The sequence below is a fragment of the Strix uralensis genome, chromosome 3 (genome assembly GCF_047716275.1).
Source record: "Strix uralensis isolate ZFMK-TIS-50842 chromosome 3, bStrUra1, whole genome shotgun sequence".
Classification (NCBI taxonomy): Eukaryota; Metazoa; Chordata; class Aves; order Strigiformes; family Strigidae; genus Strix; species Strix uralensis.
The window spans coordinates 3,988,611-4,129,540 of record NC_133974.1 but is presented as its reverse complement, the minus strand read 5'-3'; the positions used below and the strand labels follow the sequence as shown (position 1 = coordinate 4,129,540).

At 49.2% G+C, this 140,930-nt stretch overlaps 4 protein-coding genes and 2 long non-coding RNA genes across 8 annotated transcripts; 3 read left to right on the top strand and 3 right to left on the bottom strand.

Annotated features, from left to right (window-relative positions):
- Window positions 1-245: 245 nt before the first annotated feature.
- On the top strand, window positions 246-1,082 carry LOC141940454 (uncharacterized). The gene is made up of 2 exons (XR_012627994.1): window positions 246-669; window positions 799-1,082. It is a non-coding gene; the product is annotated as an uncharacterized LOC141940454 (long non-coding RNA).
- Window positions 1,083-20,334: 19,252 nt separating this feature from the next.
- CTSB (cathepsin B) lies at window positions 20,335-32,681 on the top strand. Of its 3 annotated transcripts, none has more exons than XM_074861340.1 (10): window positions 20,335-20,469; window positions 26,361-26,512; window positions 27,234-27,319; window positions 27,713-27,827; window positions 28,058-28,176; window positions 28,827-28,912; window positions 29,657-29,803; window positions 30,587-30,703; window positions 31,073-31,201; window positions 31,296-32,681. In XM_074861340.1, the coding sequence occupies exons 1-10, from the start codon at window positions 20,382-20,384 to the stop codon at window positions 31,391-31,393; spliced, it is 1,137 nt and encodes a 378-aa protein (XP_074717441.1). In that variant the 5' UTR covers window positions 20,335-20,381; the 3' UTR covers window positions 31,394-32,681. The 3 variants fall into 3 exon arrangements, with proteins under 3 accessions (XP_074717441.1, XP_074717443.1, XP_074717442.1); XM_074861342.1 differs by having other exon boundaries at window positions 20,440-20,575; XM_074861341.1 differs by lacking the exon at window positions 20,335-20,469 and adding an exon at window positions 23,436-23,614.
- Window positions 32,682-33,195: 514 nt separating this feature from the next.
- FDFT1 (farnesyl-diphosphate farnesyltransferase 1) lies at window positions 33,196-46,661 on the bottom strand. The gene is made up of 8 exons (XM_074861339.1): window positions 46,506-46,661; window positions 45,627-45,724; window positions 41,017-41,200; window positions 38,387-38,515; window positions 37,711-37,902; window positions 36,533-36,709; window positions 36,131-36,283; window positions 33,196-34,911 (listed from the first exon to the last, which is right to left on the bottom strand). Exons 1-8 carry the CDS (start codon window positions 46,620-46,622, stop codon window positions 34,690-34,692), a joined length of 1,272 nt encoding a protein of 423 aa, XP_074717440.1. The 5' UTR covers window positions 46,623-46,661; the 3' UTR covers window positions 33,196-34,689.
- A 2,768-nt stretch (window positions 46,662-49,429) lies between these two features.
- Window positions 49,430-53,379, bottom strand: NEIL2 (nei like DNA glycosylase 2). Its single transcript, XM_074864670.1, has 4 exons — window positions 53,242-53,379; window positions 51,836-52,164; window positions 50,223-50,419; window positions 49,430-49,746 (listed from the first exon to the last, which is right to left on the bottom strand). The coding sequence occupies exons 1-4, from the start codon at window positions 53,377-53,379 to the stop codon at window positions 49,430-49,432; spliced, it is 981 nt and encodes a 326-aa protein (XP_074720771.1).
- A 7,997-nt stretch (window positions 53,380-61,376) lies between these two features.
- Window positions 61,377-91,278, bottom strand: GATA4 (GATA binding protein 4). Its single transcript, XM_074861338.1, has 6 exons — window positions 90,637-91,278; window positions 71,341-71,510; window positions 68,521-68,646; window positions 67,291-67,378; window positions 66,876-67,018; window positions 61,377-65,740 (listed from the first exon to the last, which is right to left on the bottom strand). The coding sequence occupies exons 1-6, from the start codon at window positions 91,160-91,162 to the stop codon at window positions 65,573-65,575; spliced, it is 1,221 nt and encodes a 406-aa protein (XP_074717439.1). The 5' UTR covers window positions 91,163-91,278; the 3' UTR covers window positions 61,377-65,572.
- A 368-nt stretch (window positions 91,279-91,646) lies between these two features.
- LOC141940451 (uncharacterized) lies at window positions 91,647-95,679 on the top strand. The gene is made up of 3 exons (XR_012627993.1): window positions 91,647-91,785; window positions 92,632-92,788; window positions 94,952-95,679. It is a non-coding gene; the product is annotated as an uncharacterized LOC141940451 (long non-coding RNA).
- The last annotated feature ends 45,251 nt before the right edge of the window (window positions 95,680-140,930 follow it).

The following is a 140,930-nucleotide window of genomic DNA, read 5'->3' as shown; positions in this document are numbered from 1 at the left end:
TGAGATGGAGTGGTTTTGGCATTTTTTTTTCCAATTTGGAATAGAAAACTTTCATTCTCCATAAAACAGCAATAAGCCCTAACATCACCCCCTATTTTCTTCTCTCTCCCAGAAATGTGGTTTGATCAGAAAAGTATGAAATATTTTTGGCTAGCCCGAGAACAAACTGTGCTTCCTATCTCCTACAACACAGCCCTCAGGAGGGAAAAGCCTTGTGGGACACAGGAGCTGCAGCTCAAGGAGAGAGACAGTTCCCTACAGTTGTGGTCTTTTAATATATTTTATTTTATATTATTTATTAATGTTGCAAATAATATTTTTTCCCCCACTCCAATGAATTATCTTGCTCACACCCCACTTTGGAGACCAGTGCTCTAGAGGAAAATGGAGACTTTGGGGAGAGGAACTACAGCCCATAAGGCATGGGGCAGAAATGTAAACAAGTGGTTCTCTTTCTAGCTGGCAAATTTATAAAATTGATATTTTTTTTGCTTGAAAAAAATAATATTTTCTGTAAAAGTCATTCTCTCTTGTAATTACAGTGAGAAAATAGATACTGAAAACTAGGAGTGCTATAAAATCAGGGTCACCTTCAGGGACTCTTTCCCACCTAAGTCCTGTTTCAGAAGAGCCCCTCTCATCTCAGGCAGAGCCAAGCCCTTGCATCGGGTCAGTGATATGAACATCTATGAAGCAAAGGTCTCCATCTCCTTGGCCGCCAGGCTCCCTTGAGAGACAGAGGAACAGGCTCTGTGCAACAAGAAATTATGTCTTACAAGGGTTTTCTTATCTCTGTAGATGGTGAAGGGAGCCCAGGGTGACCCATCACCGTGGAGACACTTCTGTCGGTCAAATGAACGTCTGCCAGCAAAACCTTGGCACTTTTTTTGCATGAATAAATTGATGTCCTGTTTGTACGTCCCTACAAGGGGACTAAGATACAACCACTGGGACTGCCCTGTGCTGACCTCGGCTGTCCACGTCAGAGCGAAAGCCTGGCAGGCGGTCAGCCCTAACGTCTCAGAGGCTGTGTCATAAAGAATATTTTTTTCTAGGAGTAAATAAATGACTTCACCCTTCTGGCAAGGTGTTCTGGGCTCTTTCAGCAGCCCCACGTGGAAGAACAGCAATGCTGGAGCAATGCAGCTCCCCTGTCCCCAGGGAGGGAGGGCTGGTTGGTGGGGATGCTCCAAAACAAACACCACAGGGACCAGCTGCCAGGCTGCTCCCCAGCACGCCGGCAAAGTCACCTGCAGCCAAAACCTTGTAGTTTTTGGTTTGGAGATGCCCCAGGGATGAGAGGCAATGCTGAATTTGGGGAAGAGTGCAGGGGAAAGGCTTTGCATCCCAGATAAGGGAGGGTAAAGGACCCCTTTCCCCCCTCCATCCTCCTCCCCAGGACCACTGCTTGCAGGACCCTTCACCAAGCTCTGTGGATGCTCAGCCCTTCCTCCAGGACCAGGTCCCCATGCCTGGGACAGACATGAAGGCTGTCAGGAGGCTTTATTGTCCAGATTTTCACACCACTATCAGCGACTCCCACACACTGGAAGTGAGATATGTATGACAACATTTTTTCCATCAGTGAGTTTATCATTGCCAAGGGGAAGGGGCTGGGGAGGGTAAGGGGAAGGACAGGGGAAGAAAGGAGGTTCATGGGCAGAAACGCTCACCTACCCCATCCTTCACCCAGCCCATGCTCCCCCAGATCTATGAAAGAAGGAGAAGAAAACTGGGTCTTTGGAGGAATGTGTTGGCAAAGCAGTTGTGTCAGACCTACAGCCTCCTGGCCCAGTAGAGACAGTCCTAAATTCCTTGGGTAAGATCCGAAAACACTCTTCCTGAAAACATATCTCTTAATTCATATGGGTGTACGTACAAATGGAGAAACCTTCTGCAAGGATGTTGGCTGGGCCAGCAAGACCCCAAGAGGTATGACCCCTCCTTGGTGTCAGACTGATCCTTCCCAGGACTAGGGGAAGCTCCAGCCAGTAGGAAAGATATTAATACAGCAAAAAGCTCAGCTGTATCAGACACGGACAGAGCAACTGGGACCCCATCACTGAGGCTGCAGTTGTGAATTATGCATTGCATCTCGGTGGATTTTTGCAGTGGTCACTTTTATCACCTGGGAAGGCAGGGTCTTGGCCCACGACCCTCTTTCATAGAGCAGAACCTGAAACCTGGCTTTCTTGGTCTTAATCTGGAGAAGACAGGTGGAGCAGAGGTAAGGCATGGTTCTTCAAGCCTGGCAATCCATCCCCAGCTTGGAGGACATGATGTCATGGTTCTGGGACACTGAGAAACAACAAGGTTTGTGCAGATACAGGAGCTGTGGGGACAAAACCAAACCTGCAGCTGGATGATGGGAAGGCTTTAGGGAACTACCAGAGTTGGTGAGTCTTCTGATAGAGGTCTGGAGTTGGTAGCATTTGCAATGGCGACACATCTCAGTGAGGTCTGCAGGACAAGGAGCTGAGGATACAGGTGTGATTTCAAGGGGTCTGTATGGTTGCTCTGGAAACCACTAGATTTATTCCAGGTGGGAAAGTTCAAGCATACCCCAAGTTTGCCATTAGCCCCTTTCCTCCCAAGCCCTGGGTTTCTGCTTGGCCCATAGCAGATCTTTGAAGCAGCCACTCAAATAAAACATGTTTCCTGGGATGAAAATATAATAGATTAAATAACCAATCCCACAAAGCTGCTGCTTGCAATGAAAGCCCAAGGCAACGCTGCCCTGATTTTGATTCAAGGCAAGAAGTTTGGCAATGCTATGTCAGGACTGTGGGGAGGTAATTGTCCAAAGGAGCCATCTCTGAAGGTAGAGGTGAAGCTGAGGTCCCTCTTTCTGGCACGTGAATAGGTTTATCTCCCCAAGGAGGACAGTTAAAAATTTGCCCGTTAAGTGTATTATGGACTCTCCAGGCTGGTGTTTCCAAGGATGGGGATGGATGACAATACAATCTTTTAATGTATGGTCCACAGTCAAGGAGAAGCCCTACCTGAGCACCAGACATCTCCTGACACTGAGCACATGGGAGAGAAAACACATGGGAGCACATGGCAGGGATAAAATATGCATGTTTTTTCTGCTCAGCGATGTGATTACTTTTGGTAGCTGGTCTGGCGAGATGGCGGCGGTGCTTCTGTGATTAATGGGAGGTTTCACCATCGGCATCGTCACTTCAGGCTGCCTGTTCCTTGGGGAGCTGCTATCTGCTGAGAGATGATGGTCTTCAAGCACAGTTCATTAGCAGAGTCCTCTGGGGGGGGTGACTGACTGTGGTGGGTTAAGAACAGGCTGGAAAAGGGTCCCTTGCATTTTCTGAGCTGACACAGTGGGGGATGAACCAAGGTCCTGCTGAGTGTAGGCAGAAGCAATTTTGGCTCAAGCTTATCCAGTTATCAGCCCCCACAACAGCCCTGTCACTCACAAGAGTCACGTGGTGAAAGTCTTCAAAATGCCTTCAGAGACAGGCAGAATCATCCACCGCCATTACCAGCCCCCAAGTCACCAGCTGGACCATCCTGAGATAAAACTGAATTTCAAAATATGTGTGGAGGCCTTCTGTGACTTGAGCATGAGGCAGAGATGAATGAGTTTCTCGTGGATAAGCATTTTACTCTGCAGCAGTAATGCTCTCATGAAGGCAGTGGTCATCCTTAGACCAATTAATGAGGTTTGTGAAGGAAGGTGATGTTATAAGGCCAACAAATATCCTCCAGTAGAGTGGGGAAGGAGAAGGTGCCTTTGTTTTTTTTTTTAAATTCTCTCTTCTCTGTACATAAGCTCAATGCATCCTGTCAATGTTGTGTTGCTCTTGAGAACAGAAGACTTATGCCAGATTGCCCTTTCACCACCCACGCAACTGAAGGGATGAAGAGTTTTCCCTAAACCCCCAGAAAGTCTTCCAAACCTGACCATCCAGCAGATAAGCAGTCCACCTGGACTGCAGGGGTGGCAGCCTGGAAGAGGTCAGAGACACCTCCAGTTGTTTTTTGCCCAGGTGCTCCTTGCCCATCTCTTTGCTGATCTCTGTCTTCACAGTTTGTAGGTCACCAAAGTGGGGAGAACCCGCCCTGGAGGAGTGGTATTTGCACCAGGGAAGCAAGGTGAGCTAATGGTACTGGAAGTAAGGGCCCCACTGCTGGGGTCATGGGCTAGATAACACAGGTGAGGCATGGACCAGCATGCATGGACCAAGACACAGCAGCACAAGAACTAGGAACCAGACAGGAATATATTGGCCAAGCACCAGAGGACAAGTCACCACACACCATCAGAAAGAAGCCAGCTCACGTGTATAGTAAAAGAGAAATCCTGTTTCCTTGAAAAGATTATATTTTTCAACCTGCCATGCTCACGTATCTATGTGAGCTGTCCCCAGGGGTCACATTACCTGAGCTGGCAGCTCTGCTCCCTGTGCCTGGGAGTGTCCTTTGAGCTCAAGAGGTGTCAGTGGACATCTGGAGGGCACCAAAAGTGATGGAGCGGGGACTTAGCCAACCTTTCCTTTCTCCTTTCCTCTCCTTTCCATTTCCTCACAGGGCAGCGAGTACACAGATGTGGTTGTTCTGAGGGATGTGGGGAAGGTCCTCCATTAGCTGGGAAAACCTCATGTAACAGATGGCAAAGCCAAGACACCCACGCACCACAAAGTGGGAACCTGTCCTCGGGGGCCCATCCTGGGATCGGGCAACCACCCAGCAGGAGGTTATGAGGCTGCAATGTGCAAAACAACCATGAGCAAAACCAGGGTTCCCTCTTCTCTCCATAAGCAGTGGTGATACAGAGAGTTGGGAGTGTCTGTGTCATTGATTTGCCAAAATCATATAGGGCATCACTGGCCGACTCCAGTGATATGTTTCTGGAAGGAGACAGCTCCCAAATTAACAGTCAACCATGCACTGATTAGCTAGTGAAATCATTTGCATGAGCCATGGCAGGAACAGAGAAGAGGCTTCCTCTGATGGATTGTGCTCCTTGAGAAATCCTGGGACTAAACCAGATCTTTATAACTCATTTAGCCCCACTCACAATAGACACACAGAACAAAACAGCTACCAATAACGTCTACTTTCAAGGAGGTGTTGCCTGTCTGGATGAGTGCATGCACTGGTCTGGAATTGTCCCTTGTGCCGGATGCTCCTCCCAGACAGTGACAGAAATGCTGAATCAAAAAATCTGTTTGTTTTTTTTTTTTTTTTTTCTGGGCTGAGCCTGCCTGAGCCAGCATCTCAACAAACAGGAGGTCAGTAAAGGCTTGCTGTGGGAAACAACAGTATTTAAGGTTTGGCACTTGTTCAGCTTAAGGATAAAATTTTTCCTACAGCATGTGACCAGGCATGTGAAGAGCTGCTCTTCATTCCTGCATCTGAACGGCTTTACAAGCTGTCCTGCCTCAGTTTACCCATCTGTAAGATGGGGGCAAAGATAACTCTCTCTCCCAAAGGTGAATGCTGGAGAACACCTCATGGAAACATGGAGTAACTGAGGCTGGGTGGGACCTCAGGTGATCTCTAATCCACTCCCTGCTCCAGCCAGGGCAACTTAGACCAGCTGCTTTTGGTGAAAGCTGAAGGAGGTGTCCCAGGGTGTCAAAAACCATTTAGCAGATTTTCAAGAAATATCTTAGAATATTATCCTTAAAATATCTTACAATAGTAAAGGCTAACTTGGGCCATGGACTCTAACAAGACATCTATACTGAAGAAAGTGTTTTTTGACAGCATTAAACCTCCCACAGAAACATCCTGTGACCTTGTGCGGTTTTTTTTTTTAACTTGTGCAAATTGAGAAGCAAAAGCATTTAGCAAGAAAATTCCTCCATATACCATCCAAAAAAAAAAAAAAAAAGAAGTCTAAAAAAGGGATTTTCACTTCTTGCCATGAAACTTTCCTTCTTGGGGGTGGTGGAGGGGGTGAACCTGTTTCCTTCCCTGCCCGCCATTCCTGGAGAAGGTGGATCAGTGGGGTGTCACGCAGCCCCAAGGAGTGGGGCAGCCCAGACCCATCCACAGGGACAAGCCCCCCAGGCTGCCTGCCAGTCCGCAGGGTGCCCAGCGGTGCCTGAAGAGACCGTGGGAGTTTGGCTACCGCTTCCCGGCTCTTATCAGCACTCATGTGCAGCCTGTCACCGATCCCACTCAGCCCAGCCACCACATGCCCACCCTGGGGCCAGCCCCGTCATCAGGGGACCCCCGCTATCGCCGGCACCAGCTGAGACCTTTGGCGGGCACTCCTGGTTTTCTGATGGCAAAGGAACCGCCCCGGCTCCCCACCCTCTCCTGTTGCCCCACTCCCCTCCAGCCCCTGACACCACTATGTCTGGCATGGGCTCAGCTGTTTCTCGCCAACTGAAATAGCAGCAGAGATAACCGACCCAGGCAGGGACCCAGAGACAAATTTCCATTCAGAAAAACGTCCTTCCCACTCCCTCAAGGAGGACAGTCCAGCCACGACCACCTGGTGTGGACCCCTCTTCTTCTCTCTCTTCATCTCCAGCCTTGCAGGCAGGGGAGAGGGGATGCGGTGATGTGACCAAGGTTGCACAGCCTGCCAGTGGCAGAGCTGGAGGCTGATGTGTTACCGAGCGCTCTCCCAAACCCAATGCCATTCATAACAACGTTGTTGCTGGAATTTGGCTGTGTATGGAGGAAACAAAGATGCTGCAAGGAGCAGACCATGCCTCAGGGGCTGCCTTCTGCTCTCACTTGTTTCCTTTTCCCTTCCAGTGATGCTGCCCTTTGGGTGGCTCAGCAAAGAGACAAACTGAGTCCTGGGCCCAGCAATTCCCAGTGAGCGGTCCTGGAGCTTTGGGCATTGGCACTTTCCTGTGCGGAGTTACCCAGACTTTCTTATTGTTGGTATCTTACCACCTAACAAGCCACAAGAGAGCTTGACATTCGCTCCAAAGGCTTTCTGATCAGGACTGGAGAAGCTGGTCTGGTCTCCTTGGCCAAGAGACCACAATGCTAGTGTGACAGGATGCTGTATGTCACTCACTTTCTTCTTTTTATGTTGGAAAGGAAAAGAGGGGCTGCTCCTTTATGCAGCCCATGAACAAATGACTCACTGAGCCCACCTTCTTTCACTAACTAGATGCAGTTTAGTATCATGGTTATCCCTTGTCATGGCCCATCCCAGGCACCACCTTCTCATACCGCACACTCCACGTCATGGATTTGATCACATGTCTGCTCCAGCCCCATCCGACAAGGACAAATAGTGTCTATCTTTAGAGCATGCTTGGAGACACCTAGGTCAGCAGTAGGAGGCCAAGGGACAGATCACGCAGACCCTGGGGTTCCCTCACTACTTTCTCCACATGACCTGGCTGGGCTTCACCATCAAGTGTCTGTGGTCAAACCCTGTCCTGCTGATGCTAGCTGGAGACCTGTCAGTGGTACCATGAGCACAAGCTCAGCTTCAGCATATCACTGATGTTAAAGGTGGGATGAGATGGACTGTGTCTAGAGAAGGTTTGTGGCCAAGACCTTCCTTTGTCCCCTCTTCTCAAGGCTTCCCAAGCCATGCCTGGAAATGCCAGGGAAGTTTGGCTGTCATTACCCAGCTCTTATCACCACATGATGTCCCACCCTTCACCAGAGAGATGAGAAGACCAGCTGAAACATGAAGAGAGAAAGGGAAGATGACCTTGTGGCATGGAGGGATTCAGCCCACAGATACTTCACTTCCTTTCCTTTTGTCCCATGTCTCGCTTCCAACGTGTCAGAGGAACTGGTTCTGCCTTTGGTGGACACCAGCCATGTCCTGGCCAAGTCAGCCAGTTTCCTGTGCACTTGTGGTTGTCACTCTCAGGCTGGAATTTTGGTTTTCATCCCCAGCACCTTCAGAGATGGCTCTTGTGTCAGGCTACTGAGATGATTCTGCTTGGGCTCATCTGCCCACACCCCTTGTCTGGCAGTGCAGGCAGGCGTGGTTATCATCTACCAGATGTGGTTATCATCTACCAGAACGTCACTGTTGGCAGGGTAACTTGGCAGGACACAGATAATCCCTCCTATAAAGAAGGGAATTAAATTTGTCTACACTTTTAAATTACTAGATTATTGTTTTTAACACTGACCAGCAAGCACTGAGCTAAACAAGCCCTGGGCACAGTTTGGCCATCATTATGTTCCCAACAAGCTCTCCTGCAGTGAAGAGGTCTCAGACCTGGCATGTTCCCAGGAGCCTGCGGGTAGAGAAATGATTCTGAAGGGCCACCGGGTTAGATGTCCCTCCACTGCACCCATCTGTGTTCTGGGGAGGGTTACACCAAAGGTTACAGCCATAATCAGGATGGAAGATGGTAAGCACCTGGATTGGGGTTTTATCCATGCAGGTGTAGAAGAAAGGCTGTGTCTTGGAGAAACTGCAAAAGGACAAGATCTCCATGTGCCACAAGTAAGACCTACTTAAAGGTGATGCCTGGTATTTAGGCCTGAGTGATCAGCCTCAGGGAAAGTAGTGGTGTCTGCAGAAATTAGTTGAGAAACACAGTTATGTTCTACCACAGCAGGCTTAAACACCAGGACACCTGCAAAGGGAACCCTGAGGCAGGACAGACCTGGGACGTGGATACAAGCCCCTGTCTCTGATACGTTTCATCCCAGAGGTTAGCAAGGTTTTGAGTTCACATCAAGTCCTGTCCCCAAGACACCCCCTCTTTGTCTATCCCAAGAGCATGGCAGCGACTTGGTCACACCACGATGGGAAACATGCCACTAATGGATTAATTAGCAGCACTTCACAATAAGCTAATCAACAGTTTCCCACAGGGCTGTGCTTGGAGTCTCCCAGCCAGGTATGACCCCACAGGTATGTGTCAATGCCCCGCAGATGGACCTGCTGGAGCAGCCCCAGCTCCCATCTTGTTGTGAGTCAGAGACCTTTTCGTAACACAATGAGAAGGATTTTGCTGGGCTGCCTTTGTCTCGGCAGCTTCCTTTCACGGCACAATGTCTGCTGTAGAAGCCGTGATCTTCATTTCCCTCTTACCCTCCATTATTCCTCTATATTTCTCTTCCAGGGTCTTTTCCTTATCTGCCATCACTTTCCTGTTTTTCTTCCTCACTCAGCACCCTCCAGCCTCCCTGGCTCCTGGACCATCGGCTCCTGTTGAAGTGCTTCCTCCTCCTCTGGCCGATGCCCTCCCAGCGATAGCCCTAAGTATCCCGGGGGACCATAGGCATCCCACAGGGCCCTGTCAGGAGAGGGTGGTGGTGCTGACCCCGCGCCAAAGGAAACGGTGCTGGGAGGAAGCAACAGCACTGGGCTCCCAGAATATCTCCAAAAAGCGTTACCCCAGGGATGCAGAGATAAGCAGAAAAAAACTCATTTGGGGGGGAAGGAGGAGGAGGTCAGAGCTGTTTGTCTGAGATGTTTGTGCGTCTTCTGGCATAAACAGCGGTCTGGGCTTTCCCAGCGGGCGCCAGCATCCTTTTTGGAGCCAGGGCAATTGTTTATTCAGCCTCTGCTCACCTTGGGACGTGCAGCTCAGCACCACAGCAGCGAGGAAGGTGCTCAAGGTCATGGGGAGACAATGTTAGGAGGGTCAAGTCCTGACACAGCAGTTCCCAGGAGAGGGTCCCCTCTCTTTTGGTGTTTGTTGCCTTGGGTGGGTGCCAATTCAGGGTTAGGATCTCACTGTGCCTGATGCTGGAAAGACTCTGGGTATCCCTTGTCCCTCAGATGGGACCTACAGGCACTTGGTGCACACACGGGGCCACGGTGACACAGCCCATCCCGTGGGACAGCTGCCTGCCTTGTGAGGACTACCATAGATGATGTCCACTGTACACCCGAGTGGGCCAGTCTCAGGAGCCTGTGGCTCTTGCAGACACCAGCACATAGTATTTGTTGGCTACAAGTCCTCGGAGAGGCTACAGAAGCTCCCTGCATGAGAAGCATGCAGTGAGGCCCCTCTGGGAGGACCTCACAGTGTTTTGTCAACCCTCAGACACTGAGGTCCATCCCCCGGTGGGTGACTGGGTGCCTTAGCACAGTGGAGGCTGCAGCCAGAAGTCACCACCACCTCTTTCTCCATCCCAGAGGCTGCTCTCCCCACGAACATCCTGCAGCAAAGTGATGTCCTGGGATGGGGAACAGGAATGAGGACCTGGGGGCAGCCCCTCAGCCCCCACTGCACAGGCACAGCTGGAGATACCAACAGAACTGTGCACAAGGGCTGTGCGTTGGGACATCTGCCTCTCTTTCCCCAGGCGAAGAAGACCACCTGATAGCTAAAGAAGACCCGTTTCAATCTAGTCGACTTGCTACCTCATCAGCTAGGAAACAACCCAGCTGCCAACTTCCCCTCCAAAACTCAAAACGTCTTCAAAGTCCCAGATCTAATTTTATTCTTAGGTCTCAGTTTAAATACACGCACGTGACTCCATTGCAATGAGTACGAAGCACACTCGCTGTCTTGGAGCCAGCTCCATCCGCTCTTCCCAAGCTGAACCTGCTGCCTTCCTCCTGCTATATTTATCAGAACAATTTAGCTGGTTGGAAAGTGCTTGGGGAGGCAGCGGGGGTGGAGAGACCTTGGAAATCAGCCATGGGAGAAAACCTGCAGTCGCCTCCATCCTGATGTAGCTGTTGCAAGATGCTCTCATGTCTCCCTCGGGGTAATTCCAGTGTAAAGCTGGGAGGCTACACATCATTTGTTGAATTGCTCATGCTTTACAGATAATTTTTAAGTCTTTAGCAACCTTGTGCATAGCCTTGTGCTGGAGACCTGCTCACCTCCTAAACCTTCACAATCCTCATCTCCACTTGGAGATTTCCAGGATGAGCTGGTGCCACTTTTCTTCTGCCCAGGATATGGTCCAAAGCAATTTATCCTCCTCCTGTCCTTCAGTGCTGTCCCTCTGAACTCGCAGGGATAGTCAGCCTAAAATGGGAATTCTTACTGATGCAAGTGAGATTGATGCATTTAAGTACCTAAAAAAGTTTTGACACCTCCACGCTATCCTGTGGCAGTGAGACCAGAGGAGGCTAACACGTGGAACCTCTCCAAAAACCCTCACCGTGAAAAAGGACAGCATGCAGCTGCCTTTTACTCCTCATTTTTGGCATCTCTTGGTAAGATCTGTTCCCAGTTGGAAGCCCTAACCATGCCAGCCAGGAGGTACTCACTCAAAGCTCTGCAGCTGCAGATGTTGAGTAAACTTTGCAAGTCATTTCTGCTCTACACCATAGCACATGGACTCCTGTTGGGCAACCGGGCTTGTAGCAACAGAGGTTCAATCCCCTCTGCTGTGAGATTTTATGGTGCTCAGCTTCCTGTTCATTCCTGATGCACACACCCCTTGCATTTCAGTCTCTGATGTGGTTTTTTAATTTCTGTGCTGTGAGGAAGCAGGGCTCTGCAGTTGTTTTATTTAGCTGCCAGCAGGCACTTTAAATGCTCCCACCAACGTTTGTGAGGGTCAATACTTGCTAAATGCTGAGCAGCTGACAAGGGCGTCATTGGGCTGGGACTTGATTTAATCTCTCCTGTAGACACAGATAAGGATGCTGCAGCTCCAGTATCTTATCACTTCCTGATTTTCCTCACCTCTGAAGTGGATCTGCTGTTGTTTCATTTAGGGAGGCTCAGAAGGAGGAGGGGACCACCAGAGCCTGCTCTGTAGGGACAGAAGGCAATAACCACATCTGGAGAGGGTTGGGGCTGCAAGTGAGGTGAACATTCCCTGCTCACCTCTCCCCACTCCCTCGGAGGGATGCTGGGGTGAGGGACTTTCCCCCATGGGAGCTTAAAATGAGATAGCCCAGCTCCCTAGAGGTATTCAGGATGGCAATTCCCAAACAGACATGGGATGAGGTGGTGGAAATCATCCTCCAGGAATGAGACCTGTTCAGAGTGATGGGGCCAGGGCCGGCTTTCATGATGACCCAGAAAGCAGCAGCAGGAGCTGCTTGACTCTTGCAGTTTTCTGCCTAGCCAAGGAAATATGCTCACACATCCCTTTGTAAAGCCTTCCCAGACCACGAGATGGCATCAAAAACCAGTGCAGCCTGAACCAGACTGGTTTCCTCTCTGGTCTGGCCTCATCCAGCAAAACCTGAGATCCTGAGTGGGATCCTGATGGGATGGATGGTGCAGGTGTCCCTCCTCGCAGCAACGGCCCTTCTGCCCGTGGGAACCTTCCCATCAGCTTCCTCGCCCTGCACAATTTTTCTAAATAAATTAAAATGCAATAAAATCTGCTTCCAGTTTCCCCCATATCCAAAACAGGCCCAGGCTGGCTTTCAGGTACCTGTCTCACCCAATCCATCATCCCTTGCCACTGACCCTCAGAAAACCTTCCCAGCACTTTGCCCTTCCTCCCCCAGCTCCTTATGAATGACCCTGATTTCCAGTCCCACCAGTCCTCCTCCTATTTCCATTTCCCCCCTGAGGGTCATGTATAAACAAAGCAAAGAACAGGGAAAAACAGGGTTACCAGGAGAAAATGGGTCCCGGGTGGCCGGTGGCATGCAGCGGACCCTCACACGTCACTGAGAGCCTGGCACGGTGCCTGATGAGATAACCTTTCACCAGAACACCAAAAACACCCATTTCCGAGGAATCTTGGGAAGTTTCCCTTCCTGCTAGGAGCCAGCAACCCTTCTAGCTTTGCAGGCAGGAGAAGGGTGAAGGCAGTGTGGGCAAGTGGTTGCAGCAGGGCTCCCCATGGGCCAGAATTGCTGCTTTCTCCATCTGGGCTCACCATGGGATGAACCCTTTATGCCTCAGTTTCCCTTCTGCAAAGTGGACACTGATAATGCAGAGAAACTGATATATCTCTGATCCTGAATTCTGCACGTACAAGACACAGCCTCCATCCCTATATCATCTATCAAAACCAAATACAATACAGAACAAATATTTTGGCCTAAGGAACCCCCCACAATGTGTGTTTCATGCTGTGAGCAGGAGAGATCAAGAGATGGAGATAAATTCAGTGACACAGATAAGAGTCTGGGGGTCTCTTTGACTAGACAAAGGCAAGTACAGCCCTGTTCCTTGGCCAGCTGCTTTGGGAAAGCATCTTCTCAACCCTGTATCAGGGAGGAAGACTCACGTGAGTGTAGGAGCAAGCTCTATCAGCCAAAAGCCTAGGTGCCCATCTTGCTCAGACTCTTGTCTTGGCCACAGCCAACCTTTGAGCCTGCAGAGGAAGGCAAAATCATTAAACGCTCCCCCAAAAAGCTGTGCCCAGGGCTCTCTCTGTAAAGTCAGGATGTCAAAGTTGCTTTCAATGGAAGGCACTGATGCACTGGTCCTGCGGAAAAGCCAAGTACACAAAAGAGGGTTTTTTTCTTTATCCATCCCTCTGTCTGGCACCCACAGAAAAATGCTCTGGATGCAAATTTTCATGGCAGTGCCCCAGCTTCTCTCTCACTTCTCCTTTCCTGTGGATTTCTTCCTCTGAGGCAAGCTGGAGGTTTCTTTTTGAAGCACAAGAGCTGTCCCCATCCTTGGCTTTTCTTACGCAAAGCTGTCATCTGAGCGGGGGGTGACCGCAGAGTGGCAGGGAGAGGAAGTCAGCTCCTGCTTTCCCTCACAAGCCAGGACAAACAGGCAGAGATTGAGGCCAGGCAGCTCAACAGCATGAGCTCAGCAAGTGAGGGAGGGATGAGAACAGGATCATGTGCTCAGGAAGGGTAGCTGAGATCTGAGCACTTGCCACCACTCTTGAATTTCCTGGAGGTTGGGGTATGGTAGGAACAAGACCAAAGTCAGGCATGTAGACAAAAGGAAATGAGGTCACAGCCTCTGCCTTGAAGTGTTTGAACCTGCCTGACAAAGCACATGGGAAAGGTGCCCTGGAGGGAAGATGTTTCCCAATAGGGGAACATCTTGGTCTATATGGGACCCTATCAGCTACCAAAGCCCCAACCAGTCCCACATAGAAGCAGGGACAGCACTGGGGACCTGACCCAGCACAAAGACCTGAGGAAGAAGACCCCTTGCCAGGGGACTGAGTAGATGGAAAAAGTTCTCATAGATTCAAAAATCTTCTGGAGTCATGGAGGAAAAACCAGTTCTGGACTGCTAAACACAAAGATCCATCTCTGGATCCAAAAGTACCACAGCCAAAACTTGCTGGGAGAGCTGGCAAGAGAGGTCTGGCCACACTGAACAGCTGAGCAGTAACGTTCACACCTGGATGCTGCAAAGGTCCATCTCAAACCAGACATAGGACGAGTTTTGTTCTCAGCGTCTCCTACGTGCCAGACACGAAGACAGACATTTCCACCTTTGGATGAGAGCAGTGTGGCACCTCCTTGGGCACAGTGTAGACTTAGCACAGCTGATTATGTTTGTTTGAAGTCGAAAGAGGGGAGACACCTCAGGAAGATGAGATGGATGAAGCAAGGGGACCAAGGAGAACTCTTCAATAGAAAATACAGAAAATGCTACTAATGTTTAATTTAGACAAGATTTTGCCTTGCATTGGAGCCAAGGATCAACTGTCTCACAGAATCACAGAATCATCTCAGTTGGAAAAGACCTTGAAGACCCTCCAGTCCAACCATTAACTTCACACTGACCGTTCTCAACTCCACCAGATCCCTCAGCGCTGGGTCAACCTGACTCTTCAACCCCTCCAGGGATGGGGACTCCCCCCCTGCCCTGGGCAGCCCATTCCAACGCCCAACAACCCCTTCTGGAAAGAAATACTGATGCAGCCCACTTTGTTCAAACCACAGTCCTGGCAGAAGCAGCTGGAATAAATGGGGAAGGGAGGTCCTGAGTGGTTTCTTCCTTCATCTTCTCCTCTGCCCATAGCCAGTGCTGTGCAAAGCGGCATAAACTTTGCAGGAGTAAATGATAGCCCTGCCATTGCCTTCCCACACCCCGCCAGGGCCAGCAGGCTCTGCCCTCACCATCTCTCTGCTCACCCAGATCCAGATTTGCTTTGCCCCAGCAAGGGTGGGAAGAAGTTTTTTGCTTAGGTCACCCATTCCTGAGTCACGTTCCAGCAAAGTCACCCGCTTCCTCGTGAGCGAGCTCAGCTGAGTCACCAGGTGCTGCGGGGTTGCATAACTGGAGTTCCCTGTTTGCAAGGATTTGCAGGGAACTGGAGATCCCTGTTTGTAAGGATTTGCAGGGAGCGGGGGGAGGATGCTGCAGGATCCTCCAGATCTAGAAGGGACCTTCAGCCTCTTAAGGAGCATTGGCAGCGTAAGACAAAAGGGGTGCACAGGGGTTGGAGGACACCAAGACCCCCGCAGTTTCCACCTGCCCTGTTGCATGGGTGAAAATCCAGGCTCAGTGTTGGATTTAGCTCTGCTGGTGCCTTTATGGCATGGCCAAGCACTGCTGCCTTCTGCCTGGCCATTTTTGGGTTAGATATGGACCAAACCTGCAAAGAGTGAAGGAGCAGAGCTGCAAAGCCAGGCTCTGCCCTCAGAGAAACCCTTCCCACGTCTACGCCATGGCCAGGGAGCCATTCCCGTGGCATTGCACTTTGCTTATCTCCCATCCACAACATGAGTACACAGCCCCCTCGCCCAGCATTTCTGTCTGGGCAGAAAAATCTGGTCAACAAATTCCCAGCTGTCACTGGACAAAACCTAAATCCAGTAGAATTAACCAAGAGCTGGTCCAAGGCATGTTTTGGTGAGTTTTTTAAAGCCACGTGCTCTAGCAGTAGCTCTGGCAGCTGTTGAAAGGTTGGAGAGTGAGAATTAGAACTCAGGATGTCCCAGCTCCCATGGAGAGCTGAGAATTACATCGGTGTCTAACCCTTCGAGCAAGGATTTATCAGGCAGGGTTCTTTATAAAATCCTGCTTACCAGTTGCCCTGGGGGAGTTAGTTACTTTGGCAGCTGATCCAGCTGTAATAACCATTATTATCCTCATCAAAACTCAACCTATGAGTCGCAGGTGATGTTCTGCTGCTGGGAGGGTATGCAAGTCAGCTGCAAAATCTACAGAAGTGATAAATTGCTGTTAGGAACGCAGATATAATCACAGAATCACATAATTGTCTAGGTTGGAAAAGACCTTGAAGATCATCCAGTCCAACCATCAACCCAACATTAACAGATCCCAACTACACCAGATCCCTCAGTGCTATGTCAACCCGCCTCTTGAACACCTCCAGGGATGGGGACTCCACCACCTCCCTGGGCAGCCCATTCCAACACCTAACAACCTGTTCTGTAAAGAAATGCTTCCTAATATCCAGTCTAAACCTTCCCTGGCAAAACTTGAGGCCATTACCTCTTGTTCTCACATTCAAATGTGTGTATGTCCTCACATTCAAAAGTGTGAACTCACATTCAAATCAATTATTTGGCAAATTTGTGTACAAGATGGACATCTGATGCACCTTTTCAAATCGCTGAGACACTGGTTTTCTGTTTTACAGATGAAACCCCCAGATGTTTTCTAAAATGACAAGGGAGACCAATCTAAGCTGGCTAATACTCAATTTAAAGCAGCAAATGATGATATGTACCCTTGGAAGAATGTATTTTGGGCCCAAAATGCATTTTTATTTAATTAATTCAATGTATTTCATTTATTCTCTAAATGCCTCATGTTGGGTCACCTGCAACATTTCGTAGATTAGGTGGTTCAATGCCCCATGGCAAGACAGACAGGAAAAGGAAAACTGGCGTAGAGAAGAGCAGTGTTGACTTCTGAGGATGAATCGTGATGCACAAAGAGGGACACGAAGTCAAGAATAAAAGACCTTCAAGAGCCATTTCGGTAGTAAAATCTTAGTGTTTAAAAGTGGCTAATAAGGGTGAATTAGAAAAAATCTGGGTAGATACACCCCGAAGGAAGTCTGGCAGTCTGACTAGACAGCATAGGCTTTGGGTTCAGGGAGTTCTAGTTCTAGTTTGCAGCACTATACCAGCTACTAGGAAGAAAATTAACTCTATCCCAGCTGAAACGAGGACAGAGGAGCACGCTTCACTCCTATCCTAAGCCAAACCAAGCTATTTGCTTATTAAATAAATCTGCATTTCATACCCTTGTCGTAAGCAATAATGATTTTAAACCCTGGAGATGAAAAAAAACACAACCATACCTGCATTATTTAGGGCTGCTTTTTTTTGGTGGGAAATGAATATGCATAGAAACTTTTTTTTCTTAAACGTAGAGGTGCTGGTCCTGCAGCAGCTTCCTTCGGAGCTATTTACTGCTTAATGTTGAAGCAGGGACACCATGAGTCAACCAGCAGTGATTTAACAAGGGATAAGACAAGGTTGCCCAAGGCCTCCTGGCTCTTTTCCTTATCTCATTCCTATAGTGGTGGCCTTTGCTCCAAAGGCTGAAACTTGCCATGGCCTGAGCAAATGCCATTTATTTCTCTGATACACTAAAAAATCCCACAAAACCAAAAAAAGGGGTTGTTTCTTGCATGGTTTGGGCACACAAGGGATTTACAGGCTCCCTGGAGAGCATCTCTAGCAGGAAAACTTTCCTAGCTGCATTCAGCTTCATGTATAAAACCAGTTTATCTCAAAAATTGGCATGCTTTTGGCCCAAACCAACTGAAAAAGGGATGGCAACTGCAACACTTCCCCAAAGAGAACAGAAAGGCCAGCAGTACGTGCAAAGTTTTAGTTCATACTTTCAGTTCTTGAAAAAGTTGCAAAGTATTTGCAGGAAAAGCAAGAGGCTGCTCCCCCCCGGACAAACAGCAGAAGACATCAGCATAGCCGGAGGGATGGGCTCTGTGATGTCTCATAACAAACTAAAAGGTGTTTTATAGGACTGCATAGGGTTAAAATTGCTAATATGGGACTTCCAGGCAAAAACCTATTTGGAAATAAGGATGTATGGGCAATAAAGAGGTAACTGCAGCAAGTTACTGGGAAAAATGAGCATTAATGATGCTCTGACTGCAGCTCCCCAGCATCACGTGCCATGCCCACATGGCTGGCAGCACCGAGAACTTCCCAGACAGGTTGTGCAAAGGGCAAGACAAAAATCAGTTTCCTTTACTTGTGATTTCTGTCATCAAAACTTCACAGGCAACAGAGGAAACTGCAAAACCAAACAGCAATGGGCAGAGCAAAGAAATCCTGTGTTGGTCAGAGGAAGGTTAGGCAGGTTACTAGTGATTTTTTTACTTTGTTATTATTTTAATTGCCAAAGCATGAATAGAAACATAGTGAAGGACTTTACTCTTTGCTGGTTAAAAATTATATGTAAAGGCAGGCAACGGGCCAAGGGCCTTTGCACACAGTGTATCAAAGCATAAATACACTTAAACACAGCAACAACATCTCCAAGTTTATTGCATAAATACTGGGGTGTACAGTCAAGTGTATTAAATATTATTTTTCTGATTTTTTTCATCACTTCACCAGGAAGCCTTCTAAACCAAAATCAATCTTTAAAGTGTGAATGTGACAAAAAAAAACCCCAAAACATATAAATGACAGCAGGGAGAAAAAAAGTATACTCGCTTTCTAGAGAAAATATATAACAAACCTTCCAAAAAGTAGAATGCAAATACTAAAACTTATGTAAAATATGTTAATGAGGCACAATGTTTGTAAAAACCCAACGGAGAGAGAGGGATCTCGCCAACTGGCAAGGGATGCATTTGTTGCCTTGCAGAAATACTCTCAGGGGCCTGGACAGTTTGGAGCAGCCTTGCCCAGGCACCGCAGATGAAGCTGGGAAGACATGAGGATTAATCATCTGCTTTTATGCCGTCCTGTTCAGCATCTGCTTGGGTCCTGCAATAAAGCCTGAGCTCCTAGAAGGCATCTGAAGCTTCCTGAAGGCATCTGAAGCCAGCCAGGGGCATTGCATCCCTCTGGCCTTTGCAGACCAGCCCTTCTGCTCCATCTGTGCAGCACCACGGACCCTCCCGGCCACCCCCTTCTTGCTAAGGAGGCCTCAGGGTTCCCCTTTTCAAGGTCTGAAAAAAGTCCCAGGTGATTCCCTTTGCCAAGCTCTGATTTTCCACACTGACTGCTCGATGTCAGTAGACTTTTGATCACTGATTAGAGTTATTATTTTCTATTCCAGGCCAAATGGTCAGTTCATTTCTGAGGGTGGTGGGGAATATATTTTATCCCCACCTTCTCCCAGAACAGAGTGAGAAAGGAAAAAAATGGATGGTCTTTCTCATTAAAGAGAAGCTTTAGCATCATTGTGATGCTAAAAAACTTTTAAAACAGGGCTTGAAACGGCCTCTGAAGATGACCTTTCTGTGCTGTTCATCCTTCTTCTGAGAATCAGCCAAAATGAGGTGAAAAAAGTCAGTTAACACAGTAACACAGTAAAAATGTGCTGGACTGGCAGATGAAAACTTCAAAGGATGCTGGCAGGATGGAGGTGGGATGGGCAAGGGATGGAGGTAGGATGCAGGAGAGAAGCAGGCAGGGTGGAGGCTGGCTGGAGGTGGGAAGCGGGCAGGATGGAGATGGGATGGAGACAGGAGAGAGGTGGGATGCAGGCAGGCTGGAGGAGGAAAGCAGGCAGCATGTGGGTGGGATTGAGGAGGGATGGAGGTGGAATGTGGGTGGAATTGAGGAAGGAGGGAAGCAGGCAGGCTGGAAGAGGCCAGTTTCAGGCACCTCAATACGAGAGAGATCTCGAGGTGCTGGAGCGAGTGCAGAGGAGGGCAACGAAGCTGGGGAAGGGCCTGGAGAATAAATCCTGTGAGGAGAGATTGAAGGAGCTGGGACTGTTTAGCGTGAGGAGGAGAAGGCTGAGGGGAGACCTCATCACTCTCTACAGCTCCCTGAAAGGACATTGTAGAGAGGTTGGTGCTGGTCTCTTCTCCCAGGGAATTAGTGACAGAACAAGAGGGAACGGCTTTAAACTGCAACAGGGGAGGTTCAGACTGGACATGAGGAGAAAAACTTTCCCAGAAAGAGTGGTCGGAGAGTGGAATAGGCTGCCCAGGGAGGGGGTGGAGTCCCCATCCCTGGGTGTGTTTAAGGGTCGTTTGGATGAGCTGTTGGGGGATGTGGTGTAGGGGAGAACTTTGTAGAGTCGGGCTGAGGGTTGGACTCGATGATCCCAAGGGTCTTTTCCAGCCTGAATGATTCTGTGATTCTGTGATGGTGGGGGAAGCAGGTGGGATTGAGGAGGGATGCGGGCAGGTTGGAGGTGGAAAACTAGATGGGATGGAGGCAGGCGGGAGGAGGGATGCAAGTGGGATGGAGAAGGGGTGGCAGAGGGAAGCAGGTGGGATTGAGGAGGGATGCAGGCAGGCTGGAGAAGAGAAGCAGGCAGGCTGGAAGCAGGCCGGAGGAGGGATGCAGGTAGGATGGAGAGGCAGGATGGCAGAGGGAAGCAGGCGGGATTGAGGAAGGAGGGGGGCAGGTCGGAGGCGGAAAACTAGCCGGGAGGAAGGCAGGCAGGCTGCAGGCAGGCTGGAGGCGGGGAGCAGGCAGGATGCAGTCACGCCGGGGGCGGGCCGGGTCCGGGATGACTCAGCCGCCGGGATCTGCCCCTTCCGCGGCCGCCGAGGGAGCGCGGGGCGGTGAGTGAGTCCGGGGGGGGCGGTGAGTCCCGGGGGGGGGCGGGCACCGGACCCCGGGCATAAGGAGCGCAGCGGGGCGCGGGTGTGGGAGCTGCAGCGGGGGCAGGTAAGGGGGGGAATGCTGCGGCACCTCCCGGCTTGGGGCAGAGGGACACGCGTGGGGGGAGCGATGGGGCACCCCCTTCCACTGCCGCGGGGTGGGGGGGAGCAGCGGGGCCGGGCGGGGGGGACACCCCAACCCTGTGCCTGTTGGGCGGGGGGGACACCCCAACCCTGTGCCTGTTGCGGGGGGACGGACACTCCAACCCTGCGCCTGTTGGGGGGGGAGACACGACACCCCAACCCTGCGCCTGTTGAGGGGGAGACATGACACCCCAGCCCTGCACCCGGGGGCTGCTGCGGAACACCCCCTTGGGGCAGCAGCGGCAGCATCTCCTACGTTTTCCAGCTGCGTTTTGGGGTATTTTTGGCTGTGGAGGGTCCGGGGCGGGGGGGGGCGGGGATGCTCTGCGGCGCGGAGGTGAGGTTTGTCGCAGGGAAAATGCCATTAACCCTCGGTGCGTCTTAAAACCAGCAAACCTCCCTGTAAGCGGCGGGGGAGGAAAGAAGAAACCTTGTTTTCATAATGAAGATAGAAAAAAAGACCAAAACAAAACCAAACAACAAACCAGCCCTGCTGGTCAGCTGATGCTAAGGAGGTCGGTTTGGCACCGGCTGAAGTGCTTCTGGGAATATCCCGTGATGCACGGCCAAGCTTGGGTCTGGCAGCTGGACCATGGCTTGGAGATGGCGTGAGATAAAAGCTGTCCGGCGTCTGTCTGACATATATCTGTCGTCCCTATATCGCGCTCCCGGGGTTGCACTGCAGGCGTGATACAGCAAAGATCGCTTCCTTCTTGTATTTCCCTCCAGGTTGCAAAGTTGATGGTGAGGATGAGGGCAAGGGGTTTCAGGAGCGCAGGGAGTCTGCTACAGCAGCTGAGGTCTTGTGCAAGACTCTGGTTTATGGATTGGTCTGTAAGAAGAGGAAGGGAAAAAAAAAAAAAATCAGTGCAGCTCCATTTGGGAGGAATCTTCCGCTTTCTGTGAATGTAGAGGCGAGCACTGCAACTTGTCTCAAGGTGTATTTATTTTGCCAGATATCTACCCCGTGCTAATGGTTTGGCTTTCCTGGAAAGGCATGGGTGTGGGGAAGAGTGCCTCATGCTTTTTTTTTTTTTAAACAAAAAAATTCAGGCTTTGATAATGCAGTCATAGCTGTAATGAAGTCACCAGGCCTTGAGTTTGGTGCACCCAAGCTAACCTGGCGGCGCAGCAAGCTAAGCTGGACTGTGTTGTTTACAGGCTTGCTTTATTGTGGCTTGGAGTCACGCACAAATACTGGCAGCTAGAACAAAGGACAAAGCTCGGCTTGGGTAAAGGGCTGCCTGCTGGAGGAGGACACATGACTTGGGCTTTGCTGAGTACCTCTCACCCTGGAGGGGTGGGGGTGTTAGATAGAGCTGGGAGGGTGGGGCAGCTCTTATCTTCCTCAAACCCTTGGAGAAGGGGGTGTGGGTGCCTCTGTTTGTGCCTGGAGGGGTTTGGCCCAGACAGTGGAGGAGCTGAGAGGTGCTTCAAGGCTGTGACTTATCTCATGGCCTGAGCTGCCTAAACTGAGTCATGTGAGCTGGGCTTTGAATAGCCTGTTTTGGGGTTGGGTTGTTGGTTCGGTTTTTTGTTTGGAGGTTTTTTTTTTTACTTCAGAGAAATGCCCAGTTAAATGGGACTTGTGGTCTTTGACTTCTGGGTGATGTGGAGAAGACCTTCAGCAGTGAACTGCAGAGGGATTTGCTGTTTTAGGCACTGTGCATCTCCCTGGGCTGCTGGGAGGGGGCTGTGGGACCTCTGCCATCGCATGGTCCAAATAGTTGTAGCTCTGTCCCTGAGAAAACAGCCAGGGAACTGCCTCTGGCTCCAGTATGTCCTGGTCGGCAGGGATGGAGAAGACACCTGGGTGATGTCACCTACATCCCTCCTCCCTGGCTCTCTGCCTGCGCCGTTGCAGGCAGCAGCCGGCAGCGCAGAGGGACTGCGGGCGGGTGGTGCAGCGCCAGCCGCAGCCATCTCGCTTTGGGTGCTCTCCTCTCCCACGCTCAGCTGCTCTGAGCAGCTCATGGTGGAGGGCCTTCAGCCTCAGTGCTTCCTCCTCGCTGGCTGGGAGGAGGGTGGCTCGAGGGCTGCACTCAAGCGGCCCAAATTTCCTCTTTTCAAGTAACCAGCTGGCTGAGTTGTGAGAGTCCTGCCCAGGGACATGTGTGCTGGTGGGTAGCAGCTTTCTGGAGTTATTTCTTGCTTATCCTTCAAGAAATTGCATTATCAGATACTTTGGATCCCAAAGCAAGAGGCAGGGGACTTGTTCTCAGCCCAAGAGGAGGTGGAGCAGCTCGAGGGGCTCTTTGCAAGCCCCAAATGTCCTCTTACCATCTGGAGAGTTTGCTAGGGTGAAGCTGCTGTGTCTTAAGAAGTCCAACAGCCAAGCTTTGCTTCTGTTTTCAACCTAATAAGCTGTGGTGGGATGTGGTCTGTGAAGACAGCCTTTGCCAGGGCTATCCTGAAGCTGCAAGGCACCTCCAGAGACCTGGGGGGTGCAAAGGGAAAGTGTCTCCTGGGGTTGCTGGAGAAACTCCTCTGGCCTGTTTACTGTGCGGAAAGAAAAACAGACGTCTGTCAGGTGCAGCAGCTGTTATGCAAGTTTGGTTTTGGTGCTGCTCATTTGGTGGTATTTGAAACGGAGGTGGAGATTTAGGGGGAGGGAGGCGTGTGTGGAGGAGATAGCGGTGGTGGGAGAAGCATGAGTGCGATAACGCTGCCACAGGAAGTGTCTTACTGCTTGTATCTGCGGGGAAAGGGGCGTGATGGTGGAAAGCAGAAGCCTTTTCTTACTTGCTGCATTGCTGCTGAGGTCAGCGTGCCTCCGGCTGCACGTGACTTGCTGTCGGTGGAAATTCGTCCTGCCAGGCCTGTGCCTGTGCTCTCTATATATAGATTTGCTGTACACAGGGTGCTTGCTGAAGCAGGGGTAGGGAGGAAAAAAATTGCATGAGATCGAGGATTTCCTCTTCCTTCTTCACCCAGGTCTTGGGATACTCCGTGCCATCCAGCTGTGAGTATCAGCTCCCCTTCCCCCCGACCCCTGCCCAGAAAACTTCATGCCCGTAGGAGACTTCACAGAATCACACAATGGTTTGGGTTGGTTTGGGTTGAAAGGGACCTTTAAAGGCCATCTAGTCCAACCCCCCTGCCATGAGCAGGGACATCTTCACCTAAATCAGGTTGCTCAGGGTCCATCCTGACCTTGAATGTTTCCAGGGATGGGGCATCCACCACCTCTCTGGGCAACCTGTGCCAGTGTTTCACCACCCTCATCATAAAAAATTTCTTCCTTATATCTAGTCTGAATCTACCCTCTTTCAGTTTAAAACCATTACCCCTCGTCCTATCCCTACACTCCCTGGTAAAGAGTCCCTCCCCAGCTTTCCTGTAGCCCCCTTTATCTATTGGGAGGCCACATTAAGGTCTCCCCAGAGCCTTCTCCAGGCTGAACCTCCCCAACTCTCTCATGGCCTTAGGGAGGCTTCATGCCCGTAGGAGACTTGACAAGAGCCTGGTTTGCTGAAACAACCAACTTGTCTCCCAGCTATTCTGGTTGTGCTGGGCAATATCTCGCTGCTTCTGCTGGGTTTGCAGCTGTCAGCCATGTCGTGGGGCGGATGCAATGCAGCAGAGCTTAGAAGGTGAGCGCCTGTTGGAGTGGAAGCTGCCTGGTGTCTTTTTTCAGTTTGGTCTTGGGTTACGTGGAGCTCGCAGTCTGCAGCCGGTGTGGTCTGGTAACTTGAGGATATGAGATCTCCCACGTCCATCCATCAAGAGCTCGGCGCAAGCGGTCGTGTTGATGCAGGAGGCTTTGCAGGGCGGGTTGCAGCGTGTCGGCAAAGTTGCAAGCATTCTGCTGAAAACAAAAGTGTATTAGGTAGCTTCTGGCCTCAAAACCACCTCCCTTCGGTGCTACTGAAAATATAAGGTTGACTGCAGGAAGTACAGAAGTTCTTGGGTTGGTTTGTGGGAGATTTTTTTTCAAGATTTTTCATTAGAAAAGGTGCTTCAGCTGAGGCCAGTCACCTGTAGGCTTTCTATGGCCGTGTTGAAGGAGCACAAAGCAAAAACCACAGTAGCCTTAGAAATGTGTATTTATTTCTTTGGGCATAACCTCCTTCCTGCTGCGTAAGCAGGGGAGCATGGCGGGGCCACCAGCAGTGCCAGCGAGTCTCTTGTCTGCGAGAAAGAAACCTCAAAGCAAGCAAATATGCATGAAACACCTTCAAAGAGGTGAGATCTGGGGGTAGGAGGACCATGTGCTGCTGAAACTCAACCAGCTTTTGGGCTGAGCATCCTGCTGAAAGCTTGGAGAGTGGCAAGAAAAGTAAATAAATGGTGAAAGGAGGAGGGGGAAGGAAAAAAAACAAACCCTTTATACACTTAGCTGCAGCCGCCTGGGCTTGTTGCTGGCAGAAAGTAGGACACTCCTGCTGGGTTTTCTTCTCTGGAAAGGCTAAACTTGGCTGTGAGTGGGAGGCAGCCTGCATGGAAATGTGTGTGTGTCTCCCCATCCCCTGCCCCTGCTCAGCAAGCTCTGCTGCCGCGGGGCCGGAGAGCTGCTGGCAAGAGCTGTGTGTCCGGCTGCTCGGGCGTATTTGCCCAGAAGGGTTTAAGCTCAGGCTTGCAAAGGTGATTATACGTTCAGCTTGCTGAGATGAGTAGGAATTAAAGCCTAAATATCTCTGCTGCTCAAGCTGCTGCGGAGTATGCGAGGTCTTGGGTTGCTTGGCAGGCTTGGAGCTCGTCGGGGTGGATGTGGGGTTGGTGGAAGGGGAGCTGAGAGGTTTTGAAGGAGGGGGAGGAGGGTGCCCTGGTGTGTTTGCAGAGATCGAGCAGCTCGTGGCCCAGCTGCGTGTCTGAGTCACACGTGGGGATGTGGAGCAAGTGGTGGCTGCCGTTGTTGGGGATTAAATTGGAGTTGGGCAGTTTAATGTGAATTAGGTTAAAGGAGGCAGGAGAGCAGAGAAGCAGCCGAGCCCTTGGAGCATCTTCGGGCTGGGTGATGTTCGTGCTCCTGACGGGAGGCTGTGCTCCACTCTCGCTGTTTTCCCTGCGTCTCTGTTCCCTAAATTGGGACTTTCCTGGTGCCCTGTGCCAAGGGATGTGGCTTCACATCGTCCTTCGTGAAAAGCCCCAGCACAAGGGGAACACAGGCATCAGCCACAGGCATCTCCAGTGCACATGGACCCCCACTCTGCATGGGACAGGGCGTCACCACCCAGGTCTGTGACCCTGATCAGAGTCCCCGGGGCAATGGGCTGGCCAAAATGAGGCCATAAAGTCCAAAAATGTGATTTGGAGTGATGTGTTCAAAGGGAAGAGCACTGCACTAGGGCAGGGGCTAGCAGGTCTCCAGGGCTGCAGCCCTGCCTGCAGTTTGCCGTGGAGGTGGGCTGTCACTTATTCCTTTTCCTAGTCCTTATTCTCCATTTTTGTGGAAGTAAACACAGCTTTTAATACCTTCCAAATCTCTTGGAGGGTATTCAAAAGATACTTTCCCGCTGCTACTAATCCTGCGGTGGTCAACAAACAGGGTTGCCTTGTCTGATTTCTTCAGAGCTGCAGGAGGGGGGTTATTATTGTGCTCCTGCGTCTCTCCCGACCTTTGGGGTAAGTTGGGATCAGGAGGGGCTTTGTGCAGCCACATGTTTTACACTCCCACATGTTGCTGTGACGGTCCTTCTGCCAAGCCCTTGCTCACAGTCTGAGCCTGCTTGGGAAAGGTTTCCAATGATGCCCAAATCTGGCGGCAGGTGGAGTGTCCTGTTCTGTAGTCAAGATGTGGCCGTCCGTGTCCATCCTGTGTGTCCTGGTGGCCTTCGCCAATGCTCGCAGCATTCCTTACTACCCTCCTCTCTCCAGTGACTTGGTCAACCACATAAACAAGCTCAACACCACCTGGAAGGTGAGTACCAGATTGGTTTGGGGTTTTTTTTCAGAGAATCATCTAGGTTGGAAGGGACCTTGAAGATCATCTAGTCCAACCATTAACCTAGCACTGACAGTTCCCAACTACACCAGATCCCTCAGCGCTATGTCAACCCGCCTCTTGAACACCTCCAGGGATGGGGACTCCACCACCTCCCTGGGCAGCCAGGATAAACATTTGGATACATTGCTCAACAGTCTCTTGATGGGACTCAATAGTTGAGCTTTGGGAGTCTCACCATGGTGGTTGCATCAAAGCAGCCTTGATCCCAGTTGACTTCTCCAGTGAGTTGATGCTGTCAGGTTTCTGTGGTGACACTAACTGTGGAGCTTCTCCTCTTTGAAGCAGAGCACTGATGAATTTGTAGAGTAGGAGCAACGCTAAGAGGAGGAAACTCTCTGGGAGGCCAGAAACAAACAGCAAGTGTCCAGTTCTATTGGTGACCTGGCCAAACGCTCCTTGGCCAGGCTGCTGTGACCGAAGCCTAGAGTCGGACCTTAGCTTACTGATTGTGATGGGCTGATCCTGGAAGGGGCTGTGTTCTGTGTCTATAGGTAGCTTGGCTCTTGGCCTGTGGGGTTTATTGCAAGTGTCAGACACTGGTTGGGTTTGAGGGAGATCTGGAGCACCAGGGTGGACCCAGCACTGCACTTGGTGGCTGTGAAGTCATGCCCCATTTTTCTGTCTCTTTTCCCAGGCAGGGCACAACTTCCACAACACTGACATGACCTATGTGAAGAAGCTCTGCGGCACCTTCCTGGGTGGGCCCAAGCTTCCCGAGAGGTGAGTGCCGGGAGGTTCCTGTAAAAGCTTGTGTGAATGCTCCTGGTGTGTCTGGAGTGGGTGAGGGTCTCCCCTGGCAGACTGTGAGCGGGGTTCCGCTGGGTGCAGCTTGGTGGACATCTTGCATGGAATTAAGCACAAAAGCACACATGGGGGGAACATCTATCCTCTGTCCTGCCAGATACTTGACCAGTCATATAATTTGTACTTCTTGAAACTCAAAACACTGCTGACCTGGTCTGAGGACTTCAGAAGTATTTATTCTCCTTCAGTGAGCAAACAACAAGAGCCCTTGTCCTCCAGGTCACCTTCAGACGAGGCTGGAGAGTCCTGTGCACCCAGTCCTGTTACACTGATGTTCCTGTAACAGGACTTCTCTCTTCTCACTTGCAGGGTAGATTTTGCTGCGGACATGGAGCTGCCTGATAACTTTGACTCACGGACGCAGTGGCCTAACTGTCCTACCATCAATGAGATAAGAGATCAGGGCTCTTGTGGCTCTTGCTGGGTAAGAGCATGGGTGGTTTAAGGTCACATTGAAACAGAGCTTGCTGGACAAAAAACGTGCTGTTGGGTTTGCCATGAACTGCATAAATGTGGGGAAACGGGAGATCCTGCAGTGGCTGAGCTTGGTGGGCTTCTCCCAGCCGTGCTCATGCTTGCTGCATTCATTGCCTGGTTTCTCTCCCATGGCCAGCTCTGATGGTTTTCCCTTGGGTTTTTTGGGGCTGCCCACAGGCTTTTGGTGCCGTAGAAGCGATTTCAGACAGAATCTGTGTTCACACAAACGCCAAGGTGAGCGTGGAGGTCTCAGCAGAGGACTTGCTGTCGTGCTGCGGCTTCGAGTGTGGCATGGGGTGAGCTGCTCTTGGTTCTTCTGTACTTAAAAGGTGGGTGGGAGGAGCAGGGACATAACCCAAAGATGCTGATTGTTTCAGCCTTGTCTTCCTAATGAGCAGCAAGCCCCACCAGTGGTTTGTGTGGTAGATGCTGGAGTTAGGTGGGAACATAAAGGTGACTGCATGGACTGAAAGTCCCTCTGGGCCATGTCGTGCCCCAGCAGTAGTGGATGATGATGGCTGGTGGAGGGAGGGCAAATGCATAACAATGCTTTCCCATACAGAGTTGGCAGCTGCCTAAGCCCAAGGAAGGACTTTTTAATAGCCCCAAAGTCTTGGTTTTCAGGCACAAGCCTTTTTCTTGTGGCTTTTACAGTTGTTGAGAGCAGGGTGGGGAGTTGGGTCTCCCAAGTTGTGTGGCTTCTGCTGCTCCTGGCACCACTGCTTTGGGATGTGGAGGCACGGGTGCTCTTAGCTCCTTCTTGCCCTGAGGCTTTGGTGTCTTGAGGCCTAGAAATCCTGGGGAAGGCAGGGACAGACTTAAAAAGGTTTGATGTGCTGAAAGCTTCCCTTCAGCCATCCCAAGCTGGCTCCATTTCCCCTGCCTCCCCCAAAAGGGGGGATGACTCTGAGCAGGCTGGAGCTGGAACTGCTGCCTTTTTCTCCAGGTGCAACGGTGGTTACCCTTCCGGTGCGTGGAGATATTGGACAGAGAGGGGCCTTGTGTCTGGGGGTCTCTACGATTCCCATGTGGGTAAGTCCTGGCGGATACCCTGGTGGAAGCAAAGAGGAGCATCTCTGCTCGGTTACAGGTTCATGTCCTTCAGGGTGCTTCTCTTCTGGTCTGCATCCTTTGTGGGAGATTTTTTTTTCAAGATTTTTCATTAGAAAAAGGTGCTTCAGCTGAAGGACCTTCAGGTCTGGGCTAAAACACCTCTCCCAGTTGGCTGCTCCTGTCCCCGTGGCTCCTTCTGGTCACCCCTTTGGGACAAGGGTCCCAGAGCAGCACCCAGTGGCAGGAGATCCATCCAGGAAGGGAGCACAGTAGCCAGACTTAACCCCATAAGGCTCCTGCTTCCATAGCAGGAATGAATCAGGCTGTGAATTTTTTGTTGGTTTTGGACCAGTTCAGTACACTTTGGATGAGGGCAGGAGTCTTTCTGACATGTTTCCCACTCAAAAAGCAACTTCCAGACTGGAAACTTCTGCCTCCTCCTAGCATGGCCATGACTTGGGTTCATGTTTCCATCTTTTCCATCACCTTGTCAAGAGGGAGGTGGTGGGGAGCAGATCCAGAAGGGAAACCCATTGCTGATGCAGGGATTTCTCATCTGGCAGTGGCAGACCTACTCTTGCTCTCACCCCACTGACCTGTGGGGTTGCTGGGTCAGAAAAGCTGTACTTTTTCTTGGGGCATCCGGTGCCTTCTCCAGCATGGCTGCTGGGGACAGGCGTGCTTGGGGACAGCCAGTTCATGCCATCTCTGTCTCCTTGACAGGCTGCCGTCCCTACTCCATCCCACCCTGTGAGCACCATGTCAACGGCTCCCGGCCACCGTGCACCGGGGAGGGGGGGGAAACCCCCAGGTGCAGCCGGCACTGTGAACCCGGCTACTCACCTTCCTACAAGGAGGACAAGCACTATGGTAAGGGAGGTGGCCTCCGACACTGCTCAATGCACAGCAGCTCCACAGCTGCTCCTAGTGGTAACTTGGTGGGGTTGGCAGGGTTGGACCTCTTCCTAAGCTGTTTTACAGGGGTTATTTTCTGTGCCCTCAGAATGGGTGGTCCTGGAGCAAACATAAGCCTGGCAGATGCACAGTTTGTGTTTGCTGAGACTCAGCTAAGACAGGGGAACCGATTGAGTCCTTGTGGTGCACATGCCTGGGTTGAAGAGCATGGTGCTGAGGCCTGTGGGAGTCTGGTGTCAAAGCCACCTCCTTCTTACTCCTTGATGGTAGCTGGCCCTGTACATTTCAAGGCCAGGTTGGACGGGGCTTTGAGCAACCTGGGCTAGTGGAAGGTGTCCCTGCCTGTGGCAGGGGGGTTGAAACTAGATGATCTTTAAGGTCCTTTCCAACCCAAACCATTCTGTGATTCTATGTAGGATAGTCTGGCTGCTTCTTGGAGATTTATTTTAGCCTCGAGTAATTTGGGTTGACTTCCCTTCCCACTGAAGGCTGTCTGGAATAGGTCTTTGGATACAGAATAGGACTCAGGTTAAATCATTCCCTCTGGAAGAGGGATGGTTGGAGCCCACTTTTCCTGCTTGGCTGTGTCAGTGCCTCTGGAGCAGATGCGTTTGAATTTAACCTCTTAAGTGGAGAAGGCCTCTTGCAGAGGCACGCTGAGCAGTCTCTGTCCAGCCATCCAAAGACCTGTGTGATCTGACAGTGCCGTACTAACGGTGGGCCTTTTTTCCTCTCTAGGCATCACATCCTATGGTGTCCCTCACAGTGAGAAGGAAATCATGGCTGAGATCTACAAGAACGGTCCAGTGGAAGGAGCCTTTATTGTCTATGAAGACTTCCTGATGTATAAGTCTGGTGAGTATCAGCACTGAGGCTGTAGGGAGCCCTGTTTCCTACTTCATCTGTAGGGTCTCTCTTTTGTGGCCCTTGTCCCTCTACTCAAGTCTGGAAGGAGAGCTCAAGTTCACACTTGAGTATCTGGTGTTGCAAGAACATGGGCAGATACCATCTCCTGTATCCATTGGTTTATAGCAAGGGGAGTAGGTGCTTGGGACTGAGGGGATGCTTAGCATCAGTCCTTCCTCCAGACTCTACACTAAGCTTCACGTTTGCATTTAACCAAAAACACCTTCTCAGCTGCTCTCTGGGTTTTGATATCAAATGTCTCACAAGCTGTCAGTGCTCTGAAGTGTGGAGACACAGTCAGTGCCTGTTGCCTTGCAGGGGTCTACCAGCACGTGTCTGGCGAGCAGGTTGGAGGCCACGCGATCCGGATCCTGGGCTGGGGTGTGGACAATGGCACTCCGTACTGGCTGGCCGCTAACTCCTGGAACACCGACTGGGGGGACAACGGTGAGGCACCCCCAGATGCTGCCAGAGGAGAACCCCCTCCCCATTATCCTTGGCACGATGGGGAGGTTGACTTTTGCTCTTGGTATGCTTCTAGGCTTCTTCAAAATCCTCCGAGGAGAGGACCACTGCGGTATCGAGTCTGAGATCGTGGCCGGCATCCCCAGCACGGAGCAGTACTGGAAGAGGGTGTAACCCTCTTGATCAAACCACAAATAATCCTGAGTCCCCGATGCTTTTAACTGATAGCGGGTTGGGTGCAGAGCCCCCCCCCCTTCTACCCTTCTAAGAGACTATAGTTGAGGTTACTTTATTAAAGCTTTTTATCTTTTTTTTTTTTTTTTTTTTTTAAATTGTATGGTGGAGCTGGAGGTGGAACTGCTCTCTGGAAGCCCTCTGCACCTGGTGGGTTGCAGCTGTGGGGCATTCCCTGCTCAAAGGACTGCTGGAGGGCTCGCTGGCCTCCTGCGCCATGGTATTTGGTTAGTCCGGACCCCTTCCAGCCCAGTCTGTTACTGGGAGGGTAGGAAGCAGTAGCTTTGTACTGGGACTAGGGATTTGGTGGGGCAGTGGAGATGGACCCTGCTGGGAAGCCATGGCCAGGGGTGATTTGTGCTCCCCCTGGCTGGGTTGGTCTGACTGTCAGTGCCCAAAACAAGCAGGGTATGTTAGTGTGTGCCTTGAACTGGCTAAACTTAGATCTATTAATGATGAAATACTGATGAACTTGATGTGGGGCTGGCTTTGGCCAGAGCTGCATTAAGGCCCCTCTATGCCTGCAACAAGCCCTTTGTGCATTGCTTGCCCTGCTCTATCCATTCAGCTGCTTTTTAAAACCACGTGTTCCTCAGCTGTTTGTTTGCTTTTTTATTCTGATGTAGTCTGGGGTTATTGATCCTAAGGAAGGGCCTGGCTGGAGCTCCATGAGCCTTTGATCAAATGTCCTGCAGGCATCTCAGGAGCACGCTGGGAAGAGAAAACCACTATTCATCCATGGCTGGGCAGCTTGGTGTGTGCAGTGGGTCACGCCTTGGCAAGGGTGCTGCATCCAGAATTGGTGTGGTGCTTTGGGACTGCAGGTGCTGAGCAGAGATGAGGGATGTGCCCCAGCTCTGCTGCAGGGAGCTCATGCAGATGCTTGGAGGTATCCTGCTAACTTGCACACAATCGAAGGGGTTTTTTTTTTAGCCACAGGTGTTAAGGAGGAAGAAAAAAACCTTATTTTTGTTACTGTGGGGAGGTGTAATAACTGTAGGAGGAATCATGTGATTTGCCAACACTAATATAGCAAAAGACTGTTGGTTTTTTTAATTTTAAAGCACAAAGTATATTGCTGAGCTGAGGCTACAGGCCTGAAATGCGTGAAGCAGGCTCTCCCTTGCACTGTAAAATAGCCCCTTTATCTCTGCTTACTCAGACACCAGTGAGACAGAGCTGTGGTGTATGTGATTGGAACAACTGTGCCAATAAATGATTTCTCCAATGTCTTGTCTCCTGGCCCTTGGTTGCTTCTGCTTGACTTCGAACCACCTCAAACTGTTCTGTGCATTGTGGCTGCCAGGCAAGACCTTTCTGGCTTCATGCCAGCGGGGGTCAGTGCCAGCCCTGTCCTCTGGCCATCCTGGTGACGGGTGCCTTGCGCTGACTCCTCAGCAGCCCCTGGGCATTGCCTGCTCCTGGTGATGGGGAAGATGCTTCAGCATGGACTAGAGTGCAGCCGAGACTGCCCCGACCTCTCTGCACGCTGGCACAGAGGATGCACTGGAGGGCTGTGCCACCACTCCTGCTGCCCGCAGCACAAGGTCCATTAAAATTTAATTTACTGACCTTTAGCTGTGTCTCACCCTGGTTAAAATTCTTTGGGGTCTGGCACACAAGGCTTTACCACGATGCCTGTGAGTGGCAGCAAGGAAGCATCTGCATTTCGTCTCAGCTGAGGGTTTGTAACTTGTGGCATGGTGGGGAATTACCAGTGTAAAAGAAATGAGAGCTAAAAATTATTTTTTTTCCCAAAGAAAACTTTAATTTCAACAAGACAGGAAGCTGCACAAAGAGAGCTACCGCAAGTTTTTTTTTAAACAATAGCTTAAAACTATCTACATTGGTAGTTGTGGAGTAGGGGTCCTCCCTCTCAGTAACAGTCTGGCCACAGGGGCTTGGCCTTGCAAAGGCCACCAAAGTGTACCTGGTAGACTCAGCTCTGTCCTGCACCAGGCCACAGGCTGTCCTCCCCTTCACAAAGGCAAAGCAGCATTTGGGGGTAACAGAGACCATGAAAACAAAAATCCACCAGAAGCGTTGCTTCATCTTCTCACCCAAGCTGTTCCCAGGAGGAACATGGCGCACGTGTAAGTCCAGCCTGATGTGTTTCAAAACAACAGTGGAAGCCTCTTCCAGTTTGCATGTTAGTTTAACCCTAAAGCATCATCCTAAATTAGAGCCAAGTGGGCCAGGGAAACCTGCCCTGGCCCTCTGCTCAGTGGCTCAAGCCTTCCCAGCCCAGGGATGGGCTCACTGCTGCCTTTTAGGGCAGCCAATGCACCAAGGCTCCCCAAAAAGCATCCCATAAGGGACAGCATGGTACAAACCTTCGCTCTACTGCCCTGCAGAGGCAGTCAGTGCTGCTCTGCCACAGCCCCCCCCATCCCCTTGGGCTGAAGCAGTGAAGTCAGGCACAGGGTTATTAGCTCAGGGCCATGCAAGCAGCTCCCTTCTCCTCTGAACCAGCTTCCCAGCTGCTAAAACACAAAGCTTTGCAAGTGCAGGGTGCCATCTGCTAGAGGGCAGGGAACCACAATAGCTGGCTTTCGGCTGGGGGCACATTAAAGTGGACAGAGCATCCCACCTCCTACGTTATTTAACATTGACAGGGCTTGTTTCAAGCCTAGCAGCCTCCTTCAGCACAACAATAGAAATGTGAAGGTTGCCTCTGCCTGTTTCCAGGATGTCAACGAGCCTGGGCTGAGGGCCACAAAGCGGCCAGAGCTTTTTCCCTGGATAAGGAAGCATGTTGCTCTCCTGGCTGACGCAGCATCCTTCCAGTGTGGAGCAGGCACCAGAGGCGACAGGGAAGAGGCTGCTTAAGAAAGGGAAGCAAAACCCAGAAGGTTTTGCTCAGCTCTGAGCTGGAAAGGTCTCAAGCAAGAAAACAGGCAACTGGAGTTTCTATTTAAAACCATCCTAACTGAAAAAAAAATTCAGGTAAACCATCCAACAGGAAAGAAAGGGGAAAAAAAAATTCAACCCCAAACAGTAAGACTCCGATTAGCGTTTGTAACCATCCAAGCAGATGGCAAAGGCGGTGAGGAGCGGAGTCCGGCAACGCTGCACCGTCACCCCGCGGCTGCAGCTCACCAGTGTCCCGTCCTCGTCACCATCCCGGGCCCCATGGCACCCAGGGGCCTGGCCATCCCCACTGGCAGGGGACGAGGAGCCTCCTGCCTCCACTGCCCGTCCGCTGAACACCTCTCCCCCCGCCCGCCCGCTGCCCATCAGTTTTCGCCCGCCTGGACGTACTCCTCGGTGGCTTTGGAGATGGTGCTGAGGTACTGCCAGCTCAGGGCGGCCAGGAGCATGGCGCACGACAGGTAAATGGGGGAGTAGTGGTGGCGTGATGCCATGGGGCTGCCGGGTAAGCTCATGGCACGGATGGAGGCGATGACCTGCTGCGTCTTGTTGGATGATGGGTCCGTACTGGGGATCTTCTGGTAGATCTGGGGAGGGAGGAAGGAAGAGCTGTGGTTCCCACCCAAGGCTGAGGAGATAAACGGAATTACTACATGGAATAGGAAGACTTAATGGCTGCTGTGTCCTCGAGAGCAACCTCAGTGGTGGACTGCCATGGAACAAGGCCCAGCTGCAAGGGATGCCTGGGTGGGGCCAGGGGCCATTTCCCTCGAGAGCTGCATTAAGCCAAGCAGCCTCTTGAGGGCACCCAATGACGGGAGATGGACCACAGGGCCTCAGAATATCCCTCAACCACACGTGGTGTTGCTGGGACCAGTAGTTCTTGCCCAGCAATCCTCACTGCCACTGCGCTGCAGCCCACCCCAAACCAGTGAGGACATCCCAGTGTCCCCAGCAGCTGGTGTGACCGCCAGGAAATGCCCTCCTCTGTCAGATAACCCCATGGTTTTTGGGGTTTTCTTTTCATGATCTGCAAACCCAATGGACTTTGAGATACTTTTCTGCATGACTCTTAGGGAGACATGCACAAGCAAAGACCCTGGGCTAAGGTGTCACTGTCCCTTGCCGTGAGGTTAGCCAGCCTGCAAAGGGAGCTCTAATAACCCACGGTTTGGGGTCTCCCTGATGCAGAAGTAACATCTTTTTACTGAACAGCCCATACTGGATTTGTGTTTTTTTCAGGTTTTTTGTGGGTTTTTTTCCCCAAGAATCCATCCACCAGTTGTTCCCCACGTGAACTTTTAGCCTCCACAGTACACAACCAGGGGTGCTTTAAGAACACGCAGAGTTGCCCTCATTTACTGTTGGCCACGGAGCACAAGGAAATAACCACCGCATCATGCTGCCAGCTGCATCTACAGACACAGAGAAAACAAGACTGCTTGCTGGAGCAGCTCATGGGGAGACGGTGCACCCTGTTTGTGTGGGAAAGGTCCTCTACGCCTGCTCAGCCCAAGGGAAGCCCTGAGCTGGGACAGCCGACTCCTCTGGTTCTCCACCAGAAGGATGGCAGCACCTTGGTCTCTGCCTCTCAACACAGGCACAGACCAAGGGTACGTTCAAGGGAACACCTCAAGCACCCAATTTGGTCCAAGTCAAAACCACGTCTGGGTCACCGTGCCCTGGCACCACTGAACTAAGGGACCTAGGGAAAGGATTAAGAGATTCATGTGTCTTCCTGATTTCACACCAGGAACGAGGACGGGACCATACAGAAACTACTCAAAGCAAGCTGCTCAAACCTACCTCTTCCACATACTGGTACATGATGGCTTTGACAGCTTGGATGTTTGTGGCATCCATCATTAGAGTGACAGCTTGTCCTTTCCGGATCTTCACGACACCCCTGAACACCTGCTTGTTGTTATAGCAGGCAGCCAACGTGGCAATAGCCATCACCTAAGGAGAAACACCAAGAGGCCTTACTGCATTGCAAGGAGCTTGCCAAGGGAGTAACCTTGGCCCTAGTGAAATCGATGGCAAACTACTCCAGAATGAAGCCACAATCTCACCAACAGCAGAAACAGCAGGTACCAAGAAAGAAGGAATATAAGGCTAATACTGACATGATATATAATCCCCCCACACCTCCAACTCCTCATCAGCTGGGCTGCTGCTGCTGAATAACCACCCGAAAGCTTAACTCACCTGGGGGATAGCACAGAAGTTGAAGACAGTTTGGTTTTTCAGGCGGGATAAGTATGTGAGGACATCAGGGACATGGTGGAGGGCGTTGGTGATGAGCTCATTCAGACACTGGACAGCCATATCGATGTTCTCTGGTTTGGCAAGATCTGAGAGCTTCTTTGCATATCTGCTCCAAACCTAAACATCAAGATAAGGACTCACAAGTTGGAGGGTACATTCATGCCGTAAGAGAAATATCAATAACAGTCTGAGGTCTGGGAGAGCACCAAGAACCACCCATGAAAGCCTTGAAGGATTGGTGCTTACTAGGCTAAAGAAAAGAAGGGTGGGCAAGCTGCGGAGACATGACAGTGGCCTTCGTATATACAAAGGGATTGCAAAGAAGAAGGATGCAACTCATCTCCACACCTTCTCGAGGCAGGGCAAGGAAAAGACGCCTCACACATCAGGCTGACATCAAGAAATGCTCTGAGACAGGTGAGCCACATGGAAAAGAGAGAAAAATTCTTGGAGGGCCTCAAGAAGAGCAGACAAGCATGTGTCAGGCACAGGCAGAACCGACCCTGCCTTTGGGAACACACTAGGTAACCCCTCGAGATCTCATCCTGTCTTATCCTCCCTCATTCCTAGAACCAACATAACAGAGAGGGAAAAAAGCTGCCCAACAAGTTCTTGGCAGTGTGGGGAGACATTACCTTGTCCCCACATCTGTACCCAGACAGCTGTCATCAGAAAAACTGTTATTATCAAGCAGATGTACAACCACCAGTAGAAATCTTATGCAGCACAGCTTTACTGTAGGGTCTTAACAAAATTAAAGCAGACTGCCAAGTCTCTCCTGTGAATTTTGATTTAAAGGAACGTGAGAGACACTGCAATTTTAGCTGTGCACCTTCTGCTATGCACCTTGTAATACATTCCCAAGACAGGAAAACACGGACGGTTGGCTCCACCCATTACAGGTCTTGGACAGAAGTATGAAAGACTGACAAAGGACACCAACAAATGGTGGGAAAACTCTGGCTTTGGGGATTTTAAAGGAAATTCCAGCAGGATCTCCTCTAAGGAGAGCATGCAACTCATTGTATCAGAGCAGCAACAACAGTACTTCCAGTCTTGGTGCATTTCCCAAAGAGGCACAGCAGAAATGCTCCCCCCAAGGCAGTGTTTTCCCTCACCTCTCTGGGCCAAAACTCCCTCCCGTCCAGCTGGTCTTCCAGATAGTCACGGATGATGTTGGTTTTCTGCAGGAAGAGGCCCATGGAGTTGGCCAGCTCTGTGTCCTCCCCGACGATAGGTTCTTCTAGCTCTGATGCAGAGAAGAGACGGGAAAGGCCAATCCCCACCAGCCCAGCAACGTAGTGACAATACTGCAAAGCACCGAGAGGGAAGGGGGCAGAAAACAAACAGGATAAAAGGAGTAGTTACAAAAGAGCTGCCTATTTGCCACAGTGAGTTTTACAAAAGAAGATGATCAGAAGTAACTGACAATACATTTTCTGCAAGTTTTCACAGCCCTCCCTGGGATGTCTCAGCATTCCCGTGGCCAGCAAACACCTCACCCAGGATGTCCCACCATGGTGCCACTCTGCCTCCAGCAGCCAAATGAACTGCCCACAGGGAAACAGCTGATGTCATGGGTCACCCAAAACATGTGCTGGTGGGCAAGACCAACAGTCCATGCCATCCTCCTGTTACCCACAGGACCAGCAGTCTCTCAAAGCCTTCCTGAGCCCACACAGCCTCCCTCATTCAGCTGAACCCTCTTCCCACAGGGATGCTGTTTCCTCTTTCCCCAGAGACAAGGTGGACCCTACTCACGTTCAGTCCACTCCTCCATCTGGGCTGACTTACCCTATCCCATTCATGCTGAGAGTCCACCTTCTTCTCCAAGAACTCTGCCATCCCGACACCCATCTTGTGGCAAACATCTGAAATCACGTCCTGGTAGACCTTTGACAGGTTCCTGAACTCCATGGAGATCTGCAGTGCAAACCATCACGAGGAAAAAAAAAATGACAGTGTCAGGAAAAAATAGCAGAGCTCAACATTTATTAAGAAATCAGAAAAAGACTGTTTACCAGGCTCTTATCCTGCCCTGGCTGGAGATCTAGGACAACTCCCACAACCAGAGTTGTTTCAAGGCCCTTAAAGCACAGGCTCGGTCTGTTCTCAGTCTAAACGGTATGGTCTCTGGCAGCAGATCAGACACAGCAGTATCTTTGAGAAGGCTCTGTGGCCTTGGACTGTATCACCTGGGAGTTGCAGGACAAAACTAGCTATGCTTCGTGCACAGAGTTGGGATTTTTTTTTGTGATTCGTGAGAGCACTCCATCACACCAACCACAGGAAAAGACAGGAGGTTTCTGGTACTCTGTTCTCCTGAGCCCTCTCCAGCTCTGGCTCCACAGGGCACATTTTGCACAACTGCAAAGGCCTCAAGCAATGGGGAGGATGTGAAATCCTTCTCCTGCATGTCCAATAACATGATTCAGTGACTCAATCGCTCTCACACTGAAAAAAAAAAAAAAAAAGAAAAAGTACCTCTTCCCCTTCCTAAAACTGTAGAGCACCACATTTTATTGTGCTGAGCTTTATTCTCTAACTACAGCCAGCCCAGGGTGTGTGTTCAATAAGGGCAGCGGTCTGAATGATTACAGCTCAGACACCATCGCAGACCCAGGCTCTCCTCCTGACTCTATCCACGGCTGCTGGCATGTCCTTGCCCTGTGTCTCTGTCTGTAAAATAAACGTATCGACTCTGCTTCTGTCTCAGTGGCTTCAATCCACTACACAGAGAAACTCGATCTGCGAGTACACCTTCACCAAATATTACTAAAATCATACCTGAACATAAACTCAGATTTCTCAAGTGAATAACACATACACACCAAAACAAAGTGCCACAAACACCTTCTCAAAAGCTTTTCTAAAGTACCAAGCCACTGGCATACCTACTATATCTCTATCACTATGCATCAAGAGTCCCCTGACACAGTCACCTCCTATAGCGAACACCCCTCCCAGGCAGGGCACAGCCTTTATTACCCCAAAGCTAAGCATCAAAATTTACAATACACCTCAGTTTTCCAAACAATTATCCTATTCCCATTGCTAGGGAAAGCCTGATGAGGGTAGAATAAATTTAAAATGGTAAAAAGCTGAACAAAACAGAACTTCCTCAGAAAATTAAATGCTCCTCACTCTAACTATTGTACTATTTCTTAAACAGAGCTTAAAGAAACCCTGAAAAATAAACCCAGCTATTCTTGATCAACATGAGCAACAGCAGAACTGCAGCATCCACCAAGGGCTGGTCCTTGTGTCCTCACCAAAACCAGACATGTGTGCCCCCACTCAGCAGAGCCCAGCCTTGTCTTCCAGCCACAGCATCTCCTTCTGCTGTCAGCTTGAAGGATCCCCTCTAGAACGACTGCCCAGATGGGTTCCCCTTTCCACTCTGCAGGTAATACGGCACTGGGAGATGCTGCATCTCGGTGCAGCAAAGCTCCATCATCCCATCGCTTCTGCTGAGGCAGAAACCTGGCAGGAGCCCGGGATGAGCACTGTGGTTTCAGCTCTGCTGCCTGCCATCCTGAGCACTGACAGCACAGAGTCAAGGCCCTACAGCTACATCTGCACCAGTAACTTAAATATCAAGCACGGACTCAATTACCTGCAGCTACTCGATCAGCATGGCCCCTGATGTGCTTCTGACCCCAAGCAATCCCCAGGCAGCGCCTGGGAAGTAGCACGGGCCAGAAAGCACTTCTCAAGGATAGTCTGGGATGCAACCACACTGTTCTGCATGCTGAGAGAGCTTTAATGGCTTGGACATGGCCAGACCTTCTCAACTGGCCTCCAGGTCAGAGAACAGGTTCCAATACTGCTTTAGCTTGCTAGCTGAGATGCAGACTCTGTGGTTTCCTTTTAGAAGGATCCTTAGAGCGGTAAGACTTTGGGCAATATTGTTACTAACAGTGAGGGCGCTTTTTATCTTACATGTATGTCAAAGACCTGCAGACAGACTCCTGTCGCTCTAGAGCAGATCCTGCAGGACTGCTGTAAACACTAGTCCATCCCTAAGCCAGATGCCAGTCAATCTTTCCTCTTCTCCCTATCTGTTACGGGTCACAGGACACTCAACCCAGGCAATGCACAATGTTGGCCAACAAATCCAAACCATTCTTCACAAGGTGATGGCCGTTTACTCTTCCAACAGGGGAGGCAAAAAGCCACTTTTTAGAGCTGGCACTTTTCCACAGCCAGATCACCTCTGGCTCACACTGAGTCACACAACGTTTGAGTTTCTCATGCCAGCTCTACATCCAGCCCCACGTGCAGGGGATGTAGCTCTTCCGAAGAGCTACGGGCTCGCCAGGGACTGAACGAGCTCAGTAAGCACAAGCAGGCATAACGTGGAGAGATAACTATGTACACAAAGCTGACACAAGGCAGCTGAAGCAAGGAGGTGGACGTCTTACCGTTGGGAAGTCCTCGAGCACCTGTCGGTCCTTCTCTTTGCTCTCCATGTATTTCCACTCTGGTTGATAGAGATAGGAGTGAAACTCATGCAGCATCGGGACCTTTACATCTAAGCTGATGGTCATGTCATCCTCTATAGTGTCCAGGGCACGGAGAACTAGGTAGAATATACAGACGGCATGTCTGGGGTGGGGGGGGAGAAAAAACAATCATCCCTTACTTGGGATTGCCTTCTAGGCAGGACAAAGAGTTTATTAACCACACAGACTTTGGCAGAGGTGCTGCCAGCTCAACACGACATGCACTGGCACCACCAGGTCACCGATGCTGTGGAGGATACAGGCACTTCCAGCACAATTCTCTTTCACGTTTCAAGTAATATTATACTCCAGTCACTGAGCAGAATGAAAAGTGGTGATGTGAAAACCTTCCCAGCCCCCACCATTGTATCCCAACATCTCCTACAGTTTGGAAACCAGCTTTGGACAAGGGATATCCCTCTTCCATTAAATCATAGAACGGTTTGAGTTGGAAAGGACTTTTAAAAGTCATCTAGTCCAACCCCTCTGCAACGAGCAGGGACATCTTCAACTACATCCAGGGCGCCAGCTTCCCCAGGCCTCATCTGGGGACAGTGGCTGTCCCCTGCAGTGAAGGAACGTAAGATAAATGCATTAGAAACATGCTGCTCAAATCCCAGGGTCAAGGGAACAGGATAGAGATGGAAAGCACCAACAGCAGCACTTCCCACCTGCCTTGCTCCTCATCTCCTTGAACGTCCACCCGGAGGTGCCTCCACACAGACTCTCCACAGGCTGACTGCTGCGAAAGCTGCAGCACACAGGAGGCTGGGTTAGGAAACCCAGGTTTTTCCCTTCACGCAGAGAACTACAGCACAGCTTTTGGCTTTCTGAGATGCACATCAGGGAAAGGCCAGGCCTGTAACATCTCCCTGGGCAGGGCACTGCCAGATCCAACCCTGCAAGCAAGATCCAACCCTGCAAGCAAGGCCAGCACTCTCTAGGACCCAGAGGACAGAGCCCCAGGTCAGCTCAGTGGAAAAAGCAAATGCAAAGTAAGGAAGGGAAAAAAGCAGGTGTACTTTTCCTATCACTTCCCCTTCTCTGCACCCAGCACCCTTTTATCCTGGTTGCGGGGGGACAATGGGGTCCCTTACTGCACAACATGAATGTCAGGACTGGCAGATACTGCCAAAACACCCTGTTATTTTTAAATCTGCATGCACAAGTTGCTGTATCAAGCACCCCAGCGGAAAGCAGCTGGAGAGCCACTTCCCCTCCCGGTCCCCATCACCCCCTCCTTCCCCACCCAGGCTCCATGTTTCTGCAGCTGAAGCAAAAAAGAAAAAAGTCCTGATGGCAAGAAACAGTGGCTCCAACTCCAGGATTTATATAAAATTATCCCCTAGCTCTAAATGAGCAGAGTGATACGTCAAGGAGATGATGCGTTTATGAATTGTTTGACAAATGAAAACTAGCTTGGACTGCTTAAATGCTAATTACTAGGCAAAAGCGTTGCTCTCCTGGGATGGACACGTGCAAGCAGTGATTAAGCAGCCCAGGAAAACTGACTGGCTCTTAGAGCCAATACTGTTAAATTTGGCATTTTTCCATTAATTGAAGGGTATTTAATATCTCTGTCAAACCACACATCCGAATGCTCACGAGCAGCAATCATGCCCTCCTGTTCCTTTGCATGACCGAGTTTTTCCATATCAACCAGGCTACAAAGGTTCACACAATGCACATGCCCGCGACTCCCACCCCCTTTCAGCAGCAAACTCCACTGGCAGCAACGAAGAAAGACAGAGCAGAAGCTGAAACACCATCTCAGAAGCACCTCTCGCATCTACACCATGCCAAGAGAAGAACCAGCAGTAACTCCAGAGCCCAGCATAGTTAAAACACTTATTTAGCACCTCTTCTGCATCCAAACCTTAACTGCATCCCCAGCTTCCATCATCTACTGAATTTAGCTAACTCCATGGCAATTTGGACAAATCAAAAGGCAGAAATGTTTTATGATGAGGGTGGTGAAACACTGGCACAGGTTGCCCAGAGAGGTGGTGGATGCCCCATCCCTGGAAACATTCAAGGCCAGGTTGGACGGGGCTCTGAGCAACCTGATCTCCCTGCTCATTGCAGGGGGCTGGAACTAAATGATCTTCAAGGTTCCTTCCAACACAAACCAGTCTGTGATTCTATGAAATATAAGATCATAAATACAACCACGCAGTGAGCATGGTCTGCCTGCAGCTCCCCATTTCTCTGCAGGGTTCCCAGGCACCACTGTCCCAGCTGGGCTCCATGAGATCCATGAGGATGACAAGGGCCAAAGCCACACAGCCTTCACCAGAAACCATGCGTGACAGCGCATGGACACTCTGGCATTACCTCCCCTTCGCACAACTGGAAGTGCCCACTTCCAGAGAGCAAGCCTAGTTTCACCTCAGGGCTCAAGCTCCAGCCCTGTCCTAGGCGCAGCTCCCCCCTTCCCAGGCGAGGGGAGGCGGTCTCTTTTCTCATTTCTCCTTGCCACCACATTCACCTGCTGCCGGGACAAGGCTGGTCCTCTCCACAAAGCAGCTGAACCTCCAGGAACTGATCCCAAAGGGTCCTAGTGACAGGCAGGACCATGGGGCCAGCAGCAGGGGAAGGCAGGAACATCCCTCTCCTCCTCTCTGCCACCAGGACTGGAGTTATGATGTTGACTCATAACTCCTCTCCACTACCAGGATGTTGGTTCAGCTGCTGATGAAGCTGTAGTTTTGAGCCTCCCACCTTCCAAGAAAACGCCCTAACTGTGGAGCAGTGGGCTGGACAAGGCCCTGGCCAGCAAAACACACCGTTTATGGGGCCAAAAAAAATAAGCAAGAAAGAAACAAACTTTAGTTTAACTACCAATGCCCTGGCCTGGGAAGCACTGCTCCAAGCACTCATTCAGAAGCTCTCCATTTTCCAACAATCCTTGGTGGATGCATGGAAACTCCCCTGGGAGCAAGGATGTGAACCAGGGAGCAGGAGCTTCATGCTTCCCCAGCCTTCAAACAAGGAGATTTCACTCCAAAAAAGTTGCAAAGTTGTGGCAGGGGAGGGGACTGGGCTGCAGCATAGGACACTGTGCTCAGGAGCAGACCCCAATCCAGCAAAATTAATTCCTTCTGTAAGCTTGCTGCTCTGCCTATTTCTATATTCTGCCTATTTTGCATTCCCCTCTTTTGTCCCTAAACTCTTCAGTGGAGCTACTGTGCTCTGAAAATTAGTTTCTTCTGATCCACTAGAGTCAGCTGTAATTGGGCAGCAATCCCTGGGCAGCCGTAGGTTGCAAAGATCCGGCAATAGCATTTTTAGGATGCCAAGCAGAAGTTTCTGTGCCCTGAGGGGAGGAAGCCTTCCTGATCCGAGCAAGCTGCAATGCAAGGATTAAAGAACAGAAAAGACAGACAAGAAAGAGAACTGCAAGCACAACACATATGGACACTGCCAACAGGTTTCAAGGTGTTTTGATGATTGGTTGGTTGTTTGGGGTTTTTTTTCCTTAATTTCTACATTAGAATTTCTACATTAGCTAATATACCAAGAGTGGAAAAAAAGGTTTAATTCTTGGCCCCACTCACACCTTTCCATGCAACCCTGGCCAAGCCACTGAATTTCTTTGCCTTTCCCATAAAACAGGCTGCAGCCACCATTTCATAAATGCTGGATGCCAGCTACGGGGCAGCATCTAAAACACCAAACCAGGGCTCAGAAACCCAACAGATAACCAGTGTTCAGGCTGGCGCCTGCAACTGCTCCGCAGAGCTGCAACCGCATTAGATGTGTGTAGTGCAACTTGTAGGATTTTGACAATTAACCCGGTTTGGGATGAACTGGAGAGAGATCTATGTATTGAAATCGGTAATTACTGTGTGAACATAAGTAATTATATAAAGCATATATATATATGCACAAGGCCCCGGGCCAGCCGAGCTTTGCATCCTCTGTTGTTATTACCATCGGAAACTTTCCTGCACAGCTCAGCAACATTTGTACACCAAAAAACGAGTGTGCACCAAGCACCCTCCCGCGATCGCGAAGATTTTGAGGCAGCTGCTTCCAAAAGCACCTTCCAGGCAGGGGCTGGACCCTCGGGTCAGCCCCAGGATTTTTGCTCACCTCCTCCCACCGGTGAGGCCACCGTGTCCCTGCGGCCAAGCGCCAGCCTTGGCACTGCCAGGCCACATTCCCGGGGTGTCACAAACAGCACATGGCCGGGCGTCGTGTTTAACCGTCTGCTGGCTGAGGGGCCGTAGGGCCCGTCCCCAGGCCTGCTCGGGGGGGGCATCCGTGACACCCCGTCAGCTCGGACGTGTAAAACCCCACGTCCAGCTGCAAAGGGCGGGGGGAGGCTGCGCTGAGCATCGTACCCTCCCGGGGCAGAAAGGGGGAGGAAGAAGAGGCAGCATTTCCCAGCAGCTCGGCTGAAGAAACACAGGATAGGCATGGATCACCTCCCGGCCAGCCCTGCCTGGGAGCCCCGGTGTCACAGGAGGTGGGGGGGGGCACCGCACCCGCCACCCCCCGGTTCCCCGCCCCCCCTCCCCGCTCACCGGAGCTCTCCGTCCAGGGCCTGGATGACGGCGGCGAAGCTGCGGCTGGTCTGGTTGAGGTAACGGTAGCAGGTCCGGAGGCCGCGTCCCAGCGACTCCTGCGGGCACACCGGGGAGCGGGGGGGCGGCGGCTGGAGGCGGGGGGCGGCCGGCGGCGGGGCCGGGGGGGCACCGCGCTGCTGCACCCGCCGCCCGCCGCCCCGCAGCCGCCCCAGCGCCCGGGGGGGACCCCGCGGCGGGGAGAGGGTCAGCGTCCGCTTGAAGAGGGACACGGCTTTGGTGCTGGCCGCCATGGGGGCGCGGCGGCAACGGCAACGGCGGGGGGCTGCGGCCCGCTCCGCCCCCCCTCCGGCCCGCCCGCCCCCTTAACCCGCTCGGCGCCGCGCAGCGCCCGGGGCCGGTGCGGTGGAAGCGCAGAAAGCATCGAGCCGGTGGCACCGGGTCCATGCTGGGCCCGGACCTACCAAGCGCTGGAGCGGGTGTAACGCTCCGGTGTAACGCACCGGTCCCGTGCAACGCGTGGAAAGCCTGAAGCCAGGGCAAAGCACCGGGCCGCGTGCATCGCTCGGAGCGGTGCAGGGCACGGAAAGCCAAGAGCCGGCGCAACGCCCGGGAAGCACCGAGCCCGCGCAAGCCACGCCAAGCCGCGCCGGTGCTGCCCACCGGTAACACCGGGCCGGGGCTGCCCACGGCGGCCGTGCAACGCTCACCCGTGGCAACGCCGCAGCCGCGCAGGGACATGACAGCTCAGCTCAGCTCAGCTCCCCTCCTCCTCCTCCTCCTGGCCCTCACACCACCGCGGCAGCGCACCCCCCCCTCCCCGGGCACCGCGCACCGCCCGATGGACGGAGATAGCGAAGCGCATCCCGCCGCGCTCACCGGGTCGATGCGCGGCATGACGGCGCGGTAACCGCCCATCTTGAAGCGCAGCAGGTTGTAGATGTCCTCGGGGTGGCCCAGCCATTTCCTCAGCAGCTCCATGGGGGCCGCGCTCATCCCCCCGCCGCCGCCAGCCCCCCCGCTCCGCCTTCTACACCGGCCGGTGCTTAACCGGGGCCGCGCGGGTCCCGCCTGTTCCCCGCCCCCCCGCGTCTGCCCCGCCCCTCCGCCAATCAGCTCGCTCGTCCCATGGCCCGGTGGGCCGGCAGGGCGTTTAATTGGCCGAGGCGCGCTCGCACCAGGGGAGCGACAGCCAATAGGAAGGCGGCGGGGCTGGTGTGAGGGCCGCCGGCCGGCGCTGATTGGGTGGCGGCGCCCGTCACCACACGCGGGGCGCCGGCGGAGCGGGAAGGACCGGGTGGCCCACGCAGCTCGGCCCACGCGCGGCCCCGAGCCGCGGAGCCGCTCCCCGTGAGGCCCGCGGGGTCTGGGGATAGCACAGCGCCCTCCGCGCCCTCCTCGTCCTCCCCGAGGCCTTCGGCCCCGCTCCACAGCCCCTCCCCCACACCCCCCTTCCTCAGGCAGCCCCGGCTGCCGCCACCTCCCGCTTCACACAAGAGGCGGGTTTTTGTTTGCTCGTTTTGCGTCATCTTCAGTGTTTTCCCTCTGCTGTCACTGCTCTGGCGTCACCCTTCGCTCAGCGGGATCATCCCAACCTGCCCCGAGTCAGGACAAGAGGCCTCGCCCTCAGCCCTCGTGCTCCGCATTTGGCCCAACTGCCGCCTCACCCCTCGAGGTGTGAGGTTCAGCTTTTGGGGTGCTTTTCTGTGGGGTGTTTTAGGAGCGCACTGAAAACCCCCCTCTTCATTCCCAGGCCTTTGCAACACCCTGCAGGACACGCTCGGAACTGACATCAGCCATCTTTGGCACCACAACCCCATTAATTGGATTATTCAACCCCATAACCTGCAGCCACTCAAGGGCATTGCAGTTAACAGGGGAGAGGCCATGTCAGTCAGAGAGGGACCTGGGGGGGTTTGATTGCCAGCCAGCCAAACATGAGCCAGCAGTGTGCCCAGGTAGCCAATGGCATCCTGGCTTGTATCAGCAATAGCGTGGCCAGCAGGGACAGGGAAGGGATCTTACCCCTGGACTCGGCACTGGTGAGGTCGCCCCTCAATGAGTGGGTTCAGTTTTGGGCCCCTCACTCCAAAAAGGCCATTGAAAGACTCGAGCGTGTCCAGAGAAGGGCAACGGAGCTGGTGCAGGGTCTGGAGCACAGGTCTGATGGGGAGCGGCTGAGGGAACTGGGGGGGTTTAGTCTGGAGAAGAGGAGGCTGAGGGGAGACCTCATCGCCCTCTACAACTACCTGAAAGGAGGGTGCAGAGAGGGGGGATGAGTCTCTTTGACAAAATAGTAAGCAATAGGACAAGAGGTAATGGCCTCAAATTGCGCCAGGGAAGGTTTAGACTAGATATTAGTAAGCATTTCTTTGCAGAAGGGGTTGTTGGGCGTTGGAATGGGCTGCCCAGGGAGGTGGTGGAGTCCCCATCCCTGGAGGGGTTTAAGAGTCGGGTTGACATAGCGCTGAGGGATCTGGTGGAGTTGAGAACGGTCAGTGTTAGGTTAATGGTTGGACTGGATGATCTTCAAGGTCTTTGCCAACCTAGACGATTCTGTGAAGTCCTGTTTGGGAAGCAGCCTACCACTGAGGTCTAACTCCAGCATTCCCAGTTGATTTGCAATCCACCTCAAAAAATCCACTTCCCATGAGAAGAGTTTTCCTGCTGAGCTGCTCTTACACAGCTGAGGAAAGCTGCCAGTACCATTCCTCTACAGGGCAGCACCAAACACTGGCATTTCCCTGTACACCTCAGTTTTTAGCCAAGAAACTACCAGAAAAGGTACGCTAAACTTAAGCTGAACATCACCAGTTCTAACTCCAGCTTTTATTTTTCACTCAACAATCTATTGTTAAAGTAAACCCAGATCCAGGGAGAGAGGACAGCAACAGCTTCTGCCTGTGCATAGAGACACAGAGCTCAAAGGACAGACCACATCATCTCTTATTTCCACACCTTTCTGTTTGCAAGTGTAATGGGTCTGGCAAGTTACCTTGCAGATCACAAATTTTATGCAACCCCTGTCACAAACATTGTTAGAGATGCCCCAGATCTGTCAGGCTTGTGATCCCAGTTGTAACTAGTGACTTGACACAGACCCTCCCTTAGGGGCCACCCCTATAATCAGTTAAAGCAGAATAGTTGTGTTTGGGTTTTTGTTTTACATGGAGATCTGGCAGTTTGCCACAAAATGTGTGGGGGCAGAGATGAAGTCCACTAAGCTCTGCTGAGGTTTATTTTCTCCCCTCAGAAGGAGGCAGCCGTTCTTGTAAGAGCTGACAGAGGGAACAGCCACTCACTTTTAACCGCTCCTAATCACGGCCTGAATACACAGGTACTCAGCTACAAGCAGAGGCAGGATTATCTAACACTGAATTAATCAGGCTGTTTAGGCAGAGGGATACACTCTTTTCTGCTAACTCCAGCATAAGCCATTGCACCCACACCAGGCTCAAGGGACAGGGTCACTTCTCGACCACAACAATCCAATCATCTGCTCAACACCCTACACTTTCCATTCACTGTAGTCTGAACAGGGGGACCAAGAGACCTCAGAACTGGTCAAGCTATTCACACTGTTGTGTCACTGTGACAAAGAGTGATAGATACGTACAAGCACTTTCCTTTTTGTATCCAGAGGCACACAGTAGTGCAGCGACTCCTATAAGCTCCACTGAGCACTTAACTCTGCCAATTCACTGTCCCTAAGGAGCAAACTCAGCCTCAAAAAACCAATAATGATCACCTCAGGACAACTAAGACCTAGACGCCCCCCAGGAAGGGAGGAACGCAAAGCCAGGTCACTCGGTGACTGGGGAAGGATCCCCATTCCCTGACAGCACCGCAGGCTGGCACTGAGGACACCACCACGTAAGTCTCTTAAAGCCACCTGAGGGTCCAAGGGTTGCCTTCATCACTGCATGCCCGAGGGGACACTGCTCCTTCTGGTAGATCTGAGGGTGCAGCCTTTTGCCATGCAACTTGCTGTGCAGCCAGTCAGAGCTGAACTGAACGGCACAGTCAAGGAGACGCTCCAGATCTGGGAGTGCCAAGAGAGAGCCTGGTGTTAACGGGTGGATCTTGGCCAGGTACAAGATCTCATTCTTAATGATGTTCCCTAAAAAGGGTCAGAAACAAGGAGACAATAAGGATAGTTCTTAGCAAGATGATGCAGGCTTACGGCTCCCATCTGTGAGTTCTGCCTCAAGGATCACATCTAGCAATGCCATTCCCCGTATCAGAGGTGGCAACGAGCAGACTTACTGCTGGGATTGGACTGCAAGATGTTCTCTTCCCACTACCCTTGAAGCAGACCTTCCTTTCTTCCACAAGTACAAGCCAATCCATAGTCACCCACACTAAGAGAGGTCACTGGGCACTGCACCACCGGGCTCACGCAGTGCCCTCAAGTATCTGAAGCATGTGGCTACAACCTGCAAGGCTTGTCCCCAGCAAGATAGCACACACCCTCAGCTGGATCTACCAGAAGCCATAAGGCTAAGGAGTAAAAGGCTCAGACATGCAGCTCTGGATCTGTAGACATCCCACCCACCTTCCTCCTTTCTTGTTCCACCACTATGCCCTGGAACTCACCCAGCCCCGAGAAATATCTTTGGTCTAAGAGGGTGTAGCAGATGGGGTCAGGTGCGTGGAGGGCATCCAGCGCTCGGCCACGGTGGAACTCCATGGACAGGATGTCAGAAGCAGGATCAGCCCTTGGAGACGAGCACCAGTGCATTCGGCAGTTGTAGAAAGCAAGGAAGCCTCCGCTCTCAAAGTGCAGAACCAGTCTGGGAGAAGCAAAGAAGTTGAAATCTCTCATCAGAAACATCCCTGAACCATTTGTTATATTCTGCTCTGGATGAAGGAACTTGCACAGAAAGAGACAGCAGTGTAGCAATGGAGTGAAAAGCTACTGGAAAGTGAGAAAAGAGCCTGTACATGCCATAAGCTTAGGGAGAAGCACACGCTGACGCATCAGCCCTCACACATGTCTACTCATTCTCATGACAGGCAGACATCTTGAAGTACCAGTCTCCCAGGCCTCCACAGGCAGGAGGGCTGCCACAGTTCAAGTGGGAATCAAAGGCTGTACCCTCGTACAGCTACTCCTTCCCTGCAGCTTATCACTACACTCGCTTGTGTGCACAGGGTCACAGCAGGCACTCCAAGGCACCAGGCCACCATCTCAATGCCAGGTAGTCTCTTCAATGACTTCAGCCAAGCAACTTGGTTGTGAAGCCACACAACTTGTGGACAATTGTTCATTCTGCTGCCCTGTGGTCCCTAGCCGAGCGACAACAGGCCAGGAGATGTATCGGCATCTTAGCTCTCCCCAGCAGGCAAGTCAGATGACCAAGGGCTCCAGCAGCAGGGTCCACAAACCAGAGAAACCGATGCAGAAGGGAGCACACAAATCTGACTGTCTAAAACTACTTGGATAGAAATAACGTAATCATAGAATGGGTTGGAAGGGACCTTAAAGATCATCTAGTTCCAACCCCTCTGCCATAGGCAGGGACACCAAAATCCTTCAAAAGAAGGATTTCTTCCTTCATTCTTCAAAAAGGGATATCCTTCAAAAGACTTCAGGATGGGGGGCATGGAGTGTGTCCCTAACAAGTACACCCCGTACACAGGGGCCAGACCCACCTTGTGCATTATTAACCACTGAGGCTAAAAAGCTCAGAAGAGCAGAGTCCACACTATCTTGCAGTATTTACCCCTTGTTCAGTACACTTCCAGCAGGACTTAGGACACAGACAGTAGCCTGTGTTTTCAATGCTTTGCTGCCTTTAGCAGCATCACTCCAGCCTGTGATTCCAGCTGCCTTAGATGTATGCTATTTATCCAAGACTTTTTTTAATCATGTAATTGGGAGAAACTGGCATTTTCAGGACATGATTCAGTCTGGCATCCTAAAAGTTCCCTCTCTGAATTAACAAAAAAAAAAAAATCTTAACTGAGCTGGTACTGTGATCCCCAGGCTGGCAGGCAACACATATCCCACAAGTGCATGGTGGATTCCCTGGTTGAACACACTCCACACCCACTCACGCCATCTCTCATGCCTACTCATCTTAAGAATTATCAGAGAAAAGACAGGGCTAAGAGTATGCCCACACACTTCAGTTGGAGACAGAAAAGTGCCTCTCCAGAATGAGAGGCAGGGAGAAAGCAGAGTTTGTGAGGACTCCCCTAAATACCTGGGTATAGGGTCCTTCCAGTCCCCCCTCTTATTGGCTTTGTTTGCTCTTGAGAACTCATTTGCCCGAACACTGCCAAACAAGCCAAAGTGGAAGCTCAACCAGTTGCCCGGACAATCTGCTGCATCTGGGACTTTAGATCCTGAGTGCTGGAGTTCTTGCAGCTCCTCATCCTGGGGATGTGTCTGTGGAGCACAAACTTGTTTGTGCCCTCCCTGGGCAGAACTTGCCCCACTATCAGTCTCTCTTTGCAGCACTGTCTCTTCTGCAGTTGGTCCTAAGGGACCTTCAGCTGCCACAAAAGCCAGGTACAAGTTCTTCCCATGAACCTGCAAAAAGAGGTGGGATGTACTGAGGATCTATATAACCTCTGGCCATTTCCATACAGGTGACTGTTTTCTACAACCTCTTTTAGATAGAAAGCACATCACCCCACCCTGAACGTGGGATTCATTAGCACCTGAGCCATTCCCATCAGAGCTGCAGTCATCCTCTCAGCATCCCTTCTTTGTCTATATGAAGCACAAGGTGTTCAGATGCCACTTCAGTGTGAAGCCCTCCCAGAGGCTTCTGGCAGGCCAAGGAGACACACCAGGACAGGCACTCAGGGTTTCAAAGTCTGTCATTGTGCTTCTCATTCACCTCCCCATTTTGTGCTGGCCTCACATGGCTGAGGTGACCTACTTCAAGGGTGGCTCTGAAGCCACAGGCTAGCCACAAATGACACTTGAACAGCTCACATCTGTGCCCCCAGCCGAGACTGTCATGTAATCAGAGGTGAGGCTGCACTAGCATTTGGTCAGTCCAGTCCAAATCATCATCTGAAGGATGTCAGGCAAGTGAAGCCCCCAGCAGGACTGACCCAGTGTAACTCTCTTCAGTGCCTGCAGCATCGACATTTATTTCAACCTAGCCAGGTGAAACCCTGCCCTCTGGTATAAGGGAAGCAACTGTGCAAGTTCACAGCTGAGGGAAACAAGGCTGCTGCTTCTGACATCCACACACTAGGAAAAATAAAAAAGTCAACTCATCTTCTACAAACAGCCCTCACTAACACCAACTCCTCATCCCTTGAGAGGCACAGAACCAGTGCATTAGCATCACTGACTCAAAACTGCAAATAATTCTGGGCATCTCCGTGTCTATCCACATCCCTGCAACAGCCTCTCCACATAGTAACCTTGATCCCAAACTTTGCAACACAGAGCAGTACCCCAAAACAGGCATTCACATCTCTTTGGCCACATGCACCTGTTTTGTGGCTACAAACAAAGTCCATGGTCCACCTCAAACACAAGCTTGGTGTTGTTCGCAGGTTATGCACCTCCCATGACCCAGATGCAGGACAATGGTGGTTTGCATCAGCCTTGTCTCAGACCAATAAGTTCATCTTTAGTACAGCTCACCTGGGAGTCCTGGAGCCTCAGGGCATTGAGGGCATTCACATTGATCTTCCGGCTGCTTCCCCCCACCTTGGCCACCACTTGTCCCACAAAAGGGGAGGTCAGCAGCTGGAACTTCCTTAACGATGGGCCCTCCGGCATCTCCAGCAGGTGTCAAGGAAACGGCAGGTCCTTCTCACACTTTGTTCCCTAGGCTTGAAGGAAAGTTGCAACTCAAATACACAAAACCAGTCAGAGACTGAGCTCACCACAATCTCCTCAGCCCTGTTTTCCTCCTCAAGTCCCTACTGCAAAGTCCATGAAGAGAAACAGGTTCCTTTCAATCCCAGAGAGGTGGGGGAATTTCCATCCTTGGGGATATTCATAATTCAATCAAATAAGGCCCCGAGCAACCTGCTCTGGTGGTAGTTTTTGCCCCACAAGCAGGAATTTGGCCTGGGGATCTCCAGAAGTTCTTTCCTACCACAGGTTCTCCACAGGAGTCATAGAGGACCTTAAATTAGACTGTTTAGCATCTCTCTCCTCACCAGGAACAAGAGCTCACTTAACTCCAACCATTCCCTCAGTTACAGCCTTGATGTCCCAGTACAAAGGAGGAACGTAACCTTACATAGATATTGATGTACCAGAACCAGCACAGGTCAGTGAGCTGTCCTTTTCCTGATACAGCTGCCATGACAAGCTCTGCTTCCCGATCAGCACTGGAGTTCGCGCATCCCCTTGCTTTACCAGCTGCTTGCCTCACTGACTACAGTGGCACAGGACCAGTTAGAGAGCATTCATACACTCTACTAGCAGCATCTGGCATCAGAAGACTCTGGATGAGGGAGAGATAGAGCAACACCATCCTACAGCATCCTATAGGTCCCTCCAGGAAATCACACCAGTACACAAGTTATTTCTCACATGAAATCCCAGCCACGTGTCACTTGCAGTTCTTCTGAGGGCTTCTGCCAGGACTAGGTGTACAAGAAAGCAGGTTCCAGGACAAGAAAAGCACAGTTTGGCTTTCATCCCACAGTGCGAATTCCCCCTGCAGACTAATCCCAGAGACGAGCACTGGCCAGAAGCTCAGCTTCAAGCTCCACAGCACTCAGTACAAGGCTCTGTACCTGGCACAGCTCCGAGATAGCTTGATGTGAAAATCAAGAGCAATCTTGTGCACGAGGCCCCACCAGAAGAGGCATTCCCACCTCATGCTAGCATCTCAGCTTCTCCTCTGTCTGGGCTAGCTCAGATACACAGCTTACACCTGCATCAGCCCAGAGCGACTGAAACCAAAGCCTTCAGAGCCACACGCTCCTGCCGCAGCAAGGGGACAGAATCATCTAGGTTGGAAAAGACCTTGAAGATCCTCCAGTCCAACCATTAACCTCACACTGACCGTTCCCAACTCCACCAGATCCCTCAGCACTGGGTCAACCCGACTCTTAAACCCCTCCAGGCATGGGGACTCCACCACTGCCCTGGGCAGCCCATTCCAACACCCAACAACCCCTTCTAGAAATAAATACTTCCTAATATCCAGTCTAAACCTTCCCTGTTGCAACTTGAGTGTCAAACATCTTTGTCCATTGAAGCTTTTAGCCCAGAAGAGGCATTTAAGCCAGCAGCCACCTCCACAGGGCTGTGAACAGCAGTGAGGTGTGAGCATACTCTCAACAGAAGCAGGCAAGGCAGCATGTCTGTAAAAGCCTTTATGTGCCCCAGCACAAACCAAAGCCCTTCTGGAAGAGCTCAAGAGGAAAACATGTCAGGGAACATTACCTGGATTCAAGACATGAATTTAAAAATATTAATTGGCCATATAAACTAGCTTTACTAGGAGTAAAAGACTGAGCTTTATCCCTGTGTCTCCTAGAGCATGGGATAATTATTCACAGGCCTGCTCCAGTTTCATCCAAAACAGCTGCATATTGTGTTCAGACTTTACTCAAAAGCCAGTAGCAGATCAAGAGTCAGCTAAGGAGATGCTCCTGCTGCCAAAGGCACCAGCCACAATCTGGATCCTGGGAGCAGCATTTGGCCGCTGGACACAGGTCATCCAGGGGCTCTGCCCATGCCCCAGGCCCTGGGTGTCTTCCTCCTGACTATCCAGGCACTGGCTTCATGTCAGGCAGCGTGGGATGAGGCCCAGCATAGCTCACACAGCCCAGACCCAAAGAAAACTCACCACCTGCAGAGCTACGCAGCTCTGATTGCTGCAGATTCAGTTCACAATGGGCTCCTTGTGAGAGACTACAAGTGCTGAGCACTTTATAAGGTTTTAATGCACATGCTCCCCCAGCTGTAGCCACTCTAGGCAGCAGAATAATGCTCCTCGTCAAGAGCAGAGCCTGCCCTTTCCCCCAGGGCATCAGAATGAGCAGCATCTGCTGTCTCAGGCCTCCTCCTCCTCTCCATGGACTTCCCTACTTCACCTTTTCACTCCAAACCTACTTCAGCCTCTTCCAAAATGCTTCCCCCTTCAAGGAGGAAGAGGAGGATTACAAGCCCCAGCTCTCTGCAGGCCATGACACCCATCTCCCCAAGAGCATAACCACTGCACCCCAGAGCCTGTCCCAGCAAGCCACCTGAACTGGTACCACTACAGGTCTGGGGCAGGGAGAGAGGCCTCCAGAAGACAGCCTCCCTGTGTATGGGCTCATTTCCAGTTCCTGCACTCAGACAAAAGCCAAACACCTGCACAGGGACATAACAAGGACGAGGCTGCCAGGTTCCTCCACCTCAACCCAGCTTTACCTGCACACCCACACTGCCAGCTCACCTGCACCCAGACATTGCAGTCACACACCCTGCTGTGGAGGAAGCCCCACCCTAGCTTCACATCCCTGCACAAGGCTCCTGCAAGGATTTCAAGGCACAGCCCTGATCCTCCACAGGCAATTGGTGGAGGTGCAGAGCTCCCCATCTTCTCATACTCAGTCAAGCATCACTTTGCAGCTCTCCAAAACAACTGAGGCCAGAGTCTCCACCGCAATTCCCCCCATGGCAGTGGAGGCGCCCACTGCACTCCCCCCAAGCCCCACATTCCTGCATCAAGCTCTCAAGCCACTGCCCTCCCCAGGCCCACCCTATGCATGTATCAGGGGAGCAGACCACACAGCCTTTCTCCCCTACTTCATTGCCCCCCTTCTGCTCCTCAATGCTTCCTCTACCCCTAGTTCCTCTTCTAACACCCCCAGCCACCTCCCACAGCATCACCACCTACCCACCCTCAACATGACCACCTCCACACAAGACTCTTCCACCCACCCACTTTTATAGGGGAGGAGGACCCTCCTGCCCAAATGGCAGGGGAGCTTCCCAGTTGGCTGGTGGGGGAGGAATGGGGAGGGTTTCAAGTCTGATCACACTCACCCCACCAGTTACACCAGCATCTGGGGACTGGTTGGACTGAGAAGGAAGCTGGGCTCCCTGGGAGGAAGGTTGGGTGTTTGTGGGAGGGCTGTGCTCAGCTGTCTCCACCCTCTGCAGGAACACAGCCCTTGCTGGCAAAGTGATTTTGGCTTGAGGGTGGGGTCTCAGCTGCGAGCATTTAGGCTGAACAACAGCCTACTACAAAAAACCATGTTAGTGAGCAGACCAAAGATGTAAATCATAATGGTATTAAAGTGCCCTGAGGAGCTTTTCCCCTCTCTGCTGTGCTAGAGGGATTACCTGCTCCGTGGAAAACATACTGAGTGCTTTTCTGCCATTGTGTTAAAGTCATGGAATCATGGAATGGTTTGGGTTGGAAGTGACATGAAAGATCATGTAGTTCCAACCCCACTGCCATGGCAGGGTCATCTTCCACTAGACCAGATTGCTCAAAGCCTCATCCAACCTGGCCTTGAATTGCTCCATTGCTAGCCTGTCACTTCTGGTGTTTATCATCCTGTGTTGGCCATCCCAGTTCCTACCTACAAGAAGGGGCTCTGTGTCACTCCTGGGCTTGGAGACAACATTCAGTCTCCTGCAATGACTCATTGCTTGGGAGTCCCCAAGTCTGAGCAATTAATTTATCAATGATTTTGCCTCTCATTAGAATCTAATGTTTATTTGGAAAAACATTTCCACCATGAGGGTGGTCAAACACTGGAACAGGAACCCAGAGAGGTTGTAGCTTTCCATCCTTGGGGATATTAAACACTTGACTGAGGGACCTGAGAAACCTGGTCTAGTCCCTTCTGGTTTAAATTACTCTGTAATTCTATCATGATGAGCTCCCTAGGACAGGACTGTGGCAGGAGCAACCCCCGTCGCAGGGGATAGGGCTTTAACATGGCGGCCACCAGCTCTTTCTCACCTCTGGCAGCACGCTGTGGTCGCTGTCACGTCTGCACCCTGGCTGGGTGCAGACCAGCACACACACCCCCACCCTGTGGTGGGAAAAGGGAGGCGGGACCCCTGGTCAACAGACAAGGCCGTCAGCCAACGAAACACCTCAGTTGAGAGAAGTTTCTGGAACGCTGACCATATGTGACCACACTTCAGATCTGACCAGGCTATAAAATGGGGCCTCCAGTGGAGACCCCCTTGGAGTAGTTCTCCTTGGAGTGGGTCTGTGGTCGGAAGCCCTCCCCTGGGAACTGGGATGCCACCCAAGGAAACTTCCTGGGATTGAGTGCCCTCACCCCGCTCCCTTGGTGAGTGAATACTTCCACTGGATATCCTTGAGCGAGCGCTCACCCCTTTGGGGGAGCGATTGCATCTTCTGGGTACCCTTGAGCAAGAGGTTTCTCCTTCAGTGAGTGAGTGTGCACTCACTTTGGAGCCATCGTTCTTCCGTGTTGTCATTCTTCTGTGTCGTTGTGTAGTAATAACTTCCCCAACCAGTCCACCGATCCTATAGTTTGTTAAATGTTATCAGAGCGTTGTTTTCTTGTTGGTTTCAGCTGTGTGGATTTGGTGACAGATTCAGGTTTGTTCAAGTTTATTATCTATGTGAAGCCACTCTGATATACCTCCGTGACATTTTAATTGGCACAGTGAGCAGGGTGTACCGATGGAGGGATTATTCTGGAGACAGGGTTGCCACCCTTCTCCCTTGGGAATGGAGTGGGCAAAGAAGAAGTGGTGTGAGCCTGAAGCAGTTGTGGAGGGGGCGGAGATATGTTGTGGAGATAAGCAAGATGGCAGAGGGAAAGGAACTATTTGCACCATCCTGGGTGCCTGCTTGATACAAGCGCAGGGCCAGCATGTAAGTATTACCAGCAGTTGGAAAGGGATAGTTCTGAGAGGCAGTTGAAAACAGTTTGGAAGTGGAGTTACAATGAGAGAGAGATCAGACATGTTTCTTGGAACAGAGGGTTGAGCTCATGTTAAGCCAAGCGGAAAAGCCCCCCCATGTTGTCCAAATCCAGAAATGGATTGTGGGTACGGATCACGGGGAATGGGATAGGGACATCTGTGGAGATTCTGAGGAGAACAGTATTAACAAGATGGAGGAGTTAGAACAGAAGGATGTGAGACCTCTTATTAAAAGAGAGGCAAGAGGGTCCGCAGGGTAGAAACCCTCGAACTACCATCTGTACTGCTCCATGGGCGGGACCCAAACTTAGTGACCTACAAACTAAGTTCTTACATAAACCAGGTGAGACAGAAACTGAATACTTGTGGTGTGTCTCGCTTAGTGAAGGTGATCAGATATTGTTGAGTGATGATGAGGCTCAAGAGTTTTGGGGACCCAGTGTGTTTTTGAGTGACTGGTGGCATATTGGGCTGGAGGCATGGACCCCGAAGAACAAGGAGAGCCTGTTACCATTCGGATCAGGGGATTGTCGGAGCTGGTGGAGGGGATACAAGAGGCTGCTTGTGTACAGGCGATGTATGAGAGAGGGCAGTAGGGGATACCAACGGCTACACTGGTGGATGCCACCCACCTTAGGCCTCTTATTTTAAGGATGCCTTAAAAATACACATCCAGTCCCTTAGAGAGAGGATCCAAAGAGCCATAGAACTCCAGCAACAAAACCCTCAAAATCCTCTTGCACATGTGCTAACTTGGGCCAAAACACCGTATGTTTAGTCACCTATGGGCGTGAAATGGGATGGATGGATTTGGGCAGTGGCACAGACAGGAGCAGGAGGGTCTGGCAAGCTAGTTGTGAGCCTCGCCTAGGACAGCTCCCCCCAGGATCCTGAACCCTTTCACAGCAGGTCGGATCGAGCTGGTGGTCCAGAGCGGAAGGACCCGTGGAGAAATGTGACCTGTGGCAAAAGGCAACCTGTGGTGAAAGGCATTGGCGTTGGGGGTACCCTGAGCTCTGTTACACGGGCAGGCCATCGAGCACATAGAAGGCTAGTGGAACTGCTGGAGGGGAAAACCTGGAACACAAAGGAACCGCCAGCATCTGCACCCCACAAGGCGGGAAGTGAAACCCTAATCCTTTCATGACCTTGTGAGGGGAATTAAATGAACTAAGAAACTAGAAGTTGGAGTTTGGAGCTTGGACTGCCCAAACCACTTGGAAAATTCTTGTCAATGGTCTGCCACTAAGGAACATATTCCTGTTGGTCCGAAGTGGGTAAGTTTAGAGGTTTAGATTTACACAGGAGCCCAAATCAGTGTTTTAAACAAACAGCAGGCAGATGAGCTCCGAATCAAACCATCAAGAAAAACCATCAACATAATAGGGGTAATGGGTGCAGCAGAGAGGTGTCCGTTAGCCTGAACCCAGTTTTAGCTGCCGGGGGAAAAGGATTATGTCTGTGGAAGTGGCTTTGAGCCCTTATAAAGGAAATGTATTAGTATTCAGTGTGCTCGCACTCAGTACCTACCCCATTTTGTCCTGCAGGACCATTAATGTGTGACAACCTTAAACTGCAAACGGGTGATGACAATAAAATTAGAGACCAATTCCCACTACAGATGTACGTGGGCCAGCCTGTAATGGTGAAGCTGCCCTCTGTTGGTGTTGTACCCATGACTCTTGACAAAATCCAGATGCTTATACATCTGGGAAGCCCTGGATGAAAATTGAAGAACACATCGTATTAGCATCCAGTGGATAATCCCAGACTTCTAACCCAAAAGCCCAGTCCTGAGGGACTGAGGCCCCTCTTTGTGCTCTCTTACAGGACAGTGGGGAGGTGGACAACTCTGTCATTCTTACTGGTGGCAACAGCAGTCGGTGCAGATGACTCAGACTTGGATGGCAACGTAGTGGCAAGGATGATGGTGGGATTCACACAGATGATAATCCTAACATCAATAATGGTTTGTTTACCCACCCCTAGATCAGCTGAGGATCCCTTGCCAATTTTTGTACAGGATGTCAACATATTGCTAACTCTTGAATTAAAGTGAGCTCAGTATAACAATTATAGCTGGAGATTTCAGGGAGACAAAGCAGATGCAAGCTACACCTGTATTGCTTACAATTAGTCACCAGGCATAATAAATGCTAGCTCGGTATGGGATGCTGAGTGTAATTATATTCTCCACCCAACCCACAAGGCCACAGGGTGGAGCCCCAATGGCACTACACCCTGTCCTGAAGTTCTGTGGGGAACCACCAAACGTGGCTCCCTGTGGAATGTTGATGATCACTCCCTGATATACTCCAAACCACTAAATGCCTCTTTGTGTGTCAAATATCCTAACAGAGATAATGAGTGTCCCAACACGTGCAACAACAACTCATTCAGCTGTCCACTAAATTGTGCGTGGGCCAGATACACCGATGCACCTAGCTGGTACGACGGGAAACAGAAGACATGCCTGGCAGGAGAATCCCTGCTCTGGGTCTGCCAAACAGAAATTGGATGCAAGGATATAGATACATCTAGATCTAGATCTAGATACATATAGATATGTCCTATACCCACCAGCCCAAGAGGCCTTAATGCAAGGCTGCCTGTGCAGCAACACTAGCTATTCATGACCCTCCGTCCTAAATTGCTACAAGAGAGGCTATTGTCGCCTTCTCACCACTATCCCAGGCTCATGCTGAACATCTTTTGTCCCCACACTCCCTGATCTAGCATGAGTGTGCTCTGATGGCCACCTATACTCCTATACGCGTTGGTATACCTCTGTAACAAGGACCCATCGCACCATTGCTTCTTCAGGTGCACTTCATATGTGACCATTTACCCCCAGCCCTCTCCAAGAAGCCCATGAGGGTAGTCAGAGTCAAGCAGCAGCCTTCTGGTTTTATTATCATTGTTTTATTTCCATTAGTTCTAAAGGTGTAGAAGTTAAGTGGATTGGTAGCCATACTACTTCATAATATATATTTTTTTACATTTTTAAATAATTACAGCTTGTTCAGTTGGTTGGTTTCCCTCTCCCCCTTACAAATAAGCGTCTGTTTCCATGGGACCTTCCCAGATGTCCTGGGAAGCTTCAAACTTTATACATGGAGAGAAAAAAAGCAAAAGAAAACACCACCCCTGACATAGTCACAGCTTCAATGTTACATTAAGAGTTGTTGATTGGTTTTAAAGCTCCCTTACAATATTCCTGAGCTCCTCCTGATTGACTTCTCCAGTCAGCCCATAAGATTGCAAGTGAAATACGGCTCTCTTCTGATCCATTTACAAAAGAACTGAAGTGATTCAAGATACTGTGCTTCCACAAAGAGGAAAGATATTTAGAAATGGTTAAATGACCTTTCTACCCCTCTGGCTCCCCATCCCGGTTCTCGTCTGCTCATTTCACTCTGGTGACCACTCAACCATGCAAAGATCTGGCTTGGCCCAACCAAACCTTGTGCTGCAAACCCTTCAACATCAAAATTTGCATGTGTGATTTAGTGATGGCCTCTAAGGGAACAAATCCCACAAATGCATTGGTACATGTGCTTAAGTGTTTTGCAGAACTGGGCCCTTCCCTCTTACTCCTTGGGGCAGGGATAGTTTTTGGTCCTGCATTTGTGTAGGACCTGGCCTGGTATGGTCCTCATTAGGTTCTCCAGCCATGCTGCAATGAAATAAATTATAGCAATAGTAATAGCAATAATTATCTTGCCTAATAATTGTATCTAATTTCATTAGGAAGACAGGCTCTAAATGCCTTCCCCCATCATGGGAAGGAAAGCAGAGAGCAGATGGAACCCAGAATTTTGTAAGTTGCCCTCCTGCTAGAATGAGCTGAGGGTCCTGAAACTGGTAGCACTTTAATCATCTCATCCTGTGAGTAGCCCTTCATCTGTCACTTCTGGTGTTTGCCATCCTGCGTTAGCCATCCCAGTTCCTACCTACAAGGGGCTCTGTGTGACTCCTGGACTTGGAGACAACGTTCGGTCTCCTGCAGTGATTCATTGCTTGGGATTTCCCAAGTCTGAGCAATTAATTTACCAATGATTTTGCCTCTCGTTATAATCTAATGTTTATTTGGAAAATCATTTCCACCATGAGGGTGGTCAATAGCTCTACAACAGTTCTGGATGATTGAAAAGAAGAACAGAACCAGACGTATCTGAATTTCTACTGCTTGTGGTACAAATGGGGGGACAAAAGAGCTAATTTCTACCACTAAAGAGAGACAAGCTGTCCTCACAGCTGCTGGAGCCTCACCTTCTTAATGCAGACATCTTGTTCTGTTATCAGAATCCTTGAAAATCATCTTCACTGTGTTTCAAGAATTATTTTTAAGGCTTTGTGGAGGGCTGAGAACCAGTTAACAAATCTCTACCGTGGTCATTTAGATAACCTGAGGGAGCATAAGGCAGGCTTATGTCCTGCATGGGTTTTCTCCTCATGCATTGCAAGCAGAGCCCTTTATGGCATCTCAGAGTGTGTCTTAAGGGCAGGAGAAAAATTCAGCCAGGGAGTTTAGCTTTGAGGGCAGTAGGAGGAGCACAGTAATACGGCAAGGTGGACAGAGCCTCAGGGAGGATCCATATGGAAAGAGAAATGGGGCATGTTGTTGGTCTGGACTTTAGCTCCTCTCCAGGAGGCCACCGGCTCCCCTCCCTCTCAGGTTGTCCGGAGTAGTTCTAGGTATCTCAGATGTGTGCATTAGCCAAGTGGCATCTTTGTGGTGCCTGTTACAGACAGGAGTTCACAGCGAGATCCCAAGAGAGCTCAACTGCCATTTACAAAGGAATATAGTTCAAGGAGGAGGCTGGCTGAAGACCTGCATGCTCGGGGAGAAACGCCTTTATGTTTTCACCCCAAATTCATACTTTTAGGTGCTATTTCTGGCCTCTTGTCTGCAGCCTACCAGGCCTGAGCAGAATCACAGAATTTAATTTATTTTTATTCATGTTTCATGAATGTCTTTTCTTTGTCTGTAATTAACACTAATGAGGCTAGAACCTACATTGGCTCAGCAAGGCAGAGTGGAAACTCAGGTGCAAACACCACGCAGCCATTCCCATGGCATCACTGCCATGGTGTTTTTCTCTGGCGAAGTGCAAAGGCTCTGTCACCCCTCCAAAACCCTGCAAATCTGAGTTACGTAGAGCACGGGGAATGTGGAAGGGTGCAGGTCTCTACTGTGACTCCAGTCCCAGTCTTTATCACAACCAGTCCAGTTGAATCCTTCTCCTTAAAGAAGCTTTTCTTTTCTACCATCAGGAGGAAAATGGTGAGTTCAAACAAAGACAATGCAATGTCATTCTTTTGCTTCAAACACATATGTGGCTTTTCTCTTCGCCAAGCCATTTATCTTGGTGTTTGGGTCGAAGCACTCTTTGTGGGAGTGTTAAACAGCGGGAGACAGAGGATGGCACATTTGGGAGGGATGTACAATCCCTCTTCTAGATTTTCACTTGGTAGTTCTGTACTCGAGTTCTGGATGCAGGGAGAAAAAGAGAAGCTCTGGGAAGGCAAGAAGAGTAACAGTTTGGGAGTGGACAGAAACAAAAGCGGACAGTCTTGTAGGATGAGGTCTCCTAGAAATTCTCTGCCTCGAACAGGGAAAGCTGTCCCTCCTCAGAAATGTTGATGAAAACGTCATCTGCTGAAGCACTTAGACTGCACAGGGGAGCTGTGGCATCTGCGATGCTGGAGTTTGTTAAGCACGTGCTAGAGAAAGAGCAGTCAGGGCTAGGATAGGTAGAACTGATCCCTTTGGGAAAAGGGAATGAGTCAGTGAGCTCGCAGCATCTCTTCCAACTCCATTTGCTAGGATTCCCTGGTTGCTGAGAGCCTTATGGGCAAGAAAAAACCCGAGTTTTGTTTAATACTCATGCATGAATGGAATTATGCTTCTCTTGCAGGCAAGCAAGTCTATGCACATGCTTGGTAAAGAAAATGGCCCCTGCCTACCTCCATTAGAGGCTGAAGCCTTTGGTTGTTGCAAAAGGTGAAATCCTAAAGGGTTAGATGTGTGAAATGGTCATGAGCCAGCTGTTAGGGGAAAGGTGGGCACTCGCAGTACAGCCAAAAATAAACAACAATCAGATTTCATCAATGACATCAAAACCAACATAAAAGTATGCAAAATAATTAAATTAACTGTCTCAAAAGCAATGGGACAGCAGCATTAGAAGAGCATCTTTCACTTGCTGTTCTCTTGAATAATCTCTAAGCCTGGCTTGTAGATATCCATAAGGGAAGAGCCCAGCAATTAACTCCAGGATTTGATGACCAACGGGGGTCTCCTCTACCTGCTTCCAGAAGGTTCCTCCTTCCAAAATTCCCCTTTGACTTTGGACAAACCTTCTCCAGGCTTAGCCAACAACCTTTTGGAAATACAGTCCCATGATTTTGTGATGATAAATAGGAAAGGAGTTACTATTAAATACAGACATTCATTAGCTTTTCAGACCATCTAACAAAATGAAGACAATGCTCTAGATGTGTCAGCTGAGGATGTGTGTGTGGGAGGGTCTCTTTTTTTTCTCTGCCCTAGACCATATCAAATCCACTAAAGTCACCACAGCATGTCTGGTGAAGTCTGTTCAACAAACTGTTCTGGAACTGGCTCCATTTGGTGGAAGATCACTGAATTTGGGTAATGAGAAGATGGTGGCATTTTCTTCTGGTCAGGAAAAGAATGGATGATGACAGAAGAAAGAAAGTGTCTCTGCTCCACCATTGCCTGAGTCTTAAATGCCAGATATTTTTTAAATAAACAAAACTCAAGAATTGTGTCCATCTTTGTGTTTCTGGCTATTTCATAGAAGGTGGTGACAATCAAATAGAAAGGCTCATTTAAAGTGGGAAAAAAGGCTTCAAATCCATGAGTTACTTTGAGATTTGAGTCTTCTCTGTTTGTTTCATAAGAACTCTCCTACACCTCAGATAAATCCTCTTTACCTCTTTGCTGGAACATCTCACAAGGGGAGAGAAGGCAGGAGAGCAGGGGAGGTGGGAAACAACATTGGCTTGATGATTACATGGCATCTTCTTCATCTCTCAAGCAGATCAGCCTGAAGTTCATGGGTGGAAGACCAGGTTATGCAGTTATGATGTCCCCGTGGTTTTCAGCTAACACCAGGCTGTTCCAGGAGTCCTGTTTGGAGCTGGTTTGTGGAGACTGGTAAGCCTGCGGGGAAAGCTTCAGAGCTGAAATCGCAGGGTGAATAGAGGATCCATGTCCGGACATGGCAGAGACTGAGAATGCCTATGGAAAAACAAAAATTCTGTGAACAAAGCTTCAAACCGTAGAGGACCATATGAATCCCTTTACGGGGGACTGGTGCTATTGTAATGACACATCTGTAGATTTGCTGTAGAGCTGTGAATTGCAGCTCATGCATGATACTTTGGACAGGTTCTTTCCTGCTTGTTTTAGACCCTGTTCTTTCCTACTACTGCATATAGGGCATCTTATTCTCTTCTACATGGCAGAAACGATAATTTTACCTCCCAAGGCTTGAGATTTCGTTGGCCTTGAGCTCTCCTAGCTTTCAAATGGACTCCTGTGGATTGCAGGACGCATTAACAGTGCTGCAAAGCACTGCAGGTGCAGGATCAGTCCAACACAACACTCAACCATGTATTTTTTCTCCAGGGAGAAAACTAGAGTTCCCTGTATGAACCCAAAAGGAGAGCAGGTGTCATATACCGCTGTTTCTTAGTTGTGCTGTGTGATGGGGATCATTAACCATGGCATAGTTATTAAACCTGCACACAGATCAGCTTCCAGATCTGGGTGTTGCTCAGCAGGATACATACCTTGTGTCGATGCAGTGTTGGTCCCAAGACCAGTGGTGGGTATGGTACAGAGCACACTGCTTTACCCTGCAGCTCTCTGCCATCATGCTGGCTTGCTTTACCTTTGCAGGGACTCGACTCAGTTAGATTTGGGCTGTGTGAGTTTATTCTCCTCACAGTGCATTTCTCATATCGCTCAACACACAGCCAGCCCATGCAGGGAAATCAGGGTAATATTGCCAAATTTTTCGTTGCTCAAGACAAATGAAATCAAATCATAAAAAGGGAATGGGCATTTTCTTGCTATGGGACCTATATAGCTGCCCAGCTAGAAGGAATTTCATGTTTTCAGCAAAGCTGCTACTTCTTGTCCATTTAGAACTGCCACACGTCATTAAAAAAACATATTGTGCTGTAGGCATGGTGAAACGAATGTGGGATTTTGCCCCATCCCAGAGGACAGATCTCTTACTGTGAACTCCTAGACCCTTGGGTTGAAAAGAGGCAGCCTTTTTCCACAGAGGTTTTGAGGATGTCCTTCTCACTGTATCTACCATCCTAGTTCCCATCTTTGTTCCACTGCCAGCATCTCCCCTCTGTACCTGAGAAATTGGGCTGGCATGCCCGTAATGAGATGAGAGCCCAGGTTCTGTTTTTATGGGGCGCATTTCCTCAGTGGTTGTGGCACTGCTGCTGCTGCTGGTGGAGCTGGTGGTTGGGGTAAGACTCTCGCTGCTGGATGGACCTGTAAGAAAGCAGACAGTAAACCAGGCTCTTCCCAAAGAGCTTTCAGTACGGAGCTGTACCCATCCACCCAAAGTTAGTGCAGGTAAAAATAAATTAAAAAAAAAAAATAGTGGGAAGGGCTTTGTTACTGCTGAAAGACATTCAGACATCCCCATTTTTGAAGAATCAGCTAATTTTGTGGTTGGGTGTCTGACTCACAGGACATGATGGTCAGAAACACAAGTGCACACACATACACACATACAATAAACTCCCTCCTTCAACACTTACCTGCTGGTGTCTTTGTTTTGTTAAGGTTCTTCGGCTTGCGCTTCCTTGTCTGAATGCCCTCTTTTCTCATTGCTAAAGGCCTTGGAACCTACAGAACCAAATATAAAAGCACATTAGTTTCTGTATGGCCATAAGGTCATCTAGGAGAACATGGTTCCAGTTCTACCTCGTAGGCTCCATGAAAACTAACTGATTTAATTCAAAGCAACATGATGGAACCCAAAGTCACTGGTCAGCACTGCTATGTAAAGAGATATTTCACAGCTACAAGATGTGGATCCACATGGGAATATATAGGGTTTTCACACCACAGGTATAGAGTGTTTTAAGGCCAGAAGGGAACAACAGCTCATGTGATTTACTTTCCTGTTTAACTCAGAGCAGAACACATCTTTCTGACTAATGCCCACTCTCTGGAAAGGTACCAAGTCTGTGTGGGGAGACCTCCCTTAGGAACAGATCCCTCTGACCCTCATGGTCAGAAACACACTGGGATTTCTAGGAAGAATTTGTTGGGTTAGATAAGGCTTCACCTCATCCACCTTGTCTTCCAGCTTTGACCTGTCTCTCATAAATGCTCTTCCATCCACCGAAGCACTGGACATCTTTGAGATCAAGGATGTGTATAAAAACCCAGGGAGTAGCAATGAGAAGAGGGACTGGGGTTTGCTACTAAGCAGTAGGCAGGGTATTGAAGGCCTCTGTTGCTGCCACAGGGTTGGCCCCATTGCCACTGACTAGTGGGCATCTTGAAGTCCTGCTATGCCTTGGACTCCAACAGGGCTCTTGTAGGTATACCAGACATGACATAGATACATGAAGCCCCCACTGACAGGAAGAGACTATCTGGACACCCATGCGAGAAAAATCATCTATCAGTCCCATGACAAGTCTCAGCTGGGATGTGACACCCTGTGTGGAGGAGCTCAGCCCTTCTTTGTGCTTCTGACTCAGGTTTTTCACTGAAGTGCCTGAATTTAGGTGGGAAGAGTCTGGGTCTCGGTTTTTTGGGTTTTAAGACTCGGATGCAAAAGGTAGCAAATTAGTGTGTGAGAAAGGCCCTGCATCCATCACCCTTTGCCAGTACAAACATGATGTAATGTTGAGGGGGACTAAAGCCCACAGGAAAAACAGCTCCAGGAAAGCACAGAATTGTGCAACAAAGCCGATCCCCAGCTTGATGCTATCAATACCCTCCCCACAGAGAGTAGAGATCAATGAAGGCGTTACCCCATGGAGCTTCATGTAGAGTCCGCAGGCGTTACAGACGGGCTCTCCCTCGGCGTTTCTGCGCCAGAGCGTGGTTGTCGTCGTGTGGCAGTTGGCACAAGAGAGGCCGACGCGGCGGGAAGCCGACTGTGAGAAAATGTAGAGGAAGAAAACACATCAGCCCTCCACTGCTCCCACCAGTAACGTCTCAGATCCCAACAAGCTCGCTCCAGCACGCCTCAGGTTTTCCTCTCCCCTTGTCTCTCTTATTTCTCTCTCTTTTTCTCTTCTTGCCTTGCTGCAGTGAATAACACAACAGTGTTTTTCTTTCCCTCTTGCCTTTCAGCTTCTGCTCCACTGCCTTTCCACTGCCTCCTGCCTGCCAGCACCGAGCAGACACCTCAGCTGTCCTGGGACATCTCAGATGGTGCCAGAAACATCCCCTGAACAGAGTCCCAGGTCTCCAGTGGGTCTAGTAGCAGCTGAGAGACCCACTGCATATGCACACGCCTACACTAAGGTGTCTGGATCTCCAACCGTCCTGCCCTTTCAGGCTCCCGAGCCCTTCACCTTCCAAGCATCATGGCATTTCCCAAGAAGATGTTATCAATGCCATGAATGTTACATACTCATTGCTGGCTTTGCATGATGTTGCTTGTGTGACTTGAGGGGTAGATAAGAAAAAGAGTGCTTCCAGCAGCAGGATCTCCCTAAGATAAAGACGGATAATTAACAGGAATCCCCACTAACAAAGCAGTGCAGGGAACAGACCTTTTGAAGTTCCCTTTCTGGGTGAACTGGTTTAGCCAGACTCAAAAGGCCACAGGAGGAAGACAATGGGCTTGAAACCATATAAAATACAAGTTTTGATCTTGGAAGCAGAGTGGGAGGTGGAGGAAGAAAAAGCCAGATCCTCCATGCCTCCCAGCATCCTTCAAAGCTCAGGTCTTAAGAGGCCGAGGATAAAGTTTGGATGGGCTGGGGTCATATTCCCTCTTTGCTTGATGATAAACTGAGGACTGTGAACAGAAGTGCTAAAGCTGTGTGAAGATGTCTGTTCTCACAGTGCACGAAGAGGAGTCTATAGGGAGGAAATCTGGTGGTCTTGGACATCTACCCAGCTCTGCAGACCTGAAGAGCATATCTAGCAGCTGTGTAATGGAGTGAAAGCCTGGGAGATGAGAACTTGGCAGCTACCAGGGATTTCCTCTCTGCTCTTTGCCATAGCTTTCTCTCCATGTCTTCTCCCTCACTGTAAAACAGGATCAGTTAATCTATGGCAGCAGGACAATCAAAATTGAAATTCAAGTAATTCTTAAGACTTCAAAAGCTGGAAGCTCGTCTGGTGCAGAGAAACCAAACTCTCCTTTAGTTGTAACCTCACCATGTGGTCACTTCAGTTGTCAGCCTTTGTAAGTGGACCAAGAGCTTAAAAGAGAGCTTGCAGCAAAGGCAAAGATCTCCCCTTGCATATCTCTGGCATATCTCAGTCTTCAAAAAAAAGGAGTTACACAGTGACAAATTAAACCCAATCACTTGTACTGAATATACTTATTTAGGCAGACCAGTTGGCATTACTTTAACCACACCCTACACTGCATCCCAAGACAGATCCTCCTTTTCTTCACGGAAATTCTCTTCCAGAAGAAAAAACAGGAATTTGGCCATTTTTGCAAGATTTCCAGATTTCCAGCTGCCCAGCCAAGTGACAAAAGCGCATGTACAGATCTGCACAGCTCATGCATTTATTTTTCTCAGGGTGTTTTCCAAGCCTTACCCCGAGGCTGTGCAGAGCTAACAGGATGCATTGCTGCCTGCTGTAAAGGACCAAGCCTGGTACCTGACGGGCCATTCCAGACTACACAGATGTGCCCAAGGATAGCATGTAGACCAATAAATGAAAGAAGGCAAGGGGCTGGGTGCCAGGGTGCCGACACTGCCTGGCTCAGTCAGTGCAGTGCCTAGGAAGGGGTTTTCACAAGAGGGCGCTGGGTGGCTGTGGCTGGTGGCTGCGCTCAAGCTGCTAGTGTCATTTTTGATACTTGCAAGGGACGGCTGGGTTTGAGCACAGACAGGTCTGGGCAATGCGAAGGGCAGGGCAGGTTGGGGATGGAACCTCATGGAAGACAAGGATTGGGGAAACATGGCCCTCAGGGATGGCTTGCTGGCTCCTTTCTGCCTGGGGTCATGAAGGACCCATGTCCCCAGGGCACAGACTATAGAGACCTTCCCAAAACCCCTCACCAAAACAGGTAGGGACAGGCAGGATATCAACACCCAGATATTCCCATCCGCCAGGTTCCTCATGCATACCCCATCCTCACCCCATAGGTTTTGGGATGCCCTGGCTTGCTCCACAAGCTGCTTCAGCTCACCCAACAAAGCCAGGAGCAGGGTGAGAAAAGGTGGTCAGTCACCATGAAGTGAGGGGGTCACCCAGCAGTGACTGGGGAATAAGGACCCTGAGGGTAAGAAAAGACGGACTGGTAGTCTGGTGGAACTGAAAAGGGCTTCCATTTATCCTAATATGCCTGCAGGGATACTAAAGCAGAGACTAGCTTTTGTTAAACCAACACCACGGTACTGCCCCTGTGTCCTACAGCCCCCTCCACTGCCTGATCTGGGTGCCTACAGAACTGGTCTGGACAGTACAACGTCTTGGAGTGTACCAAACACAAGACAATCTGTCTTATTTTGGAAACTTGGAGCAAAACCACCTAGGTTGGGCAGATGGGGACCCAAGGAGTTGAAACACCCCTGGCATCTCCACCTAGCTGAAGTCTTTTTGCCTCATCCTCACACGCAGCCTTGCCCCACATGCGTTGTGTGATCTTGACTTACCAGCCTCCTCTGAGGTTTGAACAAGGGCCGGTTGATGCCGTTCATCTTGTGGTAGAGCCCGCAGGCGTTGCAGAGGTAGTGTCCCGTGCCATCTCTCCTCCAGAGCGGGGTGGACATGGCCCCACAGTTGACACATTCTCGCCCCTCTGAATAATCATCAAAAAATTCTGCTGCCATGATGCAAAAGAAGGGAAAAGACGTGGTTAATTAGGCAGCCGTACATTTAATTTCTGGTCTGGTTCTCAATTTAGCCCAGAAGTGACATTTCAAGAAATTACAAACATTCAGATTTTATAGGTTGCAAGGTCTTCCTTTCTCAAGTAAGTCCCTGGGATTACTGGGAAGAGGAACCCCTTTCCCTGCCATACAGTGTTGGCTGCAGGACTTCTGTGGCAGCAGGGATGTGCTGGGACGCGGATACAAGGAGGAGACAGAAATAGAAACCTTCCCTTCTGCTCTGACGTTATCCAGTTTTCAAGACTGGACATAGCCAGGGCAAGCAGATCGGGGCAGGCAAACAGCCGTGTTTGCAATCAAGACAAATTGCCTGTGATCACAGACAAACACAAGCCTGGTCCCACACAGCAGAACTGCCCAGAGATCAGACAGCTGCCCGAGCATCTCTCAATGGGGCTCAAGTGGGTGTGGGCAGGGAAAGCCACGCCATGTGCTCTGCTCCCCCCCAGGACTGCTCCTCACCCAGCCCATGCCAGCTCCCACCCAGCCCCTCTGCAGAGAGCCTAGGGGAGAGACGTTCACGTGCCTTCACCTTATTCACTACAGGAGAAGCATCTCCTGAACTGTGAGAATCCACATGTACCCAACAGCTCAGGCCATCAGCTAACAGACATCCCTGGGCATCCACAGGTGTCAGAGACTCGGCTTTTGATGCAAATCTCTACTGTGCTTGATGTCATTCTTCAGGGCTTGGTACATTCACCCACCACGCTACTGGTTCATTCTCTACTGTGACGTGAGAGTGAGGACAACTGCTCTGGGCTGGGCCAGTTCAAGCCCTCTGGCTACAGCAGGTCCATATCATCTGCAAGGTGGTGCAGAGTTCAAGACAACTCACCTCAACTGCATCATCATTTGGAAAGACACAGGTCAGCTCACCCTTGGATACAATGCCCTTCAGAAGCCAAGAACTTCACCTAATAAAATATATACATCAACTATAGGCCTTGCTGAGATGTAAATATAGCTGCATCCAGTTGGCAAGGCACTTGAAAATGTGCGTTCCTGATGGTGATCCCACCTGGAGAGTGTCAGCCGTTGAATTCAGCTTGAGGACATGTTATGTTGCGGGCACCAAAAAGGGAAGACTAAATGGGGAGGAGAAGACAAGCGACAGCAAAGGGCTCCATTACTTAGTGTAGGCTGGGGATAAACCAGGCTCCTGAAAAAAATTCCCAACAAACTGCAGTGCACAGGGTATTTTTGGAGGATGGCAAGAGCTTTGCATCAGGACCTTCAGCCATTACAGACCATCATAACATTAACTCTTAAAATGTTATTGTGCATCTTACTATATTTTGTGCTTGTCCACCTGCTTGTTATATGAGTATCTCAGCTTTCTGCTGGAAAACAAGAGTTCCCCAAAGAGCAAACCAACAAAATTTGGCTTGTTTCTGATCTGTGTCTCAATCTCATGTGGTTTCTCTGATATCTAATGAGGGTTATGTTCAAACATCAGCCTTATTTTCTCTTTTCTCCAGACTACTTTTTGGAAAATCTGTAGGAAACTACATAACCACGAAACAGCCAAAGGATTAAAAAATTACTAAAGTGGCGCCAGTAAACAGAGACACAGAGAAAAAGATTCACGTGAGCCTAATTCCTCATGGAAAACCAGGCTAAAAATGGCAAGAGATTACACCATGGGGAAATACTAGAAAACAGTAAATGAGTGTACCCAAGGGCTCTGGAGCCAGGAAAGAAGGAATCCAGTATCTTCTCAGCAGCTCTGAGCAATTCTGGTGGTTTAGGAAAGATGGGAATCCCTCCGGGTGATTTTTGTACACGTGGATTCAGTGATATTGTAACCATAATGCCTCACTTTCCCCTTTAAAATCATTGTTGAGTCACAGCCAAAATCTAGATCAAATAAACTTCTTTTGAAAAGAGAAGGGATTGGAACCGCTGGTCAGGAAAGAACTCATTTCCTTGAAAAATCTCAAGAAAGGAAAAACATTTCACTATTTTTTTCATCTTAGAAGTTGTTGAGGTTTTTGATTATCATTCTCCAAAGAAAAAGAAAAATTATTTTCACAGTGTTGTGTGAGAAAATCCCTTCTTTGAAAATAATTCAGCACAAAGCTGTTGACATAATCCAGGGAGAATTTAGCAGAGCAGAGGTAGTCCAAAGGTAACAGTTAAAACTCTTGACTGATTCGAGTTGTGTCTGTGACTAATTACAAAATACCATATTTCCTGAAGATTTTTCCACCAGAAAATCAAAATCTTAAAGTTTTTAATCAAAGAAAAAGGAGAAAATTCCTAACAGTCTCTCAGAAATGTTAAGAGTTGGACTAGCTCTTGAATAAGAAGGTCCCTCAAAATAGGTATGATAAGCAGAAATGTCAAGTATGGGAATACTTTCGTTTTTGAAAGAAACCAAGGATGTGGAGTTGAAATGAGACAAAGTGTAAGCGTCTCATTTTCTGACAATAAATAAAGTTGCTACTGAATATTGAGCATTATTTTCTGAGTTTGTGTGACACCCATCTCCAATGCCCACATTATTTTCATTGTTGGTTTGTAGTCAGACATCTAAAACCCCAGTACAAAGCAGTAGAGACCTGCTCCCTTTGCTCTCCTGTTTCATCTGTATTTGTTTATGTTCTTCACTACTTGTTTGGGGGTTGGATTTTTTTTACAGTTTCCATGGGATTGGGACTGGAGCGTCCCTCTTGAGGAACTTTCACTGGTTTAAGTTTCAAAAAAACCTCTTCTGCTTCCATAGTAATAACATTTGTGTGATTTTCCCCTCTCAGCTGCAGACAAAGGTGATCCTTGTGAACATTAATAAACAGGAATCACTGGTGCTCAAGATGGGGAAGGAACAGACTTTGTTCCCAGGGCACACTGAGGCTCCACGCAATGGGTGGCTCTCCCTAATCTCAGCCCTCGTGGGGCGATATCAGATGGGTGCGTCCCTTGCGTGCACCACCCAGTGCTGAGTCAGAAGGTGACATCTGCAGAGTGCAACCTCGTTAAAACCATTCCTGAAGGCCCATCAGAGCACAGAGAGCACCTTGACCTCAAGAGATCTCCCCTGGAGGAGAAATATCCTCTCCTGCTTCAAAGTATGATGGCAAAGAATGTGTCTTGGACACTACTGGATAATGACTCAAAGAAGATGACGTAGCCTTAGTGCATGCCCTTTAGTGAACAAAGGGCATCTGGGTCCCAGTGGAGAAGTGGAAGGCAGGGGACTGGGTTTCTTTCTAAAAGAGGTGCTATAATTTCACAGCATCACTAAACTCAGAGATGAAATTGCTGAGGGGAGCTTTCTGAGCTGACCTTCTGGCCGCACAGCTGAGACATCCCAGCTGCTCTTGAAAACCTGAGAGTCTACAAAATCATGAGAAGTATCACCTGAAGAGCTGCAGCCCATGCAATTTGTCATGGGTGGGTGTCCAAGACTTAGAAAACACAAATGCTCAAAATAGCTGCTTGTTTCTGAAGATCTGGGCCATGATGTCTGCCTGCCTCCTTCCCCCAGGGGCATAGCTTGGGGAAAGACCCCCTCCCCATGCCTGGGTGCTCATGAGAAGACAGCAATATCTCCAGGGTCCCTCCCAAGACAAGCCCGTTCCCAGGGCCCAGAGCCCACAGGAACTGTGATCCACCGGCAGGCTGAGCTATATTGGGCATGGAGGTCACTGGGCTTCAAGTGCACTGATTGTTTAATTTGCCATTGTTATTAATAATGGGGATTAAGGAGGCTCCCTAGGAAAAAGCAGCAAAGTGTTTTCTTGGCTTCTGTCTCAGGGCTGGAGCTCTAAATCCTGGCATTATGAGATCCCCTGACACTTATTCCTTGTACTTAGCAGCCGGGAAAGGAAACGTTTATTCAGGCAGCAAATTGCCCGAGCAGCTCCCGGAGGGCCCTGAACAATGCGGGGGGAAGGAAAGGCTCCCCCAGTCACACTCAGGGCAATAATTTCCGTTTCATGGCACAGGAGCCGCTGTCTGATAATGGAGATTTATGGGTCCGTCCGGTGACCTCTGTAATAGCCTTTCTGCTGAAAAGATTTACTCCCTCTCCCAAAGCCAGGTATGGCCAGCACTGGGACAGGGTTGAGGAAAGGATGATATTTGCTGGTTAGGCTGAGAAGGACACCAGCCCATGGCTGGAGTAGCCTCATGTGTGCTGACTGGCCTCATCTTCCTCTTTGAAGGTGCAGCTCCCCCAGGTGCCTTTGCCTAGCCCTTATCTTGGATAATATCAGTCTTGGGATCATTCAGTCCTTTTCATGGGTTGGGTCACTGGTGTTGACTAATGCTAATGGCCTTCTACTTAATACTTCATAAGACCCTACCTTCAGTCCATGAAGTAGCTTCTCACATGAGAGCAGATCATGAAATCACAGAATCATAGAATCACAGAATCATTCAGGTTGGAAAAGACTGAAATCTTGTTGAATGACCTGGCTGAAGGAGAGGTTGGATTGGGTCCTGTCCCTACCCTGGTCATCAGCTCACTGTGTGAAAGAAGATCTTTTTCCCCTCACACCTACTGTTTATGAGGACTGCAAGGTCCCCAGGGCAGGAAATGTCACTTGTGTGTTACACAACAGCCTCCTAATCTTGGGTGAGGCCTTGAGCATGCTAATGTGAGAAATACTTTCCACAATGGGACATTCAGTCCCCAAGGAGCCAGGAGTAACTCCTAAGTGGGGCACTGGGGTCTGGTAGGGAAAAAGCATTCTTGGATATGGCGCTTCATGGCTCTTAGTCATTGGGAGTGGTCCTTCACATCCACCGCCAGGTCTACAGAGATCAACCTGTCCAGACAATGCAGGGCTCAACAAGAAAGAAGATCTGAGCACCACCAGCCAGCCCACACCTATAGGCACTTTTTCCAGCATGGCTGGGACGTGACTTCATCTCTGAGCAAGGACATGGCCCACCCAAACTTTGACTACTTTGCATTCCCTACCAGGAGAATCAAATACCCTCTTGCAATCAAGTCAGCTGGGGATCAGAGGGAGGTTGTCAGGGCTTGAGTCTGAAGAGTGGTTTGAGCTGCCTTCTTTGGGTCTTTCCACCATCTCTGCTAACCCCAACTCTGCCAGCCTGACAGTATGTCCATTCCTGAGTCCAGACTTTCTGGGTTTGTTTGGACTCTTCCTTAACAACCCTAAATCTGTTAACCTTGGAGAGATCATCCTGAACACGTAAACCTGATGGATCAGGATCCAAAAGAATAATAACAGTAAAAGCACCTCCAATAGTGAGATTTTGAATCCCTCAGTTTGGAGCCAGCAACCAGTTTAAAAGTTTCTGTTCCCAAACCAGCCTCTAGAAGGGGACAAAGAGCCCTCCCTGCACTCATTTGGGGTCAGACCAAGCTGCATGAGAAACAACGAGGTTATCTACCTTTTTCTACCCTCCAGCCCCCTCCTGCCTTCACCCCCTCTGGGTGAAGAGGAATGGAAGGACACTTCTATTAATATAGCACTGGAGTTTTGTTTACAACTGGAAGGATAATTGATATCAACATTTCCCCCTGCAGAAGTGTCTTCTCAACCCAATGAAGCAACTGAGCAAAGGAGAAACTGTCCTTCAAACACAGCCAGGCACTTACAGGCTCTAAACAGACACTGAGAGCAGTTTTCCCCGCAGACAACCAGTTTCCTAAAACAATTTGTTATGATAAGAGGTGAGAGCCACGATCCTATGTATACACAAATCCCAAATGGAGTCTCAGGGGCACTCGCAGCTGAGGCAAAGGACTCTGGCCCCTTGGACACACGGACACCCTGAGATCTCACCCAAGACATCCTCACCTTCTGCTTCAAGGGACAGCCATGACAGCATGGCAGGGAGAAACAGGATTTGCCATTGCCAGCTGCTAAGGATGGTCTGTCCCATATCCCAAGATTGTTTCCATTAAAAAGTGACAGTGTGGAATTCCTTCCTACAGTTCAGACCTTTAGGGGTCCTTTTAATCGGCGTTTTGCTGCAGCTACTGGAGCTGCAAGTCACATCTATTTCTTTTGAATGGATTGAGATGCTCCCATGAATTGCATGGCTCCAGAAGCTGAAGTTTCAAGGGGAAAAATCCACCAAAAGGTTCCTGGTCAGATCACAGTAGTTAAAAGTGCTGGCTGGTCCAGTACCGTGGCAGAGCAGGGCTGAACTGGAAAGGAAGACAACAACAAAAAGCAAGGAGAAAAAAAAAAAAAAAAAAAAAAGTAGAAGGGGCTGGGAGCAACTGTAAATAAAAGAGCCCAATTTTATGCATGAGAGACATGTGCAGTCAAAAGAAAGCTGTCAGTGACCCTTTCCTTTTTTGATGGGGACATCATCAGCTTGACACACAGACTGGGATCAGAAAGCCCATGTGCATTATCTTACCCTTCAGCTAATAGAGTCGAAGGTGTTTCTGTAAAAACAGGTTCTCCCCATTGGCTTTTTCCCTCCTTCCTCTTCTCTGCCTGTTTCCCCTCTGACAGAATTTGGAGGAAATTCATCTGGGGCCCCACTATTTTAGAGAATAAGGAGACCTAGACATGGGGAGAGCAGGACAGTGCCTGTTTGAGTAGTGCCCACCACTGGATTGGCTGCTGGTGGGAATGTGCTCTGATCTGGATTCACAGGGAACATCACCTGTGTGATTGCTGATCTGCAGGAAATGGAAAGGGGTGTAAATTCCTCACTGTTAACAAGAAACACATTTTGAAGCAAAATGCATCATTGTGAAGCTTCACAGAAATGGCTCAACGCTGTCGCAGAGTGTTTTGGGGTTTATCTGACACATCTACAGGGCAGAAAATGGTTGGTTACTCAGTTGGCTGACCAGACCAAACAGTTTTCCCCCTGCAAACCTAAAGATCCTACTTATTGCTTAGGAAACATTCAACCTAAAATCTGGCTGAGCCACATGCTGCTTTCAAAAAGGCGAAGAAACCTGTTTTTTTCCGTGCTTTGTGAAACACCACAGCGAGACTGTTCCTGCGCAACCCTTCCCAGGCCAAATGTTTCACATCAAGGCAAAAGGAACATTGCGTCCCTCCCCTGCAAAGCTCCCTCCTCTGCCTGCGGCAAGCCAAGGTCTGTGGCACACACCATTGCCAACAGCCAAGAATACTCCTTTCCTTCATGGATATGTTTTCCCCAGTTCGAAGGACAGTGGAGGTAGAAGGAGCCAAGGGACCAGCTGAGATCATGTGCAAGAGGGACACGATGGGAAGGTTGGTCAAATCCTGGGCCTGGATTTGAGTTCGGTCTTGGCTTTGCAATAGGATTCCCTTGAGCAAGGCTTTTCATCTCCTTGCAACACTGTTCTTCTCCCATGAGAAGGAGGAAAGGCTCTTCCCTGTCTCACTCGCACAGGCAACAGGACAACTTTCAAGGGCCGCAGTCATAGATGTGGAGACAAGCAGTGAATGGAAGAAGGGTGGGTGGAAACAGGCTGGATTCCTCTAAAGCAGATTCAAACAAACTGCCTGTTGTGGGAAGGGGCAGGAGATGGTCCTGGGGGACTGGCCAGCCTGGTTGCTTGGAAAAGCATTGACAGCTCTCCAGCACACCAGAACCACCAGACCATCAAGCCCAGTGGTTGTACCAGAGCTGAGTGGAGAGACTGCCGACCCACACACTGAAGTACTATGTCCCACATCCAGAAGGTACACAGTCTGCTGTACAGAAGACAGGCACACAAACATCCCCAAGGATGTAGGGTGCTTTCAGTCATAGCACTTACTGGCCACCTCTTTGATAGCAACCTGGTGGCCAACAGCAACTTCTGCTGACTGTCCTGTGTGAGTGAACTCCAAGGTCTGCTTTCTTTTGATGGGAAGCATGCCTGATCTCACCCTCCAAGGTGACCTCCCCTTTCTTACTCTTACTTACAATTCTTACACTTGTAAATATCTGAGGCTCTTCTGATAAACAGGAGATTCCTCTGCTTATCAACTGTCCAAATATTTTTTAACAAATCTTAGATTACCATGGAGATCCCAGGGAATGGCCAGGATGGGGCCATCCACAGCCTGGGGTCTGCTTGGCAGAAGGCACCTGGAAATGGTCTTTCTCTCTTTTGGCAAAGGAAAAACAGCTACAGCATTATCCTCCTTGAAATATGTCCCATCTCCAAATGGACGTGCCCTACCAGAAGCTCTTCTTTGATGACCTCAGGGTAAGGGACAATGGGGAAAATAATGGAGAGGATCAGAAAAGCTTGGGATTTGCAATACCATGATCCCACCTGGGCAGCTGTTTCTGAGTTGGGCACAGGTAATGGATCACCTTTGACATGCACAGCCGTGTCTGACATACCCAGAAGGGACCACAAGCAGGTGTGCTGTGGAGGAACGCCAAGCTGCCGCTCCACAGCTGAGCCATGGGAACTGGCCTTATGGCTACAGGGTAACTGGTGAACCAGGGTCAGTTACTGGGTAACTGCTGAACCCTGACACTGAGCCCAGCTAGCAAAGTCTGGCCATGTTCAGCTGTTCTCAGACCCCAGTCTACAGTGGTCATATCCAAGGACCTGCACCAGGAGATGCTTGGGTCAGGCTGAGATGGTCTGTGCTTGGACCACGCCGGGGGCCATGCTAACGACTGAAGAGCATGGTCTGTTGGGTTCCCATGGCTGGCATCTGGCACTAGTTCATCATCAAGCATGATGCAGCCTTCAGGTGCTCTTGGCCTGCTCGGGCTCCTGCAGAGCAGCTGATGAGCTGAAACTCCTTAAACCACAGGAACACAATGGTTTGTGGTCATATGTCCTAGTGCAACATCTGTCTGTCTGATGGTGACCATCTGTCTGTCTGTAGAGGTGACTCCAGCACCAGGTGGACCAAAGCCAGGGCCAGCTCTGGCCCAGGGAAATCGGTGCTGTTTGGGGTCATTACAAGGACACCAGCTAGCCAGATGTATGCGGACAACAGAGCCAAACTCTTCTCAATAGTGGGAGAAGGCACAAGGGACGCAGCACAAACCGCAGGCTGGGCATTAGGAAAAGCATTTTCATTAGGAGGTGGGGGAATTTCCATCCCTGGGCTTTTCCAGGCCTCATGCAGATAAAACCACAGCTGACCTCAGCCACTTCTAGTAGTTGTCCTGCTTCAGGCAGGAGGCTGGACTAGAGATCTTCCAACCTGCATTTCCACAATCCTGCAACTCCAAAAGATCAAAGTTTGTTGTTTTTTTTAACCCAGACTAGTGCAGATCAGAAGGAAGGACATTTATCCAAGTCAAATGGGCAACATCCTGCTTGTAGGAATACAATTAACTGTATTATTGTTATCATATGTCTGTGTATTATACATGTGTATGTATATATATAAAAGTATATATTTGTATATGTACACCTATAGCATGTCCTTAAGAATGCTGTTGTAGCAAGCTAGGAGTCACCTCGAATCAATTCTCTTTGGTTTTGTTATTAGATTTATTATTCTATGGGTATATAGAACATAGATATATAGAATTTTGTGTGTGTGTGTATATATATATATTTATATATATGTGCACAAATATAACACACACACCCCCATATATATTAAAAAACTCACTTTATATATATATATTCCACATGTAGGAATATATGAAATATGTAGGGTATATACTGCTCCACACGTCTAAGCCCTGAGCATGACAGCACTAACCAATACTGATGATCATGTGCATATCCAAACCTCTGCCCCAGTTTTCTTTAGCACATGGATTTAGACACAGGCTCTGACTCCAGTTCGGAGGTGTTACACTGATAAAACCCACCCAGAGGAGTTATACGAAAATAAGTTAGGCCAGATCCTGGCCTCCCTACGGGACCCCAGCCAGGGACAAACAAAAAGGTGTTTACTACGGTTCATCACGTTATAGGGGACAGCCAGTTTGTCTAACCCCTGACCCTTCTCTTTTCCTCTTTTATTAGTTATTCTGAATGTTAAGTCAACTCAACCCCTGAGCGGGGCAGGAGGATGGAGCGATTCTCCCAGCTGCCGATAAAGCATCTGCAAAGGTCAGTTCGCACAGAAACTGCAGCCCAGGCCAATAAAACGGCAGGTACTGAACTTATCAGGGCAACATATAACTTGCAGTTTTTCTAACTCAATTGATTGGACTTTTTATCTAAAATAACAGGCATTATAAGATAGGCGAAAGTCAAGATAAGGAAGAAAATTGAGTAGGTCTCGAATCAAGATCAGCTTGGGGACAGGTTCAAACTCCCACACCTGCCCCGGAGGAATCAATGAAAGTTTCTTGGCGTCGTCCACTCGTTTTGAAACGCTGCTGAAGTTGAGTGAACTTTGAGACCGCGGCGTTTATTTTGTGATTATAATTAACCTGCTCACCCGTTGTTATTGATTTCGCGTCAAGGGAGGTGACAGGGTCTGACTGGGATGTTGGTTTAGGAATAGAAATGGTTGGGGAGGGCGGGCAGTGGGGCAGGCAGTGGGCCGGGCAGGTAGCCCTGCCGAAGTGAGACCCTTTTCTGTCTGAGGGTGAAGGGAGGGGGGTGCGAGAGGGATTTCACCCTCCTGCTTGTGGTCCTGCTTGTGCTGGGAACTGGAAAAACCCTCGAGGCCAGATCTTCACATCCAGAGGGTCAGGGCAAATCACAGCATCGATAATCCGCCCCATGGAAGCAAAGAAGGACCGAACGTGGGAAGCCCCTGGAGAAAAGCCTCAGGTGTGACCAGGATCAAGGGCATCCTCCCAGCCCAGGGGAGCGTGAGGAGGAGACATCCCCCCAAGCCAGCTGCCCCTCTCATGCTCCACATCACCAAGGCATGTCCCAACTCAGAGTCCTTCCCAGCAGCCAGTCCCCTGAGCAGCCAGGCCCTGGGGCCAGCACTCCCTTCCCAAAATAATCTCAGACATCTGGGGCCAAACATGTCATTCGGAGGAGTCCTGATGTCTGGGACTCACCGCCTCGCTGATTTTCTACAGCTCCAGCACTGCAAGCCCTGAGTATTAAATAATGATGGCTACCTGGCTTGCAAACTCAAGAGCCTGGCTTGGAAACACATAGGAGTTTAAATAATAAATATTAAGTTATTTTTTTGTCTGTTCTAGAGTTTCAGCACATAAGAATCAGGGTTTCCCAGCTTTTCTCTTGTCCAGAAAAGCTGCTCTTTCCCTGCCTGCAAAACCAGAGCCTGACGTAGGATAACATGACTCCAGAAGCTGGAGCTTGAAGGAAAACTGAGGCTCGTGGAGGCACAATGGCTGGCAACAGCCAGAAGGAAGCAGCTGAGAAGCAGACAAGAGGGACATGTCTCCCAGACTGTTTGGAGATGTTTGCAGAGTCAAAGGAGACTGCCCACTCCCCCAGCCCTCAAGGCCAGAGAACAACCTGGAACTTGCTTAAATATAGACACAGCCAGAGAGCACTGTGCAAGCAGGAGCTGTGAAAAAAAAAACACGCAAGAATTGGGAAAATCATGCTCTGAGGGAGCAGTGTGGTCTCCTTCTCCCTCCCCCGGCTCTGTTTCTGTCTCCAACCCCTTCTGCTGGGCTTGGGTTTTAACCTTTTAGGAGATCCTGATAGCAGCAGGCACCCAGCCCTACCCCGGCCCCCCATAAATACACCATGCTGCGGCTGGAAGCATCGACCGCAGGAAAATGGCTGAGTTTTGGGAAGAAGAGCAAGAGCAGGCAGCAGCGTCCCACCACGGGACCTCTCCTGAAATGCTCCCCTGGCAGACACCGACTTAATTCCCAGGGATTAGAAGGAAACATTTCCAGGCAGTGATTTTGTTATCCCAGATTCAGAAGCGTCCAGTACCAGTCCCTGCTGGAGACGGGAGATCAGCGCCGCTGCATCCTTCATCCAGCTGCCCTCACCCCACCTCTAGTGGAAAACTTATTTTTCCTTGACTTTCCATGAATTATTTTGTTCCTCTTTCACAAATAAAACGAGTTTCCGAGTGCCTTCCCAAGGCTGGCGCGAGCTGTTCGAGCCCAGCTGGCTCCGATAAGGGGCTCACAAGCTTTACGGGTTACTAAAAATAATTAAAAAAAAAAAGCACAAATCCTTTCATGCTGCAAAATATAAACTAAGTGGCCACTTTCCAGAAAGGAAAAAGAAAGGTCCTGCTGGCTTTGGAAGCTTCACTTCCACAAGAAAACCTGTAGGTCTCCAAATAATTTGCACAGGGCTGCGTTTCTTCCCTATGGAAGCTTCTTTCATGGCCCTGATTCTGCATCGGCCCCAGGCAAACCTCCCTTTGCTTTAAAACAGGGGTAGTTTCAGGAAGGTGGGGGGTTTTTGTTTTGTTTTATTCTGATCCTGCAAGCCTTGCCTGGGCAAAAGAGCAGGATTGGCCTTAGAAAGACAGAGGAAACAGCAGAAAGACATGGGAAGGACCCAGCTTTGCTCCCCCACAAGCAATGGGTACATCCCACATTTAGGTGTCCACGTAATTAGCAAAAAAACCCTCTGTGCCAGCAAATAATTGAGAAAAAAATAATTACCGGGCACTTCTTGGAAAAGAAAAATTATTTTCACTTCCAGTTGACACTGCCCCAAACTTGGCTTTAAAACCCAGACCTTGCCAAAACCTGAAAGCTGAAACATTTCAGCGCTGATGGCGGGGTCAGATCTACATCCAGCTTCAAAAATCTCTGCCCAGATCTTCTTTCCTAGCAGACCCAGTGCTTGCCTGCCTGCGCTTTTGTGGGGATGAGAAAATCCAGCTCCAGCTTATCATATTGAAAGAGAAATCAGCACTGAATGCCCTGAGTGTTTAAAAGGGTGCAATAGCAGGGGGAATGCTGCAAATCCAAGCATACCCTGCAGCAAGTGGCCTTCTGGAAAAACTGCAAGGGGGACAAAAAAAAAAAAAAATTCTGCCATTTGAGACCTTACAACAGCATCGCTCGGCACGGCAGAAACACAGGGGTTTTTTTCAAAGAGCCTTTAATACCACTTTTACCAGCCGCTGCGAAGCCAATGATGATCGAATTATTTTCAAGCGCTGTCACGCACGTGTAAGCACCCGTGTATAAAGACCTCACTGCTCAGACATGGCAGATAATTGGGTTTAATTTGTCATTACAGATGTATTTACAGCTTAGACCGGTCACTGTGACCGATGATGTGGGGAAGACTTGTAAAGGCCAAAGAGATTTTAATATTTTGCTGTGATGCTGGATGTTATTGAAGACAGCTGCAAGGTTTTTGCCCCGCAAAGGGGACCCACAAGGTATTTTTCTTCCTTCCCAAAATATAAAAACCCTCAATCCAACATTGTAACGAAATTTGCTTTTATAATTTGGCTTAATTTTGGAGGTAAGAGCACATTCTCGCATATTTCCCTGGTTATTTAAGCAGCATTTCACACTGGCACACCAAAGGCGTATTTACACCCTCCTGCCAGACAGCAGCGTGAGTTCAGGATCCATCTACAAGGTGAATATTTGGCATTTCCAATCTCCCTTTTTACAGTCCTTCAGACATAATTACACACATCCCCCCCAAAAAGCAAGCTGGACCCGTAACAACTCAACCTTGCCATTATGACTGAGGGGTTTTGGCAGCGTAATCACGTTATTCGGGGATCACACGTTGCTGTAAGACGGGGCTGGCGTGGCCATCCCAGCAAAAAAATCTGCATTTCTGCCTCTGCCCTCCCAGCGTGAGCAAAGCCAGAGGCTTTAAGCCCATGGTCTGAGCTCTCGACACAGATCTCTGCCTGGTTTCGCAGGCAGCGGTGAGCCCCAAATGGGAGGCAGACGCTTCGTTAAGTCTTTTTATAATAGGGTTACAAAAACCTCAAAGGACACGAGATGTTCAGCTGCGTCCCCCTACCTTCCTCTGCCCTACGCCCCCAGGAGCATCGCCGAGCAGGGGGAGATCCCCGAATATCCCATTTCTGTGCCTCCTTTTCAATAAGGAGATTGTAAGGAGGGAAGGACACACCGGGCCGGTGTGTGAATTTGGGAACAAAACCTCTGAAAGATGATATATTGTATTTGCACCTCTTTTTCCTACGCATGCAAAGCTCTGCGGCTCTTGAGGAGCAAAAATTTCAGCTCAGAGCCCTGTGCCGATGAGAAACGAGGTCTCTGCAGGTTTCGGGACTACACTATCAATTTTTTTTTAATTAGATTTTCCTTAAAATTACATTTTTGCACCCGTATTTTAACAGCCCCTGCACACATCCTCCCCCAGCAGCAACAGACTGCCGACCCTCAGGCACAAAAACTTGCTCGTCTCACTGCCTAGGTGCTTTTTCACCCATTTTGGGATTTTATTTGCTGGTTGGTGTTTTGCTGGTGTTTTTTTTCAGTGCATCCTTAATTTTTCAGAGTGAGATGGTTTGCCCATTCAAAATACCCAGCTGCGTTTGGAATAACCAGTTTTGGGGAGCCTCTCTCTGCCTGCCGAGCCAAGATTTTTCCATCCTCAGAAGATCACAGAGGCAGCAGGATCGGGCCCAATTTCCTTTGGGAAACACCGCCTGATAAACGCTCATCTTTTTTCCAAGGATTTTGCCTCTTTCCCTCAAAACTGGTGGAAATAAATATGGAGAGAGCGAAATATAGGCTGTCTCTTAAAAAAAATATCGCCGATATTGTTACAGGGATAAAGACACGTACATGAGTGCATGCGCGGAGGAGAAAAATAACTAATCCTGGCTTAATAAAGTCTTAGATTCAGTTCCACTGTCCACTGCCTTAAGTTTCACTACTTTAGAAAAATTTATGTGGATTTATAATGTATTATATAATACACCATGGCTGTTCTATACAACATACGCATGCAGTAATAGAGTGCAATTTTCAATTAAGGAACTGTGTTATTAATAAGGGTGATATAGTGCCCATCTTGGTGATATTTTTATTATTATTATTGCATTATTTATAATTTAAAATACACTGTTTGGAGGTTTGGGGGGTAATAATCAGTTGTGTATTTGAGCTTGATCTTGCTCAAAGATTAGAAACCCTAATTCTGTGGGTTTCATCTCAAATCCCAGACTGACTGGTGACAATTAAATTAGGCGGGAGAGCAGAAGGTGACTTGAAACCTGCGGGGGGGAACAAAGCCCTGGGCCAACCTTCCCCGCCGGCGGAGCCGAGGTGAGAAATGCAACCGCTTGCAAAACGGGGGAAGTAGGGTCCCGTGCAAAATACAGACACGTCCCATGGCCCCATCCCTCCGTCCTACAGCCCCATCCCTCCATCCTATGGCCCCATCCCTCCGTCCTACGACCCCATGCCCCCATCCTACGGCCCCATCCCTCCATCCTACAACCCCATCTCTCCGTCCTACGACCCCATCCCTCCGTCCTATGGCTCTATCCCTCCATCCTACAGTCCCATCCCTCCATCCTGTGGCCCCATCCCTCCATCCTACGGCCCCATCCCTGCAAGGGCAGGGACAGCAGAGATTCTGGGCTCCCCCCATCGCCCACTGCCCCATGGGGAGCAGCCACCTCATCCTTAGGTGTGTGGGGAAGGTCAGGAGCTGCTTGTAGGGCAGAGGATTGTAACAAATGCCGATGAGTCACTGGAAATGCCGGCCTGGGGACGCTACAGGGCAAATCTCTTAGCATCCCTATGGGAAAGCTTAAGATCTGGTTCACAATCTCTCCCCCACCAGCAGTGGAGAAGACATTTTCCAACCAAGCGTCTGCTCCAGGCTTTGATCTTCCCAGATGCTGCTGTTGTGTTCAAACCGTGCCTGTTCGGGGAACCCTGACTTCGACTTAGTCAATACAAAATGCAAAGCACCCATCAGAAATGCCCCACAGCCCCTCTCCCTGATTTTCTCCCAACCACATCAACCTCCTCAATGCCACAGAGAAAGAAAAACCCCACTGCTTTTTTGCAAAAAGCAAAATTACGGCGGGTGGGGGTGGCAAACCAGGATCTAGCCCTTCATCCCCAGCCTGGAGACAGCCAGGAGGCACAAGCAGCAGCGGGCTGGGTGCGCTCGGGCTCCATGACACCCTCGATCCCCGCTCCCCTCTGCCTGGGGAAGGGGGAATGGGCAAGCTGCTAATTTTAGGACAGTTTTCAAGAGGTTTTTGGCACTGGCAGGGAAGTGTCCTGAGAGGCGACTTTGCAGCGGGTCCTTTTCATGCCTCATTAAGTCGGGAATTCACTGTAACGCCATCCCAGGGAATGCCTGGAGCAAGTTCATGGCCTCGGCCCTGCTGGGTCTGATCCTGCCCTTCAGGGTAATGAAATAATTTGCCAAACTTGCCCTGAAAAGCCCAAATTCAGCATTTTGAGCTCAGACCAGGGAAAGTTTTTCACATAGGCCCATGTGATTTACTCACCCATCCTTCCCACTTTGTACCACAGGGCTGCATTGGCACATTTTAACCCAGGCCAAAATTCCTCTTATTAGAAGAAATTAGTAGAAATAAGGATCTTACTGCTTTTTCCATTTTCTATCACCTTTGTATACAGTTTCACTAAACTTCTTTCCCCAGTGCATTGCTTTACAGCGGGGAAAAATGCCACGCCAAATTGCATAGACTGCATGTCTGTGCCTGCGTATCCAGCTACACCTGCATAGGCTTGATCGTCATTATTAAAAAATGATAATAATTAAGATTCTAATGATCCCAGGCATGCTCTGCAATTAGCACTATCCAAAGGTGACAGTTCTCCAGGAAGAAAAATCACTGGAGGGAGATGAGAACGCTGCAAAAATCACTTGATTTAATATGGTCTTGTGTGAAGGATTTTGCTTCCACCCTGGGATTCCTCATTGTGCAGTGAATAAAAATATCTTTAGTCTTAAGGAAAGGCAAAGGAAGGAGTCTGGGCTTCACTGTGCCAGGGACTGCTCGGACGCTGAGCCAGGCTCAAATGTGTTATTAAAGCGGGTCTGTGATGGGTGCAATCCACGATGGTGTTTCCCTCCCACTAAATCTTTCAGTGCCTTCAGTTTTTTAGCCCATCAGGACTTTTCACTCTTTCTCATCGAAAAAAAAAAACCCTTTTCCCTGCTCAGAAATGACCAGCCAACCTTGACATGCTTCACACAACCTCCTCGATACCCACGGCCTGAGCAAAGCATCACCCCGGCGTCGAGAGGGACCCGGCTGGGAGCAGCCCAACAGTGGCCACATCCCGACTCGGGGAGAAGAGGGAAAGGGGCAGGTCTGGACCTTAAACTACTTACCGGGGGAGCTGCCTTCCGAAAAATCCATTTTACTCCTGGATTTAAAACTCACCAGCTTCCAGACAGGTTTGGTTTTTTTTTTTTTTTTAACCAAAACCCAACCACTTTTTATATAAAACCCAAGTGCTTTTTCCACACTCAAGGCAGAGACATAATTAGACCCACGCAAATCAATCCCATGGTTTCTCCCGCACTGCCCTCGGCAATGCCCGAGGCGATATTGTGAATCCCGCACCCAGATCAGGACCTGGCGATGGAAAGGGGTCCCAGCTCCTTCCTCCTTCCTTAGCGACCACTAATGTTTTCTGGACTGGCTCAATGCATCCCATCTTCCCGGTGCTATTTAAAAGCCCAGATAAAAACCACTTTTTGCCACCAAAAGGCAGGCTGCAAGACCTGCAATGCAAACTGCTGCTCAAGGCAGGGCTTGAAACCCCCAAATCACTACACTCAATCTCTAGCACCTTAAAAGCTGCTGGGTATTTCTGCAACTGCAATTCATCATTTGCATTATTTTGGTTTTAAGCTATTGTTATTACTAAGAGACCTTTTGAGACTACTGCAAAAAGGTGATTTTTTTTTTTCCCAAGGAAGAGATGGCACGGTAGTCAAATACGAATGTCCATATGTCCTTGTTGTTAATATTCAGTTATTATTTGATTATCCAGTTCATCCTGCTTTTTTCCTATTCTTCCTATCTTCTCATGGCTTCCCAAAAACATTGCCTGGTTGGCCAAAACCATCCTTACAGATAATCTGTTCCCCATTTTAAGCAATTTCATAATGCTCAAAGAAAAGCAAAACGCATTGACAAGGCCAAGCCTGCACTGACGCTAAACTTTCCTTTCTTTAACATCTTAAAGTCATGTTAAAGATAAAGCAAATCTTGTTAGACACGATGGAAAAAATGCCCTCCAAAATTCAGGTTAAAGAACGCAATCTTAAAATGTATCTGCAGACAAATTTGAGTCATTTTCTTTGTTAACCCTGACCCCGAAGCCAACAGAAATACCTTCATGGAGAGAAGGCGGGGAGGAAAAAAGGATTTATGAAACCACGATGCAAAGATGTACCCTGCATTTCTCTCTACCTTTCTCCCTCTTCTGACATACAAAATATAAAAGCAATATTTTAAGCCATTCAGTCTGTTTTCTGGTTGTAGGACCCAGGGTCGCTTAATGAAATTAAAGGCTCCGAGATCAGGATCGGCACAAGAGACCAAAATTTGGGGGGGCAAGGAGACACTGAAATACGGGGCTGGTTTGTTCAGATGTGCCTGTCAGTTCCCCCAAAAGTGTGATAATAAATGTGGATGCATTTCTTTTTCTCTTTCTCCAACATCTCCCCCCCCTCGGCACCAAATTTCCCTTTGCTTTCCCTTTTTCTAGCCTAACCAACCTTTCTAAAAATTAAAAAAACCTCGTAACATAAAACAGCCCAAAGTGAATGTCTGGGATTCACAGGCCAAACTTTGATTTCCTCATTTTCCAAATAAATTGTCCCCATTTTACACCTAAAGCAAGCCAGGGAAGGGGCTGCCTGCACACCCACGGAGCATCGTGTCCTGCACACCGTGGTCACCCCCATCACAGCCCCTAAATCCCCTCGGAGCTATTTGTGGAGCCAGCAAACCCTTTCCCAAGAGCTCGGCACATCATTTCTTGCTGCTCCAGGCCTATCCTAAATTATGCTTATTTTTTAGCAAACGTGGTCCGTGAGGATATTTTAAAATGGTGGTTTTGCAGACAAAGTGTGTGCACAAGAGGGGGGCAACCCCAGCACCATGGGGACCCCCATGTTTTGCAGCGGTTCTGGCAGCAACGTCCCAAGTATGCTGAATTTCTCCATCCTGCCCTTCGCGCCTCCTCGCCCTACTCAAATAGGGGTGCGTGCACAGAAATTTGGGGGAAGGGGGCGGCGGTGGGGTGAAAGCCTCCCTCCCCTATCCCAGCGGTGGCTGCGCTTACCTATGTTGGCATGGCGGGCGGCTGCGGGCGTCCCTCGGCTCTGCAGGTTGTGCAGCATGGGGCTGTCGAAGGGCGAGGAAGTCCAGGTCGTGGCCATTTCGGGGCTCATATAAGCCGGGTAGGGGCTGGAATAGGAGCTGCCGAAGCCCCTGCTGTACTGCTCCCTCCCGTTAGCAGAAAGGTTCAAGGAGCTGCCATAAGCCGCCGCAGCTTCCCGGGAAGAGGTGGCAGGGATGGGGGTGCTGGTGGAGAAGGAGAACCGAGGTGACACGGAAGGGTGAGAAGATCCGGGGTTGTAAGCGGCGCTTTCGGCTCCGGGTTGAGTCCAGATGGAGTGGCTGGAGACGGGGCTGCCTTGCTGGGAAGAGCCGCTGCTCTGGAGGTACGGCAGGCTGGGGAGCATGGAGGTGACCCTCGTGGTGGGCACATAGACGGGGGACGCTGCGGCCGCGCTGTGCATGAAGCCACCTGCCCCCTCGTACGCCGGAGGGCCGGGGTTAGCTGCCATGGCTAAACTCTGGTACATCTCGTGACGGGCCTCCCCAAACCCCAGCCGGGTCCCCGGCCACAATCCAGAGCGACGGGGAGCGGGTGAAAAACCCCAGGCTCCACTTTCCCCTGCGGTGAGCGGTGGCCGGAGCGGTCTCGCGTGGGTACAGCCTTCCAGCCAAAACCAAGCCACCACCAGATATGCAATTTTCCTCCACCACCCACCCCCCCCACCCTTCCCCACCACCCACCTTCCCCACCTTCAGCAGGTCCGGCCACCGCTTCGACACCCCAAGGAAGAAGTCCAGGTCCCTCCGGAGGAGAGATTTAGCTCCCGCCTGGATTTAGCTTCTCCCACCGGGCTCCATCCATCACCTCCCGCCCCCCCCCCCCCCCTCCACGATGGGGCTGGGCTGCTTAAAACCCTCGGTCAGTCTCCTCCCCGCCTTTCTTCTCCCCCCCCCCCCCCGCCCCGTCCAACAACACCTCCGGGGGAGGCAGGGGGAGATGCGGCCGGGGATGCAGAAGGAGATAAGGAGGTTAGAGCAGTCCGGGGGGGGGGGGGGGGGGGAGATGAAAAGAGGGGGGTACACAGCCTGGAAGGTGAGAGACAGCGATGCTTTCTCCTAGGGCCTGGAGCAAAAAACCTTTGTCCCGCAGGTACGATCGGTGCTTTAAGTTGTTAATGGCCCCCGAGGCCGGCGTTTGATGTGGGGCTGGCAGCTGGGGGGGGGGGGGCTGAAGCTGCGGCGGGGCGGGGGTGTTGGGAAGGGGGGGAGAATTAAATTAGGCAGGCTGTGGGGAAAGAAGAGGAGGAGGAGGAAGGCTAGCTCGACCCTCCCAACCGGCGCCCACCCCACGCGTGTCCGCACCCCGTAAAGACTAGCCACGCGTGGAGAGGGGGGGTGCTTAAAAGGGGAGGGGGGGGGCAATAACCGCTGCACCCCCCATTAATGCTGCAGACCCACTTGCAAGTGATGGCATGTGGGAAGCAGACCCCTATCAGCACCCACAAAAGTCCCCCTCCCGGGTGTTTTTAATCCACACACGCCCCCTCCACGCTTTTCCGTCGTGGGGAGCTGGAAGCCCAGCGGGGTGACCCACTGGGGACCGGGGGTGCGGTGGGTCCGGGTGGGGAGGCATTTCCCAGAGCCATGGGGCTGGGTTGGCGCGATGGGTGCTTTGGTTTAGTTTCTGATTTGGGCTCCTTTGAGTTGGGGGGGGAGGTTGGGGGGGAGGGGCTGATTTTTCGTCATGGTGCAGGCTGTGGGATGCCATCGGGGCCTTGCATGTGGCTTGTGATGGTGACACCACAAAAAACACTTGTGGAGGGTGGTCGGGGTGAAATACCCTTCCCAAGGAGGATCTGGGAAGGAGGTGAAATTATCTGAGACGCTGTTTTCTCTGCAGATCGTGCAGGGATCCTAGAAAACCATCTCACACCCCGAGAAGGGCTGGATAGGGGGGGAATTATGGCCAGAGAAATAACTCTCGGGACTGATTTAGATTTAACTAGCAGATTCCCCAGGCTGAACCCCTCCGCTGGGCTGAATTTAGCAGCAGCAGAGATAACCAGGAGATAAGGACTGATACCAGGAGGACAGCGGGAGACCGGCAGGCGAACGAGGAAAGGGGGAGAAGCTGGAGGCAGCGTTGGGAAGGGGTAAGGATGGAAGCAAGCCGGGAAGAAGGGGGTTTAAGGGAGCTTTGCTTCCCCCCGAAACCCAAGGGATGGAGGAGAGGTTGGTTTGTGTGCGTGTAACTGGCCTAGGATGGAATGTTTCCACAGGACTCTCCAAAGAGGAGCAGGAACCGCAGAAGGGGAGAAAGAAGTGAATTCCCCTCCTGCCTATAGTAATAGTAATGATGGTAATAACAAAATGAACCAAAAAAAGCAAAATCAAGTCCGTTTTCAAGCCTAAGGAGACAGTAGGAGGAAGCTTTCAGGGGAGACCTGTGGGAAGGGACTCTCCGGAGTCCCAGCGTGACAGCGAGGAAGAGGAGCGAGGGGACAGAGAAGCGCTACCCACCTTCAGTGCTGGGGGGCAAAGGGTGCAGGGGGGGCAAGGCCGTGGGTCAGGACACCCCCTCGCTGCGGGGAAGGCAGAGGGCTATAAGATGCCTGGCTCCTGCCTGCTCCTGCTTCGTGTGGGGGGGTTAGGGGCAGTGGGGTTCTGTCTCCCCCCCCACCTTGGCTCCCCAGTGTGTCCAGACTCCCCAGTCCCACTCGCTGACTGGTTTGCCCACGTCACGTGGAAATGGGCGGCGATGGGAGGAAAGGAGGAAGGGGGGGGGGGTTAAGCAGAGGGGGTGGCTGGTATCTGTTGCACCATCAGCCGGGCGCCAGGTTTCATTGCTGTGCAAAAAAAAAAAAAAAAAAAAAAAAAAAAGGAATAAAATAATAAAATCAAACCACCAGCCCGGGCATGGCCACACGGCCGGCCCCCATGCTGCAGGCAAAGTCCAGCCGGGCAGCCCTGCTCCGCACCTCCCCACGCACCCAGAGGGACACCCATGCCCAGCTCACAGAAATAATAAGGGATATTTCCTGGGGGGGGCAGAACACGACACCCCCCAAGCCCTTTGGAGGCACCCCCCTTCCTTAGGGATATTGCCCAGGCGGGATTTCTCCAAACTCCTGCCCCAAATCCTTCATGGTCCAAGCAGAGTGAAGAGGTCACAGCTGCTCTCCCCTCCACCCCAGTCTGTTTGGGGGTGTCCCCCCCCCCCCCCCCCCAAAACTGGACACCCATCTCTTGCCCCCACCACCTCCCTGTGTGCTGCAGAGGCTGCCGGGTCAGCGCAGGGACAGCCCAGAGCCGGCTGCACCCCGCTGCAATGTGGGGTCCCACTGGGCACTGAGCCCACGGGGGGGCTCAGCGCCCACCGCCGCCCTCTCCCGGGGACTCATTTCTCCCTGGGGTGGCTCCAGCCTGTGACAGCCCCCGGGGGAGGTGTCCCCCAGCCCTGCTCCCCGGGAATAACGCTCACATCCTTAATATTTCCTACAGCCCGACTCCGGGGTTCCCCTTGGAAATTTGGGGGGTGCGACTGGCAGCGGCTTTTGGGGCTCGGAAAGACAAAAAAAATCTCCGACGAAATGAAAAATCTCTGTATGAAATAGGTGGAGGGAGCAAGGATAAAAAAAAAAAAAAGGGGGGGGGGGGGAAGCGATTTATTGAAGGGGGGATGCCCCGAGGCCGGGAGCGGGTCCTGGGGGACATGGGGTTCCCCATCCTCCGCCCCGGAGCCGCCCGCAGCCCCCCCCCGGTTACTCCGGGGCACCCGAGGTGGGGGGGCACAGGGACTATGTGGCGGGAGACCCCAAAAAACGGGGGGTCCAGCTCGGCGGGGATGCGTGTGTGCACCGGCAGAGGGTAAAAATGCGGCTAAAGCTAAATCCGGACAAATACACAAATATAGGCACGAAGGTGGTTATAGGCGCCTATAGAAATAAAATTACAGGCGGATAAAAACGGCACGGAGAAAGATCGGAAAGGTGCTGCTGTGTGTGTTGCAGCTATTTATACTTTAAGCACAAGGGGGAAAGATGTATGTAATAATAAGTATGTAATTCTATACATACCGATACAAACGTTGCATATAGATGGGACTTAATGCATGTTAGACACGGGAACGTGTGTTACATATAAAAATGTATATTCTTCCCTTCCTAAATATACAGTGTAATTTATACCACGCTGTGTGCATGTGTATATATATATAAAAATATGTTTATGAACATAGGGCTATCGGCATGCAGAGAAAAAAGGGAGAATTAAATATGTCGATGTATTATTATTTTTTTTTTCTTCTCCCAAAGCAGCTGCGTATCCAGATGTGCTGGGTTTCGGACACACATCTCCCTCTCCACGCCTTGCAAAATCCCTGGAGATTTTCTCTACCGAAGCTGGGTTTTGCTGAAGCTTCGTTGAATTCCTACTGAATATCAGCGCCTTCCTTAAAAAAAAAAAAAAAAAAAAAAAAACAAACAAACAAACAAACAAAAAAAAAGGGCAAAAATCCAATTAAAACTGATTTAAACCGCCCGAGCAGCTCTACCAGGAGCAGAGACGATTTCAAGGACCTGCCTTGGCTTTGCCTCTTCCAGGAAAAACAGCACAAAAAGAAATTCCGTGGTCGGTTTTGCGTGTGCGTGGCCGGATCCAGCCTCTTTCAGCGGGAAAATATCGGTCCTTAGTGCTGAGCACTAAGGGTGGGGGGGTGCGCACCCCGAAAAATCAATGCTGTGAGGAGCTGAACCGACCCCCAGCCTGGTGTAAACGAACAGCCGGGAGGGAGAGGATGGATTTCAGACCCTTTTTATCCCGAAAAAAAAGCAGAGGATGGGACACAGCAGAACGCAGCGACAAGAAAAAAATCCCGGCTCTGCACTCGGAGATTTTTTTTCCTGCCTTCGCCCGCAAAGCGAAGCAGTTAACGAAATCTGGCTGAAAATAGTCCTGCGGAACACACCTCGGCCTTTCCACTCTCCCTTCCAGCCCCTTCTTCCCCCCTCAGGGAGGAAATAAACCCATACGACGCCTTTTTGAATTTTTTCCCGCATCGAAGTTAATGCCGCGGCGGTTTTAGAGTTAAACCTCGGGGTGTTGATAGATGCACCCGCGAGTGGCAGTGAACAAACAAATTAAAAAAAACCCAAAAAACAACAAAAAAAAAATAAAAAACAAAGCCACATTAGGCATTGGGGCTGAGGGTAGAGAGAGAAGGGGAAAAGTTGATTTAAAATTTTCTCCGCGGGGCTGCACTGAAAATTGAATTTTTAAAAAAATCACCAAAAAAACCGGTTTAAAAATGGAAAAAAAAAAAGAAACCAGCAGGCAAGTTTTAGGAGAGCAAAAGGGATAAACGCAGCCGGCAGCTGCTGTGCCAAGCGTGCACGGGTATTTTTGATTTTTTTTTTTTTTAAATATTTTATTTATTCCATGGCTTGGCCGCCAGCCGGGAAGGGGTCTGGGGGGGGCGGTCTGGGCTTTACGGGCTGCGGGAGGGGACGGACCATCCCGGGGCAGCGGAGGGGGGAGCAACCGGGCTCCAAAATACCAGTGTCCTCGGCTGGGGGGCATCTGCGGGCGGTATATATCTGTAGGTATAGATCTATAGGTATAGGGGACGTGGAGGTGCAGCCGGCGGGGTTTGCACGGCGCTGTCTTATATTAGAGCAGCCGGTGCGATGTGGGAGGTGGAAGGGGGAGTCCCAAGCCGAGGGGACTGGGCCCGGCTGCACCCCTGTTTTTTGGGGGGCAGCGCGGCAGAATCAGGCCCATCGGGGGTGGGGGGGAGCTGGCCGGAGGTGGGGTGGTGGGGAGGGGGACGAGGAGCCCTGCGGAGATATCCCGGGGTGGCACCGCGCCGGAGGGCACCCGCCTCCCCCCGCCCAGCTTTGAGGGGGGGGTTGGGGATGAAGGGAGGAGGCGGGATGCTGCTGACCCCCTCCCTGCCCGCTCCTGCCCTCCTCCGATCTGGGGAGGTCTCCTGAGCACCAAACCCCGGTGGAGCAGTGCTAGGGGGTGGGATGAATCAGCTCTCCCTCCCCGGGGACTGATCCTGCCCCCCCCCCCCCCCCCCCCCCATATTAGCCTTGCACTTCTCACTCCAGGACCACCTTGCACCCCCTTGCACCCCTGCCCACCTGTCAGGACATCCCAGCCCAAGGAAACCCCACAGGAGACTGTGGGTAACCAACCCCAAAGCTGAGGGGGGGAACCAGCGGGGCAACCCCCACACACACACACACCACAACTGAGGGAGCATGTGGGCAGGAAGGTGTCAGAGTTGGAGGGGGCCCTGCTTTGCCTACCACCCCCCCGCCCCCGAATTATCAAAGTCTGTTGTCACACCTTCAGAGACATTTTCCTAAACAGACGTCACATCTGTTTACAGGACGACAGTGGTCCTAAAATGTCACCACTCCCCTCGTCTACATCCCCCCCCCCCCCAAAGGGCAGGTACTACTGCGTGGGAGAAGGGTGTCCAAAGAGCATCATGGTTCAGCGATGCTCCAGGTGCATTTCTAAATCCTTTTTGACCGCCCCCTCCTCCAAATGTTATTACTTTTTCTTTTTTTCTTTTTTATTCTTTTCTTTTTTTTTTTTTTTTTGGACCAAATGAAAATAAATACAAACAACTTCCTCAAGGACAGAGCCGTGGGTGCAGAGGTGCGTGGAGCAGCACTTTGTTCTCTGATGCAGGAGGAGGAGGGAGAGGCTGAGCAGAGGGTCAGTGCTGGCATGATTTGAGGAGAGTCAGGATCCCAAATCTACCCAGAACTGGGATTTTTAGGGAAACATGGGCCGCAGGATGTGAACACGAGTGCCTGCATCACACTTTGCATGATGCCATGCGTGTCTGTGCCACCGCGTGTGCATGGTGGATTCCTGATGCAGGGGACAGAAATGTCCCAGGGAGGGCACTGAAAATACAGTATGGGTCAGCATCCTACACCCCTCTTCAGCTTTACTGCCAAAATCAAGATAATTGAGCCTAAAATATCAGGGCTCTGCGTTTCCTGATCCGGGAGTTCTCAACTGGTGGGGAGCTGTGAAAGCCCAGCACAGAGGGGTCTTCCCCGTGGTGTGATGAATGGCTGCGTGGGAACCTGTGGTCACATGTCACCGGTGGGTGGAGGGGATCCCCGCGGGGCCACCAGCGTGGAGATGAATGGGTGAGCATCAACTCCGGGGAGGGGGGGCAGCCCGTGGGGGATGAAGGGGGGCACGTCACTGCTGGGGTTTCCGTGGCCCACTCGCACCGCCGTCCACACACGTGGTTTTATTGTCATTACTGCGGTGCTTTGACGTAATGACAACACCAATGCGTGTGTGGAGCACACTTGCAGTACCGTCACCGTGCTGCTGTGACATCACCTTCCTGGCTGTTGGGTACCGGCCGGCGGCTCAGGGCCCGGCACAGCCCCTCCCGTCCAGCAGTAACGGCACTGGAAAGCCCCTTCCCATGTCAGAGAGGCTGGGAAAGCCTCCTGCATCAGGCAGAGGCTGATCTGCCTGGAAATGTGTGAGCTGGAGCCCTGGCAGTGCAGAACCACAGTCAGTATCACTACCCATCTACCCATTTATCCATCTACACATTTATTGATTTATCCATTTATCTGTATATCTGTGTATCCATATATCCATCTACCCATTTATCCATATATCCATATACCCATTTATCTATTCATCCATATACTCATTTATCCACATACCCATTTATCCATATATCCATTCCATATATCAGTCTATTCATCTGGGCATATATCCATATACCTATGCAACTTTCTAGTTGTTTCTATGTCTATTGGCCTATTTGTGCCTATCTATGTGCTGAAATACCTATTTATTTATCTATACATACTTATCCATGGGTCTGTGACTCTCTCACATGTCTATCTGCCTATACCTAGTCACTACATGTCCTTATCCTTCACCTTATCTTTGCGTGTGGCTGCATCTGTGTATCCCTCCCTGTGGATCTGCCCGATTTGTGGGTCTGCCCGTTGAGCCCCGACCCCTGTGGCTGTCAGTACCACCTCAGCTATGGGGCTGCCTGTGCCCCCAGGCCTGCGGGGCTCCCCCACACCCCCTGACAAGCAGTGCTGCCTGTACCCCCCCACATAACATGGGTGCCTGGACCCTCCGGGATCTCAGACCCACAGCCCTGCCTGCACTCCTCCTGCTGTAGCTGCCTGTACCCCGAAACCGCTGGTCTCCCTACAGCCTGGACTGATGAGGCTGCCTGCACTTCGGACGCTCAGGTCTGCCTGCAACCCCGACTTGGGGGGATGCCTGCTTGCATCCCCAACTCCCGGCCGTGCCGTCGGCGGTGCCGTCGGGGCGGCGAGGCCGCGGCTGTCAGCCCCTATTGATGAGGTGTGGGCTGATGGCGGGGAGCGGCGGCCGGCGGCTCCACTCCAGACTCCCCGGCGCTGGGGTCAGTGCCCCGGCCAGCCCCGTCGCCGCCGGGAAGGGAAGGGCTGGACCCGAAGGGGATGCCCCTGCTCCCCCTCCGAGCCTCAGGCACCGGGCACTGGGCTGTGGGAACTGCAGAGGTGGGGTTGGATATGATGAAAAAGGGCCAAACCTGACCCAAATCCTCCACCCCTGGATAGCAGATGCAGTGTCAGGATGGAGGCGTCATCACTGATTTCCTTCTGGGCTGAAAAAACATTTCACTCTCTGTACTGACACATCAGGGAGTTGCACGGGTTTGAATTAATCCACCTATTCTGGAGAGGGGAGGAAAAAAAAAAAAAAGAGAAACAAAAGAGAAACCACAAAGCCAAATGGTAGTTTTTCATATTGATGCTCAGTGCTCCAAGCACTGAAACTCCCAAGTGCAAACCCATGTGAAATGCTCTCACATGAGCAAAGGACAAGTAGGGTTTCACATGCAGGCAAGTGCTGGCAGGCCTGAGCGGTAACGCAGGAGGTTGGTTTGACCTTGGACTAGATTGCAGGTCAAAAAACACAAAATATTGATGATTTTAGAAATGGAAAACTTGAAAACGAAAAGCATAAAAATATCTAGTCTTTTTCAACAGAGAAAAAAACCCTCTGGTGCAGGGTGAGCGTGTGATCTGAGGTTGACGGTGTCCTCCAGCAAGGCACAGCTGGGAGCTTTCTGGGAATCTTCCTCTCTTCACCTGGATCTGTCACAGATTAATTCTCTGAGCTCAGGACATGGGGCTGGGACCCAGCAGATGCTCATGCAGCCTCCCCCCAAATCTCCTGTCCTCAGCTCCCTCCCAAACTCCTGTGGGAATCAGGAACATAAAGGCCTCAGGTGTCGTGAGAGGTGTTAGGACACCTGCACATGGGAAGGACTCAGCTCCTTCGTACTGGGGATGTTTAGGATCAGAAGCTGGATAAGCAGAGTTGGTGATAATAAATAGTCATGAATCTCCAAATGCTGCCAGGGCTCCTTTAGATTATATATAGTTTCCATGTGATCTACACAACAATTTCTGGAGTTGAGGCCACACCATGGGCATTTTCTTCTTTCCTAATGATGAGTCCATCCAACTTTCCAGAAATATCCCACCAAAAAAACCCACTCTGAGCACTCCTTGTGCTGCTGTTCTCCAGCCAAGCAAATGTTGCAAGCTTCCCCATCTTCGCTCACAGCAGCAGGAATTCAGACTATGCCGATGAGATTCCTATGGCTGCACAAATAAAGCTTCCAGCTTCACTTTACCATCAGGAAGAGCCTGCTCACTCTTCTGCTTCTCCTCTTTTGGGTTTGTACCATAAAGAAAAGTATCAACTGTTAATATTGCTGATGCATTGGCATTACTCGAGAGCAGCAGAGCTGATGATCCCTTAAATCTGATGAAACCCAGCCAGGCTTTGGCTTTCACCCTCAGCATGCAGCTTCATACTGACCTAAGAGTGCAGTCCAGGATGGAAAATCTTGGGTGAAGGTGGCGTTTTGTCATCTGTGGGGAAAAGCAAGAAAACCCACAACATGCTGTAATTGTAAAAGGTACCATAACCCTCCAGAGGAGGCCATGAAGATGATCAGGGGCTGGAGCACCCCCCTGTGAGGACAGGCTGAGAGAGTTGGGGCGGTTCAGCTGGAGAAGAGAAGGCTCCAGGGAGACCTTAGAGCGGCCTCCCAGGACTGAAAGGGGCTACAGGAAAGATGGGGTGGGACTCTTGATCAGGGAGTGCAGTGACAGGACAAGGGGTAATAGTTTTAAACTGAAAGAGGGTAGATTTAGATTAGATGTAAGGAAGAAATTCTTCCCTGTGAGCTGGCACATGTTGCCCAGAGAAGCTGCGGCTGCCCCCTCCCTGGAAGGGTTCAAGGCCAGGTTGGACGGGGCTTTGAGCAACCTGGGCTAGTGGAAGGTTCCCTGCCTGTGGTAGGAGGGTTGGAACTGGATGATCTTTAAGGTATCTTCCCACCCAAACCATTCTGTGATTCTATGATTTTATGATTCTATGAACATGAAAGCTCATTTTATCATGAAATGATATTGTTACTATTAGGCAAATCACCAGTGCAGCACACCATGGAAAGAATACTCAGGTATATTGGCAAATATATATCTAATTATCCCTCATTCTTAGTTCATTAATACAGTGTTGATATTATTAATAAATGGTAATATCTCTTAGCACTTGAAGATAGATGCACTTCTGTTTTTTCATGCATCTCCACTAGCATCATACAAGTCAGGAGGAATGCTGTGAGTCCTTGGGCTGGCAGTGTAGGAGGAGGAGAGGCAGAATCCTGGACATCGCTTGAGTTTTGGAGGGCTTTTTATAAATTAAAAAAAAAATCCAGTTAGAAGCAGGAGGAGCCTGGATTTGAATGTCTGTGTAGTTCTAGTTATTGTCTGTCAATCAATTCATCAATACATCAATTAGTTTATCTGTTGTTTCAGGTGGAAAAAATAGAGATATAGATTTAGATAAAGCCTGATGCTCTTGTGCATGCAGCTATTTGAGTTTGTAGGGAACCTAACTGAGCAGATGGTGCTTGGAATAGGTCTAAATAGCTCTTGGCTTGCAGGGGAGAGCAGCTCAGGCTCAGCCCTGTGTTGTCCTACCCTGGCCAGATACCAGGGACTGGATGGATGCCGTAAGTAGTGGGAGATCCTCCTCTCTTGTCATGAAGGAAAGTGAACCCTCTGCTGGAGTTGGACAGTGTGAACTGCATCTTGCACCTGCTCTTGGGGTCTTGCCCCACAACGAGAGATTTCTTTGGCTTAGCATTCTTGCTAGTAGCATAAAAACAGTAATAAAGAAGGAGCAGGGGTGCAGGGAGAGGGTGTAGCTTTTATTAGACCAGGTGACATCTTTGGGGAAAGAAAACTATGCTTTTGCCTGGGACTTCTCTCTTTTTTTAGGGTGAGCAGGGTTCTCTGACCTCTCAGAGGTCTTGGGTGGAGGCAGAGGTCTTCCTTTGCCCTCCCATCTAGGTGGCCACCATCTTCATGGTTGACTTTAAGGGAAATATTGCACTGGTGAAAAGATGTACTAACAGCATTCAAGAAAGAGGGACAAAGCAGACTTTGATTTAGTGTGTAAGAGAAAAGCCACCGCAGAAGCACAGGCCTTCACACGGGCTGGGAAAATGTGTCACTGCAGCGTCACCCTTGCTGGTACCCAAGAGGCTAAATGAAGGATGGCTCCCATGCTCTGCAGTGATACCTCCAAGAGACACAGCTGCTCTTGGGCTTGCTTGTGTTGATCGGCTGCAGCTCACCGGGGGTCACTCCTTGGCCATAGGAGACCAGAATCAGGCTGGATCATATATTTTTCTTTTTTCTTTTCTTTTCTCTTTTACAAAGGATCCCTGGGCACTTTATAAAGATTACCAAGTTAAACCTCACAACAACAACTGCAGGGTAGGTAGATCTCATTATCTGGGAAGACAAGGGAAAGGATGATTAAAAGGCTTGTGGGAGATAGCAGATCCAGGACAGGACCTGTCTCTCACAGAGCACTTAGTCCCGTGCCTTAACACGGGATTATGTATTTTTGGCAGAACAGCTGTGAAGTCTCACTGTAATGCCAGTGGGACACTGGAGCATCAGAGCATATTCCAGTTGTTAACACCCAAACATACGTTAACAACCATGGAGAAATGGTTTTCTGCACCCACAGAGGGCTCCTCTGCAGAATACGTACTTTTGATTTACTGTCTTCTTCAGACACACAGAAAGGACAATTTTTAGCACCTTTCCCTGCAGACTGTGGTAGAGCTGTATGTCTAATGTTCACTCCAGAAAAACACACATGTCAGAAGTAGAACTGATTAGGAAATGCATTTTTTGGTTCAGTGGAAAATCCTCCTGAAATCAAGAAAACTGTCATTTGTGTTTCATCTGGAAGAGGCAGAAATACAAAATCAGCAAACCAGAAGGTTCAATATTTTTTGTTTCTGGCTGAACAAATCTCTGAATGTAATCGTTCTGTTTGAATTCCTTTTAAATTTAATTTAATTTCACTTTCACTTTTGAGTTTTTGTTTGCTTTTGGTTGGTTTGCTTGTTTTAAGAAGATCTGAAGACGTTTCTGGATGAACTGCTGTTTAAACTCACTAAAAAGAAAAGCTAGGCTTGAACTGCTAGAAAAGGAATTTTAACGTTTCTAATAGTTTTCAGCTACATTTAAGGTTGAGGTTTTATTCTTGAAAGGACAGTATAATGGGAGCATGAGATGGGATTTACTAATTACAGCTGAAAATTTTTGAAATATTTTCCTTAGTTTGCAGTAAAAATGTATTCCTTCTTTCCAGAGTCATCGTTTTTTGTTCTTCGTATGGAGAATAAAGAATATTTTCAAAATTCTGTCTCTTTATTGTGTGCCTGCAAATCTGAAAGGCCTTGGTTCTTAATGGCATGTGGTGGGAAAAACACGGAATGGGTGAAAGATGTTACATTTTATATTGTTGCAGGCAAAACCCAAACACAAACCCCAAAACCCCCCCAATGTGCCCTTTGTTGTTTAACTATGTATTTCCTGGCTTTTCATCTTACATGGAAACTGTTATTAAAAATATGAGAGCACAGCACTCCACCACAAATACCAGGATAACAGAGAAGTCTCCAGTGTTCTTTTTCTTGCTTCTTTGCATTGGATGCACATCTCTATCATCGCCCCTTGCAGATGTTTCTTGTACTCACCTGTTCTTTGAGCAAATCTCAGCATCGTAGCTGTGTCACATCCTCCCTGGCCTTGGGTTATAGGCAAGATGCACTTTGGAACAGAGGTTTTGCTCTTTGTTCTGCACACCTTCATATCCCATTTGGAATAAATCACAGGGTTTTTCTGAGGGCACCCTAAAATCTTTCATTTTCCGGTGATCAGTTGCATGAAGAGCATCTCTGAGCCTTAGCTGTGCCTGTCTTGTTTCCTTCTTTTTGTCTGTCCTTGGGATTTCAGCCCCAAATCGGAGGTGATGTGAGTTAATATACCATGCAGAGCTGTTCACATCTGATGGAGCCTGGGTGCTGTGGCTAGGGGGGAGATGCCTGGAGAATTGCTCCTACCATATCTTCCTTCTTCAGACATTCAAGGCTGTGGGCAAAATTCAGGGGTTATTTGTAATCACAGAAATCTCTCTGATCCACTCCTTTCCTCTGCTGTCCAGGTGCCTCCTGTGAATTTCAAAATGGGTGTCCCACTTCCATCCTCAGCTGAGCAGGATCAAATCAAGTCATACACTTACCACATCTACTGCAGGCAGGGACCATGCTGAGGGGCAGCTGGTGAAAGCAAGGCCAGAATCAGGCCCCTTATCTTCCAGAGTTAGTCCCTTCCCTTTCTCCAGGGGCCCATGGTCTGGAATCCCATCAAATGTGGAGATCAGGAGATGGTGGCAATGAACAGCTGTGAGTCCACGTTTCTCTGCTATTCACTGGGAAGATGATCTCTCTGTTAAGAGTCTCCTGTCAGATTTTGAGGCAGGATGTGTCCTAGTAGGTTTAGCCACACTGGAGTAAGGGTGCTGGACATCAGCCATGGGGACAACAAAACAGACATATCTCAAACTCTTTGTGGGAACATGCCAGGACCATTCCCACAAGTTTGGTTTGGCTGTTGCCACTCTGAGTTGGGAGCTAGAGTTTAATAGGATGGATGTGACCACCTGGCCTGAAACCAAGCCTGACACTGTTATAATTTATTTGATATAGCTGAGGATGCTGTGGCAGATTCCCTTACCTCTGCTGCAAGCTGCCCAGGAGCCTATGGGCAAATCATGTAGGCTTAATGTCCCTCTGCAGTCACGCCAGAGATGCGTGGTGGAGGAACCATCCTTCTCCATCAGTTACTGATAATAATTTAGACATCACTGGGAAACATCTGAAATGGGTCCAGCTGGTCCTTTCCTTGTATAAAGTTGGCCACCAATGTTAAACACATGGTGGAGGGTGAGGACATCTTCTGTTGGTGATGGATTCTTTTTTCAGAATTCTTACCCAATTTCATGTTTGTCATGTTTGGAAAAAGAAAAGGAGGTGAATATATAGAGAGATTTTCCCCATTTTTATCCATTTTTCCTGGTTTCTCTTTCCTCTGCTCTCATTTTTTAATCTCTGCTGCTGGTTCAGTGCTGGAGCCCAGATGCCTTACGTTGCCATTTTTGAAAAAAAAAAAAAAAAAAGTAGTATTCGGGGGAGAACTCTGCCCTTCAGATTTGGCCTGTTTTGGAGCCTGGATCATCAATGAGCTTTTACTTTTACCATTTTTTTTTCTTCTTCTCCACCCTGTCAGATCAGTCCTGATCTCATCAAGATCTCTGCATGTGCTTATCTCAGCTCCATTGACTGGAAGAGGTTTGCTTGGTAAATAAAGCTCAGCAAATGGTCACGTCTTCAAAAGATATCAGGACTTTAGATGGAAAGGTGTCTCTGATCAAGGCCTCTGTGTTCGGTTGTCAGCACAGTAACGCCCTGACTTGGCCAGTCCCTTACAGAGCTGTTGGAGGAAAGGGTTGTCCTTAAGGCTTGGGAAACCTTAGCTCAATTCTCAATTGTCCTGAGACTTTGGAGAGGCCACTGCACCTTTCTTGGCACCTCCGTTGCCTATCTGCTAAAATAAGGGTAATAAAGCCAAACGGGGTGCAAATGGTGAATCTTTGACTGCGATGTGCTCTCCACGTAGCCAGGCTCTGAGCTGGCGCGAGCCGTGGGGACATTCATCCCAACATCCAGCTTGCAGACAAGGGAGGGAGGGATTTGACCATACAAACAGAGATTAAGCCATTGATCAAAACAATCCTGAACAGGCCTATAGATAGGTCTATCAGTGGCTGGAGCTCAGTGTCCTCCCTGCGAAACGTGGAGGGCTGATGGCTCGGCAGTGCTGCTGCGGCGATAAGACGATAACGTTGATCAGGGGAGTTATCAGGGTTGGGGACAATGTGAGGACATGAGCAAACACTGGGCAGTGGCAGCGGCATCGAAGGAAGGCTTTGGGAGCTGGCGGGGTGATGCTATCTCACGAGACAGACCCTGGGATCCGCTTTCTCTGACTGGCGGTGTTGGGAGGGGATCGGTGACTGTGGCAACCCTAAGTCATGAAAGACTGAGGGTACAACGTGATGGTGTTTGGGTGGCAGCGCTGGAAAATCGGTGTGCAAAGGAGATGTTTTGGACTTTCTCATCGAGTGCAATGAAATCATCAGTTCTCAGCCCAACTTTGTGCAAGTTTGGGCTGGAGAAAACTATTGGAAAACAGGCTCAGCAGGCTCTGTCTCTGTAGCTTTCTTTTTTAAAAAGAAACCATGTGAGGCTGGCTGCACATTTGTCCAGACAGCATTTACATTTACTGATTAGTTCAAGCCAGGTTTGGCAGAGGGGTGAAGACCTGTAGGTAAGAGTAGGAGGAGGTACCAGATATTGGGATTCATAGACTCTGGCTTGAAGCAATGCTGAGCCAGGAGCTGTTTGCATGTCTAAACTATGGACAGGCTGCAAGACTGGCCAAAGGGGAAGTAGATATTCTGGTCTGTGGAAAATCACACTATTTCATTTTGTTCCCCCAAACCGAAAGGATTCTAGCTTTCCCATGAGGAGAAACCTGCTTTCTCAAGGTGAGGTTTTGAGACAACCAGTTTTCACCCATTTCCACTGGGTCTATAATTAAAATGAGATCCCAGAGCCGAGAGCTCTCAGCCAGCCTCTGTGAAGTTCACACATTTAAATGTTCCCAACAAAGCAAAACAAATGTCCAGAAACTTGGCAGTAATTGGATCACGAAGTGCAAGCTCCTGTGATTAGATCAGGAGCACCCTGCCAGGATTATAGTAAATCAAAAGAAATAATCAGATGGCTAGAAGAAGGAGCAGCTCTTCATTTAAACTTCATTAATTTCCTGCCTGCTTGGCAGAGATCACAAATTATGCACTTAAAGATGCAGAGGTTACTTCTAGTGAGCACGGGCTATTGCTGCAGTATGAAAAACATTCATAATCCACACAGTGTGAAGAAGCAAAGCCTGCGCTCCCCGATATGCCTTGTCTAAAGGAAATATTTAGCTGCCTGCTGTATTTTCTGTTCAAGTTGGCAGGTTGCTGCTTTGCTTTACAGGTTTCCTGGGTCAGCTGAAGTCCTTCTCTGTTGGGCCAAGCAGTGGCATCCCCCAAGGGTGAGAGGAGCGAAATAATGGCATTGACGATGGCCAGTTGGACAGGCTCCTGCGCAGTTAGAAGAAATATAGAGAAGTGACTGTGTTATTTTTTACAGGCTAATCTAATGTTGCTCAGGAAAGTTTCAGAGGTCTCCAGCTGTGGTCTGCTAGATGGACCATCAGCTCTCATGCTGATGCTCAGGAGGAAATTTGTCTAGAGCTAAAGGCACACACTTCCTGCTTAAAAAAGAATTTTACTAGCAAATACTGGGCATCCACACATTTAGCCCTGCTTAGCTGTCGCTAAGGTAATTTTTCACCAATGATCCTTTGTTTACATCTTTGTCTAAGCCAAGTAAGCCATGATGTTTTCCTGGCGATGTTACCTCTTGGGAAGCTGGACAGGAATAACGTGAGCCAACCCCTCTGTGCTATGTATCTGTGAAGGCCATACTGCCTTTGAGCCATACTGGCTTTGAGCTGAATTTACTTGTCTTATCCCAGAGAGTAGCCCCACAGATTTACATGGGAGGACTTGAGACAGTGAAGGTTGATGGGTCCAAGCTGGTTGTTTGGGAGGTATCACCAGGTGGTGCTGTTAAATACTTATGTTCTGGCAGTGTGCGAGCAAGTGCTCAGTCTTAGGAAGACATGTACCATGGCAAGATTTCTTGTATCAAGGTTTGTGTGTTTTAGAGACAGAGGTTCCTGGAGCTTAGGTGGGAAACCACACTTGGGTAGCATTGGCCAAGGTGCACACCGTCTGATTCAGCATAACTTTAAAGAGGTCCAAGCCCTAATTAGTGCATTGTGGCAGGTACATGCAGGGATGCTGACCTGGTCCCAGGCACCCTAAAGTTGTCCTTACCATAGCCTGAATTTATGTGGATGTCTGAAGGACTGGGCATCTAAACCTGTCAGAGCAGGAGAGACCAGAAATGCTCCCCAGGAGGATACTGTGGTTTTAGCCAGAGTTTTTCAGGACAGCAGCTGAACACACTATGAGGAAGTTTATTTTAAAACAGAAAATCCCCTAAAATCCCGTCAATTTTGGTTTGAAAGGAAAAAGTAAGGGAGTTGCTGTCAGCAGAAGGTTCATTCATCTTAAAAGAGAAGCATTCCAGCCAAATTAAATAATAAAAGAGGTGATAAAACCCACCTGCTTTTTAATGCCAGGTTTCTGTTTCTTTTTAAATCAGATGAGTGTATTAAAAATATTCCAACTGAGATTTTTTGTAGAATTATTAGGCCAGATCTGTATCTCTTTCAAATGGGAAGAGACATGTTATTCTAATGGCCATCATTTTATGATCCAATACATCTCTTTTCACTAGCTGATCTCAGAGGAAGCAGGTTTCACTCTTGTTTTACAGGAGGCAAAATCAAACCAGGAGACTTTCCTAGAGTTCCACAGGAGGTGAGGGAGAGGGCTGGGAGGACAAGCAGGACTTTGTGCCTCTTCATTTCTCTGAGCATGAGATCATGCTTCAAACCAAGACCTCTTGGCTCCCTCAGAGGTTAATCTGCCATTTTCCTCTTCCTGAGATTTATTGGCCTCGTGATCTACAGGTGAACACTGGCTGTGCGAGAGAATGGTGAAAAAATAAGGAAGGAGTAGTAACAAGCATGTTTTACCTGTGGCAATACCTATTTAGACACTTCTTTATAGGCAGAAATTCACAGTGGCATAACTGCAGCTCTTGCAGTCTGCCATAGACCTATACAAATATTGCCCAGTCCATTTCTTGAAAACCTTGGAAATAACAGCTTCTCCTGAGACTCGGTGTTGAGCATCCATACTGCCTTTGAAGTTGAGGCTGCTCCAATTCCCAGCTGACTGTGGAGCAGGGCCCTTCTTGGAAGGATGTCTGGGTCCTGCAAGGAAGACCTTGTCTGTTTGGGTTGTTTTTTTTTTTTATTTTGCTTGGTGTTGCTGGAGACAGCAGGATGCTGCAAGGAGGTGGGGTGCAAGTAGCCTGAATTAAGGCTATATCTGAAGAACCTTCATGTGATCAAAAAGGACGGTAGCTAATTTGGATTCAAGGGCTCTAAACACCTCTGTGCCTACCAGTGTATTCTTAATTTAGGGAACAGACATGTAAGACAATGACAATGAAAACCTAATAAACCTGGCTTGAATGAGAAGTGCAGCTCTTCGCAGAACTAACTCAGTTGTCAAACCTGGGACACAAACACAAAGCGTGGAAGAGGCTGATGATACCTTAGCATAAGGGAGGACTTGGAGGGAACCTGGAGAAAGGTATGTGAATAACTCTGGGACAAGACACTAATGAAAAATCCAAGGATAAAAGAGGTTTCTTGGTTAAGGGCTACCCTAATTAGGCACAAGTATTGTTCTCACCATGGCATGAAGAGGATCAGCTGGAAGTAGGAGCCTCGGTTGTGTTTGGTGCTGGGCAAACTTACCCTGCTTCCCCAAAGTTGTCAACCTCTATAACCAAGATAGAGACTTTGCTGAAGGGGAGAAAGATGTGAAAATAAGTGGAGGGACTTGCCCAGGGCTAAGCAGTAAGTCAGTGGCAGAGTCAGGGAGGGATCTGAGGTCTCTTGGCTCCTGCTGGTGGCACCAGCCTGGGTCAGGAGCCAGAAACAAGTAGTGACAGTAAATAATGAGTGGGTCTGATGCTTTTTATTCCTTCCCTTTTCGTGACACCGTTGGGGGCTCACACATGTGAATGGACCTGGATCTTTTAATGGAAAGGGTGGTCCCTGCTCCACATAGATCATAGCGCAACCACTTCTCTGAGGTCTGTAGAAGATTTTGGGAGACTGCTCCTAAAAAAAGTAATAATCAGGATATCCAGAAAAGCAACCTATTTTGCTGTTCCCCCTATATGGCTGAGTTGAGAGTGACAGGCTGTTTTTTAACAAATCTTCCTGGCATTTGATGCAAGGCCGGGGGAACGGTGGGAAGGCGAGCTGTAAAATGGTATGCCCTGGCTGTCTCTCAGCTCCCAGCCTTTGCCTTGGAGTTAGATAACAGGAACAGCAGATAAGAGGAAAAGCGGTTCTTTAATTCAGCCAGAATTTCACTTAGTGTGAAGGAAAATGTCTAGTGAGAGAATTAGACTAAGCCAGGAAATAGCCTCTTAAACCTCAGGTCTCCCTTGCTAAAAGTATATTTAGCATTTTACATATATATGTATCTATATATCTGTCTTTCACTATACCACCATAAAATCCCTGTCTTCTAACAGTGTGGTGGCCAAAAAATTCTTTTAAACTCATAAAAACAAGACAATACAATGCTGCCTTCTCTACCACATAGGCTGGAGCATTTTTGAGGTCTCTCCCAATATCAAATACTCCCAGCCTCTGAGCACACCTGAGGCCAACAGAGTCATGATCTCCGCTTGCCAAGAGGTGCCCACCCAACACATAGATAGCTCCACAGCATGGCCAAGATGATGTTTTAGGTGGTGCATGCCCAACACTTGGACAAGGGGGCTCAGCCTAGACTTTGCATTGATCAGAAGCTTTGGGGAGGCTGAAGAGGGATCAGGCTTTGAGTTTTACTCTTTCTGAAGACCTGGATCCCATTTCTGAGAAGAAGGCTGTGTCTACCCTGCTGCTCCTCTCATTTATCCAGCCCTGAGTGTCTGCTGGCAGGAAGCAATGTTTCTCCCATCTGGTCAGCAGTGTAGGATTAGCGCGTGGGATATCACTGTGGTTTGGGGAGATCTGCCATGAACAACCCTTTCATGGCAAAACATTGCTGCACCTTCATTGCAGACAGGTGGGTTCACACCAAGTGGAGAATTTGGCCTAATAAAAGACCTTTGGGCATTTGTGTATTATCCTAGCTAGGAGCTGGCAAATCACCAAAATTCACCTTCTAGTTTGGGAAGGAGATACATCCAAACATCCCTTCACAGCCCTTGTATGGGAACTTCCCAGTCTGCATCTCACTGATGTATGGTCTCCTGGTCCCTCTACCAGCAGATCCTGACAAATCCCTGCAGTCCTGTGTTGCTGCCCACACCTCTGCCACTCCAAGGCTTCCGCCAGGGAAATAACAAAATGTTGGAGGCTGATATTAAAACTTGTGATGGAAGCACAAGAGATTGTCTTGCTGCTAATGGCCGACTTCCATGCTGCTTCTCCACTTCAGTTTCCTGAGTTTGGGTCTCCTAAACACATCAGACAGAAAGACAGCAAACACTGGGCAGCCTCTGTTATCAAAAATGAGCAATTTGGTTGGTTATTTGCATTTCATTTCTTCAATCCTCTGGCCCTGGGAGGATGCAGGTGGGAGATTCAGGTCATTTGCAGTCTTTTTTTTTTATTACTTTTTTTGTTTCTAGTTACTCTTGTTATGGAAGATCAGGTGCTCTTATTTTTCTTAGAAATAAAACAGTTTTCTCCTGGGACACTGGCATTTAGTTAAAGTTGGTACGATCCAAGGCAGGAGCTACGGTCTCTCTGTGGAGAAGTCCTGCCTCGTGGCAGCCATCAAATCCTTTGCTGGGCTCCTTTTCTGGTTTTTTGGGTTGCAAACTTATCAGGCTTTAAGATAACTTAGTATCTCTATCATCTAGTGCAAAGAAGTCTTGGTATGCTGAGGGTCAGAGATTGCTGTTATCGTACACGTATCAGTAATATCTTTTTTATACTATAAGCATGAAATGCTGCTCACTAAGATAAATAATTGTATCAGCAAAATAAGGATATGGTAGTACCTCTTTGCTAGACCATGCAGTCTCCACCAGTCTGTGGCCAGGGATTATACTGAACCTGAAGTGGGGACCTGGGGTTTTTCATCTGTAATTTTTCCCATCACTGTTTGACTGCACATTAACTTTTAGCATCTGCAACATCTTGTGGCTGCCTCTATTAGACTGAAGAGACAAGATGCTTCGAAGCAGCTTGTTGCAACACCTGGGGGCCAGTGCAAAACTGAGAGACATTCTCTCTGCACCTAGCAAGAAAAGGTAAAGTCGAGCTTGCCTGTGAACTGATGCTGAGATAGCAGTTCAGTATCTAAACAGGTAACACCCAATTACAACAGAACTGTGTTGACTTACACTTTCCCTTATCAGAAGAATCAGGTATTCATGTAAATCACAAAAGAGTTTGATGGATGCCAGTTCACAGTGAGCCCCACACCAAGGAACAAGAGCCTAGTTAAACAAAATGTATGTTGTTCTTATCTTTAAGCTGTGACTATTGCTATGAAATAAAAAAATATAAAAGAAAGTGCCTTATCATGGGGGTTATAATTCTTTAATGTTCTCCAGGGGCTGTGCCTATTCTGGAATCAGACCCTTGAGACCACTTTCTGAACCCCACAGAAGTAATTTTCTCGCAGACAGATGATCTTTCCTTATCATGCGTTGTCTTGGCAATAAAAAAGTCTCTTTCTTGAGATGCATGTTTAGACTGAGCCCAGTGAAAAAAAGGAAAGGAAAAGAAGGGGCAGCTAAATTGGTCTTAATTCTGATGCTTGCCTAAAAGTAAACAATGAGGTCCAGGGACAATCTCTGTTAGACCCTCCTGAGCCTGGAAGTGTGACGTGGAAAGCACATGTGGTAAGTAGCCTTCAGACAGCCGTGACGGAGACTAGCTCAGAGCCCGGTCTGAACACCGTGGCTAATCAGACTCTCTTATCACATTTACTGGGAGATGGGTGATGCCAATAAAACCAAGTCAGGCTGAGTGCACTTAGTGGAGCCAAAAAGCTAATTGTTCATAGATGTCTACAGCTCACGGCTCGGGAAAGCCAGCTGGCCCTCTCTGCTCTCCTGCCTTGGTCCTGGTGGGACCTCAGATTTGGGTTATTCATCGATTTCCTTTGGGACGCTGCAGATCCTGAGCCCCAGGAGGAACAATGGGCAGGACACATATGATTTTATTGGTATTTAATTTATGGGGTGTACAGGCGCTCTTTTTGAGATCAAGACCTTACTAACATGACAGTGGTCCAGCCACTTGGGGTCTCCAAGGGTGACAGTAAAATCAAGTCAGTGTTTTGCACTAGGGGTGTGCTGAGCCCTGATTTTGCCAAACATGGAAAACTGCAATGTGTAATTTGTGACAGTGATGGACTGTGTTTATATCTCCTTCTGCCAAACTGCAGATAGTGGCTTTTAGCAGATATCTGTGGAAAAAGCTGAGATCGAAGTGAGCTTGTAGTGATTTTCCCCTGGTACACTCCCCCTGCCTCTAGAAAATTGCAGGTGATGAATATCCCAAACCAGAATTGATATAAATGTGTTTAAATCCTTATCTTAATTTTTTTTTTCCTTGAGAAATACCTGTGTATCTAAAGTCTTCTCTGCTTCCTCTACATCCCAGTAGTTTAACAGGGATGTTACACCTCACTGCAACGCTCACCTTCTGTAGGACACAGTCCCATCTTGGAGATCTTACAGCTTAAATGAAAGCCTTAAAGTCTTTTTATAACCTGATAATTTAAGCTAGCTAGCTAGATTGATCAATACATAGTTTAATAGATCCTTAAAAACCAGCACCAGAACTACAGGACCCAGATGTGAATGGTAGGTCGAGTCTTCCAGCCACCTGCTCTCCCTGCAGACTCCAGCAACCCTCCCACATCTCTGCAGTGATCAATTCCCCGTCCACTCCAGGGGAACCCTCCAACACCAGCTCCTATGTCCATCAACTTTGAAGGTCCTTTCTTGTGCCTGTGTGAGTCTGAGCATGCAAAACACCTTGGAGCCAGGCTGCATCCCTCAATGATTCGTATCCAGCAGAGGCAGGAGGTGGGAGAGCCTTTCCTGGTCCAGCTGGTGCTCATTTCAATGGCAGGACCACAGTGTTAGCAGAGAGCAGAGATCTCCATTTCCCCAAGAAGCCCTGAGTGCCTGACATGGATATAGGTTATGGGCTGTGATTTTGAGAGGCAATCAATTTGTACTTTCACTATCTGCCTTCTCCTTGCCTTGATGATATCATCATTTCTGAACCTCTAAACCCTAGTGAAGACCCTTTATCATGGAGTGCACAACAAGCAAGTTGTGGAGACTTTAAAGTGGTTCTTGCAGACAGAAAACAGGGCTGTCCTTCAGGTACACCACAGAAGGAGGCCAGATGACCTCTACAGAGGCTATGCAGAATTATTTCCCATTTCTGAGGCCCTCATCTGTTGGAGTGCATGCTACCATTTGAACCTCCCTCCCGCTTCACTCCTTCACTAGATCTGAAATCCACTACCCAGATGAAGAGACCTGGTGAGCTCAAGACATCAACCTGCAAAAAAGGAACTAGGGAAAGCAGCTGGTGGAGAAGGTAAGTGGGCTGTGAGTGTACGACCATTGGCCTGAGAGGGGGCTCGGCTGCAGGTGTGCAAATACAGCTCATCCCTGGCATCTGCTGGGAACACTGCTGAGCAGGGACCCACTGCCTTTATCTCCTGACCTCTTGCTCCCCTGCCCTGAGAATCCAAATGCTGTGGGTCCAAGCACATCCCAGCCAGCCTAGATGGGTCCCTCACTGCGAGGAATGAGAGTCCTTGAGGGATGGTAGCACTGTGGTGGGGTGTTGCTTCCCAAAAAACATATTTGCACCCAGCCCCACAGAAGTATAGTCCTCTGGATGTACCTGCACCCACCGCAGGGTCTTGTGCCAGCACATCTGCATCATCTGCATTCACATCTGCCTGGCAGGATCCGCAATGGGCAGCTTTCGAAGCTACTGCTCACGGAGGCTAAGCTGCCTTTATTGCAGGTCACACACCCTCTGAAACAGCAGTGGATTTAGATGCCATAAAACCTGTAGTCTAACACACCCTGGGAGTCTCCCCCCACCCTGTATGCATTGCAGAAGCATCGTTCATTGTGCTGGCTGAGGCGGTGCTCCGTGTGTCATTCAGCAGCCAAGAAAATCACAGCAGCCCACGGTCTCCTCTCGCTCCCTCTCTGCTGCTCACACATGTCACTGCTGTGGACGCCTTGCTTTATTTTTCTGGCAATGGAGGAAAAAATAGCTTGTGTGAAAATTATTTATTTTGTATTAATAGCTCGGAGTCAAAGCCTCAGCAGACACTTGGAATAAACAGGATCACTCAAAATACAGTTGTTTGAAATCAGAGCTTTGCTCTGACCCCGGGGTTTCTAACCAAAGCCAGAAAAACTGCCTAAAACTGTATATAGAATCGCTTAATTCTTTTCCCCCTGTTAATCCACAGTACAACAAGCCTTGCTTGTAGCCAGAGGACTTTGACCAGGATGTTTAAGCCAACATTTCATTTAGGCGGTCGCACGCGTGGCTGTATAGGTGGTCGAGATGTAAAGTAATCTTCCCTATCTGACTAATGACCCCCTTTACACTTCCAATCCAGTTTGTATTCGAGCACATCCCTCTTCTCCTCAGTCAATCCTCTCCTTTCATTTCCCCTCTCAAAAATATATTTGTTAAGTGGGGGTGGCTATTGGGTGAAAAATTGTCTTTTGGAAGAAATTTTCTGGACCTGTTTTCTTGAGAAAGAAAGAAAACCAGCACTTTGGTTTTTTTTGGTTTTCCTTCCTCTTTTGTTTCTTTTACTCCCTGTCTTGCACAGTCAGTTTTCCAGCCAGAAGAAAAGGAAAAAAAAGGTGAAATAAAACAATAAGTGAGTTTATATTTTTATCTGTCTTCAGCGTGGATTTCCTCTCCTCCCCTTTTTTTCACCAAATAACAGAAATATTCCCAGCTGAGAATTAGGGCACTTCAGCTCATTTAAATTATTGTGCAATACTGAGCACATCCATTAATGAATGCAGCTCTTTAACTGTGGTTAGCCCTTGCTATGGATGGATTAATTAGGGCACAAAGGGGAAGAATAATCTGTGCAGGGGTTAATGCAGACCTTGAGAAACCCAGGTTCAAGTCCACAAGCTCCTTTACTGGCTCTGAATCACTGATATGGCTACTTTGTGCGTCATTTCTTTGTGAAATGGGGGTGACAGCTGAGACCCCATGGGCAAAGAGCAGTGCATGGGATCCCTTGCGGGGTCTTGCACTGCACTGCTGCAGCCTATGGGGTATCTGCAAGCAAAGCAGAGGCAACCAGGCAGGGATGCTCTCGGAGCAGCTCTGATAAAGGTACCCCAACTTTTTCCCCTTTGCAAAACTTCTTTATTCCACTTTTGGTCTGCAATTAAAAGGCTTTCAAGGGGTAAGAGCTGGTTTTGCCTGTCACTCTCCCTCCAGCCTGCAGCATCCTTGATGAAGACGGCTCCTGCGGGGCAGATGGCCAGGCTGCTGAGCCTTCACACTTGCTACAGCTCTTGGAAGGCTTCAGCTAGCGGCTTTCCCTATCCCAGCCGGCTGTTATAATCACACATTGTTCCTGGTCACTGCCTCGTCGTTTAACAGCACTTGGAAAATGTCAAATGTGGGAGTCCGGCAGCCTTAGGTTAGAGTAAAAACTCCCAAACATACTTGGAGGGCTGCCAGCACTTTGCAAACCCTCTGCAAACTCAGATAAGGGGCGACCTTGCAGCCTGCGGGCTAGGCCAGGAGTTTATAAATCCTCCCTTTGCTTGGGTTGAGCTTTCTCAATATTGTGATCATCCTGTCCCCTTCCAACATCGCCGGTGCCGCAGGGTGGGAAAGCAGTGTACGAAAACAGGGGCTGCTGGAGATGGTGACCTTCGCTGAGACGTCGTTCAAGTTGGAAGAACCCATTGGAGATGTGACGTCCAGAGCTGGCGGGGACAGGACCCCCCGTGCATGGGGAGGCAGAGGGTGCCTGGGGCTGGATCTGTCACGGCCGAGTGAACAAACCTTGCGCCTGGTTTTATTTGAGCTGGAGGTTACAGACACTGGCCCAAAAACCTGTTTGGGTTTGCAGCAAATAATGGCCCTAAAAGTGCAGTTGGGGAAGGATGGCAAACGCCGCTTGGCAAGGAGGGGGAGGAAAGGTTGAGTTTGGGGCTTCATTTTGAACCCTAACGAAATCTAAACATTTTGAAATTCTTCCCCAAATGACAAATAATGTCAAATACTGAGATAGCACTGGGCTGGATTTGAGCCGCGAGGCACCTTCTTATATTCTTAACTTCTGATAAAAAGGATGGAACAGAGTCAGGAAAATGTTCCTCTCCTTCCCCTCATTATTTTTCTTCTTTTTTTTTTTTTTTTTTAAAAAAAAATACACAACCTCAGTGAAATCAGCAACGTCTCCTGAAATGTTCCAGTTTGGATGGGAGAGCCTTTCACAGCAGGAAATGTTTCCCTCTGGGTTTTCCTGGCCAGCTCTGGCTGACTGCACGTCCCCCACTCGCTGCCGTAGGGCTGGGGGTTCAGCCTAGGCATGGCAGCTCAGCACAGGGGTGAGCAAAGACCCCCCAAAAATCAGCTCTTGGGAAGTTGGTACCTCCGTGTGCACACAGAGAAAAGAGTTTGAATTCCCATTAATTGACAAGGTTAATTAGCTCAGGGGCAACACAGTAGCTATATTAATGAAGGATGTGGGTCATTAAGACAGCAGTGTTAATTTGCATTTTTTCCTCTTTTCTCCTTTGCTTTAGGCTCGATTTCTGGTAAAACCTTTGCAGGTCAATTAACCAATATTTATACATTTTTGATCTGCGAAGCATTTACAGACCCTTTCCCCCCCATATCCTTTCTTTACTGTATGTGGCTGAATTATTTCTCACTTGTCCATACATCATCTAGTGAATTCAGGGTCTTTTGGGGCCTGTTTGCAGTTTGTTGGCAGATCCCGTTTTCCTACTTGCAAACATATTTGTTTTCTCTTCGGGTCAAAAAAGTCATGTGAAAATGTCAGTGCATGAATTACCTGTGAACTATTTACCCCTCACAGCACACCAGGCACCCTCTGAGTTTCCCGATCTGCTGCTGGTCACCTGAAACACCACGAAAGGGTTGAGGTAATGCAGGATAAATGGCCAGAAAAACGTCCAGGTGTATTCTTGTTTGCTTTCACCTTTGTAAAAAGGTCAAGTGCTGTTTTCCTGGATAAATTCCCAGCTCTCAAACCTAAGCAAGCTCACTGCTTTTATGAGAAAAATACCTGAAGCCATCTTTTGGGGCTGCTAGGCAAGCTGGACTTTCCCTAACTGTTGTTAGGCCCTCTCAGTATAAGAGATTTTTTTGTTTGGCTCTCAGATTTGGAGGAAAATCGTATTGTTATTATGTTTTTAGCTTCCCGTTCCTTTTTCCACTGCACCCAGTGGACGGCTCCATGTCTCAGCCCTTTCTGGGCAAAGTGCACGTCCCCAGCTGCGCACAGGGATAAGAACCCGCAGCCTATCGTGACATGGAAACAACCTCTGCTTGCATTTCCTTTGGGAAAGGCAAAAAAAAGACCCGTATCCTCTAGCTCTGTATTCCCAACTGCTCTAGTCCTGGGGGGGAGATGATGCAGATTAAAGCATTGAGATAGCCCAAGTCAGAGTTACCCAGTTCGGGTGAGCATGGAAGATCTCCAAAAGGAAGAAGAGACCATCTCTGGCCAAGACACTGCAGCAGACACCTGCTCTTCCCCTTGTACCAATCAGCCTGCTTTGGCTCCCCCCTTTTTTTTTTTTATTTCTTTTTCTCCCCTTTTTTCTTGCCTCCCCTCTCTTGGGCCAGCGGCGGAGCATTCAGCAGTTAATATCCTTCTGTCTCCAATTGTGCTTTAAGAGGTGTAGCATTTGATAAGCCCCATTTAACTTGGCTGTACTACATTGTTTAAATAATTCAAATACAGATTGGCCCTTTAGAAGGATTTCTGCTCTATTGACCCTGCTGGTCATGAGTTACCAGGAAGTCAGGGAGGGGCTTCTAGGGCTGAAAGCCTGAAAAAAAATCAATTTGAGCTTTTTAGTGCCCCAATCACACCCCATTATTCCCAGGTAATTGCAGACCTGCTTTGCTGTTAACTCTTTGGGAATGATATGGCCTTTGATGGGAAGAGGGAAAGCAAGAAGAGTTTTCTTCTCCATCAGGGTCCTAATCTGCATGGACAGTGTCATGTGCTTATCGATAGGATTTGGATGGATAATTATTTATAGGTAGAAGTGTCAAATTGCTTGGTGGTTTGTTTCGGATTTCCCCCCCCCCCCCTTCCCTTTCTTAATACCTGGTATGCTGGAGATTAGTTGCACTGCAGAATTCATAATGCATTTTTTTCTGTTCATATCTCTTCCTCTATGTGCATTGACTGGTCAGGAATAAGGAATGGGATCCTGTAATGTGATTAGTCCTTAACAGTGCTTCTCTTTTGTGCTCGGGCCCCATTAGGTGCCTCTGCTTTGGGTGCTGCACAGACACGTGGCAAGTCCTATGTCAAAAAGGTTGTGGAAAAGCAAGAAGAAACACTACATTCAGCCAGTGGAGTGGCCATGTAGAAGTGGGTCAATGTAGCCAAATGGTTGGTCTTGAGCACATGATGTCCACACTGCACACATTTCTGTGGGGGTTTACTCTGGGCCAGCCCTGCTCTGGTGCCACAGACAAAAAGACCCCTTAGCAGCTGGAGTACATCTTTTGAATTAGTTTCATTCAAAAGGAATCCAGGTTTTTAGGCACAGTTGGATCTGAGGGGGAATTTTTCAAGGCTTAAAAGAGGGACCAGAGTGTGGTGATGCTTCAGAAATGAACTGACTCAACTCCAAAAGATGTGGTTTGTCCTTTGACAGGTAGAAGAACCCAAACTTTTGTATGACTAAAAATGCACTTTGTCTCTATCGCTGTCCTTAACAGGTGAAACCTGCCCTGATGAGAAGGGAGCTGTTGTCCTGGCACCTTTGGGTTGTGAGAGCCAAGCCTGGGAGATTTCATGAATTAGTCTAAGAACCCAAGTGCAGGGAAAAATACACCAAATCCCACCTCTGGGTGATGCCTTCTGTCTTCATTCAAGTCCCTTCTTCAGCTCATGCTCCTCCTCTTGACATGGAGTAAATAGGACAGGATCCAGGTCTAAAGACTTATCAAGACACAACACACGAAAAATCTGTCCTTCTTTCCTGGTGTGTGAAGGCTAAAAGTCATTCACCCCATCATCCAGTCTGATCTGGCCTGTGGCAAAAGCTACAGCCTCACCCTCTCACCCAACATGGCTGCTGGTGGTGACGCTGGGTGAGGACATCCCAATCTGGGTGGCAACCTTCAGGTGATGGGGAACTGACCATACTTCTCCAAGGCTGCTTAGTCCCCACCCCTTTTGCAAATGGGCACCTTATCGCTGGGCACTGTTTATCCAGGAACAGGGGAGAGAGGACAGGGAGGAGCAGCATCAGCCTCTGGTCTAGGTCACCACACCAGAAGCTGCTCAGAGTCTATTTGTAGGTTGGGTAGGCTTCTTGTTCCATCTGCTCCTCCTGGGAGGCCACCCTAGAGCCTCACTCCTCTGTAGGAGCCATCTTCTAATGCCCAGCTGATGTTTCCTGGGCTCACATGTACCTTGCAGCACTGGAGCATCCCTGGTGCCTTCCTGCAGGGTCTCTTTGGTGTCTGTCTATGTTTGATTGACTTGATCCAACCTGTGGATTTCAGGGTGTTGGCAAGGATAAGGTGACATCTCAGCGTAACCAATGAAGCAATGTCCATTCTGGCCAGCTTGCAAAATTTAATTCAGCAGGTGATGTTTTCCTGGGATCTGTGTTGTCAGGGTCTTCCAGGGAAAGATACAGAGCAAGAGCCTAACTTTGGTGTGCTAAATTGTCCTTGGAAGCTGCCGCTGTCTCTTCCTTCACCATGGAGGACCTACAGAGACCCTCTGGCTAATTTAGCTGGCTAAATAACTGCTAACAAGTCAAGAACCTGAAAACCTTCCTCAATCTCATGTTTCAAGGCAGGAACACACTCTACTGAACACTGCTGAGACTAAAACACCCAAGAGCTAGGCAAGAGGGTGGCTGGTTTTGCCATGGAGACACAAAGTTGGGGTAAATCCTGCCTGCTTTAGGCTGCAGCAGAGCCATTTGCCTGTGATGTTTTATGTCACCAGGTGAAAGCTGGGGAGAAAGAGTGTGTCTGATTAGCTCTGTGTTGTTCAGAGTGGAGATCATCCCGTTACAGATGTGTACAGCAGCAAAGGAGCAGTAGCCATGGGCAGCTTGGGAAAGCTCTGGAACAACAACGATGGTGTGAGTGCGAACAGCACCTGAAATTTGAAACAGAGTGAAAAGAAAGAAAAGTCTGAGGTAATTTTTCAAGGCCAGTGATTGGGACTTTCGAGGCATTTTAAGGTGACTAGATGCTTAGCTGCCAGTGAAAGGGGATATCTTCAGATTCAGATACCAAAATCAATTCCCTAAGCATTTTGAAGGTGTGGGGTGTGTAATTTTAGAAAAACCCTGGATGCAGAACAGGGGGACGGTATCTTAATTGAAGTTCACAGGAGACTTACCCCTATCTCCGGTTGCTCTAAAGAGACTCCTGGGACCCTGATTTTAGACAAAGCAGAGCTATGCTCACCTCCTTCCCCCTCCCTGACCTGCAAAGGGTTAAAGGGTGGGGGAGCCATTTGATTAATAGATGTCGTGTGAACATGCACATTTGCCTGTGACTGCATTCCTGGGGCTTTCGGCTGGGTGATAAGCTGCGACCAAAGTCCTCTGGCTCTGGGCAAAGAGAGCAAACAGGGCCCCAATGAAGCAGTTATTAATTCCAGCCTTGCATCTCCCAGGGCTGTCTCTCAGCAACGGGGCTCCCGGGAGGCCTTTCACACACCAATCGATACAGCTCACCTCTTCCCCTGTTCTTTCCATCCTCATCCCCCTGATTTTGCATGCTCACCCGGGTCTCCTTCTGTGCCAGGACCTCCAGCTCCAGGACCCTGTCCCATTGGCAGCATGGGAAGGAGAAGATGATAATCCTGTTGGGGTGATGGGAATAATCCCCCACCCAAAGTGATGTTGCAACTGTCCCATCCCACCATGACCCCCATGGGTCTTGATGCAGTGGGGAAGGAATGTGTCTGACCAAAAAAAGGGGAATTTGGCAGCAGTATCTCCAATATCTCCATGCCCTTCTGCACACATGAAAGGACGTGCTCTGACAGTCATTGTTTTTCTTCAAAATACATTTATAAAATGAACACACCTGATTTAGAATTTCTTTGGCTGCAAAAGTTCCTTTTCCATGAGGGCAGATTCAAATTGATTCAAGCCACAAGTTGTCTTTTAGACTCCAAACTTTTACATAAGGATGTTGATTGCAAATGAAACTCCTTTCTCTCCCTGAAAAGCAAAACAAACCAAAACAACCCGGACCTTTCAACTTGCTTGCCTTCAGACAGGACATTGTCATACTTACAAACTGGCTTTCACAAGGGTGTATTTTTAGTGGCAATGATCGCTGCATGGAGGATTTCTGTTAGCCCTGATTTGGTGTATCAGGACAAAAAGTGGCATTTTGGTTACTGGCGTGTCTCTCCTAACCCCACAGCTGCTTTCAGGAGGCTGGTGGTGGTAATATCTAGACTAGGAGGTGCCTCCTTCAGGAAAATCAATTTCTTGAGACAGGCCAAGAGTTTCAAAAATGACTTTGGGAAGATTTGACTCCAGCCACTTTATAATTTCATCTCAGGGCAAGAAGATTTGGTCCTCTATGAAAACAAGATGTTCTTAAGGCATGTCAAGCTGATCACTTCCAAAATGAAGACAGGCTATCTTTTAAGTCAGTTATAGGTCTCTTAGTCTGTTTTCCATAAAGAAAGCAATTCCAGATTTCATAAGAATTAATATGGAAATCTCCTAGCATTGCAGAGCATCATAACAGATGCTGTATTCACATATATTCAGGCAGAGGTCATGGAAAGGCACCACCTGTAAGCGATGATACCTCTGCTCTGTTACAGACTTTCCACTGACTTTGATAGAGACTGGACCATCTGTCTGAGAATACTGAAAAAGATGCAGGTGAAAAGAAGTGGACTTATACCAAGCCAAGGATATCACTTCACAGCTGAAGGGTGGCTTAAATGTTCATATCTGAACTGGTTTTAATCCCTGAGGACAGAAGCTGGGATCACACCACAGTTAGCTCCAACCCACAGCTGTCCTCCCTTTCTGTGGCTCCTTTAGAGGACGTGGTGTTGCACATGATGCCAGGACCACCGAGCTGCAAGGGGTTTGGGGGAGGAAGCCAAGATGCTTTAACACATGGTCATAAGCTACAAACCACAACCTGTCTTGCGGGCGAGTGGAGGATTGGAGTCAGTCAGTTCCTCTGCCCACCAGCTAATATGAAAAAAAGCAAGAAAGATGAGAAAACAACACTCTTGTCAAGAGCGTTGGGATATGAGACCTAATACAAGCTGCTGGGTTTTGACAGAGAGCATGTTTCTCTTAATTTTATTTCAGGACAGGCTAAAAAAAAGGTTCATGCTGTTCTCTGAAATCCAGAGATGGTTTTCAGGTGGGGAAGCCATTCCGTGGTCATTTATTCACAAAGCAGCAGACCCTTGTGCATAGCCCTGGATTGTCATGGAGAAACATTAAAATGAGATGTCCAAAGAGTAAAAGCTGATCTCTGTACTGAGAAACTGAGAATTATATGCCTGATCTGGACTGTAACAGTCTTCAAATCTGTAGGGTGAGAAATGTGATAATTCTGAGCAGAAATTCCATCCAGCACTGACAATTTTTACAGGATTCATTGAAACAAGCACATTTCAATAGAAAAGTGTAATAATGATAATAATAATAATGATGATGATGATGATAATAATAATGTCAATAGAAACAAACTGGTTTTCTCCATTAAAAAAAAAAAAAAAAAAGGAGTAGCTTTGTCCAAAGATTCCCAGCGGGCTCAAGTTAGTCCTATATCTGTGGTAGCAGATATGAAAAAGGCATACTGAGGTCATCTAATCCAGGGGCCGGAAACCTTTCAAGGGTTGAGTGCCAGACTGTATTTTTCTTCTCCAGCAGAAACTCAGCAGTCTCTGTCTCTCTTGAAAAAGGGTGAGCTGATAGGTGGGATCCTGGCTCTCAGGATCTAAACCATCTGCAACAGCCCAGATGCACTCTCCAGAGTTTATTCTCATAGCTCCTCTCCCAACACATGCATGATCTAAATGGTTTTGGAGCTGACTTCAAAATAAGACCCAGAAATGTTTTTTTTCCATGTAAACAGACCTACAATGGGAGTAGGTGACCAGTAGGTCTCCACTGTAGGCGCTGGTCTGAGCTCTCTAGTGACCTTCAAGCCTTGCACTGATGTGGAGACAGCTACTCTCAAATACAACAGGAGGGATAAGAGGAAAGGGAAAAAGCCAAGCCTTCACTGAGGGAAGATCCATGATAATAATACTATATTTAAAAAGGGTAGGAGCGACTTTCTGCTTAGTTGAGGCCTTCCTGTGCTAGCAGAAGGGGATGGAGGGAGTGATTCAGCTTGCAGGATCAGACACGTGCACTAGGTACGTACATTGGAGGGGTCTCCATAGGCTCTGGGTGCCTAAGCTCCCATCATAGTCTCTGGACACCCAGTCCATGCAGGCAGAGCAGATTAACTCACCCTAATCTAGGCATCAGGTTTACGTCAGCCTTGGGATATCCCCATTTAATCACCAGCTGTTGGACAGAAAGGCATGAGTTACCTGTACTTACTTTGCCTTCTAGCCCCATGTGAGCATCTTCAATGAGGACAACCATCTTAAGCCCTAAATTTAGGTTCCTAAAGCTTTCAGTTGAATCCCATGTGAGATCTTTGCAGGAAGATAAACACTATGCATTTCTCTGCAGCTAAAGAAGTTCTCCCGATGGTTTTATACTGTGGGAGGTAAAGGGTTTTTCATGAGAGCGTAATACCCCTACACTCATATTGATAAGGAAAGCCCACTGACTTCAAAAGATCTTTGAGGATCTGGTCTGGAGACTCTTGTGTTTCGTAACTATTCCTACTGAAGCATTTCTAAAACACAGCACTGGGCCTCTGCAAGAATTTGAGACCAGACCCAGGCTGTTCTGTTTCCTGAAATCCAGAATCTACCCCACATCCCCTCTCCCTGGGTCTCTGAAGCCTGTTCTGCAGTCCTCAACTACATCTGCAGCTAACACAACCCATTTTCTACCTTGCAAAGCCAGATTTAAGAACCGCCGAGGTCAGGGGAGGGAAACAGCACAGCACTGAGGTCATATCAACTGTAGTTTGAGCCCTCAGGCAGCTTTGATCATTTCAACAAAGAAACGTGTCGCAGGGAAACACCTTCCTCTTCTGGGCTGCAGTTTGGCACTGCAGGGCCCCTCTTCTTCAAGTAGTCTTGAGCCAAAGGTGACATGGTTTCTTCTGGAAGAGGGTGGCTGTTCCAGGGACCCTTTCCAGAAGGGTTGATAATTATAATTGTGTGAAATGGTCCTTTCTTCATGGAAAATTTCTTGCAAGATCTGTGGTCATTAAAGATTTCCCCATGGGAACAGAGGTGTTAGTCCATTGCCCTGCTGGTGTTCCAGAGCAGATAATTAATTTCTCCTGTGAACATCTCTCTGGAGTTTCCATACAAAGCTAGACCTCTTCTCCTGCTCTGTCCTGGAGGTGATCAGTACTGGCAGACAAGCCCTGAGACATGCCAATGCCTGCAGACTGTGGCCTATGTTTCCCTCAGTCAATGTTAGACAAGAGGTAGGAACCCCCAGGGGATGGGAACCTCCAGGAGGATATTGAGAGAGCATGAGTCAACCTCTGAAATACCATTTCATCTTGACTGACTCAGAAGAAGCCTTGAGGAGGACTTTCTGGAAAACTGTCTTGGTCCTCCACAAGCCCACCTCTACAAACTAATGCAACCAAGGCACAAACTGTACCCCTAACGTCCTGGTGAGAAAGAGGGGCTTGAGCCTCTGCACCTCTCTTCTTCCAAATGGAGAGGACCTCTGTCCTTTCTCGCACCCCTAAGTACTAAAGCCAGGCACTATGACAAGAAAGTACCCTCCATCCATCTATCTGCTATCGGAAGCCAGGTTCAGGCTGGGTCTTTCCACACTCACATGAGTTTGCAGTGGGACTGACATGAGGGACTCCTTCAGTTGGTCAGAATCAGTTTATTGAAACAAAGAGAGTATGGGTAGGATCAAGATGCAAGAATCAGAGCTCCTTACATGGCAGGGTCTCCTCTACAATCTTCCACTTTCAGCAACTTTGCCTGGCCATCTTGGCTTCTTCACAACCATGTAGATGATGGGTCTCCTCCTCCTTTTTAGCACTTTTCAAAATTTTGTGTTTTGCTTCTACCTTTGGGTAATGAGGAAAAGGTCTCCGAGTGTCTAGACTGGTAAGAAAGCCCACTGGTTTGGGGAGAAGAGAAAGGTTTTAATCAGAAATTTTTCAGAAGAAAAATAAGTAAGAGAGCTTTGTTGAAAACAAACATAATTTGTTGTTTTCTGGTTTACTTGTCAGTGAAAGTCTCCACTTCTGATGAAACTGAAGGGCAACCTAGAAAGTTTTTCAGCCAGATTTCATTCTCTATCACTGGAGTTTCATGTTTTCTATCCCTGTAATGTGCAATATCCTTGTAGCTCTGCTCCACCTCCAAGGACTTGGGTAGGAGGCAACACCCATTTGCCAGTGTAAAACCCATGCTCTGCCTTTACACGGGGGCTTCAGCCAGTGCTGATCTTTCACCAGCTGGTTTGTGGCAGGCTCTGAACCCCTTGTATTCCCACAGAGGTGTGAGCAAACACAGAGAGGACCGGGGCTGGTTCCTGAGCCTGTCCTTGGTCCCATCTGGCTGGCCCAGATTTTCACTGTGGCACAAGGTCTTTGCAGCATCCCCACCACAGGGTTTCTCTAGGACCTGTCTGGCCAATGAGTGCAGTGCCAGCACTAAAAAAAGCCCTCTCAACTGAAAGGCAGGCCAGCACGTCCGCTGGAAAAATGACATAACCTTGTCACGTAATCTGGAGTTCCTCCTTTGGGGCAGCCTCACGGCTGGGGCCATGTGAGAGGAGATCAAAAGGCAGAACAGGAAAATGAGAGCAGAGCCCATAGAGGGAAAAACACCCTCACCCGCCAGCTGGGGGACTAATCACAGCCCTTGGCGGGCTTTGGGAGTTCCAGTTCACAGGAGGGATGGAGACAGACATCCTCCTCTGGCTCCGGGCACCTGGGTGGGTGCGGGCATGGTCTCCTCCATGCCTCTCCCTCCTTATCATTTGGACTAGTGTGAGACAGCAGCTTGAGATGAGATTTGTCCTCTCTTGTGCCTGATGCTGTTCAAGTTCCATGGAAGAGATGATCTTGACCCAAAAGAACTTGGGAGACTGCAGTTACCCAGGGCAGTGCCATCAGCATCCCCACCCCTGAATTCTCCAGCTGACTTCCCACCCTCCCTGACTTCAGAGTGCTTTGGGAAAATACAGGAGATGGATGAAGGAGGAAACAGCAAGGCAAAGACACTAAAATCAATGGGTCCCATGCCAGGACTGGTGGTGCTGAGGGATCTGCGCTGGGTACATCCTTGCACACACAGCCTGGTGCAGTCTTGCAGCCTGGATCCTTTCCATCCTTCGTCCTCGCTCCCCATCTCTGCAGCCATGGGGCATTTGCCACCACCTGTGCCCCAGCCACATCCTCCCACCCCAGCTCCATCTGCCCAGCGGTGCCCACACCGGGGGATTTGCATTGCCCGGGGTTTGTGGTTTCTGACCCCTGACTTGCCCGTTGCCACTGGAATTCCCTATCACTCTGTGACTCAGCTGACAGAAAGGGAGACAATGGCATTTTACATCAGCCCAGGCTATCAGGAGCCTGCCTTATCTGAGCTGTGTTTTTCTATTAGTCTAACACTCCATTGTGCATCCCTTTATCAGCTGCAATGTTGATGTAATGCTGGCTTGGAAGTGGTTTCTGCATCCTAGCACTAAGACAGCTCACTTTTATTTCGGGGGGGAAGGGGAGGGCGCGAGAGGAGGGTTTATCAGGATTCTCAGGAGATAGGAGCCCTTCTCCTGCACAGAGTGGGGAGGGAGGGCTGTCTGGGTGGTGGAGGGGGGCTACCAGCCCAAGCTGAGCAGACTATTTGCAGCCAGCAATTTAATGAACATAATTTCTGCTCCCCACCTCCAGACAATGTTTTTAACCAAAGTCCCCATTTGTCAGGATAAATGTCCTCTCTGGTTCCTTCTGCAAGCCCCAGAAGGTGCAGACCTGGCTTTCTGCAGCTGGACTGGCCCAGCTCCTGGTGGCAGGGTGAGCTCAGACTTGTCTTGCAGTGTGGGTCATCCCTAACAGCACTTTCCTGGGCAACTTTTCACTGGCTGATATACTCATTGAGCTCCCGCTGTGGCTTTTCCCTCATTTTTTTCACATCTCTAGACATCTATTTTCAAAGAACAGCCAGCAACATAGCATCCTTAATGGCTAATGGCTTAAAAAATTTCCGGGGTTGAATGGGAAGAACAAATGAAGCTACCCACATGAAGTAATACATGACAAGGTGGCCTCATAGGTTTTACTTCCTGAGGTTTAAACCCTCAGGACCTATCTCCATTACAGCAACAGGGACAGAGTCACTTTAGCTGCTACGTGGGAAGAGAGAAGAACATTGAATTTACATTAATACAGCAACATGAGGTATATGGCCAGGTAGGATTAAGCATGTTAGGCTTAGCCTATCCAGAAGTAGTAAGAGCAGCAGTGAGTTTATCAACCCAGGACACAAGCCATCTGGAGCCATACCTGAGCATCATCCTTGAGTACTACAACCTGGTTTCACTCGGCTACCCCAGCCCACATAGCAGCCCTGCTGTGTGACCATCCTTTGGCCCAAGTCAACAGCATCAGTATTTTGAAGCCCACTGTAACTCCCTCTTGGAGCAGTCTCTGGTGTGAGGGGGGTGGACTGCATCAGATGCTCTCTGTTCCTTCCTTGATGGGATTTCCTGCTTATCCTTTCCACCTGGAGGTAGGATCAAAAGATGTGTGCAGGCACATGTGCCAGCTTGGGTCTCCACTGTTTATAATGAACTTGCTCGTTTCCTATTTTGCTTCACTTAAACCCAGTAGACTGGTAAAGAAGCTGCAGCCAGGATACATCCTCATGAAGTGTGTATAGTCACTTGTAGAAGCCATACAATAATTAATGTGTTATTAATAAGAACCTGGTACAACTCATATTTTGGCTGTTTCAATAATGCCTGGTTTACAGTGTGACCAGAGGACGGCATTGATTTTGGACTTTGGGTTCAACTCCTGGGTGACTCACCCCGGGCAAGGGGTTGTATTGTGTGGCTCTAGATAGGTGTCTGCTGCACATCCATCACCCCAGCAGCTACGCAGCGCTGGTGTCAGCTCAGCAGGGTTGTTTAAAGTGGAAGGATAAGCAATCATATGTCTTGCTACAGATCCCTAAACTCCTGTTTATTAGCTAGAGTAAGACTCAAGGCTTTTCTGTGATACATAGGAGCTCCAAATACTGTGATACTATAGAGCTCCAAAAAGCTACTCAGGACCCATTGGCATCCCTTCAGAGTTTATTCTTAAGACAAAAGGAACTTACAGAGAACTGCAAAAGCTAACCCCAGGCAAACTCTCTGCACATGTGTGAGCATCATCCTCCGGGCCATTGTCTGGGGTGTGATGGACATGGTTCTCCAGCTGCAGGAAGACTCACACATAACATGCTTTCCCCAGAGGAGAAGGTGAGTGGTACATACACTCACCTTCAGCATCTTGTAGCAGTTTCCATTGAGGCCTGGTGTTGGAAATTACCTTCTACATGGTAGTGTGTCCGGTCTACCACTAATTCAGACATGAACAACAGCACTTTTCATCCATACCCAACAGACTTCAGCTTGGGACTTTGGCATTTGCTTACCGGTACTTTTGCATCTGTGTTTGCATACCCCGGATGACTATGTTTGCATGTTGACACCTGGGGATGTGTGAAGACCACATCATGTTTTACTTGCAATAGAGAAACCAAAACAGATCTTTCTGAGAAGACCTTCAGAGGCAACTTGATTTATTGGTCCTTTGTACAAGATGGCACCCATCAGATTAGTGGAAATCCCACCATGATGGGGACTTGACAGATCTGGGCTCAAACAGAGTGCTTATGTGGCAGTTCTGAAGTGCTGATGAAGGGAAAGCAAGCGTAGAAACATGAACCATGGTGGGCAGAAAGAGTCACGGTAAATGGTTATTCCCCCCCCCCGCCACATCTATGGTCTGAATTCGCTGTTGTGTCCTCAGACCCCAAATAAAAATATGGAAGCACTCATACAATGGGGTGCAGCAGCCCTGGGGGTTCTCGGCTCGCAGATGTCCTACCTGGACCAGTCAGCTCATGCACCAAAGCTGTTTGTGCTCTCACCTCTTCCTCTTCAGCCTCTGGCTACCCGTGGAAGGGCCGACTGCTCTCTCTGCCTGTCAAGTGGCTGCGGTTTTTTCTCAGTCATCATTTCTATTGTTATCTGCCCATTATCTGATCCTCTCCCAGGCCGGGCCAGGAAACATCCTTCTGTCTCTGTCTTCGACGGCGCTCCATCCTCTTCCTCCTTGGAGAAGACAAAAGCAAAACAAGAGCATAATGAATCAGACGTTTCCCTTCTCACTTTGCCCCTTACTTCCCCCTCTCATTTTTTACACGGACCAATTTCTGCCTTTTCCCTCCTGTTTGTTTGGGACTTGGCCTGTGCAGTTCCCCTGTGCTCAGCATCCCAGGGAGTCTGGCCGGCTCCGTTTGGTGTCAGCAGGAGTTCAGCAGTGGGTAAGGCTGATAGGGCTCCTCTGGCCCCCACCACGTCCTCAAACCTAGCGTCTGCAAGAAGCTTGGCCTCATGACACTGGAGTGCAGGATCAAACCCAGCAAGCTGAACTCCAGCCCAGCTAGAGGTTCATGTGGGTTCAGAAAAGCAACTGGACAGTTAAGTGGAGGAAAAACAGTCTATTGAGGGCCATTAAACATGAGATCAGCTCATCCAGCTCAGGATGTCATGTGGCAGCAACTTGCTAGAGTCTGGAAGAGGGTGTTGGGGAAGCATTGATCTGTCCTTGCCCTGATTTTGTGTTATTTCATTGGCATTGCTGGACAAGAGGTCGGACACCCACTTCTAGGCATTCAGTGGGTTTTGTTTCAGCTGCAGAACAGGGTGGTGCAAAGCTCTGCCCATGAAACCCAGCACTCCTTGGGCCCTGGTGAACTTTCATGTTTGCTGTCTCCCAGAACAGTGTCGGGTCCCACTTCCAATATTCTGTGGGATATGCGCTGCTTTATTAAAACCAGGGTGGTCCTGGTCTGCCTTGGATCTGCTCAGAGTAGCTGTATTGAGGGCCTGAAAAGAAAGTCACGCTTGTGAGGCATAATTGCTTACCTAACACGTTCACACCAGTCCCTATCTGAGCAATATCTCCCTCTCCTTCACCTCTCTCCACCACATAACAACACTGCACTTCAGCTTTTCTGTTAATTAGTCAATTTTTCTTGGGGGCCAGAGGCTGGAGATCCCTGCAGTCCAGGGTCAAAGCTGTTGTGGGCAGGTAATCCTTGCTTATTCAGGTCATGTCTTCCAGGTAAGACTTAGGTCTTGGGAAGCTCAACTGCTTGTTGAGAAGTTCAACTGCTGATTGGTCAAAGGCAAAGGCCATGACAAATTTTGCTAACAATGGTGTGGGTGACTGCGGGCTGGTGCCAACAGGTGTTCCTGGCCCTATTTCCTTAACTGGTATAGCTAGGTGGAAAGAAAAAAATCTGCAGGAAATGTTCCCATTTCTGAAATTTTCCCACTCTTTTCAGAAAATGAAGGTGAAAAGCCACACCCCACTCCAGATACAGGAGTTTCCTCAAATATAGATTCTATAGTCAAATCTTTATTATGATTTTTCACTGTAAACAGGAAGGAATGAATGAAAATATTGAAAAGGAAAGGTGAAAACATCCTAATTTCTTTACCTTTATAAAACCTCCTGGCTCTTTTCCTGTCATTTCTAACGAGTCACATAGATTAAACCAGAGAGAAAACCACATTGCTGCTTTAAATAAGATACTGAAAAATGAGAAAGGGTGTGGAAAAAAAAGCTACAGAAATTATTTGAAGAGTGAAGAGAGAGCCTTAATATGACAGGATCAGAAAACTTGTTCTGGTCAGCTTATCAGAAAAGGGGATGGAGAGGTGACTGAAGAGGAATTGCTTGGGGAGGAAAATGCCTGATGCAAAAGATCCCTTTAATCTAGCAAAAATGGCCTTTGCATGGCTGCAAAGCAGAGCCAAACCACCCAGGCTTGTGGTTACCACTGAGGGTAATTAGTCAACAGGCTACCCAAGTTCTTCATCCCTGGATACCTTTAAATTAAGACCAGATGCCTTTCTGGAAGCAATGTTTAAGCCAAGTGCAAGTTGTTGAGTTATGGGTGGAAGCTATATCTGAATATCATACTCACAGTGCTGAAATGTAATGAGTTGAGTTACATGGGAGGTGAGACCACGGAAGCCTTAAATGCTGTGATTCATGAAAAGTGATGTGAGCAGATTTTTTTTTTGTTACTCAGCTGATGGATGGAGATTCCAGGTGGATTTGCTTTGGCAAACCTGGAAGGACTGCTGAGGAAGGCCTGGTGCTTACTCATTGGCCACTTTGGTAAGTGCTTACAAAAGCTTATTCATGGTCGTGGAGGTTCTGCTCAAGGTAAGGTTAATGGCTCAGCAAATCAAGGTGATGGAGAAACCAGAGTGAGAATTTTCACCAGGAAAACTTGGAGTAATACAGGAAATGTTTTCTTTTGTTTTTATACTGGTTTTATTACACTGATCCTGCTGGGTTTGCAGGTCATAAGCAAACAGGAGGGCTCTGTAATTTAGTACTTCACCTCTTCAGAATGGACTTGTCCTTTCTTTATTACTCATTCTGTTCTTCTTAATTTTTATTTATTTATTTATTTATTTATTTTTTCTTTAAAGGCATGTTTCACTCCCGGCTGCTTCATTATCAACGTGCAATTTTCTCACTGGTCAAGATTTGCAGGACAGACTTTCACCAAATGTGTTGCTTGGAAAATGTTTTTCCTGAGCTCTGCCTGCCATTCTGAGCAAAGCTCTTGATGGATCTTCACTGGAGAGAGCTGTCAGCAGCTAAATAGAGACTAAAACACCATTTAGACCATGGGCTGCAAAGTGTGACCAAGGGCAACTTGAGCAAATCTTCGGAAACAGAGGAATAAAAAGAGAACAGGACTGAAGGATATTGTAGCAGGTAGGGGCCCTTGAAAAACTCAGCCAGTCCAAACACTCCTCCCTCAGCTGGATTAGACCTCCATAACCTTTCCTCCTTGTGCAGCCTGTTCTTGTAAACCACTGGTGATAGAGACACTGTTCTTCCTCTCTACTCTCTCCCTAGACAAATGAGGTACATATCACATTTACCCTATGTCTTATCTTCAAACTGAACACTCCATGTCCTTCAACTGCTTCTCGTCTGTGTTTTCCACTCCCCTGTTCATCCCCGTTACTACCTTCTGCATTCCCTCCACTTGCTCCTGTAGCCCCGTGTGATGCCCCAAGCTGGACCCTGCGCTCCACTGGACACTGAGCAGTCTGGACCTCCTGCATCCCAGGTTATACACCAGTTTATACAACCCAGTGTGGAGTTAACCTCCTTTGCACTACCTGACTCATGCTCAGCTTTCGATCTGCACTGCAGATCCTCTTCTTTTCCCCAGTGCAGATTCTCTTCTGCTCCTGTTGATCTGTTGCCTTGTGGTTGGCCTCCATCAATCCTATCTTTCTGTGTGCAAGATCTCTCTGCTAAATCCTCCTTTTCCCCATGACCCTTTGATCCATGGAGATTACTGTATATTCTCGCAAATACTCAGCTTCCAGCACAAAGTTTCTATACCAAGATACCAATGGAAATACTGTGCTCTCTTCTTTCTAACTTTCTCTGACACCCACAGAACCGGTGGTGACCCAGACCCTTTAGAAGTCAGACTGATCATCTCCAGCTCTCAACCCTGGGAGGCATCAAGTATTTCATGCCCTGTGTACACAGCCTTCTGCATGTCAGGGAGGGGCTATAGGCTTTTGCATGTAGAGAGGCCACAACGCCTTTCATTTCATGGCTAAAGAAAAGAGAGTCCCTCCATTCATTCCTTCTGAGCAGGTTTTCCAACCCCTCCCATCTTGACCCTGATTGCTTATCAGCTGGGATATGTTTATCCTAAATCTTTCTTTTCTCCTTTTCACGTCTCCCCCTCCACCTCTCCCTTTTCTGCTTTTTCCCCCACTGTTTCTCTCTCTCAGCAGCCCACATGCACACCCCCTTTCCAAGGCCAGGGCTGAGCTTGCAGAGGAGTGGAGCTTCAGACTAAACTTTAATTTGCACGCTCCCTGTTTCAAGGGCACAAGACATTTTTTTCAGCTGTTGTTCTCCACCGCAGAACTGGAAGGTTCTGGTTTGTGCCACTGTCGATTGAGACAGCACCAGCATAATTACAGCATGTTCCCTCCCTGTGGAATTTAGCAGAGACCAGCTCCTTTTATAGCCCGGCCAGAGCCCCTCTGAGGGACTGCTCCTGTGCCTCTGATAGTCTTTTACACTCTCTGTCCCCGGGACTGACGTGAAAATGCTGCAGCATTGACCTCAAGCCCTGCAGGTCCTTTGAGTGGTTCCTAGAAAACCCTCCTGGCACCTTGCCCATGGGGTACAGTCACAGCTCTGCCCTGGGAAGGCTGTGCCTGGCATTGGCCCGCGTCTCTGCAAAGTCCCTGCTGCTACAGACACTATGCAGAGACCAGGTCCTTAAAAATTTGACATTATAGAGGATATAGTGTGACCCCTCCCAGCTGTCCATATCTCCCATCTCCAGGAGCTCTACATGGCTACCACTTCCTAGATAATTCCTGAGCCCTTTTCCTTAGTCTAGGTTTTACCCAAGGAGCATTCATACCATCCCAACCACTCTTGCCTGCAGGGTCCCTGCAGGGCAGAGGTAAGGATGCAGATCAGGAGCTAACCTCCAGTGATGAAGTCTTGCACTGCTGTTGCCTGAGAGATGCTTGTGCTGTGGGAAATCTGGGCCTCTCAGGCATCCTGGCAACAACAGCAGTGGCTGGTCAGGCTGATTAAATAGCAAGAATTAAATAGCAAGAATTAAATGGGAAGAAGGGAGAACGTGTGTGTGTGTGTGTGTGTGTGTCCCGCCCAGCCTTTCAAACCCAGCTCTCAGCCCAAATCACACGGAACGAACAAAGTGCAAATGGGCATCTTCTCTCCATGACCTCCGACTTTTTTTGTATTTTCATCCTTTCTCTGACTCTGAAAACCCATCCTCTTGCTGGCCCCATACCTCCTGGTCTGCTGTTGTTTCTCCACATTTCCAACAATTGGAGAGTATTAGCAGAGTCAAGTGTATGCAACTGCTTCCCAATAGATGTTTCATGAAGGGGACCGGAGGTTTCCCCTGGACCTTTCTATAGTGTTCTTTTTTGCTCCTTCTGTAAAGACCCAGTCTTACTGTGAAGAAATCCTGGAGTGTTTCTTTTAGACTCACAGAAGCAGGATATTGCAAAATCCCTAGAGTCTAGGAGACTGAGACTGAATGGAAACCAAGGAGTCTCATTCTTCTGAATTGCTTGGATGTTTTGGCTTTCTTCAGCCCAAGGTGCATGGGGTGGGGACAAAGTACCTTAGGGTTATCTGCAGTGTGTTTAGGGTCCTGTCACTGCCTTCCCAGGCAACCATTTGGCCAAGTGAGACATATTTAATTACCCACTGGGAAGAGTGTTAGTTTGGGAAGTGAGATGGGATTTTAAACTCCCTTGCAGTGTCTCATCATGTGTCTCCCCAGCTGTGAAATAAAAACTGCAAGAGTGGGGTGAAAAGAGCTAACACTATCATGAATAACAAGAACAAGTGCGTTTCTGATCTTTGGAATGAGATGGTCTTTTCCATCAAAGCACACAGCTCTACTAATAAATTGAACAGTGCTAAGCACAGATACTGGAACTTGATTGTTAGCATGATGCTTGGCACAGTTTTGGCCCCAACCAACTAGTGCCAGCCTAAGCCATCCTGAATCTGCACAGGGCAATGTCTTCGTGGTCTGAGCACAGGGATGCTGCTTCACCCAGATGAGGTCCAGGTGGAGAACCCAGTCCTTTGGGGTGCCCCATCTGAACCCCCTCTGGATACAGCGAGCATGTGGCCACAGCACAGCTGAGCCTGTTGATGTATCACTCCTCTTGCCTTGCTTCTCAAACCCTTTACATAAACATTTGCTAGTGGACAGGGTTGGGAAAGAGCGCGTAAGCAGACAGAGCTCTGCTCTGACTCATTGCGGCTGCTCAGATGTTTTTGCCATGCTTTTCACGCAGATGAGCTCAGACCATGGCAGAGGTCAAACCAGCACGTGATATCTTTAAACAGCCCAGAACTGAACCAGATAGTTCTTCCCAAAAGCCTTTCCTGATGATTTTTTTTCCTTCCTGGCATATCCAAGCCATGGCAGAGTTTCTGCTTGCGGCACTTGGAAAATGCAGCAACTGCATGTTAAAAAATGCAGGGGAAATAAAAACAACAAAAGAAAAGGGCAGATAGTACAGGGTAGTTCTTATTTATCTCACACTGGTTGCAGAGATCCTCAGGCTGAGATCGGATGGGGAAGAGATGTCCATTAACTCCATCGCCTTCATTCCCCACATAAAGCTTTCTCCGCACTTTGCCACTCTGGTCCCCCCACTGCTGCCCCTGCCCCCCGTCCCATTAGGACCCAGCAGGCTGTCGGAAGCATAATGGAAGAGAGAGCTTTCATCCATCATAGACCTTGAAGAGTTCAGTGAGGCAGAGCCATCACAGAGGAGAAACATTCCTCCGTGAATCCCTTCTTGTCTCTCGGGTGGGAAGGGGGAGGAGGAGGGAGAGATAAGGCCAAACTAATTTGTCTTTTTTAATTGGCTCAGAATACTTGAACGAAAGCTGGTTTGTTATCCTTGGCTTTGCTCTGGCAGGCGTCCAGGATGGAGGGCAGAGACAGAGGCTTCTGAAGAGTTAACCTCTTCTAAATATCCTATTAGGATCCTCTCCATTTAGTGTAAGGACGATGTAAGCAGAGACAGAGTGGGAGGGCCTCTTTGTCTTTCTTTTTTCCCTTTTTCTATTAGAAACCCATCCTTGGAAGGGACACAGGGACATGCAGAATAGCAAAGGCCCAAGGGTGAGAGTCTTCTGGTCAAATTTTGCCATATGCCTTGTAAACATCCAGAGCTGAGCTAATCACCCTGAGCTCACTTCGCAGTCAGCAAAGAGAGACAGGCACTTCTAAGGCACAGTTCAGTTCATCTCAGCCTAAGGCAGGCATCTCAAAGAGGTCAAATGATTCATGCCTGCTTGTCTGCAAGGGTCTGCAGGGACTGGAAAGGGAGCCTAGAGGCCATCAGCTTGAATGGACATATCCATTTAGCTGCACACATACAGGCACCTAGTGTCCTCTGAGGTGCTCTAGGGTTTATCATAGAATCGTAGAATGGTTTGTGTTGGAAGGGACCTTAAAGATCACCTAGTTCCAACCCCAAGACATGTTTTTTCTGAGACATTTACATTTTCCTGGTGTCACACAGATATGATGACAGTTCTGTTGGAGACCTGTGCAGGTCTTGAAGAGCAGCTGGAGGCTGAGGGCATCTAAAAGTCACTTGATGCCTACTCATGGACAACTGAATCAAGCTGCTAAAGTCAAAGCAGATGACTCGGGCTCTGGATGTCTGGCCCTAGCTGACCAAGTTTTGTGCACACAGCAGGGAAGAAGTGGTTGCAAAGTCAGGGTTGAGGCCAGATTGACTGGCAATCCATGATTTGTGTTTCCATGCCGCAAGTGACTGTTGAGTGACCCATTTGTTCTAGAAAAGAGATGAAAAAATGCTTTAAAACAAACTCAAAGCCATATTTACAAGATCATTTAGGCATGAACTGCACCATGTGTGTCCTCTGTCAGTCTTCGTGGTCATGATGTCCAACATGCTTCCTTGAAAGGTTCCAGCTCTATCTTCCATGAGGACACATGATGTGTATAGAGCTGAGTTCAGGACCAGGCTGGTGGGGCTTAGAGCAACCCTGGACTTTGCCAGGGCTCCTCACACAGTCAGCTCAGGTCCAGCAAAGAGGCAGTTAGCAGAGAACCAGTGATGCTGCATGCTTTGGTTTCCTCTCATGCTCGGATGGGTGGATCCTTTGTTTGCAGATGGTTACAGTCACAGGTCAAGGCCTGTGCCCTCCACATGTCTGGGAGCATCAGATTTGCTTTGGTCTCTGACAGCATTACTGCAAAGTAATTTCTCTCATTGGACCATGCGACTTTAGTAGGCAAAGAGGCGAGAGGCAGTGCTCAGCGCTTGACATACAGTTTGCAAGGTCTAGGGTTAATTTTGTGTTCAGTTATAAATTTCCCTTTGTAGAGCTGTCAGGCCTAATTGATTTAGGAGCCAAATTCCCATTTCTCAAAGTAGACTTATCTGGGCTTGTAAAGACTGAAGTTTGCTTTCAACCCCAAAGCAGGAGAGTTAACGTCCCTTCTAGATGGTCTGCCATCTTAAATCATGTTAATTAACAATGTCATTTAATTCATGTAAATGTCTGATCCCTTTTTTTTGGAAACCCATGTTCCTATCAAAACCCATCATGTGGGCAGTTTAGTTGCGTTCCTCTGTCTTATGGAAAAGATAGTGCAAAATCTAGTTTGCAGGGGTTTTGTTTGTGTAAATAAAATCTACAAAGTGAGAAAGGGGAAAATGTCCTGGAGAAATATGGCAAAGCCTGGAATAGTACAGCCAGGGCTGTGTTTGCCAGGGCTGGAAATCCCTGCTCCCCATTTTCATTGACAAAACCTGTTAGAGTTCACCCACTGTGACCCAAGTAATGCCATCAAAAGACAGTCCCACCCTCTGGGTTTTGGTTTTCTCAGATGTCTTAATCAGCTTGTTTGACAGACGCAGGCAGATACAGAGGGTGGCCTTGCAGCCAGACACTGGTGTGAGTGCCCGCTGTGATGGGTCTCCTTCCCTGCTCCACCCCAGAAGTCCTGAGATGCCTGGGGCAAGTCACATCGTATGGCATCTGCCACAACCCCAGCTGACAAGGGTCAAAGCACTACAGGATTGGAAGGGGCTCCTTGAGGGCATCTTGCCCATCCTCCTGCCTCAAGGCTGAGTTGGCTGTATCTATCCTTGTCAGAGGCTGTTCTGAAGGATGCTGAGTTTCCCAGGCAGTTTCTTCTTCCTAGACTTCCCTGTCCTTGCCATTAAAAGTCCCTTCCCTCCCTTCCTCCCTCCCTTCTTTTACCTCTCATGAAGGAATGTCAGTCCTCAAGTGTCTCTGCAGACTAACCAATTTCAGTGCTTCCTCCTTAATCTGTCGTTTCTACTCCTTTAGTCATTCTCTTTGCATTTTTTTTTGGGCTGTCCCCAGTCTGACCCCTTTTTCCCTTGAAGCCCAGGGCCCAGGAGGGGGCCCAGAGCTCCAGCTGAGACCTTCCCAGCACCAAGGAGATAACTTCACTAACTAACTAACTAACTTCAAAGATAATGCCATAATTCCACAGAGCTCCCCAAAGGCTCAGACATTTCCCAGCTTCCCAGTGATTCCCATTATGAAAGGAGACTGAGGAAGTCTCTTGGTCTGCAGATATAAGACACCCCCATTTCGGAGTCCACGGGTCAGTCATCCAGCTGGCCAAGCCTAGGTCTCTGCTGCTGAGTGGAGCAAGTAGTTGTGGTGGCTCTAGTCAATGCTGGGTGGGATTTGGTTGCCACATGGGTGTCTAATGTCATTTTGGCCGGAGATCCTGCTGCCATTTAGATCAGTGTGACCCTCATGCCATATCTTTTGACCCTGTGTTGACATCTCAGGTGCTTTCAGACATCCTCAGTGCCTCTGTTTGGCCAACTGAATTATGTCTAAGGGTACCATGGGGGATAAAGGGAATATAAAGGGAATTTAGACATCCAGCTTGCAGGAATACACTGGCCTGGATAAATTTATTAGTCTTAATCCACAACTGAGTCCTGACTTGGTGTGCAAAGTCTTACAGCCTCCCTTGCTCTGTTTTCACTTCTACATTGTCCATGTCCATCGCTTCTCCCCATGCAAAGACTCCCCTTGCCCTGCTCGATGGAGGCATTGCAGGGCCCCATCCCATCTACATCCCTGAGCATCTCTTGGGAGCACAGCACTGAAACACCTCAGAGGGACCCCAACATTTGGGACTTGAGTCTTGTACAGATGAAAGGGGTGGTTAAACACGGTCCCTCAACTCTACTAACCCTGTTGAGCCCTGCACAGAGAGGAGCTGCCTCCTCCTGCATGGGGATGTGCTGGAGGCTGAGCAGAGCCCACCGCTCTCTGGAAACCCCCCTCCCCTTCCCCATGCCTCGCAGACCCAGGCACCCCCAGCCCTCCGAGGGCTCTGACAGTAACCATGCCATGGGGGGCTGTCAGTCAGCGCAACGTTGGGCAGTGTCAGCCACAGTTTGCTGTAATCTCCTGGGGGGGAGAGTGGTGCCAGAAGTGACAGCTACCTTTATCCACATCCCGGGGATATAAACAATATCGTGAAATAATGACAAGGGGAGCATAAGCATCAATATCCTTCAGCTGCTCCGGCCCCCCTCTCTCCGCCCTGGAGTATGTTCCTGAAAAGCCTTGTTTCCTAATACCTGGGGTTTCTTTGCTTATTAGCCTTATCTGCTGGAGCAAAGTACCTCGGTGAAAGACATTTTTTGGTGACGTTTTTTGGAATGTTTTTGTAATCCTTGCATTTATAGGCAAAGACAAGGAGATCAAAGCTGCCCAGGGTTTA

Coding starts and splice junctions, on each gene's coding strand:
- CTSB (XM_074861340.1), top strand. CDS start 20,382: ATGCAGTCACGCCGGGGGCGGGCCGGGTCCGGGATGACTCAGCCGCCG. Junction 20,470..26,360: donor CGCCGAGGGAGCGCGGGGCG/GTGAGTGAGTCC, acceptor ATCTGGCGGCAG/GTGGAGTGTCCTGTTCTGTA. Junction 29,804..30,586: donor CAAGGAGGACAAGCACTATG/GTAAGGGAGGTG, acceptor TTTCCTCTCTAG/GCATCACATCCTATGGTGTC.
- FDFT1 (XM_074861339.1), bottom strand. CDS start 46,622: ATGAGCGCGGCCCCCATGGAGCTGCTGAGGAAATGGCTGGGCCACCCC. Junction 41,201..45,626: donor GCCCTGGACGGAGAGCTCCG/GTGAGCGGGGAG, acceptor CCCCCACCCCAG/ACATGCCGTCTGTATATTCT. Junction 34,912..36,130: donor TGTACCAGTATGTGGAAGAG/GTAGGTTTGAGC, acceptor CTCCCTCCCCAG/ATCTACCAGAAGATCCCCAG.
- NEIL2 (XM_074864670.1), bottom strand. CDS start 53,379: ATGCCGGAGGGCCCATCGTTAAGGAAGTTCCAGCTGCTGACCTCCCCT. Junction 52,165..53,241: donor TGAGGCTCCAGGACTCCCAG/GTGAGCTGTACT, acceptor CTCTTTTTGCAG/GTTCATGGGAAGAACTTGTA. Junction 49,747..50,222: donor AAGATATTTCTCGGGGCTGG/GTGAGTTCCAGG, acceptor GACCCTTTTTAG/GGAACATCATTAAGAATGAG.
- GATA4 (XM_074861338.1), bottom strand. CDS start 91,162: ATGTACCAGAGTTTAGCCATGGCAGCTAACCCCGGCCCTCCGGCGTAC. Junction 67,379..68,520: donor TCTACATGAAGCTCCATGGG/GTAACGCCTTCA, acceptor TTGGTTCTGTAG/GTTCCAAGGCCTTTAGCAAT. Junction 67,019..67,290: donor CAAAACAAAGACACCAGCAG/GTAAGTGTTGAA, acceptor GCTTTCTTACAG/GTCCATCCAGCAGCGAGAGT.